Source organism: Myotis myotis, unplaced genomic scaffold (genome assembly GCF_014108235.1).
Source record: "Myotis myotis isolate mMyoMyo1 unplaced genomic scaffold, mMyoMyo1.p scaffold_m19_p_5, whole genome shotgun sequence".
In the NCBI taxonomy this organism is placed as follows: domain Eukaryota; kingdom Metazoa; phylum Chordata; class Mammalia; order Chiroptera; family Vespertilionidae; genus Myotis; species Myotis myotis.
This window is the reverse complement of record NW_023416357.1, coordinates 71,592,456-71,736,634: the sequence shown is the minus strand read 5'-3', so window position 1 is coordinate 71,736,634 and position 144,179 is coordinate 71,592,456. Positions and strand designations below refer to the sequence as shown.

The 144,179-nt window shown below is 41.4% G+C and overlaps 2 protein-coding genes, 1 long non-coding RNA gene and 2 other non-coding genes across 16 annotated transcripts in view; all 5 read right to left on the bottom strand.

The window, feature by feature from the left end:
* HSD17B4 (hydroxysteroid 17-beta dehydrogenase 4) overlaps positions 1 to 51,724 on the bottom strand; it is a 71,584-nt gene extending 19,860 nt beyond the window's left edge. The window contains exons 1-20 of the mRNA XM_036309056.1: positions 51,535 to 51,724; positions 49,888 to 49,941; positions 43,536 to 43,643; positions 41,690 to 41,749; positions 37,068 to 37,089; positions 36,916 to 36,962; positions 35,069 to 35,153; positions 33,628 to 33,815; positions 27,073 to 27,164; positions 24,766 to 24,790; positions 23,092 to 23,220; positions 17,203 to 17,309; positions 15,522 to 15,758; positions 12,441 to 12,492; positions 9,923 to 9,994; positions 7,710 to 7,813; positions 5,397 to 5,462; positions 3,341 to 3,410; positions 2,633 to 2,739; positions 1,585 to 1,671 (exon numbers count right to left, since the gene is read on the bottom strand). Of these exons, the coding sequence (XP_036164949.1) occupies positions 1,585 to 1,671; positions 2,633 to 2,739; positions 3,341 to 3,410; positions 5,397 to 5,462; positions 7,710 to 7,813; positions 9,923 to 9,994; positions 12,441 to 12,492; positions 15,522 to 15,758; positions 17,203 to 17,309; positions 23,092 to 23,220; positions 24,766 to 24,790; positions 27,073 to 27,164; positions 33,628 to 33,815; positions 35,069 to 35,153; positions 36,916 to 36,962; positions 37,068 to 37,089; positions 41,690 to 41,749; positions 43,536 to 43,643; positions 49,888 to 49,941; positions 51,535 to 51,592 (1,770 nt within the window). The 5' untranslated portion in view covers positions 51,593 to 51,724. The remainder of the gene's footprint in view (positions 1 to 1,584; positions 1,672 to 2,632; positions 2,740 to 3,340; positions 3,411 to 5,396; positions 5,463 to 7,709; positions 7,814 to 9,922; positions 9,995 to 12,440; positions 12,493 to 15,521; positions 15,759 to 17,202; positions 17,310 to 23,091; positions 23,221 to 24,765; positions 24,791 to 27,072; positions 27,165 to 33,627; positions 33,816 to 35,068; positions 35,154 to 36,915; positions 36,963 to 37,067; positions 37,090 to 41,689; positions 41,750 to 43,535; positions 43,644 to 49,887; positions 49,942 to 51,534) is intronic.
* LOC118657159 lies at positions 35,392 to 35,555 on the bottom strand. The gene has a single exon (XR_004967892.1). It is a non-coding gene; the product is annotated as a U1 spliceosomal RNA (small nuclear RNA).
* A 15,995-nt stretch (positions 51,725 to 67,719) lies between the features above and the next one.
* On the bottom strand, positions 67,720 to 67,879 carry LOC118657237. The gene has a single exon (XR_004967949.1). It is a non-coding gene; the product is annotated as a U1 spliceosomal RNA (small nuclear RNA).
* Positions 67,880 to 76,810: 8,931 nt separating this feature from the next.
* On the bottom strand, positions 76,811 to 143,806 carry TNFAIP8 (TNF alpha induced protein 8). 12 transcript variants are annotated; one of them, XM_036307764.1, is made up of 2 exons: positions 143,540 to 143,777; positions 76,811 to 78,577 (listed from the first exon to the last, which is right to left on the bottom strand). In XM_036307764.1, exon 2 carries the CDS (start codon positions 78,510 to 78,512, stop codon positions 78,012 to 78,014), a length of 501 nt encoding a protein of 166 aa, XP_036163657.1. In that variant the 5' UTR covers positions 78,513 to 78,577; positions 143,540 to 143,777; the 3' UTR covers positions 76,811 to 78,011. The 12 variants fall into 12 exon arrangements, 8 of the variants coding, with proteins under 8 accessions (XP_036163657.1, XP_036163655.1, XP_036163660.1 ...); XM_036307762.1 differs by having other exon boundaries at positions 143,343 to 143,776; XM_036307767.1 differs by lacking the exon at positions 143,540 to 143,777 and adding an exon at positions 120,072 to 120,183.
* On the bottom strand, positions 88,473 to 94,791 carry LOC118655670. Its single transcript, XR_004967344.1, has 2 exons — positions 94,645 to 94,791; positions 88,473 to 92,690 (listed from the first exon to the last, which is right to left on the bottom strand). It is a non-coding gene; the product is annotated as an uncharacterized LOC118655670 (long non-coding RNA).
* Positions 143,807 to 144,179: the final 373 nt, after the last annotated feature.

Sequence of the window (144,179 nt, the reverse complement as noted above, 5' to 3'; positions counted from 1 at the left end):
CCAGGCACCCCAGTGGGGACCCCCACCCTGAAGGGTGTGTGACCAGCTGCAAACAGCTATCATCCCCTCATCCAGGCTGGCCAGGCACCCCAGTGGAGACCCCCGACCCTGATCCAGGACACCCTTCAGGGCAAACCAGCCGGCCTCCACCCGTGCACCAGGCCTCTATCCTATATAGTAAAAGGGTAATATGCCTCCCAGCACCAGGATCAGCAGAGCCAGGAGGCCTCCCGGCACCGGGATCAGCATGACAGGGGGCAGTGCCCAAACCCCCTGACTGCCCTGTGGCTCTATGTGTGACAGGGGGCGGGGCCACAACCTCCCTATCCGCCCTGCTCTGTTCATGACAGGGGAAGGCGCCCCAACCCCCTCATCAGCCCTGCTCTGTGCCTGATAGGGGGAAGCTCCCCAACCCCCTGATCGGCCCTGCTCTGTGTGTGACAGGGTGCAGTGCCCCCCCACCCCACGGGCCCTGCTCTGTGGGTGATAGAGGGTGGCGCCCCAACCTCCCCCTCCCCCCCACGGGCCCTGCTCTGTGTGTGACAGGGTAGAGCCATAACCTCCCCATCGGCCCTGCCCTGAGTGTGACAGTGGTGGCGCCCCAACCCCCTGATCGGCCCTGCTCTGTGGGTGGTAGAGGGCGGCGCCCCAACCCCCTGATCCGCCCTGCTCTGTGTGTGACAGGGGGCGGTGCCCCAACTCCCCTATAGGCCCTACTCTGTGAGTGACAGGGGGGAGCTCCCCAACCCCCTGATTGGCCCTGCTCTGTGCGTGACAGGGGGTGGCACCGCAACCTCCCCATCGACCCTGACTTGAGTGTGACGGGGCGGTGTCCCAACCCCCGAATCGACCCTACCCTGAGCGTGACTGGGGGTGGCATCGCAACCTCTCGATCCGCCCTGCTCTGTGCATGACAGGGGGCGGCGCCCCAACTCCCCAACTGGCCCTGCTCTGAGCCCGACCAGGGGCTGCACCTAGGGATTGGGCCTGCCCTCTGCCACCCAGGAGCAGGCCTAAGCCAGCAGGTCGTTATCTCCCGAAGGGTCCCAGACTGCGAGAGGGCACAGGCCGGGCTGAGGGGACCCCCCCTTCCCCCCAAGTGCACAAATTTTTGTGCACCGGGCCTCTAGTCTATATATATAAAAGCCCAGCACCCAGAATGGCGGAACAACCAGAACAACCGGAACAATAGGTGGCTATGACGCGCATGCGGCAGTCAACCAGCCTGATCCAGGCCCCGATCGGCCCCCAACACCCCGACTGGGGTTGGGGCTGGCCAGCCAACAGCCCACGGCCCCTCCCCTCTGCCATCCCAGCCCAATGGGTCCCTATTGGGGCTGGCCGGCCATACCACACCCGTGCACGAATTTGTGCACCAGACCTCTAGTTAAAAATAAAACAAAATAAAAAACAAGGTACATAGGCATCTTATTTCTAAATAAAAGTTACCACTGATTATACAAAGATTTTATAGGTTTTTGTCTCTTTTTTTGTTTTGGTAATAACCCCCCCGCCAAAAAAAAAAGTTAATATGGAACAAAATTATAGGACAGAGTGAAGAGGGTACAAAATCAATATTCATACCTTGGTTTGGAAATGAATTCTATTTCCTTCCTTCCACATCTCAGTTTTTAGAGTTTGTCCTGGATATACTGGTTTTGCAAAACGAGCCTTCAAAAAAATGAGTTTTGGGGTTGAAAATATTTCAAAATGCAACTTTTCTACTTGTGAGAAAAAATTGTGAGGGAAGTCAAAGAGCATACAAGGAAGAAAAGACAGGTTTTAAAGATAGTTAATCTTATAAAGCAATAAAAATAATATGATAAAATAAGTAGAGAAAGAATATAGTTAATATAAGCCAATTCTTTGTGTTTCAAAGTACAGAGTCAATAAGTAGTGTTTAATCCTGGCAAACCAAGAAACAGAAACATAATTATATTAAGTAGTTCTATGTAGATAACCACTAAAACCGTTAAAATAAAATCAAAAGCATGAGAATAACCAGTATTATCAAAGGCAAGGCATCAAAAAAATGAATTTTCAATATTACATGGAACACAAGCTGATAAAAGCTTTGGGAGCTATTTTATACTGTACTACACTTTTTTAAAAGTGTATCCTTTGACTTACACTTATGCAAAGATATTGTTCAGAGATAGTTTTCTTTGTAATTTATAATGGATGAAAACTTGAAACCACTTAAAAGTACAAAAACTAAATGCTACCATCATATTGATGTAGGTGTATGTTTATTAGAGTTCAAATGCAGCCATTTAACATTTTCAATTAAATTAATGTCAAATTACAAAACAGTGAAAAAAATTTTAAGGTGAATCTCAAGTTTTTCTTAAAGCATATATACTAATATATGTATGCAAATTATTTTATAAAACAATCTGATTAATATGTTAAAAATTATAACTGTATATGATACCCTTACATGAAAAATGTGTAATAGAGGTAGTTTTAGCTACAAAGAGAAAATGTGTTAACTGCCAAGTCAATGTAATAAAAATGTTTATTACTTCAGTACAGTACTTATTTTTTAAAAAGTCTCTAAAACTTGTTTTTTTCTCTAAAAATGAAAAAAAAGCATAACTAATGTTCAAATTATGCAATAATATGCGTGTACCTTAATTGCCTTAAATCTTGACACGTCACTGTCTGCAAACTGCTGCAAAACATGCCTGGCAGAAAATCCAAATGTACATAATCCATGTAATATGGGCTTGTTGAAACCTACAAAGAGAGTTTAGCTAGATATGTACACATTTCATGTTTAAAAACCAAGCATAATTTAGGATTTCAAAAACATAATCTTCAAACTACATTAGAATGAATTATACCTTCTATTTTAAGCAACATGGAAAATATTCTATAAATAATACCTCCTGGATGAAAATTGTGAAATAAAGAAAAAAATAAGGAATGTTAGAGATACGGGAACACAAAGCATTGTTTTGTTTAGCTTGGTTATAACCACAAAATCATCCATGATGATTTCAATATCCATGTATATAGATAATCTTTCCCTAAACCTTTTAGTTTCTTGCTCTCTCCTCCAATGACCTTGACCTTAATGATAACTCAGACACTAACTCACATGGTCCTATCCTAGACCTTGCACTAGCAGGAGCTTCCTTCCACCATAATCTCAATTTCAAGTACACCATTTTCGGAACACTATTCCTACCTTTCAATATCCTTTGCATAAAAGTATTATGAGAGGGCTATTTTTAAAATGTTACTTAAACTACAAGTCATAGTAGCAATGTCTTTAAGTCTTATTTAGATAACTGAGCTAATATTTTTTTCATTGGCACGTATTTTAGCAACTCACCTGCTAAACCAGCAAAGTTAGGATCAATATGTAATGGATTCCAGTCACCACTGAGGCGGTACAGAGCAGCCTGTGCAGAGAAGAATTATAAATGTAACTAGTTTCCAGTGCTTTCTTAGAACACATTAAAAGAAAAACAGGAAATAGGGCTGGTTATTGTATATGAAATGCATTATAATGTACCTAATTGAAGCTTTGATTAAAATATAACTATTTCTAGCCCAAGCTGGTTTGGCTCAGTGGATAGAGCATCCGCCTGTGGACTGAAGGGTCCCAGGTTCAATTCCAGTCAAGGGCACATGCCCAGGTTGCGGGCTCGATCGCCAGCAGGGGGTGTACAAGAGGCAGCCAATCAATGATTCTCTGTCATCACTGATGTTTCTATCACTCTCTCCCTCTCCCTTCCTCTCTGAAACCAATAAAAATATATATTTTTTAAAAAACAAATAACTATTTCTAACAAAAAAAATTAATTCTACAGCAAATTTTTGTAACACCTGACATTGAAATCAGTTGAGAAGGATTGTCAAATAATAAGAAGGGGTGCCAAGAACTATATCTATAACACTCTTTACCACTACTTAAGAAGAAATTCACAAAAAGAAATCCATCAATCTACTCTCATTAAAACACAATAAAGATAAGGTAAATGTTTACAGCCTTTTCTAACAAAGCAAAATGTATGCCAACCTTCTAAACAGAGTGTTTTAAATCAAATGCAAAATGGTCAGGAATCTCTGACAAACGATGAGAGCTCATTATTTATACAAAAAATATTTGTCAACTTAATATTTGTCATGCAGCAAAATAGCCAACGCTGCTAAAAGCTAACAAAAAGTTCTACTCGTCTGAAAAAGTAAAAGAAGAAAAATTCCTCTACTGTGTGTAGAAATTCAAGCCTTGGAAACTATTTAGTTTTTCTTATCTAAAGCAGATACATTTTATTATTTCAGTAACCCAAGAATAATAAAAGAGCATTTGTGGTTTTTCTGCACTGTGAAACCTTAAAGCTTTTCTGTTCTTTAGTGCCCTAAAAAAATTGATTTCACTATGAAGCTTTAATTGAACATTCTTAAGAAATTGATTAGAAACAGACATTACAGAAACATTTAAAGGCAAAAACTAATTTGAAGAAAAAAAATATTGTTCTCTCCATCATCCGATTATATAGTGCAGAAAAAAAAAATACAATTATGTACCAACCTTAATTCTTTCTGGCTCATGAAATTGTATTTCTATCTGCCAGAAAACATAAATCCTGAAGAAGTGCTCATATCCAGTATATCAAAATTAGCATCAAAAAGTAGAGAACTTTATAAATAATTTGCTGTCATTACATGCTCATTCACAGCATAACTTCGGAGCTTTGCCTATTCTATTGTATCTCTGCATGGTTAGTCTCCGGGCCACTACAGAGAAGAATCTTCAGGTCTCCCAAAAACAAAGTTGTTTTTCTCCTCTTTGTGGCTACTTTTTGTTTCTTAAATAAATCTTTACATGCTCACAGAATTTGTTACCTGATAAGGCATTTTATATCTACCATCAGAGAACAAATTATTTATGTCAAACAAAAGAGATTAAATCACCTACCCCTTCTAAGATGCTTTATTTTGCCTGTCTGCTAAAGTTAGAATAATATAATCTGATTCCAACCAATGCAGCTCAGCTTCCCTTCCCAAAGGAGAAAAGGATGACTAAAATTTGCCTTTTTATTCTTTCTATCCTGCCCTCTAAAGCTCTTATGAAATTCTTCACTGGTAAGCATGGCAGTCTTCCTAAGGCAAGCGCTCCATCGCCAACAAAGCACGATGCTCTTTGAAGAGACTAAGGAAAAGCCATTTTATATTATATTTTGATACCTAGTAAAGAAAAAATTGGTAAGTAAAAATTTAGAAAGAATGAATTCTAACCAAACAAGTATTTTATATATTTTTTATTATGTTGAAGGACACAGGCACTACTTTTAGGCTCAGAAAATTATAAGGTGTCAAGAGTTATAAATTAAAAAGTGTCAGCAGTCAGGTGGATTTAACACTTTAAAAAAATACAATCTTACCTGATTAAGTGAGGTGGTGTCTGTAAGTACAGCATCAGGATGTCTATTAGGTATGGCTACAGCTTCCTGAAATAAAGAAAAATATTGTATGTTAAATACCAACAAAGTAACTTTTATTCTCTTAACCCAAACCGGTATTTGATAACCAACTATGTTTTAATATAATAAAATCTGCAAGTTGGATAACAAGTTTTTTTTTTAATACTTTATGTTCAGGAGATAATGTTTACAATTTCATGACTGCTAGCTTCCTCTACATTATGATTTCCCTGTTTAATGAAAGGAGTTATATAACCAGATCCATTCTCTAGACCACGGAGAAGAAAAAGGTAAAGATTGTTTTCCAAATGCAAAAGATGAGGATAGATATAAAAATTAGACAATTCACATCTAAACTGATTTAATCTTTAAATGCACTTTACTAAGAGTATAGATCTCTTTGCATTTATAGCCTATTTGGAGTTGGTTGAACTTCTTGGATGTGTAGATTGTTTTTCATCAAAGGCATTATTCCTTCAATTATTTTTTTCTGCTTCTTTCCCTCCTCTCATTCTGCTCCTCCCACTACTTGACCGTATTCCATGTTTCTCTGAGGCTTTTCATTCCTTTTTTCCCTTCACCTTTTTCTGTTCTTCTGACACATACTCATAGATAGGTGGAATAGATAGATCTTCAACCTTTTTGATTCTTTCTTTTGCCAGTTCAAATCTACTGTTGAGACCCTCTAGTAAATTCCTCATCGCAGTTATTGTACTTTCAGCTGCTGAACTTCTATTTGGTTCTTTTTTTATATATTTTCTATTTATTGACTTTTCTCTACTTGATGAATCATGTCATCATACATTACTTCTACTAGCAGGGTTTACTTTAGTTCTCTGAATATATAATAGCTGCTCTGAAGTCTCTATCTGTTATTAAATCCTCTCAGGTGATTTCTGTTGCCAGTTTTATTTTGCTTTGTTTTTCTTATCCATGGGTCATACTCTCCTGTTTCTTTCATGTCCTATTTTTCTGCTGATAACTGGACATTTTAGATTACGTATTGTAGTAACTCTGGATACTAATCACCCTCCCCTTCACAGCTTGTTATTATTAACGTGTTAATTATTTAATGACTTGGCTAAATTATTTTAGTTAAGTCTATTTCTCCCAGAGTGTGCAGCCCTGATGTTGCTCCTCAGAGGGTGCAGCTTGCCCTGGGGTGACAGTGGTTTTAGTAGGGCTCTCTATGCTAAACTGTCTGCCTCTTTTGGAATCACACCCAGCTGATGGGCTCCACTGGCTGCTAGATGACTGCTCTATTATTTTCAACAATGCTTTGGGGCACAAATTGCTCCAAGGTCTGATCCAATTACAGTCAGGCGTCTTTACAGGGGTAGTTAGTCTTTGGGGCCAGTCTTAGAGATGTGAACCCATGAGGACTCCACTAAGCTGTCTCATTCTGTGGTTCTCTCTAGTACTCTTCCACTAGGGCAGAGGGATCTGGGTCTTGGCTGCACCTGCCTGAAGTGAAGCTTCTACCACACTGAACCAGGGAGAGAAAGGAAGGAGAGAATCATGGCTCAAATGCCAGATTCTCACTGTTCTTACCAAGATAGAGATTTTGAATAGATATTTCTTCATTTGCTAATTCCCTTAAAACAATTCCCAGAAACTTTAAACTTTCTTTTTTTTTTACATAATTTTTACCAGTTATGATTGTTTCACTGGGGAAAGGGTCAAAGGAACTCGCACACCATCATTCCAGAAGCAGTCTGTCAATGTTGCTTTAATAATACTTTATCTATTCCAGAAGAATATTTATTACAGTATAACTTTATTACCTCACATAAATTAGAAGTCTAGGTTAAATTAGTATGAAATACAAGTTCTAAAACATTTTAAAATAAATATGTTTTTAAATAGAATTTGAGGACTAGAGAATAACTAGAATTGTCTTATATAAGAGAAATGCTAAAGCCATTTAATGAATGAATATTTTAATTTCCACAAGAGTCTCTTGTATGTGTTAAGCTTTTCTAAAGACTTTTGGGTGCTACAAAGTTTGTATAAGAAAGTAAAAGCATACCCATAATTATCTCAGGTACATTATACTTATCTCAGCCAGACTTTGCTATATGTAACGTATATTATATATTAAACTATACAAACATAAACAGCATTTCAAATCCAAGGAACATATGCTGATTCAAAGAAGTGTGGATTACTGAGCCTCTACTACATGAAATTACACACGTGGTAAAATGGTAAATTTAAGATACAGATCAGGATCCTTAACTACACATATACTTTACTTATAAAGTCATAGTCTACCTTGACTTTATCTGAAGTCCGTTTTCCACCAATGCCTCCAGAGCCAACAAGGAATAGGGAGAACTGATTATAACATATAAGTTCCTTCCCAGAATAAGAATAGACTGAAAAGTAAATGAAAAAAAATGCTTTAAGTTGTCAAAAGACATAACTAATTAACCAATATATGATCAACAATTCCTTTAAAAGTTAAAAAACAAAATCCAATTATTGAAAGGTTTTATAATTTAAAGATGTCTAAGCTTGGTTACGAGACATTCATTTTAATTCACCAGTTTCTGGAAGACAGACAGAAGAGGATGTTCACCAACCCTTACTTGACTATAAAATAGTAGATTCTCTCCCCTCTTTCTAAACCTTCTCAACTTTCATAGTTAATTCGTTCCACCTCAAACATTTCAAGCAATCCCTCTATAAAGCGCAGGTAACCTCACACTCAGACTTTCACACATTCTGCCAAAGCACTCAAAAAGAGCCTGAAATGTAAAAGAGGAAATAAGTGAGACTGAAAGTATAAGCTGCAGGAGGGAGGGATCATGGTTATTTTGCTCATCATCATATTCCCAGCAATTAGAATAGTACCTGGGACCAAAAGAGGCACCTGATAATGTTTATTAAATTAATTAACGATTCAATGACTAAATGACAAGTGAGCAAGTTAGTAAACAGGTAAGCAAGTAATAAATAAATGTAAGACAGCTGTCCCTCTTTCTACTGACTCATTTCCTACTGAGAGTTTAAGTATTATCTGTGTTTCTAGCTCTAGAAAACTAGGAACATGATTTTGAACTGCATTAAAGAAAAAATCCAATTATAACAAAAAATAAAAAGGTCATAGTAATTTGTATTTATTTATTTTTTTTTAAATATATTTTATTGATTTTTTACAGAGAGAAAGGGAGAGAGATAGAGAGTCAGAAACATCGATGAGAGAGAAACATCGATCAGCTGCCTCCCGCACATCTCCTACTGGGGATATGCCCGCAACCCAGGTACATGCCCCCGACCGGAATCGAACCCGGGACCCTTCAGTCTGCAGGCCATCGCTCTATCCACTGAGCCAAACCGGTTTCGGCAAGTAATTTGTATTTAAAATAAAAATTTTTGTTTATTAAATAAGAAACTGGATATTCTATTTCATTTATACTTATCTACAAATTCTAATACATTATTACATATTACCAAGCTATAGTTAAATAAATGGAGTCAGTCAAGAGAAAATAGTAAAAATTAAAGCTAAGGTTACTGCAGAATTTTTGTGGTATATTACATTTGGTAGGATGGCGAGAAGACTAAAAGATAACTGGGGGAATTACAGCCAAATACTGGCCAACATCTGGAATGACAATAAAATATGAAAATCTAAAAAAGAGAAATAGAGGAAGAAAGAGAGGAAGGGGAAAAGGAAAGATAATCAACATATGATGACATACTGAGTTGACAAAAACAATGTAGTAGAGTATTTAAGAGCATCAAAATGTTCTCAATATATTATTAAGTAAAAACAAGGCAAGTCCAAAACAGCAAATACAGTATAACCTCCTATGTGTTTAGAACAAAAATGGTACCGCCTATATTCCAAATATCAGATAATATTAAACTTTCTGCTGTCCTTTATTCCCAAAAATTTTTGACAATAAATATTTATTTTGTTCTTAAACTTTAAAATAAATAAATTTTAAGCAGTGTTATCTGTAGCTTATGTTTAATTATTAGTATTTCAACATTTATTAAACTACTATAATCTTTTTTCCACTACAAATAAGATGTGGCTATAATGTTTAAACCCCATTATGAGTTCAATAGGCTTGAAAGTGCAAGTTTAGGGACCAAACCCCATTTAGAAGAGTGATCCAGGGGTCAAATATGTTCCAAGTTCCAAAGAGCTAACAAAGAAAACAATTTCTACAATATCGCCTAATTACCAACAGAGGGCTGTCTATGGATTCCTTCCTGTACAAAACTAACTCCAGCAAGTATGATTCTCCTTATGTTCTCCAAACCAGCCACAGTCCTCCCGTGTTTTGTTTGCATCTTCTCAAATTCCCTGAAGGGGCCCGCTCTCCCTACCCTTATCCTAATCTACTCCTTCCTACCCTTCTTCCTTATTTTCTAAAACAGCTTCTTACTAATCACTTTTATGGTGAAGTACTATGTTACATATAAAACCTATCAATCTAACAATATTATTATAAGAACTGGAAATTAGTTACCATCGATAAGAATTACTAAACCGGATCCTTTATCTAAGACATCAGCAACAACTGTTTCATTCCTTAATGTTCCTAAAATGAAAAGTAAAATAAATAAATAGACTGTTTTAAAGACCATAAGTAAGTAGACTGTGTTAAAAATAATAAGTTATTATATTAAGACATGAGAGAATTTAACATAATTTCCACTATTATAAATTCAGCAAAACTAAAAATTATAATTTAAATTATTTTCATTATAACGTTAAATAATTCAACATTAGAGGCAGTCAGAACACTTGAGTCACTAAACTTGAATCAGTAATTCTGATAAATTAGGTTTTAAGAAATAATACTTTTCAATCATTCAACAAACATTTGTTAAAGATATGAACAGTGCCATTTACAACATTCCTTCTCAAATCTCTACTCTATTGGCTTCAATGAGACTGTTTCTCTCTAATCACTCTGTACTTTTACAGACTCTTCTTTCCATCACGGCAATGTCTTGATGGATCATCATTGTCTGGGGGTGAACTCATCTTTTTCTCAAACCTGCTTTTCTCTTTTGTTCCCTATGTAAATGAATGGTACTACCCACCAAGGTGCGCAAGCCAGAAACTTGAGCATCACCCCTGACTCACAGAGTCTAAGTAGTGTCTACACTTGAGTATGCGGAGAATGGTAGAAGATGGATTCTACTAAAATTTTGTACTTCATCCTTAAGTCTGGGGTTTTAATAGGGAAGTTACAAACACATCTGCATTGCAGAAATAACATTACGGCTGCAATGAGGTGAATAAATCTCAAGGGAACAAGACAGAGAGAATACTTAAGAGAACAGGAGAAAATGGCCAGTGGTTCTCAACCTTCCTAATGCCGCGACCCTTTAATATAGTTCTTCATGTTGTGGTGACCCCCAACCATAAAATTATTTTCGTTGCTACTTCATAAATGTAATTTTGCTACTGTTATGAATCGTAATGTAAATATCTGATATGCAGGATGTATTTCAGGGGTCGCGACCCACAGTTTGAGAACCGCTATTAAGACTAAACCAAGAAGTAGAAGTGGAGGTGGGCAGAAATAGGATTCAGATGTACCAAAGGGAGAGGACCAACGAACTTGGTAAGTGTCTGGATGTGAAAGGTGGTAAAAGAGACGCCAAGGATGACATCCAGATTTCTCACTTTTCTAAATCTCTCTGACCCACCCACTTGTTTCCATCCTTCTACCACCTTAGTGCAAGCTACCATCATTTCATCTGAAGTACCACTACAGACTTTTAATGAGGTGCCTGCACATCCACTCTGACCAACTTTAAAACATGCTCCATACATGTCAGGTGATTTTTTCACAAAGTCAAATCTGACAATGTAATAAAGTGCTTTTCCCAACACCACCACTATCTCTCCCCACCAGTCCCATAAATATAAAATTGTGATAAATACAAAATTCCCTAACATGATCTGTGTGATACTATTCCCTGCTACCACCACCAGGCTCCGGCCACCCTGGCCTTCCTTACTCCTCCATTATCTATGCTTCTCATATTTCAAGAGCCTTTACACAGGCCCTTGGATGTCTGGAAAGCTCTTTCCTTCCTTCTTTGCCTCACTTCATACCTAGCTGAAATCTTCCTTTAAAATCTCTCTTCATATCAGTTCCTTAGAGAACACTTTCATTACCAACCCAATAATGTCCAAACCTTCTATTTTAAGTTCTAATGGTATCATGTATGTTTCACCTATAATGTTTATTACAAGTAGTTACAGGTAATATAATGTAATAACAGGTGATTTTGATGTGCAGCCAGATTACAAAATTATCTAAAACCGAATACTGCGCCTTACAGCAGATATTTGATAAACACAATCACCACATACTGTGCACTACAACTGATAAAAAGGACTGTGTGAAACTTAAGCTGTACCACTAACACTGAAAAAAAGCTACTCAGCCTTAAGCAATAAGAATCTCATCATTTCTTTAGTAAAATAAGAATACTGAGGAAAGAGTTAAAGTAGGATTCTAGCTACTTGTTGACTTCTACATTATATAAAGTGAAATGAACAAGTAAGATATTATTGAGAAAAATAGATGATTAAAGATACAAAAAATTCTGTATCTTTTAACATGGTCTGCTTTATGAAAATCAGCACCAATATAAATACCTGAGAAAAGAATGAAGAACCATGTTAATAGGAATCATAACTGATTGTACACAATCACCATGTTAGAACACATGCACAAAAATGTTCCTTTCATTTGTTAATAACACATACATCAACAGAAATAAATTATTAGCATTTTGAAGTAATTTACTAAAGGAAATTATTAAAGGACAAAGTTTAAGGTAATCAAAACAGGTACTAGTTAATAGCAACCTAGTCTAATCGCTGACAAGCGCATAAATAACTTGTGATAAGCTTTATTTAGGTCTCTCTATGCCAATTTAACACACTGACACAGTTTGGAAGGTTAGTTAAAAAAATAAAATTATGATGTGGTTACAGGAATCAGTATATCAAGAACTCACCTGTTCTGGGAAGTGGTTTATACAACTCCAAGTACTGCTCCCCATGAAGAATCTATGTTAGGATAAGCAAAGTTTTATTAGCAGACTTTCTTTTTCCACAGGTATTGTCTGTGGATATTACTATCCAAAAGTGACATTTCACTGTCCACATGCTCACATCACTACTTCCCCCAAATTAATTGTCTCAGTTTGGCTCCTACTTCTTAAACACATGATTCAGAAATAATCAGTCCCCCAATCTAAAAACTGTCTTTTGGAACAGAGAAGATATCTTATATTTGTGTTTTCTTGACATTCACAAATCCCTGTTGACTGATAACTATGGATTATTTGCCAGTGGAGACACTAAACTAAGCTGTACTTCCAGTGCCTGTAATATAGTGGGTCTCCAACACATATCTATTGAATGAAAATGAATTGGCAACCGCTAGTAACTTCAGGTCACACATACCAAATACAAACAACTCAACCAAAACACACACATAAACCTTCAAAACTATCTATAATAATCAAACCATAATATGCTAATTAGACCGGACATCCTTCCAGACGCCCTTCCAGACGAAGCCGGGGCTGTGAGGGAAGCCTGGGTCCCGAGTGCCAGAGAGAAGCCGGTGCCAGCAGCCGGAAGAAGGAAGGCCTAGTCTTGCACGAGTTTCATGTGTCGGGCCTCTAGTGTTCAAAATTAAAGTACTACCAATGCCGATATTTCCTTAGTATAATATCTTATAAATTATCTACAAAGAGTAGATACTAAGGACACTGTAACTTCATAGCCACTTAACCTCCAAATATATGTAGGAAAACAATAGGACAGGAAAAACAAAACCTGGCCCACATATTCCAAAGGCCACATTCCACTGCCATGGGACAGCTTAATTCCCAGTCTTCCTCAGAACCCAGAAGAGGAAAAAGGGTTAGGTGGTTGGCAGTGCTGGGAGGACAAATGAAGGATGCCTTACTGTATCATAAGGCCTGGAAACTCAAGGCTGGGAAGACTGGGATTCAAATGCCAAGACAGCCCTAGCTGGTTTGGCTCAGTGGACAGAGCATCGGTCTGTGGACTGAAGAGTCCCGGGTTCAAGGGCACATACCTCAGTTGCAGGCTCCTCCTCGGCCTGGGCCCTGGTCAGGGCATGTGGAGAAGGCAACCAACCGATGTGTTTCTTTCACATCAATATTTCTCTCTTTCTCTCTCTCTTCCACTCTCTCTAAAACTCAATGGAAAAATATCCTTGGGTAAGGATTACAAAATAAAAAATAAAAAAAGAATGCCAAGACAGCTATCATTCCAGGCTACAGGTTTTGAACACCATTTCTGATTTCCAATTCCTTTCAACCCTGAGGGACAATTCTGAAACATGTTTTGTTTGCTCTTACATTAAGCAAACAGAAGAACTGTTTGCAGCAGTTACCACGGGAGAGTGACTAAAACAGCAAACTGCTTGGCACACATTTCTCAACCCCCTCCCAACTTCATGAACTACTCTTAATAAAATAAGGGTATTCTCCTAAGTTCAACACAGCAATGGGATAATGGAACCTCCAGTAAATGGGTTCTCCAATCAAGGAGTTGCAGAAATGGTCTCATAGCACTGATTCAACAATTATCACTAGGCTCATTCTAAACCTTAATCCAAGGATTAAAATAAACCCCACCTCAAAAGCTTTCTCACAGTTGTTCACGCCTTCCTTTTTGAAACAATTTATTCACTTTGCTTTCCAAATACCATATTCTCCTGATATTCCTCATAACTCATACCTTACCAGCCATTCCCATGCAGTCTCTCTAATTTCTCCTCGTCTTTTCAACCACTAAACACTGCAGGGTCCCTAAACTCAAGATCTTCTCTACATATACTCACACATTAGGTAATTTCATGTCTTTAAATATCACTTAAATGCTACAAACCCCAATTAGACCTTACCCCCAAACTCTAGATTCATATGTTCAACTGCCCACTTTTTAACTCCACCTGCATGTATGATAGGCATCTCAAATCTGTTGGAAAACAACTAATTAACCCCACCTTAAAGTAACTACATATATCTATTTTATTAGACATAGTAATGTCATATGTAATTACTATACATATTAAATATGTTATATATAATTAATTATAAATAATATATATACAGGGTGGGACAAAAATAGGTGTACAGTTGTAAGTGAAACAGAGCTTATTCTTATATTGTTATTTACTAATTATTGTATTATTTTTCATATGAATAACTGTAAACCTACTTTTGCCCCACCTGTATATTATCATCCCAGTTGTCCAGACTACAAACCTTTATCCTTGACTTCTTTTTTCCACCCTCATATCCAGCCTTTTGCTTGAATTATTATAGTAGGCTCCTAACTGGTTTCCATGCTTCCATGCTTGGCTCCCATATAATTTATTCTTCACACAGTAGCGAAAATGAGCCTGTGAGTGAACACTGCCAGCTCATATCACCCCTCAGTTCAAAGTGCTACTAATGTCCCTACTCATTACTCAAGAGTATAAACTGAAATCCTTACAATGACTACAAGGTTCTCTTCTTCCACCACTGCTGCCTTCTCACTCTACAGCGACACTGGCCCCCTTGCTCACTCTACAGCTATATTGACCCCTTTGCTGTTCCAAAAATAAGCCAAGTATGCACCTGCCTCAGGGCCTTTTACACTTGTGTTTTCTGCCTCAAATACTCTTCCATGGGATAATTGCCTGGCTTGCTCCTTCCCCAATATCACCAGATAATGATGAACATATCCACTTTACAGATAAGAAAACAAGCTTTGAGAAGTTATTTACCCTTGGTCAGATAGCAAGTAAATAGCAGAGAGAGAATTAATAATATTATGTCAAGGTTATGGGAGTGAACATGACTGCTTCTTCTTTTTGTTTGCCTTTTCAACTACTAACCCTTTTCTCTGTTATTCTTAAAAAGAATATCAAAGGATATGCTAACTATCCCTGAATCAACCATTATAAACTGTTTTACTAATATACACGCACACATAAGGTATGATATTTATCAACCATATTTAAAGAAACAGAAAAAAAAAAACAAATAAAGGTTTCTTATTATGCATACCTTTGCTAAGTCAATTGAAAGCCCAGGAATCTCTACTAAGTCTCCACTCATTACAGATTTCTGAGCTATAACAACTCCAAAGGTAGGCAAACAGGAGAAGTCAGAATGTCCTTCATAAATAAACTTCAAATCCTTTGGTTCCTTGACCGATGCTCCCACTCCGAGAGCATACATAATAGTTTCCAGTTCCGTGTAGGCAGAAGAAAATGAAGGAAGCTTGTGGCCAACAGCTTCACCCTAGGGGGCAATTGTAGGAAATGATTTTTGCACTCATCTTTAAAATTTCAATTTTTCAAAACTATTCATTGCTTACATACCTACTTTTGTTTTTGGAAAGATGTGATTAAAATATTATTTTAATGAATTTAATGGAGTATTATAATTATTTCATGATATTTTTTTTTTTTTAAATAGAAACCAATTAGATAATGTGTGGAAAAGGACTGCATTTACAGGTAATTACATTTTTATTACTTGCTAACAGTTAGTATGTCTCGTTTTAAATTTTCCTATCTTTGAAGCTGGAAAGCCCTGTTAACTCAGCCACTATTAGCTACCCAAAAATAAGAAATTAAATTTAAAAAACCACATATTTATTATAAGTAGGAATAGTGAACTGCCCTATAATATCTATTACATAAAAATTCACTGTAAACAGATGAGCAAAATACTGCTTAATGCTTGTAAATTAGAATGCCTCATTATGGCTTTACGTGAAATGAGATTTTACCTGAAGTTCCTTCCTAGGAATGTACCTTATCTAAATGGATGTTGTAGTTTTCTATTTAGTGATGATATGCCTAGCTAATATGTAAAGCATATATTAGGTTATAAAAGAATGATGCCCAATTTTCAATCACTCCTTCTAAAGCAGGAGTCTTCAAACAATGCTGAGAGCTAAAAATGGTTTTTACATTTTTTCGGTGGTTAAAAAAAAAAGAAAATCAAGAAGAGCATGTGTTAGAAATAGTATCTGGTCCAGAAAGTCTAAAATATTTTATTATCTGGCCCTTTACTAAAGAAGTTTGCCAACTCCTATCCTGAAGTAAAAGCACACTTATAAACTGATCATCTTCTCAGCGTTAAAATTAGATGGTTAATTTTATCACTATGTCTGTCCTGAGTCACAAAACACCAAAATCACATGTGTCAAACAATTTACTTCTTACTATTTATGCATTACAAGTTTTTTTTTTAAAGGATGAGTACAAGAGATTATAAATCTGCAAACTTCATGAGCTATAATCACAATTCTATTAGAATTTGACACAATGCGAGGCTTTTTACTTGCAGCCATGCTGAAACATTTCTAAAAATACATACATCCTATCAAAGCTTTCCCTTACAAGAAATGACTCAGAAGAGGCACTATATAAATTAGCCTTTTCTAATAAGTTAGAAAAATAGTGACTAACATAGGATTATCAATGCTTCTGGGGGGGGAAAGACACCTAGTTATACTGAAGAAGAGAAAGTAAAGGTTACATTTAATATTTTAGCCTTGTGTTCAAATTTTATAAATATTTAGTAAATATTTTAAGAAAAGTTTTCTGGTCACTTATCTTTCCTATTAAACAACAGATGAATAGCTTGGAAAATATGTTTTGTATGAAACAAAAGAAAAAAGAGCAGGAAAAGGTCTCCCAAGAAGGCACAGCTTTAGGCATTTTTCCCCACTTACAGATCCTGAGGTGGCTTTTGATGATGCCGCATGGCTGGTATGATTTGCTGAAACTCCTCCATCTGAATCTATTTTACTTAGAACTCCGATTATACTGCCAGTTGATTCTAAAAAATAACAACAATAATAATGCCTTTGTTAAAGATGTGACTAAAGAAAGCTACAATGTGCTACATCAGCAACTTTAAACCTTTTTCATCTCATGGCACACAAAATCTCATTACTAAAATTCTGCGGCACACTAAAAATATACTTTTTGCCAATCTGACAAAAAAAAAAAATGGGTATAATTTTGATTCTTTTATACCAAACGGCTATTGTTGTGTTGGTTGTTGTCATTTTTTGAAAGTCTAAGGGTAAAGAGGTCAATACTTTAAAAATTCTTGAGGAACATCAGTGTGCCTGCTGTGGCACACTGGTTGAAAATCACTGTGCTAGATAATTTTTCCTATAACGTTCAGCAAGTCTGCTGCAGACTCTAGACTGGCACTCATGAACTGAATGTATAATGTCAGGCTATTATGGGAAAAAGTTGTGAAAGACTTTGAAATAGACTACAGATAACTGGGTGTTTTCAACTGAAAACAAGACACTGTCCAACATGCTCTTCGCAGGTTATGACCCTAAGGAGGCTCTGAGCTTTGCAATGTCTTTGAACAATTTTACAACTCTGTAAAGCGGGATCCACAGACATGCAATTTCTGTTTGGTGGAGGGACAACTAATTTCCCTTCTCTGACCACCATCACCCTTTCCCCAGGATCAAATAATGCCAAGATTACCCCTAGGTCCCTGTTCAAGGAGTAGCTCTGAAGATAGTACTAAAAATTCTTCCAGACAAAACGGTCATTCTGACCAGTGCCTCCACACAGGTTTTGGAAACTGCTATTCTGGGGTCTTAAGGTTAATAAAGAAGAATCATGGAGCAACCACATATGCCATACGATTCCAAAGGCACTGGGACCTTCCCTAACAAACGTTATGGGCCTCCTTCTAAACTCAGAGAAAAACTACAACCAAACTACAGAATGTGAGAGGACCGGGGACATCTGCCCCTCCTGGTGACACTAATGGAGAGGATTTTTCCTACTAGTCCTATACTTTCTTCCCCACTCAGACTGCCGCCTAGAGGGGGCTATTTAACTGAAAGTCACCTTAATGAAGCTGGAAGTACCACACTCAGAGTGAGACAACCTGAGTTAACTCATGGCTCAAACACTGAGAAAGCTTGGAACATTTATTTAGTTTTTCTGGGATTTAGTTCATCATCTATAAAATGAGAAGTGGTATAGGTAGGTGCTCTAGACCAGCGGTCGCCAACCTTTCAGACCTCATGGACCACCAGTGGTCCTGTGAACCACCGATTGGCAACCGTTGCTCCAAAGGTTTCCTTAAACCAGTGGTCGCCAACCTTTTGGACCTCATGGACCACCAGTGGTCTGCAGACTATCAGCTGGCGACCACTGCTCTAGAGGGTCTCAATTCTATTAAAAATGTGAAATTTTTTCTTCTACCTGTACTTCAAATACAAGACATAGCTTGCAATCTATCCTATCTAATAATAGACAAACATGGTAATTAACCATACCTCTGACACACTTCCTATAGGCTAATCAGGGCGATATGCAAATTAACTGCCAACCAAGATGGCAGCCAGCAGCCAGGCAGCTGAAGTGAACAGGAGTCTTGCTTGCTCCAGTGATGGAGGAAGCCAAGGTTCCCCGCCTGCCGCTGCCAGCCTCTGAGCTGCACTCTAAGCAACAATGTTGCAATTATAGAAGCTAAACCATCCCCAGAAACCTGCTTTCAGCCAGCCGGGAACTCAGAGCTGGAGTTGCAACAGTATTACAATTATAGAACCCAAACTAAGCCAGATCAGCAGCCGAGGTCTCAGAGCTGGAGCTGAGCCTCAGAGCTAAAGCCGGCTCTCAGTGCCAGTGACAGCCATAGAAGGTAAATAAATCCCAGAATAAAAAAAAAAAAAAGAAAAAAAAAAAAAAAACAGAAAAAAAGGAGAGGTTGGGAGCTTCAGTCACCCGCCAGCCTGAAAATGGCCCTCAGCCCCTCACCCAGACTGGCCAGGCACCCCAGTGGGGACCCCCACCCTGAAGGATTGTGACCAGCTGCAAACAGCCATCATCCCCTCATCCAGGCTGGCCAGGCACCCAAGCGGGACCCCCACCTTGATCCGGGACACCCTTCAGGGCAAACCAGCCGGCCCCCACCCGTGCACCAGGCCTCTATCCTATATAATAAAAGGGTAATATGAAAACTGACCCTAACAGCAGAAAGACTGGGAATGACTATGACACACACTGACCACCAGGGGGCAGACGCTCAATGCAGGAGCTGCCCTCTGGTGGTCAGGGTGCTCTCACATGGGAGAAGCTCTGCTGAGCCACAAGCCAGGCTGATGGCTGTCAGCACAGTGGTGGTGGTGGGAGCCTCTCCTGCCTCCTCAGCAGCGCTAAGGATGTCCGATTGCAGTTTAGGCCTGCTCCCCGCTGGCAAGTGGACATCCCCCGAGGGCTGCTGGGCTGCCAGAGGGCTGTCTGATTGCCATCTTAGGCCCAATCCCCCGGGGAGTGGGCCTAAGCCAGCAGGTGGTCATCCTCTGAGGGGTACCAGACTGCGAGAGGGCACAGGCCAGGCTGAGGAACCCCCCCTCCCTGCCAAGTGCACAATTTTTTGTGCACCGGGCCTCCAGTATATATATAAAAGGCTAATATGCAAAGTGTCCCCCAGGAGTTCAACCGGGAGACAGGGAGTACGATTGCTTGCTATGATGTGTGCTGACCACCAGGGGTCGGTGCGGAACGAAGGAAGGCCCTGGCCAGCAGCCAGCAGACAGGGAAGGAAGGCCCCAGCTGGCAGCCAGAAGGCCCCAACTGGCCCTGATCCTTGGCCAGGCCTAGGGACCCTACCCGTGCACAAATTTCATGCGCCAGGCCTCTAGTTTATAATAACATAATTCATTTAGTTAGCTTTTTCTTTATATTAGTCCAATACTTTCAAGTCAATAAAGTGGAACTTTGACATCAGAGGAAAGTTTTTAATATACTTCTTCCTTTTTCCTTTCATTCATTTACACTGATAGGCAACTGCTATTGATAGACTAAATTTATCTCAACTATCAAAATACAGAATATAGAAAATGCTACCATTAATGACATAACAATTATGTTATCATCTGATTGAGGAAAAGCACAATAAAATTTCAGTGTATTTACCAGCAGGCAGCCAAGCGTTATTAAGGAAAAAAAACAGAATAGTCATTTGTCTGATATATTATTCTATCAAACATTAAATATATAATTACTAAGAGGGGAAAAAGAGTTCTCTGTGAAATAACCCTAATTCATGATCTTTCCCAAAATAGTCCTTTAAATTTTATATACTACTAGAGGCCCGGTGCACAAAATTCGTGCACAGGTTGGGGGAGGTCCTTCAACCCGGCCTGCACCCTCTTCAATTGGGACATCCCTCTCACAATCTGGGACTGCTGGCTCCTAACCACTCACCTGCCTGCCTGCCTGGTCGCCCCTAACCACCTCTGCCTGTTGGCCAGATGCCTCTAACTCTGTGGTTCCACAAAATACCACGTGCGGGCACACACATACAGTGCGATTAAAACTTCGTGGCCCATGCGCAGAAGTCGGTATTTTCTGGAAGAGCCACACTCAAGGGGCCAAAGAGCCGCATGTGGCTCGCGAGCCGCAGTTTGCCAAGCCGCAGTTTGCCAACCACTGCCCTAACTGCTCCCCTGCCAATCTAATCGCCCCTAATTGCCTCTTCCTGCCAACCTGATTGCCCTTAACTGCTCCCTCATGCCGGCCTGATCGCTCCCTAACTGCTCCCCCCTGCCGGCCTGATCACCCCCTGACTGCTCTCCCCTGCTGGCCTGATCGCCCCTAACCACCTCTGCCTCAGCCCCTGCCACCATGGCTTTATGTGGATGGATGTCCAGAAGATGTCTGGAAGATGTCCAGTCTAATTAGCATATTACCCTTTTATTAGTATAGATTATGCACATGTGAGTTATAGTAGAAAAAATAATGTGACTTTTATTGGTTATCTACTTCTGTGGCATATCATAGATGATTCAATAATTCAAGGTAACGAGCATTACTAAACCCTATGAGTTCTGTGCTATGCTAACACCAACTACTAAAGAAGTACATACAAGATATAGTCTCTGCCTCTAAAAGCACTTACTATGCAATTAAGAAACCACACTATGGGGGACCCTTTCCCCCTCCCCACGTGGGAGTCCACTCTGTGGGACTCTTTCCCTCTCCCCACGTGGGAGTCTGTACTTGTTCTTCAATAAATCTCCACCTTTGCTATACAACTCTCTGTCTGTGGATTCATTCTTCAACTCCAGCGGACAAAGAATCTGGGTTCCAGTCCAAAAATTCCGTTTCAAATCGGTGTGTTGGCCGGGAATTTCTCCCTAAGTCAGTCAACCCTCTCCACATCGAACGATGTATTCTCCAGGGCCAAAACCAAAGCAGGCATGGATCAGTCAAGTAAAGGTCACTATGGCAACTGCGGCTGCAAAAAAAAGTCTCCCATGTAAGGATAAAGTGGTGCCAGGTTGGGAGCGTTAGGTTTCCGCCAGTCGCAAGTCAAAGCCCAGCCATCGACTAAATGAGTGCTTCGGTCCCTGCCCAGCTCCGAAGATCAAAGAGGCAATTCCTCCCCCTGGTTCGAGAATCTCAAATGTCCTTAGATGGAAAGCGTGTTCTCTACACTACAAAAAGACAGTCCATTAGGATGTATCCTCAAGAATTTGGATAAGTTTGACCCACAAACCTTGAAAAGAAAGCGCCTGATTTTTTTTCTGCACTCAGGTTTGGCCTCTACCAACTAGCAAATGGAGAGAGTTGGCCCTCAGAGGGAAGCCTCAGGTATAACACCATCCTACAATTAGATCTTTTTTGTAGGAAAAACAGGAAATGGTCAGAAGTTCCATATGTCCAAACTTTCTTTACCCTAAGGGACAAGCCAGATTTATATTAAAAATGTAAAGTAGCCGAAACCGGTTTGGCTCAGTGGATAGAGCATCGGCCTGCGGACTGAGGGGTTCCGGGTTTGATTCCGGTCAAGGGCATGTACCTGGGTTGTGGGCACGTCCCCAGTTGGGGATGTGCAGGAGGCAGCTGATAGATGTTTCTCTCTCATCGATGTTTCTAGCTCTCTATCTCTCTCCCTTCCTCTCTGTAAAAAATCAATAAAATATATTAAAAAAAAGAAAAGAAAAAAAGAAACCACACTATGAAACAAGAGCAGTGAGAAGCAGTAATGACTAGATGCTCTAGTTGTAACAGTTCAGCTACAAGAGAGATCGGCGTAGCCCAGAATATCTGGGGAGGTTTTGTTGAACATATAGGCCTTTAGCTTTTCTAAAGAAGTCCTAATAAAAGGAAGAAGAGGCATTTTAGAAAGACAGAGAAACAGTGGCAAAGACAAAGTGCCAGAACAGCAAATCTTTGCACCAAACAGAACAGAGCTAACCCTAAATAAAATAGGCTTAAATAAACCTTTTGAGAAATAACGAAAAATCAGGTCAGGTAAGGAGCAAATGGTTAGATAATGGAAGACTTTGAAACAAACCACCAGATGAGAAGTAGATGCATTAAGCATAAATGAATAACTTACCTCACACACCAAAAAAAAAAAAGGAGACTATAAAAAACCTGAAAAACTGACAGTGGGAGTGACATACATATCTTAAATTTGAAGAGTTCTAATACACATTAGAGTAAAAAATGTATTCTAGATGATTTATGTGTCTAAGTCATCACAGTTAAAATACAAAGAAATTCCATAAAAAGAATAAATTGCCTCTGGTTCCCCAGCCAGGACTGGACTGAGTGGGACTCTTTACCTTCAATTCTCTGAGGCTTGCTGGCATTTTCAAAGTCACAGATCTTTCTCCAGTTAGCCTTCACTGCCTCAGGAGTCATCGGCTGATTCCTCTGTCTTACAATTGCCCCAAGGCTCCGCTCCCAGCGCACTGGTTATAGAAACAAAAATAAGATACTGAACACATAGTTTAAGTAAAGTAAAATTCATAAGAGTTCCTTGAATTTTTTTAACTTTAAGAAAAAGGAAATTCAGAAAAAGGATTCCACTTCTAAAGAGTTTTCCTACATGCCTTAAAGTTGATATTTCTAAAATAACAAATCCATTAAGATCATGTCAATTTTTTAAGAAAATATTTGAAACTGAAGGGAAAAACCTTTCCTCTTACTATACCAAACACAATTAAATGCAGAATGAAATGCTAAATCAGAAAGAGTTATATACATACTATCATGCAAAAAAACTCACTTCATGACCACAGATCATTTGGGAAATATTCTTCAAGATAACAGAACAGAGCTTCGTTGGATAGTAAACCGAGACTAGTAGTGATAACAGATCAAAAAGTTCAGACAGCCAAATACTATATCAAAATAATTTTTCTTTTTCCTCCCTTTGTTCTTCCTCCTTTTCCACAGGAAGTCAACTAGCACTCACAGATTCACAAAAATCATTACTACTGCATAAGTTCCATGAGAATTAACATTGTTTTCTTTTCAAAAGACAGGAATAAATAACCACTAGTAACTTATTTAAATATAATGGTCAGATTCAGATGATTATTAAACTGAAGATCTATCTTGGAGAATAACAGAAATGACTGCTTCTAGAGCTTTCCTATTAATAAAGTCCCAGACACAGCTTTTATTGTAAGAATGGATCTTCCTTTTTAAAATTGATATCATAAGACACTTAATTGAGTAATATAATTTACTTCAATAACTGGAGAGAAGAGATGAAAATATTGATAATCTACAATGCTCTCCAATAATGGTACTCTTTTAAATAATTCAATTAATTTTTATACCACTAGCCAACTGCAAACATAAATTGGGATACAGGAATTTTTACAATTTTTAAAAATTGCCTTAGAAAAGCAATTATCCAATCTGGAGCTCACAAGGTTTAAGGGCTGGGGTAAGAGAGGCTTGAAGCTAAATGAATTTACTAGTGGGCTGAAGGGAAATAATTTCCACAGATCGGTTGCAATTTCTGTCCCACAAAATTGTCCATGTGACTCTATGTCTCTTGATGTCTCATGCTCTAAGGAAAAAAGAATTAAATGAGAGAGCTGGAGAACTTGCCTGCTGTGGCTCTTCCCATCTTTTTAAAAACCAGCTCCCCCTCCGTCCCACCCTCCCACTGACAGTAAGAACAAGCACATGGCATGCCAGAGATGTGGGAAGACATCAATACAGAGACTATGCTGTCTGAAGGAAGAGCCAGTTCTGGATAAGAAGAGGCAAATCCTCAATAAGGATTGCCAACGGAAAGAAAATAAAACAGATTCTTGAAAATGCTACAAGTCTGCAGGACAACTTCCAGGTTTTAGAATACCTGGTGGTATAACAATGTTTAAGATTGAGTGTGTGTGCACTAGATTCAATGGTTAGGCATTTGACAAGATCTTTATCCAGCTCTAATTAGATATGCAGGTTTAAAGATATGGAAATAATGTATAGCAAAAGAGACTTACATTTTCCAATCCATCCTGCTCCAACCTACCAAGAAGAGGAAAAAAAGTTAAACCATCTAATGTGAAATCACTAACAAAATTTTTAAAATGTAAAAAACAGGCAACTATCTTACTAAGAATATTAGAATACTAGATGACAAAGGATAAAAACAATACAAATATCCACTGGCCCTCGTGACCGCACTGTTCATGTTATCACAGTAGAAATATAAAGCAGCACAATGTAGTAGAAATCATGTAGTAGAAAAAAGACTCTGATGTCAGAAACCAAGGTTTAACACCAGTTCTTCTTACTGACTAGTTATGTGACCCTGGTCAAATTATTTGACTTTCCTAAAGCTAAGTTTCCACTTAGGTAAAATAAGGATAATAATACACTCTTCGTGAGGTAATCATGAAGGTTAAAAAATATAAATTATAAAATTGCCTAATCTTAGTGGCTATAGGCTTAAAGGTATGACTTTTTTTTTTTCCATCTTTTTCAAAGGTCTGATTTTTTAATCACCCTTTGCCTTTATATTAACAGGCCCACACTTTTTATAACAGACCCATCAGTCCTGATGCTGTCAAAGTAGATAAATCAGCAGTGGTTTTGACAAGTCAAAAGAGATACATTTTTTATCATATTTGGGGAGTGAAGCAACAAACTACAAGCTCCTCTCAGGTGCTAGAAACAACAGCTTCAACTGAGCCAAAGGAACTGTATCTGCCATCCCAGTTGTCTATTAGGACTTTACTTTCAAGGTTTAAGTCAGGATATCACACACACATACCTTACTTTATTTTATCAATCATACATACCAAATTTCCTCACTAAAAATGTACACAATATCATAAAAGAAAACAACACACAGAATTTCATCTATCCAGGATCCTGTGTATGTTTATTGTGTGTAAAATGCATATCTAAAAACAACTACTAGTGTAAAATGCACATCTAATAAAAGACTGGAAGAGAATACATAAGAATATTAATAGTAATTATCTCTAAATAGTAGTAATGTGGGTGATTTTTTTCTTCTAAATATTTTCCTGTATATTTGAAGTTGTCTACAAAAAGCACATATTATTTTTGTTCCCAGAAATTAAATAATTGTAAAAGGTAAAAAGATTTTTTAAAATTCCCTAATAAGATTAAACACACACACACACACAACAACAACAACAACAACAACAAAAAACAAAAACAAAAACAAAAAAAACAGGCTGGTAAAATTTTGAGCTTGATATTATTAAATTTTCTTCCTCTGTAAATTTAGTGTAGTAAAGTTCTTTCCCACTCTAATTGTCCACAATTCACACCCAATGATTGTGATTAAGAAACAGAGGCACATATCTCCACTTAAACATAGAAAGACTGTTTTTTATTTACTTATCTGCTTTTTGTTCAAATGAATCAGGCTAAAATAATATTCACTTCAAACTGAGTCAGGTTATTTTACTACTAAGAAATATTTTTGGATATCATTCTATTCCTCATACAACAGGTTCATTATTACTAGAGGAGGGGAGTCATAAAATATATCAACAGTTCATGCTAGAAAGGTAAAAAGAGATCAAACTCAAATGAGAAAAAAATGCATAAAGTGGCATAAAGAGATCTAAATGGACTTTGACTATGGGTCTCAATGGGTGATGTAATTATATGGGTTTTTTTGGTTTTTTAATTCTACAATAAACATTTAAAGCTTTGCAACAAGGAAAAAGGGAAGAGTTTATTTTAAAAGTTAAGATAAATAATAAGCTGTGTTTACTGATCTATCACACCCAGACTAAATTCCTGCTATACTGATATATTTAAATTGAGGGGTGACTGCTAGGTACTATGTACTAGGTTCTATACTAAGAGTTTAAAACTATGATTTCTGTTTGCCACAAAAAAAACTAAAGTTCAGGGAGGTTAATTTGTACAAAATTCCAGCAAGCCAGCAACTGCCAGAATATCAGTACTAAAATACCAGAACTAAAAATCTGGCCTGGCTGACTCTAAGCCCTAAGCTCATCCTTCCACTTTACCACTGAGCTTCTCAAACCCAATGAGACTTTCTATATTTGATTATACACCCCAAACCAGCCACATTTTCATTTGGTAAGAATATCAGAAATGAAGAAAGTTAAAAGAGAATTTATGAAGTTGCAGTTACTTTCTCAAAATATTCCTTAATTATAATATAACCTTAAGATTTTTTAAAAATCAAATGATGCTGTTTTAAAAATGTGAGCAATTGGAAAATACTAATTTTTAAATAATTTTCATATCTAAATACACAATATTGCTTTGAAAGAAAGCAGGAAGGTACAGAATACCTCAAACAAGCCACCGTTTTCCTCACAACTCTCATGGCACAGCCAAAGGACCAGGGGTGCCACGTAATCTGGCTTCAGTGCTTCCAGAATATCTGAAATAAATACCCCCCAAACAAGTTTATAAACAAGAATATGTACACACTTCAGCAATCATGTTACTTTCTGAAAATTTCTTACTTATAAAATGATAGGCAATTCAGAGACATTTCAAATAACAAGAACAAATTTATATGTACAAAATTAGAGTAACACTCAAGGCTTTTCAAAGAATTTTTTCCATCACAAAAGAGATATTCCTAAAGTTCTCTCAAGTTCGAATATTAAATACATCAGACATACCTTTTCCAAGATGGATAACATACTATTCAGGAGAAGTCAGTTACAGCTGCCTAGGCAAAGACTGGTGAGCAGAGCTATGTATGACATAGGAACTTAGCTACCATTCGTTCCCAAAACTATTTCACTCTCCCAGCCATTAACCAGAAGCTAGAAAACTAAACACACACACACACACACACACACACACACACACACACACACACAAAAAAAAAAAAAAAAACAGCCTTGAAAATTGCAATGTTAGTGGGATAATGATGTGAGATGAACCTTGCAACCGTGTAAGATAATGATGTGAAATGAACCTTGAAACTGCATAAGATGATGGTGTGAAATGAACCTTGCAACCATTACTGATCAGTAACAAAGTGTAAGAAATATTTTCCCATTGCATCCTTTCTGTGAGCAACGTAACCAAGCAGAAAGGTACCACACAAGGAGTATGAAGACCTGGATTTTACTGCTAGCCCTGCCAAGCAGGCAATTCAGGACTGTGAACACATCACTCAACTCCCCTGGACATGTCTTCTCAGTAAGACGGTAAGTAAAATGCTTTTCCTGCCTATTCCATCAAGTTGTTCCAAGGCTCAAATGAGATACAATTTGCTAATATACTTTATAATCTTTAAAGAATAAAATAATTGCACATTTTAATTGTGAAATTATGAAATATAATTTTATATTAATATGCTAAAGTAACAAAGATGACATTTACAGTCTCTATAAATTAAAGAGCAGCTCCAAAAACTTTTCATTTCATAGCCTCTAAAAGTTCTCAAGTATGCAAAAAATCCAATGGTACACTGTCTCCACTCTGTTATAAGCATGAGGAGAAAACCAAAGGGAGAATCCAACTTCTTAAATGACATGACAAAACAAATTCTTAATCTATACAGATGTTTGCGTTGACTAACTTTATAGTATTGAATGCAGCAATTAACACATTAATGAAATCCAACTCACCATCTATTATCTTAGGTGATAAAAAAAAAAAAGAGCATGTCGTATAAGAAGAATACTTCTGACTTGCATTTTATTTCACATATTGTCACTAATAATTTAAGTAAATATTCTTGCTTTCCAGTACTCAAAATACATTCCAAACTCCAACGTTAGTTAGCATCTTATTAAGCCCGATTTTATTAACAAAAAACAGGATGAAGGAGGTAAGTGAAATTCCTGAGAATATCACAATGAGATACAATTTCATACTAACTAGATTGACACATACAAACAATGCCAAGTTTTGGGGAAGGACCAGGCATAGGGAAGGGTTAACTCAGAAGGCCAGGGTTGCTTAAACTTTGCACAATCCTAAGAAAGGTCTGTCTTCAGGACTGGAGCTTGGCCAGCTCCTGAGGGGTGAGCTCTGAGCCTCTGGATACGCGGCCTAGTAGGAGTGAGTCCCTGGGCCATGCTGAAGCAGTTTGATCAGATGGTTTATGCTAAGGATGTGACGTACAGAGAAGTCTTTTTGCTCTGAGGGGATGGAGTCTGAGTGGCTGAGTTAAATCACACAGGAGCTGCTTGCTTACATGACTGACTTCCAATAAAAAGCCTGGACACCAAGGCTCAGGAGGGCTTCCCTGGCTGGCAACATTTTACAGCATCCATCCTGGTTTCTCATGAATTTCACTCTGTATGCCTTTCCCCCTAGCTGATTTTAACTTGTATATTTCACTATAAAAAACCACAACCATGAGCATAACAGCTTTGCTGAGTACTGTGAATTCTTCTAGAGAATTATGGAGCCTGGGGTGATCCTGGAAAACCCCAATCCAACCATAGGTCAGTGAGAACTCTGTAACGACTGATGAATGTTATATTGGCTTAACCCATTTGAAAATTATTTAGCATTATGTGAAGTTTAACATTAGTATATTCCATAACTCAGCCATTTTACTTCTAAGTACACAACCTAGAAATATCCTTGCTGTGTGACTCTGGACACATGAACAAGAATGGAAACTGGAAACAAACCCAGATGTCCACTAGTAAGAATTAGATAAATTCACATAATGGACTATTACAGAACTATTATATAAATGAGTGAACTACAGCTATAAATAATATAAATTAATGTTAGAAATATAACATTGTGCAATCCCCCCCAAAAATACAGTATGTTACAATTTTATGAATATCAAAACAAGCAAACCAAATAGTTTTTAGCCACGTATTTATTATTTTTTAAATTTAATTAATATTTAAATGGTTTAGTATTTTTTAAAGAAAAATGGTACAGAAATGAAAACCAATCATTTTCTTTAAGTTATTACATCTTGGGGAAGCAAGAGGGTTGGGATGAAAGAATAACAAACATAGATTTAAGTTACTGGTAATGCCCCGATTTAGAGGTTGCATGACAGCTAGTCTTCAAAATGGCCCTAGTGATTCCCCATCTCCTCTTATTCACCCCTTTTTGTAGTCCCTTCCGACAATGTACCAGGATTGCTCTCTGTGACTACTAGAATAGGGCACTTCTGAAATTAAAAGATACTGCAACTTCTGTCTGATGGCTGTTTCTCTTTTTCAAATTATTAGCTCTGGGGGACGTCAGCTGCCCTACCAAGAGTAGTCCTATGGAGAAAACCACATTATGAGAAACTGAGGCCTCCTGCTGTCATGTGCATGTCTGAGCTTAGAAGTGGATGCTCTGACCCAGACAAGATTTCAAAGGACCAGAGTCCCAGAAAATATCTTCATTAAATATCTTTACAGAAAACATCTTCATTAAACCCCAAAATTTCCCAGCTAAGCCACTGAAAACTCCTGATCCCAGAAACTGTGTGAGATAATAAATGTTTATTGTTTTAGTCTACTAAATGTTAGAATGATTTATCACAGAATAGTAAATAACTAATAAAACTTGGGAAGTTAGTTCATGGCTATTCATTCTAGGACAGTGATGGCGAACCTTTTGAGCTCAGTGTGTCAGCATTTTGAAAAACCCTAACTTAACTCTGGTGCCGTGTCACATATAGAAATTTTTTGATATTTGCAACCATAGTAAAACAAAGACTTATATTTTTGATATTTATTTTATAAATTTAAATGCCATTTAACAAAGAAAAATCAACCAAAAAAATGAGTTTGCGTGTCACCTCTGACACACGTGTCATAGGTTCGCCATCACTGTTCTAGGATTATGTTTTATTTCATGTAAGAAACATGTAAGTTACATACATTTCTTTCCATTTATCAAATATATTTCAAATAGAAAAAAGAAACTGCAAATGTCTGCACACATTACTTGTAACATCTGGTTTTTTAACAAATAATTCTTATAATAGCCTGTAAGTGGATATTTCAGAGAGAAGAAATATCTGTGCAAAATTAATTTTCAGCTTTTTCTAAGCTATTAAAAAAGGTAATAAAAAACAAAATAGGGTTGCAAGATAATGACACAGAAAGATCTTTAACTCACTTCCTCCCACTCACAGACCAAATATACCTTACATACAGAGAAATTTCTCCTGAAGCGACACTTGGGGCTGACTGAACAGCTTCTGCACAACAAATGGCATAGGGACCAGACAGAGAAGGGTAGGCGATACGGAGACATGGTAATGAGGGGACCCATCCCCAACACAGTGGCCTGCAGTAGGAATATCACTGAGCGGCCCGCATGCAGACCACCTGCCCTGGGGCACAGCGAGAAAACAGCAGTCTAAAGGGCACCTAGACTATATGTGAGGAAATCCATTTACAAACCCTAGTGTGCCTGCCACACGGGTGGAGAACTGCTGGAACTCTCTCCAGGATCAGAGGTAGCAAAGAGCATCATTTTTATGTTACCCCCTCCACCTTACTAGCAGGGGTGAGAGCACAGTGCAGGCACTCTAGCTGGCCTGCCATGGCCATTCCATGTCCCTGAGTCCCTGGCTCACGCCAGCACCAACCATTCCCCAAAGGTGGCTCCAGTGAAGAGTGTCCTGGGACCCCCAAACCTGCATGCAGTCCAACTGCCCTGCCAGGGTAGAACTGGTGAGTCATACCCTATGTCATCCCCAGCCCATGCCTCCTCCATATCTAGCTGTCCCACCAAGGCAGCACCAGCAGTACATACCCTAGCTCCAGCCATTCTGCCAAGACAACCAAAACACAGTGCCCCCCAGGACCTCCAGGCCCACACCCACTGTAGCTCCAGCCATCCCACCAAGGCAGCCCCAGCATGGCAGTGCCCCAGGACACTCCAACCCACACCTGCTCCAGCTCCAGCCATTCCACCAAAATGGCCTTGACAGAGCGTGTCCTGGGATGCCTCAGAACTACACCTGTTCCAGTTCTAGCCAGCCTGCCAAAACCACCTGGCACACACAATCAATACGCTCCTATGCAAGGCTGCTCCTTCAAGACTGGAAGAAGTGGCTGTGTTGCCTAATTCATAGAAACAAATACAGAAAGTCAAACAAAATGGGGAGATATAGAAATACATTTCAAACAAAAGAACAAAATAAAACAGAAACACTAATTAAACAAACATAAGTAATTTACCTGATAAAAAGTTCAAAGTAATAGTCATAAAGATACTCACTGAACTCAGGAGAAGAATGAAAGAACACAGGGAGAACTTCAACAAAGGAAAAAAGACACACACACAAGAAAAAAGCAATCAGAGCAGAAGAATGTAACTGAAATAAAAAGTAAACTAGAGGAAATTAACAACAGAGTGGTTGGTATGGAAGAACAGATCAGCAATCTGAAAGACATAATAGTGAAAATCATTCCATCAGAGCATCAAAAAGAAAAAAAAATAATAAAGATAGTTTAAGGGACCTCTAGAACAACATCAAGCATACTAACACTCACATTATAGGGATCCCAGAAGTGGGCAAGAGAAAGAAAGGGGTAGAAAACTCATTTGAAGAAACAGTCGTTGAAAACTTCCCTAATCTGGAGAAGAAAACAGACATCCGGGTTCAGCAAGTCCTAAACAACATGAACCTAAAGAAATCTATTCCAAGACATCCACACTAATAAAAGAGAAACATGTAAATTGGTTGTCACTCTGCTATGCCCACCAGCCAATCAGGACGAGTATGCAAATTAACCCAACAAAGATGGCGGGTTAATTTGCATATGCAAGCGCAGAGTGAAGACTGAAGATTGAAGAGGCTTGCAGCAGAGAAGCCAAGCCTCACTGTGGCCAGAGGGGAGAAGCCAAGCCTCACTGTGGCCAGAGAGGAGAAGCCTAACCTTGAGGCTTGGCTTCTCTGCTGTGGCTGGACCAAAGGCCTGGGTCCCGGGTGCCAGAGGAAAACCGGTGCCGGCAGCTAGGGGAAGGAAGGCCTATTGTGTGAATCTTCGTGTAACGGGCCTCTAGTTTATAATAAAGATGGTAAAAGTTAAAAGACAGAGAGAGAATTTTAGAGGTAGCAAGAGAAAACTGACTTGTCACATTCAAGGGAAACCCCATAAGGCTATCAACTGATTTTTCAGTAGAAACTTTATAGGCCAGAAGGGATATTTAAAATGATGACAAGGAAAAACTTACATCCCAGACCTTGCTGTGGGGCAAGGTTATCAATCAGAATTGGAGGAGTGTTTCCCAGAGAAGCTAAAACTCAAGAAGTTCATCACCACTAAACCAATAAGGAAGCACTTTCCTTAAGCGACATATTATATCAGATGGCCTTAATAGATATTACAGAACCTTTCATCCCAATACTGCAGAATACAGTCTTTTCAAATACAAATGGAACATTCTCCAGGATATGTCACATTTGGCCACAAAACAAGTCTTAATAAATTAAAGAATACTGAAATCATATCAAGTGCCTTTTCTGACAACAGCATGGAACTAGAAATCAATTACAAGAAAAATCTAGAAAAAATACAAACACATGGAGACTAAACAACATGCTACTAAACAACCAATAGTTCAATACTCTATTAATTATTTTTTAAAATTATTATTATTATAAAACAGTAAGAATGCTATTACCACGTTCTATAAAAAATATATTTATGTATACTGTATAAACCTACACAGAGAAAAAGAATGAAAGTGTATCTCAGTGTGGTAGAATTATGGCTCATTTTTTAATCCTTCTCTTGTGCTTTTCTAAAATTTTTGTAATGAACACACATTATACATAATGCTATTTTAAACTGTAGGAAAATAATTTTTTAACTATTCAGAAAATTAAATACTTTTGCAAAGCTCACCTCACACAGATTTGTGGGTAACAGCACTGAAAAATCTAAGCTACTTACCTTCAGGCATGACAGTCTTGGTCAGCCGTGATCCAGCAGTAGGGGCAATAGTATTACAATGAATGTTGTTTTTCTGGCCTTCAATTGCAAGAGTATTTGCAAGGCCCAGAAGACCCAGCTTTGCAGCACTATAATTTGCCTGGCCAAAGTTGCCATATATTCCTGAAGCCGATGAAGTCATAATTATCCTAAAAGGAAAATCAATCCCCCAATATCATCTTTGCTATGATTTTATAATGCTACAACTGTATGTCTTTCGTTCTTTTCAGTACTATTACACCTGTCAAAAACAACTCTGTATATTGCCATTAGATTCTTACAATCATGATGCATATACCTAAAACAATAGTAATAATAAAATTAATTTCGGCCCTGGACAGGTAGCTGAGTTAGTTAGAGCACCATCCTAATATGCTAAGGTTGCCCCAGTCAGGGCACATATAAGAAACAACCAATGAATGCATAAATAAGTCAAACAGCAAAACAATGTCTCTTTCTTTCTCTCTCTCTCTCTCTCTCTCTCTCTCTCTCTCTCTCACTGGTTCTCTCTCTCCTTCCTTCCCTTTCACTCTCTAAAATCAATAAATAAAATTAAAAATAAATGATAATGATAATAATAATAATAAAAGTAATCTCTCAAACTTCAACTATAAGATTTAACTGTTTTAAAAAGAATCCCTGTTTAGAACCAAATAAATTCAATTATAAGAATGTTCATTCATTATCTATTGAAAACAACAATAAATATTTATAAACATAAAATAAACTGGCAATACATATGTTAAAGTTTTAGTAAGAAATATTAGATAAAGCAGTTCTAATTCTTCAGTACTCATCACTTTGACCCTCTCCCTTTCTGGATAACATTAAATGCCTCATATTAAAACAATGCCATCTCATCATCTCACCCAATCTGACAAATTTACTAGCTCTACCACGTTCTGAGTACTCACAGAGATGCAACTATGAGAGTTGTAGAGTTCCTAAACAGTTTATAAAGACTACCTCATGTCTCACAAGTACCAACTAACAGGAAACAGCCACTCATTTCTCCTGAGTTAGTCACTGGATACACAAAATGATATTTTGGTTAGAGAATAAAGTACAGGTATGTCCTCAATGTTTACACGGCTAAAATATCAGCACAGCAGAAAAATCATTAATAATGAAAAGTAGGTGAAAAAAATACATAAAGCTGTCCAGCTCAGCTAATCTATAACTAAATGACCAATTTAATGAGAGGGTATGTGCCAAAACTACACCTAAAAAGCCCACACATATATGATGATGTTTTCCTCAATATCAAAGCAATTATGATTCCCTCTACACAAGAACCCACACACATTTCTTATAAGTACCGCGCACTAACCAATTGCGCGACTGGAGCTCCGAAGAACCCACACACATTTCTAATCCCCCTGGAAAGCATATGCAACTCTACCTTCCAAATTTCTGTTTCTTCATGTGATCCCATGCTGCCCGGGTCACTTGGAATGAGCCCCGCAAATGAACTTTATGGATTAAATCTAAAACAAGAAATTATTTTTAGTATATATTTTGTCAAAAATTCCAACAGACGTCTCAGAGTCAACATAAGCAATGATTTACTTATAAACTCATTTTAAACCTAGCATTCAAAATCAACTGAGTAAATATTTTTGCCTTTGTTCCAGTTAGGAAAAACCAATACCTGTTTTGCCTATCACTTATGATAAAATTACTGAAACCCTGTACATATCTAAATACAATGACATCTTTTTTCCATAGGTGTGAGCGAGAACACAGTCCTCCACTACCACAAATTATGCAGTCGAATTTCCCACATTTGGGGAAATCGCAGGGGTCAGCATATGCAGAATGCAATGGATAAGGCTCCCCCTGGGAAAAACACCTTGGTGATCATGGTATTTCCCATGACAGGTAAGCATGGTACAATGCCATCTTTAATTTATGCCTACTTTATATAAAAAATCACTACCTTTACATATATAGTTGGGACTCGACACAAACATTAGTTAAAGCATAATCACAAACCACACAGTTCATCATCAAGAAATGTTTACAAATGCTCAGTATATATCCCTATTTTTCCCAGGGTTTATAAATGAGTTAGAGAGAATTGGGGGTTTGGGGGATAGAAAATAAGAGAAAAGAGGGAGGGCGGAGAAAGTGAGAAAGAATGCTAATCTAATGAATAGACAACCTGGGGAATGGTTCAGATAGACAAAAACCTGTAGATTTAATTTTTAACTCAATTTATTTATATATAATTTGATATTTTAATTATTAAGTTTTTAACCATTCTTATTTTTGTTTCAATCTGGGGGTCTCATTAAATGTTTTCATGTATATGTTAGAAGAATAATGTTAAGAGTGAAAAAAAGAAATTTAAAGGGGGTAGGGAGGTAGTAGTTAGGATGGTGAGCTGAGGATGAAACCAGAGGAGGAAACATCCCAGTCCAACAAGAGCTGAAAAGAAAGTGCCAACATAAACCCCCTTTGCCAACAAATCTTATCTTAGCTTCTTTTTTACTCCAATTCCTACAAGGGAAGAGGAAACTAAAAGCCCTTCTTTGCTTCACTCTAAGTCACAAAGATATATTTTGCTTCTTCCAACAGAACTTGTGGCCATATTCCTCAGGAGCACACACTATAAATGATGAGAGAATTCACCTCAGTTATCATGCCTGTCACTGTCTCAGCCATCATTGCTTGTTTTAGTTCTGATAGCCAATGAAAGCAAGGGCAAAGAAGAGTGAACAGAAAAAACATTTTTTTCCTAACTGTGATTTGTTCATTATCTAAACTCAATCTTTCCTAATGGAAAATTTTCCTACTTATTAGAAGCTTCAAAATTACATCTAGATTTTCCTACCCATTACTAAGATTTCCATCATTTTTAGTGCCCCGGGCTACCTTCCATATCCTGTTCTTGCTCTTGAAATAAGAATCACACAGCCAGAGAAGCATGATGCAGGCTGTTCGAAAGAGTTAATACTGCTAGGAAATGCTGACAATCTCTCAAGGGAAAAACAAATCAACAGGCACAAAATCCTTTTGAATAACTTCTGACAACTGATTTAAATTTTTTAAAATTTCTCAAATGTTTAAAAAAATCAGCTGTTTCCAAGTGTTCATCATTTTCAGGTATAAAGCTTATGCATTACTTACATTAGCAGAAGTAGATAAAAGCAAGTTTTTTCTTAAATGTAGAAATTTATCAAATATTAAAAGGCTAAATGGACAGGTATACTAGTATTCCAGAGACATGTATTAAAAACAACTTACCCCAGTCTTCATCACTTATTCTACTAAAGGAACGATCCCTCAGAATTCTAAAAAAATGATATTATATTGGTTAGTGTAGGGAAGGAGTATACAGTTAAAAATAAAAAAACTTTGTATGCACATTACTAAAAATGAAAAAAATAAATACTCACCCAGCATTGTTAACCACAACATCTGCAATATAAAAAGATCCAGGTCACAAATATATAAGCAAGCATATTAATTGGTAAAGAGTGCTATCAGAACAAAACTTTATATGTAAAGAAAAAAAAATCTATTCACAGAACCACAGCCAGTACCACACTGAATCAGGGCTTTGCTCTCAAACTTACATATCTAAATTTTTCCATCTCTACATTCTGCTGAAATTATATCATCTTATTTATATAATTAGCTATTGCACAACTCTTAGGTTCTTAGGATTCAGGGGTAACCACAAGCCATTCCTCATTTAACCACAAAATTCACTCAGAAAGTTAAAAGCTGAAAGGGTTTTTCCTTGCCACTCAAAAATCAAAAGCCCAGGAAGAAAACCAATACTTTAAACAATAAAGAATTTAAAAAAAAGGAAACCGATGTCTTAACACATAATTGTATTAGTATTCCTCTTATGAAAAGAAATTATATATTTTAAGGTGAACCACCATCATGTAACTATTTTCACCTATGACTTCCCACCTTTGTGGTCTTGATTCCTCTGTCACTATATGTGAACATGTCTCTTAGGAGCTCAACCAAACATGACTAGAAAAACAAATATGCTTGACAGGAAAAACAAAGGAATACATTCAAATTACAAAAAAAATAATGTTTTCCAGATTGTAAACATATTGGGCTAGTTTGCAATAATGTTTCTCTCTAGAATTCAATAATCAACCACTTATTAAAAACTAGAGGCCCTCGGCCTGGCCAGCAATCAGGGCCCATTGGGGCTGGGCCGGCTGGGCCAACTGGACGGGGGGAGGGCCGGGGAGGTTGGCTAGCCGGGCCAGGGGGAGGGGCCGAGGGAGGTTGGCCACCGCCCCCCCACCCCCCCCCCCCCCCCCCCGCATCAGGGCAACTGGGGCTGGCCGGCCATGGGGAGGAAACAGGGGAGGTTGGCCAGCCATGGGAGGTTGGCTGTGGGAGTGCACTGACCACCAGGGTGCAGCTCCTGCATTGAGCATCTGCCTCCTGGTGGTCAATGAGGATCATAGCGACCGGAAAGGCATATATATATAGACTAGAGGCCCAATGCACAAAATTCGTGCAAGGGACTCAGCCCTCACAGTCGCCGCTTCATCTGGAAGGTCGTCTGGAAGGACATCTGGAAGGTCATTCGGCTGTCCGGTCTAATTAGCATATTACACTTTTATTACTATAGATGTGTGGAACTAAACCAGGAAGATTATCTAGAGAACGGCTGACTAAATGACATATTGGAAATACTTCTTTAAAAATGAAGATTTTTTATTATACAGTTGACTATTGAACAACAGGGGTTTGAAATGCATGGGTCCACTTATATGTATTTTTATTTTCATAAATATATCAGAAAAATTTTTAGAGATTTGCAACAATGTGAAAAACTTGCAGATAAACCACAAACTCTAGAAATATTTTTTAAAAACTTAAGGAAAATTATGTATGTCATGAATACATAAAATATATGTAGATACCAGTAGTCTATTTTATCATTTATTATCATAAAATATATACAAGTCTACTACAAAAAGTTAAAGTTTATAAAAATGTGCAAGCACAGATCATAAGTGGTACCATTCACAGTAGAGAAAAGTAAACAACTGTAAGGATGCACAATTAAATAAATGCATAAAGTTAACTGTATTATATATTGTACTATTGTGATAATTTTCTAGCCACCTTGCAATGACATCAAGTGTTGCAAGTATCCAATTAAAATGCCATGTAAACCTTATGCAGTTTGGCTCAGTGGGTAGAATATCAGTCAGCAGACTGAAGGGTCCTGGGTTTGATTCCTGTCAAGGACACATACTTTGGTTGCAGGCTCGATTCCCCTGGCCCTGATCAGGGTGTGTGTGGAAGACAACCAATAACTGTGTCTCTCTCACATCGACGTTTCTCTCTCTCTCTGCCTCTCCCCCTCCCTCCCACTCTCTAAAAATCAATGAGAAAATATCCTCGGGAGAGGATTACCAAAAACAAATGCCATGTGATGCTAATCGCTCCTCATGAGAAGTTCCTCTCTTCAGCAAATTGTGTATAGCAGCAAAAAGTAATGTTTTCATTTTTTAGTGCAATATGAAGTGCCACTCACTAGTGGTGCTGGAAATGCTCCCAAGAAGCAGCAAAAAGTCATGACATTATAAGAAAAAGTTGAGCCAGTTCTCTTACATTAACTGCCTAAGAGACTCGCTGTAAAAAGCAACAACCTCTCCTCTTCCTGTCCACAAAGCAGCAACCACATGTGAGTGCATCTCCATCCACACTGGCCAGGCTGGTGTCCAGATCGGCAATGCCTGCTGGTAGCTCTACTAGAACAGGTTGGGACTGTAGCATGACCAGATGCCAAGTGACAAGCAGGCGCTCTCCATTTACTCAGCCCCCCAGGTTTCCACAGCTGGTTAGCCCTACTCCTCCATCCTCACCACCCACACCACCCTAGAGCACTCTATGCCTTCATGGTGGACAATGAGAACATCTACATCTCTTGTAGAAAACTTGATATTGAGCACCCAACCTATACTAACCAGAATAGGGTGATAGGTCAAATTGTGTCTTCCATCACTAAATCCCTCAGATTTTTTAAAATATATATTTTTATTGATTTCAGAGAGGAAGTGAGAGGGAGAGAGAGAGAGAAACATCAATGATGAGAGCGAATCATTGATTGGCTGCTTCCTGCACACACATCTCCCTGCTGGGGATCAAATCCACAACCCAGGCACGTGCCCTGACTGAGAATCGAACCATGACCTCCTGGTTGATAGGTGGATGCTCAACCACTGAGCCATGCCAGTCAGGCATGCTTTCCGATGATCTGATGGACCCCTGAATGTTGATCTGGCAGAACTCCAGACCAACCCAATGCACTATCCCTGCATCCACTTCCCTCTGGCCACGTATGCCCAAAATCTCTGCTGAGAAAGCCCACCAAGAACGGCTGTCTGTAACAGAGATCACCAATGTGTGCTTTGAGCCAGCCAACCAGGTGGTGAAATGTGACTCTCACCACGATAAATACATGGCTTGCTGCCTGTTGTACAGAGGTGACATGGTTCCCAGAGATGTCAGTGCTGCCACTGCCACCATCAAGACGAAGTTGATCACCCAGTGTGTGAACTGGCACCCCACTGGCTTCAAAGTTGGCATTAATTACCAGCCTCCCACTGTGGTATCAGGTGGAAACCTGGCCAACGTACAGCAAGCTGTGTTCACGCTGAGCAATACCACAGCTACTGCTGAGGCCTGGGTCGCCTGGACAAGTTTGACCTGATGCAAGGCCAAGCGTGCCTTTGTTCACTGGTACGTGCGTGGGTGAGGGCATGGAGGAAGGAGAGCTTTCTGAGGCCCATGAGGACATGGCTGCCTTTGAGAGAAATTATGAGGAGGTTGGTGTGGATTCTGTTGAAGGAAAGGGTGAGGAAGAAGGAGAGGAATAAAGTTAAAATGTCACAACAGTGCTGCTTTTACAGGGAAGCTTATTCTATTTTTTTAAATTTCTTTATTGATTAAGGTATTACATATGTGTCCTTATCTGACCATAACCCCCCCCACCCCCGACCTCCCCAACTCATGCCCTCACCCCCCTGCTGTCTGTGTCCATTAGTTAGGGTTATATGCACGCATATAAGTCCTTTGGTTGATCTTTCCCCGTTACCCCCACCCTCCCCTACCTTCCCTCTGGGGTTGGACAGTCTGATCGATGCTTCTCTGTCTCTGGATCTGTTTTTAAACTTTGAAAAGTTATGGTCTGTTCAGTTGTTGGATGTAGCAGTGCATACTCTCATATACAATAACTGGCCTAGGCTTTAAAAAACACGAAGCTTTGCTGCAGTCCCAACCTGTCCATTTCTCCAATGGGTTTGAGAAAAGTATTCCTTGTCTTAAATTTTAAAAAGTTGAATTACTTAACATGTACCATAGATTGAGAGCTCTAACTGGGGCTGCCTGCATTGCCAGATAAATCAATCCAGCATAAAGACCATTATAAACAAAAAAAGAAATTCATGAAGCCATCACTGCAGCTACACCCACAGTCATGAAAATTTTGTGCTTTTCGTGAATATCTTTTTATCTCGTATTGAAATGCAGCTTTTATGGGAGTGCAGGATTGCTGTGAGAAAGGCACGGCTACAGACACTAATGTGACTTGAGAAAAAGCAAACTCATTATATGACAACTTAAAGCAAATGGATGGTAACAGACCTAAAGCTCAAGAATTTAATGGCAAAGGATGGTCTGGTAATTTTAGAAAGAGGTTTGGCTTAAAAATGTCAAGATAATATGGGAAGCAGCTTCTGCCGACCAACAGGCAGCAGACAAGTTCCCAGACACAAGTAAGAAAATCGCTGAGAAGAAAGGGTATCTGCCTGAACAGGTTTTTAATGCAAATGAAAGTGCTCTATTCTGGAAAAAATAAATGCCACAAACGACATTTATTAGGAAGGAAAAGAGCACCACGATTTGAGGCAGGAAGGGATAGCTAACTCTACTATTTTGTTCAAATGCAGTCAGGCATCAGGACTGCCCTTACCTATAAAACTGCTAAACCCCATGCCTTGTTAGTACCATAAAAGCAAAGAAACATCACCTATTCTTCCAAAAGCATCCAGTGCTGTCTTCACAAGCTTCTCTCCTGCTTCCACTGAATCTGAGGAAAGGGAAATTAGTACAAAACTTCAGTAGTATCTCTCAAAATGATTTCTAACTTCTTTTTTAAAATTTTTTATTTATTTTAGAGCAGCAGTTCTCAACCTGTGGGTTGCGACTCCTTTGGCGGTCAAATGACCCTTTCACAGGGGTCGCCTAAGACCATCCTGCGTATCAGATATTTACATTATGATTCATAACAGTAGCAAAATTACAGTTATGAAGTAGCAACGAAAATAATTTTATGGTTGAGTCACAACATGAGGAACTGTATTTAAAGGGCCAGAAGGTTGAGAACCACTGTTTTAGAGAGAGAAAAGAAAGAGGGAGGGAGAAATGAAGGTGCACATTTAAATTGAAAAAGCATGTTCAACACTATATACTACATGTGGAAAATAAACCTGTTTTTTAATACTAAACACAAGAAATAAAGCTTGGCAAAAATAGTAGTTTCATTGTTTTCTGCTCATCAGCTGAGGGGAAGGGCTCATATCCTCAGAGTTGTGTGTCAGCTGTCAACTCACTGTCACCACTGCCTCTTTCTATATCCTCTGCAATCACAGGGGAGGATCCAGGAAACACAGTCCCTTTCTTAGGTCACATATAGTCCTGAGTTAGCTATGTCAAAAAGAGATAGTCATCTAAAGCACGGAAAAGTAGAAGCCTACAGATGCAGGCAATCACGTGAGGAGATGTAAAACCAACAACACATCTACTACCTGCTGCAGGCTGAGATGGTCACGGACAGTTTCCCTGACATGCACTTCCTCAACCCTTCCAATGGCTATGTTAGCCTCTAATTCTCTGTATTGAAACCCTCACACCTGGAAAACCTAGAGGGGCTTCGGTTTTTCTGACTGAATCCTGATTGACACAGATTGCATATCAAAACTAGGGCGGGAGTGGGGGAGGGTCTGGAATTTTTATCTTTATAAAATAGGTTTATAAAACACCAAAATTCAAATTTAAAAAAAAAAAAAGGTGAAGACAGTTTTCTAGACCCTTAATGTGGAAACAAGATACTAAAATGTCTGTTTCATTATTCCTTTAAACTCTCAAAATAAATCATATCCTATTTCTTTTCCTCTAAAATTTCCAAATGAAGTCACTGGTAATCTAATTTAATCCCTGGCCCATATAAACAATTTAATTTGCAGAAAAATTAGTAAGTGCTAGCTTTTTAAAGTAAATCTATTTAAGAAGGTTCCTTACAAATACTATTAGACTCAATACATCAAATGTAAAGATTGTTTTTGCTGTTTTTCTTGTGGCTTCACTTTAATGCCTAACTTTGACACAAGTATTTGTAAAGATAAGAAGTTACATATACCAAGATTACTTGTAAATAATGGAATATAGAGGTTGAGTACAGAAAGGGGGCATTTCACTTCTTACATGATATTACTTTTTTTAAATTTTTAAACAATTTCAAAAGAAAAATGTAATGTTATTCTACAGAAATACATAAAACCTTTTAGCTAAAACAGGTCTTTTAAGAACAAGAACATATTCATATACACATCTACAATAATTTATTGATTATATCATGTGCTCATTAATAAAAAAAAATTAAGTAAGCAATAGAAAAGGTAGACATGAAATAATCTATATCAAGAGTTAAAAATTCTCACATATGATAAAAAATACGTAGACAAATAACTTTGACTTAGATAAAATCTAATTTCATAATTACACTGGAATGCAGAGATATTTGCTCAATGATTATCAATGTGTGCATTAGCTGTAGGAAACATTTAAAAATAGTCTAATTCTCTCAAATACCATACCATAGTTGGCCACTGCCTTTCCACCTTTCTTTCTTATTTCTTCAACAACCTTATCGGCAGCTAAGGAGCCTTTACCAACTCCCTTGAAGTCCCCTCCTAAATCATTCACTGCAATGCAAAAACAAACAAACATGCAATCATTTCTAGACTTTCAAAGTATTGAGTTGAAATAAAATTATTAGTATATTTCTTTAGTCATCTGCCCAATTACATCCTATCTCACCCCCATCTTACTGAACACACCATGAGGTATATTCAAAACATGCCTCTCTTTTTGTTTTTAAATACAGACATGAAAAAGCAATAAAAATATTTAAACAGGTTTGTCATAAATTTTAATTGTATAATCCTCTTGTTTTTTAAAAAAGAAAAAGAACATGATTTAACCCACTTTTAACAAAAAAAGACTAGGAAAAAACTAAAGATCACTTTTAGATTAAACACACAATGACATTTGTTTATTTCTGGGATTTTCCATTTAATAGTTTCGGAAGGTGTTTGACAAAATGTAACTGAAACTGTGGGAAGTAAAACCATGAAAAAAGGGAACTAATGTACAGTTAAAAATTTGTTAAGAGGATAGACCTCATATCAAGTGTTCTTACCATAGTTTAAAAAGAAAGGTTAAAAATACATTATGAAATATCTTCTCAAAGTGAAGAAAGCCTTTGTTTACAGAAATGGTGATAAAGAACAAACATGATATTAAACTATTAGAGAAGCAACTTAATAAGTTTTCATATATATATACTATGCCATAATCTATGATGAAGCAAATAAAACTATTTAAAAAATCAAAATTACATACAGAACTAATTTATACCATGTTTAGTCACTAATTTATGACTCCGTGTTTATGTCTTTAACTGACCACACTACCAGATAACATCTGCCTATATCCAATTACATAGATATAAATGTTAATTGAGCATTTACTATTTGCAAGGAAATCTACAAAAGAACAAAAGATGAATAAGAATGGTACATCTTAAAGCGTTTATAATCTATGAATATCATAATGCACAATAAGTTTTAGCATAAAGTAAATAAAGGCCAAAATAACTAAATAATAAGGCCAGATAAAGTAAATTTACACAATAATTTAAGGTAAAATTTATGAAATAACATGCAAAAACTAATGAAAAAATACATAGATCAATGCCAAATATTTAAAAAAAAACAGAATTTAAGAAAAATACTTGGGACAAAAAATTAATGTGCATTGCAAAATGATCTGTAAGATTTCTTAGGAATATAATAAAAAATATTAACCAGTTAACCGCCACGATATTTTGAATTTAATTTTTAAAAGTTCACCGCTTGCATCTATAGACACTTAAGGTGTACAAATGGTTAAATAATATATGGCATGATGGCATATACTAAATTTTAAAGTATTTTAATACTAGTTGATGACTACCACATCTGAAAAAAAATACTTTTTCTTCTGAAGAATGGTTTTGTTTTGTTTGCTTTTTGTAGATTGGAATGAGAGTGGCAAGTGGTGTGGGGTGGTAAATACAGCGAAAAAGCAAATGCCTATCCACACTTAAAATTAGCTAAATAAATGTTTTTTTAATTAACTTTTTTTTAAGGGAATATGTTTTTCAAAATGTGGACTCGGACATATTTTTTCTAACAATATAGACTTACCATTCTTACTGCATGTAAAAAACAATAAAACCATGAACACAAAATAATAAAAAGAGGCTTACATTATCCCTCAAGAGATTTAAAGAAAGCAGTAGTAAGATTCAAGACTAAATTCCTATTAACTGTTCATTTCCATGCAAATGACCGAAAACAACTAGCAAAAAATATCAAGAGTTTAAGACATGAAGCTAACAGTCTTTTAAGAGCCTTTTTAACTAAGCAAGGGAAAGTTCAAAAGCAAATTGGCAAATGCGATATTTAAAGAATTGTTCAATTGTGCAATGAAACACCACCCCCAAGTGGAAATTGGTCAAAGTGCAACCACACAGGTAAGCATTGAGACCAATAATGTGCAGTGAAACAGTATCAGAACAGATTTATCCAAGGTAAGTCTTTACATTTGAGAGCATTAAGTTAGCACTGACCTCATTCAGTCATCCCACTGTCACCAGAGCTAAATTACACAACCCTAACTAGAAAAGCTGGTTACATGCTGAAGAGCTTGGATAGAAACAATATTAAGATTTTTTTTGCAACTGTACACAAGAGAAATCTATCCGTACTGTGTGACACTGTTACCACTTAAATTTATGGCTAAAATTATAATAATAATAATGATTTTTTTTAAATACCATTATCACCTTATACTGGTATGTGTCTACTTGGCATTTTCGAAGAACTATTATGCACACTGCTGCATTTGCTCTCCGCGCAGCTTTTTAGGAGGTTAGCATGAAGAGCTGTTCCTCCTTTCCCGGGTGAGGAAAGTTCAGGAAAGGTTAGGCAACTTGCCCTAGGCTCCAAGGCTGCATGAAATAGCAATATCCAGACCAGAACTCTGACCTACTACAATGCTACTCCGCTCCTCTAATGCTGTTTCTTTTATCCTGAAAAGAAGGTAATCATTTCCACTAAAAAAAAATCTTATTTGTTTGGGAAGCTATAGAGGAAATGATAAATCAACCACCTCGCTCAAACAAATAGCTTTAAAATAGGTAGTAAAAATGATAAGATGATGATAGTTAAGGACAGTCTTTTCAATTGAAACCATCAAAATACCCCAAAATGTGATATATTTGTCAATTTTCATTTATATTTCTTACTGTTTTGCTTGTTTAAGTCACATTTTTTGGAGTGTTTATCCTTCTTACAGATTTTTAAGGGTACTTTATTTATAAAATATTTTAATTACATGCTATATGTATTGCATGTAAAGTAAATCATAAATTACTTTATTAAAATGTTGAGAGAGGTAATATCCGAACATTAATATTACTTAATGGTTTCACTTTACTGCTTCAATTTATTATAGTAGTTCCTTCTTTTTTGCTGTAGCTCAATGTGGCTACATTATCAAGAGGAATAATATTAAATGCTTTATATTTGAAAAGTGCTTTATAACTATCTTTACACATATTCACGTTCATATATTTATTCAATTCAAGGGTTTGTCACCAAATGAGTTATATCTATTACCAATGGCATATCTGTAAACTATTTTTATTTCCAAAGTAAAACTATGCTTCCAATGCTACATAATTGGAATAACTTTTATATGTATTGGTATGTAAGACATCCTTTGTACTAGGTAATCCAAGAAGTGTATAAAAAGATAATAAGGCCCTAACCGGTTTGGCTCAGTGGATAGAGCATCAGCCTGCGGACTCAAGGGTCCCAGGTTCGATTCCGGTCAAGGGCATGTACCTTGGTTGCGGGCACAGTAGGGTGTGTACAGGAGGCAGCTGATTGATGTTTCTAACTCTCTATCCCTCTCCCTTCTTCTCTGTAAAAAATCAATAAAATATATTTAAAATTAAAAAAAATAAAAAGATAATAAAGGCAATATTATATTATAAAAGTATTTATTTTTTGGAGAAGTTACTTACTTTTTTTTTTTTGGCCCACCACCTCAACCCCCTTCCCCTCTGCCAACTGTTTTCTGTTCTATGAGTATGTTTTGTTAGTTCATTTATTTTCTTTAGGTTTCACAGATAAGTAAAACTATATGGTATTTGTCATTTTCAGTCTGATTTCGCCTAGCATAATACCCTCTAGGTTCATCCATATTGTCAAAAACGGTAAGATTTTGTTCTTTTTGTGGCCAACTAATATTCCATTGTATATAAGGGTGAACAAAAGTAGGTTTACAATTGTGAGTATGCAAAGCAGAGGCTATTACTTTGAGTTTTTAAGAAATGCAAACTCAAAAAGTACCTTTTTACACATCCTCTATACCAGTGATGGCAAACCTATGACACGCGTGTCAGAGGTGACACGCGAACTCATTTTTTTGGTTGATTTTTCTTTGTTAAATGGCATTTAAATTTATAAAATAAATATCAAAAATATAAGTCTTTGTTTTACTATGGTTGCAAATATCAAAAAATTTCTATATGTGACACGGCACCAGAGTTAAGTTAGGGTTTTTCAAAATGCTGACACGCCGAGTTCAAAAGGTTCGCCATCACTGCTCTATACCTGTCTCTCCCACAGATAACTGCATTAGGCTGTTCCTTGGATGTCCTTCTAGACCAGCCATGGGCAAACTATGGCCCGCGGGCCAGATCCGGCCCGTTTGAAATGAATAAAACTAAAAAAAAAAAAGACCGTACCCTTTTATGTAATGATGTTTACTTTGAATTTATATTAGTTCACACAAACACTCCATCCATGCTTTTGTTCCGGCCCTCCAGTCCAGTTTAAGAACCCATTGTGGCCTTCGAGTCAAAAAGTTTGCCCACCCCTCTTCTAGACGTTTCTGTTTGAGGACATTTTCCCACTTTTTAAAGTTAATTTTGAGAAAGAGAGGAAGGGAGAAGGATAAAGAGAAATATCGATGTAAGAGAGAAACATTGATGTGAGAGAGAAGCATCAATCGGCTGCCTCCCGCATGCATCCTGATCAGGGACAAAGTCCACAACCTGGCCAAGTGCCCTGACTGGGAATCAAACCAGCAACCTTTTGGTGCACAGGACAACACTCCAACCAACTGAGCGACACCAGCCAGGGTGATTTTTCCCCATTTTGATAAAGTTTCCTATAGTGAACAATAGCATTAAGAATAATTTCATAGGTCCTGGTTGTGTAGTTCAGTTGGTTAGAGCATCATCCAAATACAACAAGGTTGAGGGTTCAATTCCTGGTCAGGCCACATACAAGAATGCATAAATGAATGCATAAATAAGTGGAATAATAAATTGATGTTTTTATCCTCTCACTCTCCATCCCTTCTTCCCTCCCTCCCTCTCACTCTAAAATTAACAAAATGTTTTTTAATTTTTTAATTAAAAAAAGTATAATTTAATTGATTTTAAATATATTTTTATTGATTTAAGAGAAAGGGAAAGGGAGAGAGAGAAACATCAATAATGAGAATCATTGATTGGCTGCCTCCTGCAGGACCCCAATGGGGATCAAGCTTGCAACCCAGGCATGTGCCCTTGACTGGAATCTTTCTTCTTGTGTCATAAAAATTTAACTTATTCACTCAATTGGCATCTATGTCCTAATCAATTACTAAGCAAAGCACTTTCCTTACACTTGAAGAGATGCACCAGGGCCTAAGGCAGGCCCTTTTCTCTAAGCAACTGTAAAAGAAACATTTTGCTTACGCAAGCAAGACCTCAGGCTCACTTTGACGTATCTGGTTCATGAGCACAGTGCCTGCATCGGTTCCTTTCTTTTCCCTTTACAAAGGGCTTTCGTTTTTTGTGTCATTTAATCTCCACCACTCAATTCTGTAAGTGCAAGAAACACCCAAAGTCTCTGTGTCCTTTCCATAAACACTGGTTACACATCCCCAGTGAGGGAACATAATATATTTAATGCCCTGCTTAGGTTTTCTTTGTTTAGAAAATCTGGTTGCTTGCTTACTCTTTTGTTATGTCTCTATAAACAAATGAGGGGAAATTTATCTCTATGTAAGATATAAGAAAACTGGGATTGGGAAGCCAACAATTTTATCCCAGAAAAAGATACTAATAAATATTGGGCCATAACATTTGCTCTACCCACCTACCCTGCATTGAGCACTTAGTTATTCCCCACAAAGACTTGGATATAGACAGTTCTGCCCCTGTGTTCACACCACGACCAAGTACATCAGGCCAGTCCACACCACTTATCTTACAAAAACCTCCCACCTTTTGAGATTCTTCAATGCAGCACCTTCCAACTTACCCCTCATAATAAATCTCAAGCTAACTACCCCTTCAATAAAAAATTTTTTAAAACTGTTGTAAAAAGCTTCCATGTGAAAAACTTTGATTAAAGATATGTTTAAAAAGAACAATATACTTTGGATTCCCTAAGTCTAAACTTCTAGTTCTCCAAATGCATTTATTTCTTACTCTTAGCAATATATTTACACTTAGAGATTTATCTTGCATGAGCCTTCTATCTCAAAAAATGATAGCCCACAATATACCAAATGCAATAAATTCCTTTTATACCATGAATGGCATCCCATCCTTATCAATTCTGTTAAGTTGCAAATTCTGTGAAAGTAGTTTACTTTAAAATGTAAGTTATAAAGTCAGCCTCAAGGGGAGGGGGGAATTTTTGCTGGCAGAAGAAAAGATTAGTAATGAAATTTGACCTTGACACATTAGTGATATAAAGACAAATGTGGCTGGCTTGTGAAGACTGTCATACTTTAGCTGCCAGCTACTGATCAAAAAGAAAAAAAATGGCAACTTACCAACAACTGATGCACCTCTTTCTGCAAAAGCCAGAGCATAGGCTCGGCCCAGCCCTAATGGAAAACAAAATAATCAAAAAGTTGAGCAAATGTTAGGGTAAGTTTTGGTCCACTCAACTCAATCCCTATTTTAAAGTAGCCATGAGCAATTAATTATGTCTTCATTAGTACTCTCAACCTGTATTTCACCCTCCTCTACTTGCAGAGGTTAAAAAGCTTAAACTGTATTTTCTACCTTTTCTACCTATCATTTCCTACCATTCAACCTGGCTGCTAGGATGCTAGATGGGAACTGGATTCCACCATTAAACGCATTTGCATGAAATCTGGAAGTGGAAATGAGGCAGACGCCACCTTACTGTGACTTCTAGCTGTTGCTGTTGGTTAAGGAGCAGATTTCTTGAAGCTTCCTAGGTATTAAGAAACCGTGGGCGTAGTGGCAACCTCTTACCCTAGCTCCCTAAATCTGGAGGGTAGCTTCCATGTTCTACATCCCTGGTATCCATGAGGCTGCAGCAGTTAATGGCAGCCTCACAGGTTGAGGCTCCTAATGGGCCTGCTCTGTATTGTTCCACCAGTCATTCCCAGAGGAGCTGCCTAAAATACAAATGGCTACGTTAAATCCTTTCCTGCTTCAAATATCTGGCGATTCTTAAGTACTGCACTGGACTGTGATGACACAATCACCAAACACATATTTGATTCTCAATTAAATAGTAATTAAATGTTTAATTCCAGCTCAAAGATATAAGGTATAAATGTACACATCCAAAAATGAATACAGGTTTTACAGGCATAGAATATCTCGGGAAAAATATATAAGAGGCTGCCAGTTAGTGCTCGCATCCAGGGCTGGACAGAGCGGGACTGCTCAAGATTTCATCACGCTACTCAGAATAGTGCACAATTTTAAACTCCTGAAGTTTATTTCTAGAACTTTCCATTTAACAAGTTTTTGGGTCAACGGTAACTGAAGTCACAGGTTAACTGGGGACTAGTGCAGAGTGCTTGGCTTGATAAGTATGCAAACTTATCGAGGACTCTTAGATGTCTCTTTAAAGAAGGCCCTCTCCGGAATAAAAATTAGCCTAAAGCCATGGGACAGAGGAAAGGAACCGCTAAGTGAGGGACTTTTCGGAGGCAAGGAATTGACAGCTCCACTCCCCGGGGTGGGAGGGGAGGGCCGCCCCCAGCCGCTTTCCCGCAACTTTAAAGACTGAGCGAGGCCCGAGAGTCTCAAGGCAGGAAGAGCCGCCCCTGATGCGCAGAGAGGAGCTCAGTTAGGACTTTCACCTCGTTCTGCAGCCCGCAGCCCAGCCCCGCCTCCCTCCTCGCGTAACTCTGGGGCCCACGGGCGGCTGCACAGGGCGGGTCGGGGAAGGGGCTGCAGCTGACCGTGTGGGTAGGAGTCCGTGGCCCCCCACGCCCGGCCGCCAGCCCCACCTCTCCCTCCACAACAGACTCGGTGTCCTGACAACAGCAGTTGTACGTCCTCTCCCTCCATCCCACCGCGTCCAGCCCCTCGCTCCCCAGGCCGCTTCTTCCCGACCCCACCCCGCCGCCCGCAGCCCCATACTGAGCCCGGACGCAGCTGCTCCCACGCCGCGACCCCAGGGAGTGCGTGCCCTCCAGCCTTCGCGTGCTCACCTCCCCCTGCGCCGGTGACCAGAACCACCCGCCCGTCGAATCTCAGCGGCGAGGCCATGAGTCCAACCTGCAAGACACACACAGACACAAGCAGAACCTCCGGAGCTCAGACTGCGGGACAGGGAAGAGACGGGCAAAGAGGAGGCGGGTGCGAGTGACCTGCCAGTTTCTGGGAAGGAGACGGACGCCGTAGTTTTCCAAGTGCGCCTGCGCGGAGACCCTTGGCCCTCTGGGAAATGTAGTCCAGCGTGCCTCCAGCGGGGAGGTGGCGGGGAAAGCCCGCCCAAGAGGCTTAGGTTGAAAGCCCATTTCTGCTGCACGAATTAGTAATAGGAGCTGCTGGAACTTGTGTGGTAAAATAGCTGACTTGGCACCTTGAGTTTATTCATTCACCCGTTGTTTTGTCATTCACTCAACAAACGTTTTCTGGATTCAGGAGCTAGCCTAGAGACATAGGACGCAGCCCCTATCCTTAAGTAGCTTTCAAAACAGCCTCTAAGAAGGAATGGCCCCCTTACCAATGAGTAAAGATGCCTCAGAATGTAATATCTGGACCTCCTGCATGAAGTTCATCTGGGAACTGTCAAAAATGCATAGTCGTGGACCCCCACGCTGATCCCCCAAAACAGAATCGCGGGACCAAAAAAAATGTTCACAAGTGCCCCTAAATGATTTTTGGTTTTGTATGTTGATAACAGTCCTATGATGTAATTCAGTCAACATTTATAAAGCACAAGTTTACAGATGAACAGTAAGGTCACCCGGAGTTACCCAAAGTCAAATATAAACCTTTAATAACAGTGTAAGACCTGTGGCAAATATGTACAAGTTAGCTAAATGGTGCCAAAATAAACGGACCCTATCCCTGTTGGGGAGAAAGGGGAAAACTTTCCAAAGGAGATGACGCACAAAGTACTTTCAGAAGTGAACTATGCAAAAAAAAAAGAAAGAGGACATTACAGGCAATTAAATACTAGCTAGATAGGGGGCGGGGCGGGAAGGGAGAGGGTAGGCCGCAGAAGTAAGCAGTCTGTCAGATCACATTTAGATGTTTTAATTTAGTGCTGAGAATGACTTTAAGCAGCATTACTCCGGAGAACACATTTATATCATGGAAGCGTCGCTCTGCGCTATTATTGAGGAGTGATTGGAGGTTGACAAGGAGAACTGATAGAAGAAACCTGCTCGGAAAAATTATGGAGGTCAGAAGTAAAGTCAGAGGAAATGTTGAAGAGGAAAAATGTTAAGATATTTTTGGAAATGGAGTGAAGGCTTTGTGATTAATTGGATGTGGATGTGAGGGAGGGACAACTGAAGCAACCCCCATATTTCTGGCTTGAGAATCTAGGTTATGGTGGCAGTCATCAGAAAAGGAATAGTGGGAGAAGAGCAGCTTTTAGAGGGAACATGCCTGCGACTTGGGACACACTGCATTTGGGAAGTGAAAGGAAGCTATGGCTGCAGATGCCTCGCAGACAGCTGTGGTTTTTAGAGCTCAGAGATTTTGTTGTTATCGTTTTAATATAATTTTATTGATTTCAGAAAAGAAGGGAGAGGGAGAGATAGAAATATCAATGATGAGAGAGAATCACAGATCGGTGCCTGCATGCCCCCTGACTGGGAATCAGACCATGACCTCCTTGTTCATAGGTTGATGCTCAACCACTGAGCCACACCAGCAGGGCTCTGAGAGTTTGATTTCATTGTTCAGGCACAGCAAGAGAAGTCTCTCTGTAACCCAAGACTAACTCGCCAAAGAGCAGCCCTTTGGCTGAAAGCTGGCCCTAAAACAGCAACTTGCTCTCCTAACCGTTTGTGCACATCCGCCTTATGACAGTTGACCCTTGAATTCCAGTGCGCATGGAAACCCCAGGAGGCTAACTCTGAGGGCACTGGGCCCAAAGATAAGAAAGCCCTTGTGATATGAAAGAGGTGACTCCTAAAGCTTTGGGCCAAGACCTCGCCTTGTCCCAGTGCCTCCTCCAACCAATGGGGAGGGTTGCCTGGAGACAGAGCCCTCCTCTTAGTCCCATGCTGGCACTAGCTCTGCTGCCCGCCACACAGGCTGCTCTGTGAAAAGGCGAGTTTACCCTTGGTTCAGACCAATGACGACCTTCTTTGCATACTGGCCACGAGGAAGGCCAGGAGGTCTAGTCCGAGGGCATTATGAATCCAGGCTTGAATCAAGATGCAAAAGCGAGCCTTGGGCACGCCCATGTGGGAATCCTAGGTTCAAGGGTAAGCCTGTGTGACAGCTTGGTAGACTTTGGCCTCCACACCCCTAATTCCTGCAGAGAAAGCTGAAGTAGCCAGGCAATGCAGCAGAGCCAAATTTCCACAAAGTAGATCCCTGGAGATGCCCTAGTGAACTGTGCACTAGGCCCTTTCTCCAAGCCCCACCTGGTGCAAGTGCCCAGATATCCTTGTCGGGTATCTGTTTTGATTGTGTGTTATAATGTTTCCTCTTTAACCCAATAACCCTGTTCTTATGTTTTAAAAAAGTAATTAGAAAACAAAAGGGGGGAAAAAGCAGTGTGTATCCATATTTTCAGGATCAACCCAGTTGTAACCTACAGTGAGGTGTCCCCACCACAGACCTAGAACGGGAGTGAGAATTAAGGCTTCATCAGCCATGGCTGGGAGCCAATACTCCACTTCCCAGGCTCACATTGGGCGCTGGCTAGTCCCAGATCAAAGCCAACAAGCATAGATAAATGCAAGTGCCTAGCAAGTGCCTGGTAAGTGCCCAAATAAATAGGCCTTGAGTATGAATGAGAGGCAGTACAGATTTAGGAATGACAGTCATAGAAGTACAGTGAGGAATGTAATTTAAAACACTACAGAAAGTGTTCCTATATAGTAGAAGTATAGATTTTTTTTCTAAAGGTCTCATCTTGCTCTCAAGTTCTCGTTCTTGTGGGAGGGGAGGCAGAAAAGGAAACTTAAACTTGTCAGTTAAAAATAACTCAGTCTGTTTGGGGTAAGTGCTATCTTTCAGAATTTCTTCCTCCTCCCTCTCCTAGCCTATAGGTCACCTTAACATAGTGGAAGGGTTTGGCAAAGGTAGGTGTGGTCCTTAAAGCTATGCTGGTCTCAGCTTCTCCCCCCACCTACTGATGAAGTATGTGGCAGATAAAATGTGTGGTTTATTTCTCAGCATCATAGAGGGGTCTCAGTGGTCCTCAACCCACCTGCACTGGGGCCCAATTCAAATCTATCTAGCCTCTGAATCACATTTATATCAGTGTGTGGGTTTAGTTATTCCAACAATCTGTTGTGCATCACATCTTACCCTGTAAACTATTTTAGCGATTTCTATGTAAGTGTAAACATCCTTCAAAATAAAAATTTACTCAAACAAAATTTTTTTAAAAAATTATGCCAACCAGGAGCCAAGGGAGACAGGCATAGGACCTTCAGCTTGCTCATCACATAGACTAACAACAAGGCTACTGCCATTCTGCTATGGTCACCCTATGATGATTCAAGGTCACGTGTGGCAGTGTCTTCTCAGAGTCAAAATCTATCTGGTGCTTCTGTCCTTTTCACTGACCCATCTCTTCAAGCCCAGGCCAGGAAAAGGACAAGGGGTGTTGGGGCCCTAAAGAATGCAGGCCAACCATAGCCCCTATTATCTGCCCTCCTAACCCTTTCTATTGCCTTCCCAGTAAGAATTCTGTTTAATCTTTCCTGCTGGTTAGAACTCCTCCTAAGTTTGTCTTCTCTGCTTTGACCTTATGGATGTTTCTTTTCTAAGGGCTCATGCTTCTAAGGGAGAAACCACGCTTTATGGCTTAACCCTGATGCTGGGCAAACATGAAGGGATATTACAGTGAAACAATATTCTTCTCTTCTTTGCTTCTCAGTCTCTGAACCTCCATCTTAACCTCAGAGGCTGAAATGCCAGGTACCTTCCTAACCTCCCTTGCATCTAGGCGTAGCACACAACCTAAGTTCTACCAATCAGATGCTTCTCCCAAGGCATTGAATTGGGGTGGAATGACAAACTATACCAAATCCACTCTGGTGGTAAATGGAAGCAACAATGGCATCAGCTCTAGTGGGAGTGGGAAACATTCAATGGCAGCAGTGTCAGAGGCATGAATCGCAGCGTCCAGTATCCAGCTGCAAGGATAATGGTATCCTCATCAGACCACCTGGGGCATGATGGGCATGGTTCCTGACCATAGCAGCTCTGAACCTCATTTCCTGAAAATTCTGTCAGCTGTCACTGAGCTGCAGCTAACCTGAGATTGCAGCTGCACGGGCTGATTTAGGACTTGTAAACCACAGAAGCCAAGTTAAATTTAAAAAACAAACAAACAAACAAACAAACAAAACAACAACACATAGATTCCTTTGGGAACCAACACAGATCTTCCAGGACCTCATACAGCATGTCCGGATCAGGTCTTGGATAGAGACAGGCATTTCTCTCCAGGGGTCACAAAAGCTCTCTAGGGGACCCTATACTGCAAAGGCAGCTGACCTTTGCATGAACTTCAGACCCATTATTAGCACCTCTAGACTGGAGCACTTTAGTCTTGGCTTTTTCTCAAGCTCAGCTTAGTAGGTAGAAATCTAGTTAATTTTTTACTAAACTTTTTCTTCTTTATCTTGTTTCTTAGCCTTGAATAGATGACCCAGTTTAGACCTTATGCAGAAAATAAAAAGTAATATATACTTTCAATATATGTGAGAGAGAAACATTGATCTGTTGCCTCCTCTACACGCCTGGACCAGGGATTGAACCCAAAACCTGGGGTTGTGTTCTGACAGGGAATCCAACCACAACCTTTTGCTGTACAGGATGACACTCCAACCAAGACACCCAGCCAGGAATGGGCATACTTCTTAATACCTAACATAAAGGGATTTCCTAATAATCTATTCTTGATTTTGAGCTTAATGATTTATTATAAGAGAACATACTTCGATTTTAATTCTTTTTCAATATATTGAGATTTATGATCAATTTTAGCAAAGAATCCAAGTGTACTTAAAAAGAATGTGTAATTTGCATTTTAGGGCTCGGCGTTCTATATCTGGCCATTAAGTTAAATCTGCAGATTGTATTATTCAAGTCTTTTATATCCTTACTGATATTTTGTCTGTTCTATCAGCTACTGAGATAAATGTGTATAAAATACCCAACTTGATTGTGGTCTGTAGGGAAAGGCCTAACCATTCAACACAGATTAGTGCCAGAAAAAGTTCTAGAAAGTCATATAAGTTACTTTTACCTTTGTCATTAAAGTGACACCTCAGTTTTAATCCCATCTCATTCCCTTTCTATCTAATGCAGATTTGCATGAATTGTTTAATTACTCTAATCTCCTCTTTAAAAATACCATGTTAAGTGCCTCATAAATAGTAAGTGCTTAGTACATTAATTTTCTTCATTTTATGAGGAGGAATTGGTAGTTTTCTCTAGAACAGAACAGTGATTATGACTGTATCCTCATACCAGTAGATGGTTGGATATATTTAAGCTTAACTATTCATAGAGTTTCTAGTATGAACTATACGTGTAAGCACTTATCCTCTAGTTGTTATTATTAAAGAATCTCTTTGAAATTTGTATTATGAGAGGTAGCTTAACAGGTATCTTAGCTATCTATTGTTACATAACAAATTACTACAAAACCTAGACAGTTTAAAATCACAAACATTTACTTATCACCTCAGTTTCTGTGGGGTGGAAATCTGGGCATGATTTATCTTAGTTCCTTAAGCTCAAAGTCTCTTGAGATGTGTCTTATGAGACTGTAATCAAGGTGTCCATTGTGGCTGCAGTCATGTCAAGGTTCGTTTGGGGAGTATCCACTCCGCGCTCACTCCTGTGGCCATTGGAGACCTCTGGTCTTAGCCAGCTGCTGGCTGCAGACATCATGGGTGCCACATGGGCTCTCCATAAAGCTACTCACAACATGGCATATGAGAGAGCAAAATAAAGCACCCAAGATAGAAGCCATAGTCTTTTAAAAAATATATGTATTTAAGAGCAGTTTTAGGTTTACAGCAAAATTAAGCTGAAAACAGAGTTCTTATATACATTTTGCCTCCACATATGAACACCTCCCACATCACTAACATGCCCCCATCAAGAGTGGTCATTTATTACAACTGATGAACCTACATTGACAAAGGCCATAGTTTACATTAGGATTCACTCTTCGTATTCTACATTCTCTGGGTTTTGACAATTGTATAATGACATCTATCCACTATTATAGTATCATCCTGTATAATATAAGCCTAATATGTTAAGTGTCCAGTTGTCCAGTGACCTGTCAACTGTTCAACCAATCAAAGCATAATATGCTAAAGATATGCTAAGGCCACTCAACCGCTTGCTATGATGTGCACTGACCACCAGGGGGAAGATGCTCCAACTGGTAGGTTACCTTGCTGCTGGGGTCTGGCAGATGGGGACTCAGCGAGATGGACCGGACATGCCCTAGAGCCCTCTTGCGGTCCCTCCCTGGCTGGCCAAGCTCCCGTGTCCCTCCCTGGCCCTGATTGTGCACTGTTGGGATCCCTCGGCCTGGTTGGGGCCCTCTCGCAATCTGGGACCCCTCAGGGGATGTCAGAGAGCCAATTTCAGTCCGATCCCACAGGCCAGGCTGAGGCCCTACTGGTACACGAATTTGTGCACCAGGTCTCTAGAACAGAATAATTTCACTGCCTTAAAAATCCTCTTCCTCCCACTGACACCTAGCAACCATTGGTCTTTTCACTGTCTCCATAGTTTTGTCCTTTCCAGCATGTCATATAGTAGAAATCATACAGTATGTGACCTTTTACAAATTGGCTTCTTTCACTTAATAGTACACATTTAAGTTTTCTCTATGTCTTTTCATGGCTTGATAGCTCACTTCTTTTTAGCACTAAATAATATTCCATTGTCTGAATGTAGCAGAGTTTGTGTGTCCATTTACTCACTGAAGGACATCTCGGTTGCTTCCAAGTTTTGGCAAGCCATAGTCTTTTTGTAACCTAATCTTGGAAGTAACATCCCATTCCTTCTGCTGCATTCAATTCATTGGAAGAAGTCCGCTACACACAAAAAAGGGGAGAGATTACGTGAGGGCATAAATACCCCCTTGGTATTCCCTGGGAATACCTGGTAGAAGGCTATCTTAGAAGTTGTCTACCACACCGGGGGAGGCAAATGTTTACAGCTACCTTGACCATGCCCAAGCAGCCAGCCAGTTAAAGAATGCCCTTTATAAGTCTGTGCCTGAAAAGAATCCATTCTTGTTTTGATGTAGCATAACTAACCAAAGTTCTAAAAACTGCTGAGCAGCAAAATGGGTGCACTTGATCCTAATGAGAACAATCCCAAGTCAATGCACAGCACTTTAAAATTTGCTGCCAACTCATTTTTCTAGAAAAACAATTTATTTCTAGCAAATTTTTTTGGACAGTTGCCCATCCATTCAGGTTTTTATAAAAGAGACATCCCACTTAAACTATGTAATTTGTTCCACTCCTCTGCAAAGAGGAGTATATAATAGAGAATAAAATGCCCAATAAATAAAATAATTTCAGTGTCTTGCATATATCATATATAGTAAAATATAATATACAGATTCTACATTTTTTATTTTTGTAGAAGAAATTCCTATTATTTTCCCTCAGCTGGAATGGAAGGGTGAAAATCCAGTGCCTTCTTTCCTCCTCAGATCATAAAATCCCCATACTAGTCCAACATTTGGTGGGGAAAGTGTTTGTGAAACCATCTCTTGGTGAGAACAGTGGATTAATGTGTTATTTACAACTTTTCTCAGGTGGATTCATTATTAATTCTCTGAAAGACATGTCAAATTTATGCATAGATCCTCAATGCATCTTTGCCTTATTGGATTGTTATATCCAATCTAAATATGTTCTCATGTTAAACAACTTGGTGATTTGTGCCTTACGCAGGAACTCAAAGTTGGTACAATAGTTAGAAAACAGTGACACCACATAACCACAAGAGGGAGTGGAGCGCCACAGAAGTATTCCATTTAATGTTTTTAAAGCTACATTCAGCTATTCTGGAGAAAACAAAACTTTTGTTGTTTCTATCTTCTCCATCCCTTTTCCCCTTTGAATAATCTAGAGACTTTTTTTTTCTGGCCAAAGGCAGTTCCAGTATCTCGGAGCAGATTATTTCTCCTGCTGCTGTACCCTGCTGACTTCTCTAAGGGAAACACCTCAGTACTGATTCACAAAGAAGTGGGTTCCTTCTCATTGCTGAAGGCACCCTGCAGTGCCTGTCTCTGATTTCTGATTTGCCACCAGAGGCCAAGTACAGTTGACTCTTGAGCACCAAGATTTGAACTGTGTAGGTCCACTTATATGTGGGGTTTTTTTTCCAGTAAATACTGTAAATGTATTTTCTCTTCCTTATGATTTGTTTTTCATAGGTAGAGAGCGAGAGAAACATCAACCTGTTGCTCTATTTGGTTTTTATGCATTCATTGGTTCATTCCTGTATGTGTCCTGACTGGGGATTGAACCTGCAACCTTGGTGTATTGGGAGGATGCTCTCTAACCAACTGAGATACCCAGTCAAGGCTGATTTTCTTAGCATTTTCTTTTCTCTAGTTTACTTTAAGAACACAGTATATTCCCTAGCCAGTTTTGCTCAGTGGTTAGAGTGTCAGCCCTCGGACTGAAGGGTCTCGGGTTTGATTCGGGTCAAGGACACATACCTCATTTGTAGGCTGGATCCCTGACACTGGTCATGGCACACGAGGAAGCAACCAATCCATGTATCTCTCTCACATTGATGCTTCTCTCTTTCTCTGTGTCTCTCTCCCTCCCTTCCACTCTCTCTAAAAATCAATGGAAAAAATATCCCCAGGTGAGGATTAACAACAAAAAAATATAGCATATAATACATATAATTGTCTTTTTAAAATATATTTTTATTCATTTCAGAGAGGAAGGGACAGGGAAAGATGGATTGAAACATCAGTGATGAGAATCATTGATGGGCTGCCTCCTGCACGCCTCCTACTGGGGATCAAGCCTACAGCCCAGGCTGACACTCTATCTACTGAGCCAAACCTACCAGGGCCAAAATATGTCTTAATCAACTGTTTATGTTATCAGTGAGGCTCTGAGCCAATAACAGGCTATTTAGTAGTTAAGTTTTGGAGGAGTCAAAAGTCATACACGAATTTTTGACTGCACAGGGGTTGGCACCAGTAACCCCTGCATTGTTCAAGGGTCAACTGTCTATAGTTTATGAGAATACTTCCTGTGTTCAGCAATTCAAGTACTTCTTGAGTTAATTTATCATGGCCCTAAAGCAACTAGGAAATACAAAGGCCAATGAGTGACTTTCAAAGGCTGAGAGTAAATGCTCAGTAAGCAGGAAAAGGTCTGAGAAAACATACCTTTCCTAGAATGACATGAATAGAAATCTCCGGTTATAATCCACAATCATCCCTCAGTCCTTTGCAACTGAGGGAGTTCTAAAACTCTAAGTCCCATCAATGGTGGTACCTTATACATAATTACTGTACAGAATGTTTTCAGATTTTTTTTCATGTTAGCACAGCCTGGATAAACAGAATGATGAATAGAGCTGCGCAAGGCAGTTCTCCCTCAGCAGTGTATGGCAGAATGTCAGGCAAAAATAGAAGGCGGAGTAAGTACAATGGGCGATAAATTATGACTGTGATAATAGAAATATGATTCCTTGAGTCCTGGCTGATGCTTACTATGACACATGGATTCAACAGAACAGGTTTTAAAACTCTCAGAGTTTTGAAAAAATTGATAATAAAGTACCAAATGTCTGCCACAAGAGCTTATTCTTCTACTAGAGGCCAAGTGCATGAATTTGTGCACCTTGAAAGGAACTGTGGGCCGCAAGGCTGCGGTAGGCACAGGGGCAGGTCTCAGCCCATCCTCTGTGCTCCTGCCTGGTCCCTCCTGCTGCAGCCCTCAGTCCCCTGTCTGCTGGCAGCCCTGCTCCTGTCTGCTCCCATGTGCTAACGGCGCTGGCCTCACTCGCACCCGCTGATGGCGCAGAGTGATTGGGGCTGGCACCAGCAGCAGTTGCAAGAGGGGGCTGCTGCCCCGATCGCCCCTCAGGAACAGGGGGAGGTGGAGAAGCCCTGAGGGGCGATTGGGGCCGACAGACACCGCTCACATCCACTGATGGTGCCAAGTGATCGGGGCCAGCGCCAGGCACTGGCAGTGGGTGTGAGCACCAGGCAGGACTGTGGTGTGCAGGAGCAAAGAATTTTCAGTAACCACCAAAGGGTTACCCCGATGACAGCGACCGGCGCCCCACCTTGGTCTGGCACCCCCACTCACCTGCTCCACCATCCGGCCTTGGCCAATGCCCGCCATGTTCTGTGCTCTGCTGCCTGCTGCTGACACCCGCCATGTTTTGTGTGCGTCCCCTGGCAGTCAGTGCATGTTATAGCAACCAGATGTTCAGTTTTTCGGTTGTTCTGCCATTCGGTCTATTTGCATATTAGCCTTTTATTATATAGAACTAGAGGCCCGGTGCACAAAAATTTGTGCACTCGGGGTGGGGAGAGGAGGTCCCTCAGCCCGGCCTGGCCCTCTCACAGTCTGGGACCCCTTGGGAGATAATGACCTGCTGGCTTAGGCCTGCTCCCGGGTGGCAGAGGACAGGCCTAATCCCTAAGTGCAGCCCCTGGTCGGGCTCAGAGCAGGGCCGATTGGGGAGTTGGGGCACTGCCCCCTGTCATGCACAGAGCAGGGTGGATCGGGAGGTTGCGATGCCACCCTCAGTCACGCTCAGGGTAGGGTCAATTGGGGGGTTGGGGCACCGCCCCCTGTCACACTCAAGGCAGGGTTGATAGGGAGGTTGCGGCGCCACCCCCTGTCACGCACAGAGCAGGGCCCATCAGGGGGGTTGGGGCTCCATACCCTGTCACACACAGAGCAGGGCCCATCAGGGGGTTGGGGAGCTCCCCCCTGTCACACACAGAGCAGGGCCGATCAGAGGGTTGGGGATCCGCACCCTGTCACACCCAGAGCCCGCAGGGCGATCAGGGGTTTGGTCGCTGCCCCCGTCACACTGATCCCGGTGCTGGGAGGCCTCGCTGCTCCGCTGATCTCAGGGCCAGGATGCCTCTCTGCTCCGCTGATCCCGGGGCCAGGACGCCTCTCGGCTCCGCTGATCCGGGGGTCCTGAGGCCTCGAGGCTCCGCTGATCCGGGGGTCCTGAGGCCTCGAGGCTCCGCTGATCCGGGGGTCCTGAGACCTCGAGGCTCCGCTGATCCGGGGGTCCTGAGGCCTCGAGGCTCCGCTGATCCGGGGGTCCTGAGGCCTCGAGGCTCCGCTGATAACCGGGCTAGGAGGCCTCTCGGCTGCTGATAACCGTGGCCAGAAGGCCTCTCGGCTCCTCTGATCCCGGGGCCCTGAGGCCTCTCTGCCCTGCGCTTCAGGGCTGTTTGGCTTCGCTCCGCTTGGAGCCTGAGTATACAAATTAACCGCCATCTTTTAGCTTCTATAATTAAAACATTGTATCTTTTGGAGTTGTTGCTTCAGGAGCTCAGAGCCCTGCAGCTGCAGACGGGGAACCTTAACTTCCTCCATCGCTGGGGCAACCAAGCCTCCTGTTCTCAGCTGCCTGGCTGCCGGCCGCCATCTTGTCTGTCAGTTAATTTGCATATCTCGCTGATTAGCCAATGGGAAGGGTAGCGGTCGTACGCCAATTACCATGTTTCTCTTTTATTAGTGTAGAATTAGATTTCTACAACCTCTCTCCAAAGAGTTCAAAGTGTTGTACTGAATGGATTGCAAACATTTTTTCAACACTGTCAATGGCAAAGCCTCATCTAGTCATGGTGGTGGGAGAAAAGGTGGGAGATGGAGAAAACAATAACCAAGATGCCTTAAGGACTGGAGATGACTTCAGATGACTGGAGAAAGAGCGATAGCTCCATCTTGATTGTGAAAACTCAGCTGGCAAAAGGAATGAGCATACAAATAAAGTCCTGTACTACAGCAATCTTGAAAGCTTGGGGAAGCTTATTGCAACTCAGGAGACACATCACGTCCTGAACCTTGGGATCCTGCAGCAGATTTAGATCCAGAACATCTCATGATACAATTCCCTGAACTCCTCTCCCTAATGCCCTCCTGCTGTTAACACTGGTCCCTCTTATTCAATGCTCATTTATTATGGAAAAATATTTGCCTCCAGTGCATCACAAACTTGTATTTTTGCCATTGGATCAGCATTCATTCCTGGCTGTATGTCTGCTCGAGTCAATATGATTTTACAACCAAGCCCCCAAATCTCAGGAACTTCTCAGAAGCAGTTCAGCCTTGTCCCCAGGCTGAGAAGTCACTACATCAAGGTCTATCTCAGAAATCTCAGCAAAGAAGCATGGAGTCCAGTGGCTTGTCATTATCCATTTCTGCAGTCAGGAGATTATGAAGCTGTGATTGTGCAGACCTGGGTCACATGCCACCTTTGGAGCTGGGGTGCAGTTAGCTCCACCTGCACTGAGAGAACTAGAAGAGGAGATTCCCAGTGAATGTTGGACTATTAGAAGTAAAGTAAGTGAGTTCTGGGCAGTCAAGAAGCAACACGTGTCCACCTCAACCTCTTTTCAGCCCTTCCCTCTCCATAGTTTCCTAACACAACCTCCTTTGCTTTCCACTTAGATGTCTGAATATAGTGCAAATAATGCCCTTGGAGTCATACACTGTGTTGGCCTTGACTATCAGCAACCACACACTGGTCATTGCTGTATGATGAGGATCATTAATATTCATTTCCTTAATACAGTCATGTGTTGCCTAACGACAGGAATATGATCTAAGAAATGCATCATTAGGTGACCTTGTCATTGTGCTAAAACTATAGAGAGCACTTATACAAACCTATTTCACACCTAGTCCATACACTAGAGCCTACTGCTCCAAGGGTATAAACCGGCATGGCATGATGCTATACTGAATACTGTAGGCAACTATAACACAGTGGGAAGCATTTGTGTATCTAAGCATACCTAAACACAGAAAGGGTACAGTGAACTATGGCATGAGAGATAAAAATGCTTCACCAGTATAGGGCCCTTGAATGGAGGTTGTAGGATGGAGTGGCTCTGGGTGAGTCGGGGAGTGAGTGACTGGAAAGGCCCAGGGCATTACTGTGCACTACCGTAGGCTTTATAGTCACTGCACACTTGGGCTACACTACATGTATTTAATTTTTTTCTTTCTTCAATAATAAATTAAACTTAGCTTACTGTGACATTTTTACTTCACACTTTTTAATTTTAAAAAATTTTAGACGTTTAAAATAGCAGATTAAAACACATACATTGCACAGCTACACAAAAATATTTTCTTTATTTACCCATTCTATAAGCCTTTTTCTATTATTTTTTTTCTTTTACTTTTTAAAGTTTTTTGTTGTTGTTAAAAACTAAGACACAAACACCCACTTTAGCCTAAGCCTACACAGGGTCAGCATCATCAATAGCACCGCCTTCCGCCTCCACATCTTGCCCCACCGGAAGGTCTCCAGAGGCAACGAAGCATGAAGCTGTCATCTCCTGTGATGACGATGCCACTAAGGTAAGCATGTAACGCACCACGGACATTCTTCTCTGCGACATTACAACAGCTACGACGTCACGAGGCAATAGGAAATTTTCAGCTCCATTATAACCTTATGGGACCATCATCAAATATGTGGTCCATTCTTTACAGAAACATATTATGTGGCACATGACTATACTGTTTCAGTCTCTGCTCATATCTTTCATTAATTTCTGTTGCCCCAAGTCACACACACACACACACACACACACACCCCACAGGGAGCCAAGCCAATAGCAACATCTGACAACTACCAGGAAGACCTGAGATAATAACCATCATGGTGACAGGGGAAATGTCAAGGATGGTCAGGGTGGCGGAAGGCATTTATTACCATTTTCAAATTGACCTCAGAACAAGGCATGCTATCAATACTAAATTCACATAAAATAAATCATTCTTTCAAGTAAACTTCTCAATTTCTCCCTTTGAGCACAGTATTTCAAAAATAAATAAAAAAGAGTAGATACTTTTTACCCACATCTGGTTCCCAGAGTAATTGCATGTAATCAAATAAATTATTGAGTGGTTCATTAGGAAGGAGTGATTATACTTCCACAATGAGACATCTTCTCCAGCTTTTCAGAGCAAGAAGCATATATGATGAGAATAGAACAATTTTTCCCAAGAGACATCCTTTTTCCTCAATGTGATTCAGTTCTGCCCACAATCTGAGGTATCCACTGGAAAAATCCCACTATCGGCCTTTTGGGTGATCCTGGGGGTATTGATTCGTGGGAACTAGGTCTCCTGGTTCTCTCAACCCTACAGTGAACAATGTGGGCTCAGGAGCTGGAGGGCAAGGACTCCCACCTTGCAGGCTTGAGAGGACACAGGCAAGGAGGCGATGCGTGGTGACTAAAGGGTGGCTCTGGAGGCGGGCAGCCTGGCTTATCATCCCAGCCTCCCCTTACCCTTGTGAGTCCTCCAACAGTCCTCTCCTTCGGGGCCTGCATTTTTCTCATCTAAAACGGTGATGAGTTCCTAGCTTCCAGAGTTGTGATAGACACAGATGGTCCACAAAGAGAGTTAGCATAGAGCCAGGCATGTGCTACTACTAGTAAACAAACATTCGTTTGAATTACGCTTTTTGATTTGTGTTGTACCTTTGTTGCTGCCTTTTATTTTGGTTTATGTTTAAGTGCTCAGGAGGTAAAGCTCAGCCTGAACTCTTACTTCCATCAGGAGAAGGACTGTCATTGACAATTTAAAACAGCTTTGAATTGAGAAAGGAGACCACCATTGGAAAACTTCATTCTTCCCTGGAAATAGGAAAACACCAGGTTTAGATTTCCCTTTACCTACCGCTTGGAAGGGCTAGCAAACAAATCTTAAGCAGCATACAGAATGCTTAATACACCTAATATGTGTGTTTTTTCTAGAGTTTGTGTTTCTATTTTAAATTATTTTGACTTTTAATTCTGGCCCAAGGATATAATATGACTCATCACACAATCCAAAAAAGAAAAATTCAGAGCATTATTAATAGTGATAGCTTCTATTTATTGATATCCTGTTCTGAGTGCTATACGTGCCTTTAATGATTATTTGAGATGGACACTCTGGGTGTGCCCATTTTATCGATGAGGAAACTGAGGCTCAATGAAATGAAATCATTTTCCCAAGCTTCAACTACAAAGCTTGTTTTCTTAACCTGAGGACACTTTGCAGCCTTCCAAAGTAGTTTAAATAAATGATCACCAATGCTTAAAAATAATAAATCTGAATTTGAACCAATACATCCTCATGATATTTCAGGACAGACTTTAATTCTGAATTCTAGCTGTTTTTTCTCCCCTGACCAGGCCAGGTGCTCAGTCTGTTTCTTGGCAAAGTTTCCTGGGAATAGAGGTTCCTTGTGTTCCCTCTCCCTTCTCTAAAAGAGCAAGAAATTTTTACAGGAAATGCAGAACCAACCTAGCGATCATCTTCTAGCAATCAGAACTCTCTCCATTATAAGAACAGAAACATGACTCACTATGGTCTAAGCAATAAATACCAAATGTATTGGCTCTTGAAACTGAAGAAGTCGGAGGCAAGGCTGACTGCAGGCGGGCGGAAAGCACTGCTTCAAATGAAGCACCAGGACTCACTTTCTCTCCACCTCTTGACTCCGCTTTCCAGGTTTGTTCTTTCTTGGACTGGCTCTCTCCTCACGGAAGCACATTGGCTGCCAGAAGCTCCAGGCGCAAGCCTCGTAGTTTCACATTCAGTGGGAGGAGAGAATGGTTCTTTGCCTGTGTCTCAAGCAGCAGTCAGAGGATGGTCTATTGTTGAACCTGATTACATGGCTTCATCCCGTATTCATCCTGGAATCAGTCACTGACTCAAAGGAAATAAAATGCTCTGATTGGCCAGACCCAGGTCATGTGCCCAACTGGCACCAGAGGTGACAGTAGCACCTGGATAGAGAGATGGGGACAGGTGCTAGTCCTAAAGAAAAACCAGAATGTTGTTAACAATTGAAAGAGAATGCATGTCTAGCTGCAAATGTAAATGATAAAACATAAGTGATTATAGGTCCTAATTCCCTATGAGCTTAGGTACTCAACTCTACATATTACTGTTATTTTTTTTAACCAGGGGCAAAGGTAAATGCAGTCCTCCGCCACCACAAATGATACAGTCGAGTGTCGCGCACTTGGGGAAATCGCAGCGGTCAGCACACCTGGAATGCAATGGGTGAGCCTCACCCTGGGAAAACCACCTTCATGATCCTGATCTCTCTCTACTGCCAGGTAAGTAGCGACCATACGTGTTCTTAACTAAACTCCAGGCCCATGTAATGACAATAAGACATAACATTAGAAATAGGACAATTCCTAAAATCCAGTCCAGATGACTACTGACAACACATGGGCAGTACTTTCTGGCAAAGTATAGATTTAATCAGTTAATATAAAGCACCGCTTACTCAACAATTAAGTTAGGCCAGAGTCAAAACCTTCAAATCCAGAGCAACATAACAAGTGCCAATCATCTCTTTTCATCCACACTCACTTTGTCACGACCTTGGAAATTCTAGGATTTAAAACAAGGAAGTCCTAACAGAGATTAAAGGAGCCAGAGGCAAGCAGGCTTAGAAGTTTTCAGCTTATCCTTAATGCTAACAGAGGAGAAAGGCCCTTCTCAGATGGCGCCCATATGGTTTACATATTGTATACATAGCATTTATGTCAAATCTACAGCCAGAGACAAGGGTGATGCAGAAGGAGCCCACCAATCACTTTTCCCAGAGCTGGAATCCACTGTGAACAGGATCTCAGCGAGGCAGTGGGGGATGAGAGGGGTCATTGTTGGAGGGAGCCACAGATCGGCAAGATGGAATTTGGTTTAGTTGAATGAAAATGTTAGCAGAGTTCGGGTGCCCTTGGTTGAATATGTTATTACGTTCTAGACGTAAAAGAAAGGCACCGCATGATAGCTAGTGAGTGTTTTCAAAATGAAGATGAACATTTAACTCTAAATCTGAATCTTCCTCAAATATCAACTGCTAATATAAAATGCCCTAAGGATTAAGCAAGTCTTCTAAATACACTCTCATTTACTTTTTATTGCATTTATTGGGGTGACATTGGTTAATAAAATTGTATAGGTTTTAGGTGAACAATTCTATAATACATCATCTGTATGTTGTATTGTGTATTTATCACTCTGAGTCAAGACTCTATTCCATCACTATTTACCCCCCTTTCCCCTTATATTTAACTGCACAACACACCGTGGAGAGTATCCTCATGAGATTCATTGCCTAAACTTGGCAGTCACTCTTAGAGCTGGTTCAAAAGAATATTTGAGGAATCAAATGAGCAAAAGAAGCCAGACACAAAAGAGTAAACATTGAATGATTCCACTTAAATGAAGCTCAAAAACAGGCAAAACTAATCTCTAGTGCGAGATGGAAGTCAGAACAGTGGGTCAGTTGGGTGAGGAACTTCTGGGTGATAGAAATATTTTTCTTAATCAGAGTGCTGGTTAACAGGTGTGTTCACTTTGTGAGAAATTTCTAGAACTGCAACCTTATGATTTTCTATATGTATGTTATATGTCAATAAGTTTAGTGAGAGGAGGAAGAGGAGGGTAGGGGGAAAAACAAAAGGAAGACTGAAAGGAAATGAATGGAAATTTAAAACAGAAAAATAAAATAACAAGAGCCTGAAAAGATGTTTCATTAAGTAAAATCACAAGGAACTATAATGACACACCTATTAGAACAGCTAAAACTTACCAATGGTGATGCTGACAAATGCTGGTGAGGATTTGGAGAAACTAGTTTGGTGTTCGCGTAAAGTGGTATTGCCATTCTGGAACATGTTTTATGCAGCATTTACCATATGGTTCAACAATCACATGCTAGGGCATTTATTCCAGAGAAATAGAAAATTATTTCACAAAAAATCTATACACAAATATTAATAACAACTTTATTCATAGTAGAAAAATACTGGAAATGACCCAAATATCCTTCAGTGGATGAATGGTTGAACAAACTCTTGTACATCCATATAATGGAATACTATTCAGCAATAAAAAGGGATGAATTACCGATACACACAACCTGGATAGACCTCAAGGGTGTCATGCTTAGTGAAGAGTTAATTGCCAAAGTTTAGATACTTTATGATTCCATTTATGTAACATTCTCAAAATGATAGAACTATAGAGATAGAGAGAAGATGACCGGTTACTAGGGATGGGAGGGGCACGGGGAGGGAGGTGGTGTGAGCACAGAGAGGTAGGTGGCAGGAGAGAGGTCTTCTGTGGTGATGGAACAGTTCTGTATCTTGATTATGGTGGTACATGGGATACAATGACATGAAACTATGCACACACACATATATGCACATTAAAAAGATAAACCCTCTATAGTGAAAACTAAATAAGGTCTGTGGTCTAGTAACAACATATCAATATCAATTCTGGGTTTTGAGATTGTGCCACACCTGTATAACAGGGCACCTTCAGAGAAAACCAGATGAAGGGTACGCGGGACTCTCTGCTCTCTTTATGAGTCTCTAACTGTTTTTAAATGAAAGCTGTTTTAAATAAGAGAAGAATCTTCAACCCTCTCCAGTTTCAATTAGCCCCATACATGTTTGCCTATGCTGCCTCCCCCAGGCAGGGTTGCTACCCCAGCCTCACTGTTAAGCAAGTGCATCTACAGATAACACACACGGTGAGGGGAAGCCCACCACTCCTCTGGGGCTCACTGGTTCACCTCTCTTGCTCCTTGGGCTCGAGTGATTTGCATAGTGGGTTTCACATCAACTAGAATTTAACTCTTTTCCTAAAAGTGGAATCTTCATGTATATGTAGAAAGATTTTCTTAAATATTATGAGGACTAAACAGAAGAATTAAAAGTAAGCTACTTAGGGAGACCATCTGCATTGAAATTAGCATTGGAAAAGGATGAACAAATTTAGGCTGGCAAATTCCAAACTCGAATTATGCTGACAGCAGCCAGGAAGTCAGAGATCCTTCCCAAGGTGGCTAAAGGGAGTGGGAGCCAATGTGCTATCAGGGGGCTGCTTCTTTAAAGTCTGGGAGAAAGGAGTGTGGCAAAGGCCACGTGAACGCAGGTCAGAGCAGACATCTTTCTTGGCCTGCTGATAAATGCGAAACTGGTTCAGCACACAGGGTAGGGTTTTACACAATCAGCCCTCTTATTATTACTGCCCTTGGTTGAAATTACGTGGTTCATCAAGAGACAGATAAAACAAACTCAAACTTCAAAAGCCCATCTTTTTGTAATCAGGAAAAATAAAAATTCCTGTCATGAGTTAGCAGGTATCAGGAACTGCTGTGATGTGTCCAAAAAGAACTTTGCACACCAACTCTCTAGACATACCCAGTGAAAAGGAAAGGATCCCTGTCCTGGCTAGAGCCACAGGGAAAGGTGCTGGGGATGAAATACATTTAGGGTCTAAACTTCAGGCTGCGTTCCTGGGCCTGATTTCCAATCCTTTGCCAGCAAGAGGACATGCTGTTTGTTAACTTTTTTCCCTTTTATTTATTTACTTTTAATCTGAGAATACGTTTTTATTGATTTTTAGAGAGAGAGAGTGAAAGAGAGAAACATCAATATGAGAGAGAAATATTGATTGGTTGCTTCCTGCATGCTCCCCACCAGGGATCGAAGGTGGATTCTTTTGGTGTACAGGCCCATGTTCCAATCAACTGAGCCACACCAGCCAGGGCTTGTTACCTTTTCCTTTTCAAGATGCAGGAAGCTCTAGGCAGTGATAAACATGTGACAAGGGAGCAGACAGAACCAACCAGCCAGAGGCACGGCTTGCAAGAAATATGGAAGGGCCATCCTCACCGGACCAGTTCAATCATGTGCTTCTGAGTCCTCGCCTGGGGTGTCAGGGGACACAGATTTACCTCCCTGAGGACAAGGACTTGAAGCCAGTTTATCCAGCTTCACAAGTGGGGCTATAATCTATTTCTTAAAACAAATAATAATAAAAAAAAATGATTTAAATAGTTGTTTCCTATTCCTATTTCTCAAATATCCCCAAGAATTAAAATGTTAATTGTTAATTAAAATGTTCCTTCTTTGTTTTCACTCAGATTCCTCTACTCAGTACAGTTTGTAATCTATGTCATGCTATAGACTCATTCACAAACATTTTTATTTTGAATGAAAAAAAGAAGGCCTGTAAACATTTTTCTTTTACCTGCACCATCACAACACACACACACACGTACTTGCCGTTGATTTTGAAAAGAAATCTGCAACTACTTTGAGCTCATTGCTTTTAAAGCATGAATTGAAAACTCAAAAAACTGTGAAAATGTTAAAGCCAGAAAGTGTATTCGAGGCTAACAAAGCCTTTCTTGGGACCCTCCTCATCCAGGGAATCCCAATTTAATACTAACTTACCTGTGGCCTAGTCTGTCCCCACATGAGTAAACTCCTCAAGGATAGGAACGAGGTGTTCCTGTGTAGTTCCCAGGCCCAGTCTGGTGATGGACACATAATAGGTGTTCATTATAAATTGAAAGCAAAAATCAATTTTTTAAGGAGACTGGGATTTAATAAAATTCTCTTGGGCTGCGGAAATCTGTTATTTTAGACTTACTTTCTTTGCTTAGTAAACAATACCTTACAAGGGAATAGTCTTCAGGAGGTTGCAAAGCCCTCTGTGTTTTGCTTAATTTATCCAAAAAATGAGAATATGAAGTAATTGATTTTATCCAAACTTTAGAGATAAGGTGAGAAGGCTCTCAGGCAGACAAGGAGCCAGAAACCCTGGAAAAGGCCCAAGCACAAGCCCAGTGTACCCTGCTAGGTTCTACCTGGCCACTCGCCAGTGAGTCCCCAGGCAGAAGAGATCACAAACTCCTGCACTTGGTGTTTGAAAATACTATGGAATGTTTCCACTCATGGGTTTCCGGTGACTATTTCAGCAAACCGAGAATGGGACTCCTTAGTTATGAGAACACAAAGCTGGTAAGATATGGCAGCGCTTGTCAAGCCGTGTGCCGTAAGAACTTTCAAAACATGCAGCACCTGACTGTTTAGTCAGGGGCACTGATCTCTTTTCCCTTGGATTGTCCACTAAAAAAATGACAACACAATAGCTGTCCAGTGTGAATGAATTAAAGTTATACCTATTTTTTTTGTCAGATCGGCAAAAAAATATATTTTTCGGTGTGCTGCAGAATTTTGGTAATGAGATTCTGTGTGCCATGGGATGAAAAAGGTTGAAAATCGCTGTGATAAGGGAACAGCAATAATGCTGGCACTTTTATCTAATTATCAGCAAGTCCTTGTCCAGGACATTTAATACCTTTTATAAATGTATAATTTGCTTGGCAGGTATTTCTCCTTTAGTGAAAACAATTGGTCTTAGCAGCAAAAGATGCTGACAGTCACTGCAGATGGGTGCCTAGTGGCTCCTGCTGGGCTGATAAGAGTCCATTTCCAGGAAAATGTAACCTTGATTTCTTATAAAACATCGGTCATCTCAGATAATGGTGACAATCTAGGTACGGATGCTTATATTCATATCTCACATCAGGCAGTTTTAAATGACTTTATCTGTAAGCTTTTAAATGGAAAAACTAAAGTACAGAGAAGCATGTTGTCTTAGATCACTCTGCAAATCAAAACATATACTTCTTAAAATAAAATATTCTTTTCTTGTGTTAAGGACAAACCCCATGAGGCAGAAATATAGTTATGCAGCTGTCGGTGGGAAGGGCAGGGAATTTCCTCAGCCACCCATGCAGGAAGAGGAGGGGCCTTATCCATTGGCTGGCTCATCTTATGAAGATCCACTGGAAATTAGGTGGACACAGAGCACCATTCTCTGTGCTTGCAGAACATTTTCCAAAGCACAGATGTTTTTCTCTTAACTGTGAACGCTGGCTGGCTTGTACATATCCTTTTTCAGGGCTCTGCCGATGGGCTGATTCGGAGTGAGTTGTCCCCTGTAGCTTGGGACCCATGTTCATTGCTGGATGGAAAACACATCTTTGGCTAGACAGACATAAATCAATATTACGGGAAAATGTTTCCATTTTGGGAAATTCCCCAAAATAAAAGTGTCTTCCTGGCTCTGGGCCTATATAACTAACCATGAGGACACCTCAATAAAAGAGAAAATGGATTTTCAATAGGTTTGCCATCCTAGTGATATGTGATTATGAGCTCCTGAAGATTTTTCTGTTCCACTTTAGAAACAAAAGTTGACTCATTTTGTTTTTTTTCTGGTTAGTGCCTCAGTGTTTTCATTAGGTATTTCTAAAAGACTTTATCTGAATCACAGTAAAAAAATTATTTCAGAGCTAGGATAAAATTTTACCTGTCATAAACAGCACTGAGTGTTAAAACCTGCTTTGAGCTTAACAAATTACACAGAAGCTTAATGCCCAGGAATACAATATATCAAGTAAACCAGTAATTTTTCAAACACTGAAAGGTTCAATTAATTTAGATAATACAAGTTTGGAAATGCAAGATTGGCTAAAAATATTATAAATCCTATTAACTTGCTAATTAAGTTTGTTTTATTAGAATATTTTAATTTCCTAGCAATCAAATAGCATTTAACTTTTTACAACAAATATTTCATCATATGGATAGGCACATTCATCTTTTATTTATTTCCTCTCAAGATTGATATGCTAAATCATAACTTAGCTTAATGTGCTCTCATTAAGTATCTTGAGGATAAATTTAAATTTTCAGTAAAAATGCAATTAACTTGAAATGTAGACCCAAAAAATGCTTGTGGAGGAAAAAAATCCATCATTACATTTAAGCTTTATGTTTATGTAAGTATTTATTTATATGGTGGGAGAAAAAAAACTTTCCAGATAATTATGAATGAGATACTGTTATATAATACATTATTTCTGTGTTAAAGCTCCTGACATTTGCTTTTTTAAAATTAATTTTGAGTTGTATATGAAAGGTCTATTAATCAGAAAAACACAAGGTTATCTTTAAACTTACTTGTTCAGATATTTCCAAACTGGAAACCTGGAAAATCATAAAGTTGCAAACTGGCGTTATACCTTTTCTGGGGACAAAATGGTGAGCTGTTGCTTCCTTTCTGGGTGTGTGCACACAGATCACTGCGTCCACTGAAAACCACCTGCGGGCTGGGGTACCTCATGTGTCAATGCTCAAAGTCATCATTAATTGTGAGCACCTTGAGTTTAAGTTCCAGAAGGGACAGAAATCTGAGCCATGAGATGCCCCCAAGTGAGGAGCCAAGTTGAAAATTTCATAAAATGTCTTTGTATAAATTACACCCAGACCTGAGACTAGGGCAGCCCTGTGGAATTAAAATATTATCTGAAATGTCATTATGTGAAAACCACTTTAGAAGCACACTGCTCACTCTTCTCTGAACCAATGGTGTTTCTAGAATTGCCTTTATCCATTCTATCTTTAAAGGAAAATACAGTTTTATTGATATTATGGTTTTGATACTTAATAGTTATGTGACCTTCGGCAAATTCCTTAACTTCTCTTGCCCTAGTGTCCTCATCTGTAAAATGGTGAAGGTTGTAGCAGGGATTAAGTGAGTTAATGTCAATTGTTAAAACTAGTATAATCCCTGGCTGGCATGGCTCAGTGGCTGAACATTGACTTATGAACCAGGAGGTTATGGTTTCATTCTGGGTCAGGGCACATGCCTGGGTGCGGGCTCAATCCCCATTGGGAGGCATGTAAGAGGCAGCCAATCAATGATTCTTTCTCATCATTGATGTTTCTATCTCTCTCTTCCTCTCTGAAATCAATAAAAATATATTTTTTAAAAATACTAGTATTATCACTCAACTACTAGATTAACTTATAATTTTGCAGAGAAGCCATCAGCACTAAAATTTAAAAAGCAATTACAACACAATTCATAAGTTTTTTCCAAAATGTAAAAAGACTCAATCTTTAAAAAACTTTCATAAGACCCCCGAAATGACTATTGCTTGGCTCAGAATTATCTATCCTAAATACATTTGTATTATTTCTAGCTTTAACCACCCCCACTCCACCCTCCTCCCCACCTCACAACTAAATTCATGCACAAAAAGAGTCCTGTTGCATCAAAGATGAACTTGCTGATCAAGACTTTATAACTTATCCTTAGGGCATGCCTCCAGGCACAGGGTTGGTAAGGAGATGAGTTCCTTCTAGAAGATGAAGCTGAGAGATAACAACAAACAGTTTTCCCTCCTTCAGGATACTCCTCACTACCTTTCTTCTGTGTGAGATTAGGAGTAGCGCTACACCTGCAGGCACAACTCTAAGATTGGATGTGTCCAGACTGATCTAAATGTATCCCTAGGTCAGTGGTCGGCAAACTCATTAGTCAACAGAGCCAAATATCAACAGTACAACGATTGAAATTTCTTTTGAGAGCCAAATTTTTTAAATTTAAACTATATAGGTAGGTACATTGTTCTTAACTTAATTAGGGTACTCCTAAGGCTTACGAAGAGCCACACTCAAGGGGCCAAAGAGCTGCATGTGGCTCGCGAGCCGCAGTTTGCCAGCCACGGCCCTAGGTCCTCTCTCTCTGGTGGTCCTCTCCGTAGCTAGAGATGAGCAAGACGCACACACCAGCTGCCGGGGCACTCCATTTTCCACACTTGCTGAGGGAGGTCTTAGAGAACAAAAGGCACCAAATCAGGAGCTCCCACAGGTCACACTCAGCTTTCTCAAGTGAGGAAAGAAGAGCTGGTCAAGGAAGGCTGCTGAGCTAAATTTATGAGCTACTCCACAGAACATGAAGCTAGAGGGGTCATTTCTGCAGTCACTATGCTATTTCTATAACATATAGGAGTCACCTACTAGCTCTAGGAAGTAAGGAGAGTAATTTAAGTTCAAATCTTTATGTCAGGATTTAGTATCGAACAGGGAGATACTCTTTGCCTCTGCTGCTTGTCTTAGACAGGCACATGAGGGTCTCAGGGAAGCTGGCTACCTTCTCTAGGTGGTAGTGGGTTAAAGCAGATGCCAATCTCTGGACGTTTTAGTTGTAGGCCCTTTCCCAGGAAACTATTATTTAAATGTCACTATTCTAGGAGGCAGTCAAATTCAAGGCAGGAGTACACTAAGTCACAGACATGATGACAATGCAAATGTTTAGTGCTGGTGGTTGCCTGTTATTTCCTAGGTGATACTGTTGGCCCACGGGGCTTCCTTTCTTTTTTACATAATAAGCAAATGTTTACTTTATCATTTACACACATAAAATATACAGAAACAACATGCAAACTGCTCGAAATGCAAATACTTTGGTTTACTTATCACAATAGCAAATAAAAAAATAGCAAAAACCTTTTCAGTTAAATAAAAAAGTGGCATTCTTTATTTACCTATCCAACCTTACTAAACATTGAAATGCATTCATTTTCATTCTCATGTTTTGTGGTAATATCCTTTCTTCCCTTTTGCCCCTCATTCCCCTAAATTATTTTGATGGGCTCATCTCTAAAAGGAAGATTGTTTTAATTTTCTTAATATCACGTACTTTTTATTGCCCTAATATCAAGAACAATCTAGAGTTTTCTTTGTCTCTTACATGTGAAATGAATATTAAAAATGGAGATTCCATCAGCACATTTTCAAGGTAACATGAAAGTTAAGCCCTCAGCAAGCATTTCAAAGCAATGACATGCCATTCCGTTCTGGGGAATTATCATGTTTGGGGAAGTGTCAGGTTGGTACTAAAAATCAGGACTCACCTCCAGAAGCATATCTGATATTAAACATTATTCATAACATCAAATACAGTTGTTTTCTATAATAGAGAAGCAGTTTTCTATTTCTCTGAGGGTTCCAATTTGACTACCTTAATTCTTTAATGTCTTAATAAAGACAATTCTTGAATGTCAATGACAAAAGTATTTAGCAAAAGAATGTTCGACAAAGGTAGAGTTGAAAATGGAATGGTTTGAATGGTTTCAAACAGAGAAATGACAGCAAGGGAAAGTTCTTGGCTTTTTAAAAGAGGTATATATACATAGTAAGGAATAAAAGTGAATCAAAACACATAATTCTGTACATGTTAGAAATATCCAATGTGCTGCCAACACAACAACTGCCCTAAAAAAGATGTGTCGAGGTTTGGAGCCACACATATTTTTCTCTGTATAACTTGACATTTGCGTTATGCAACCACACATCTTTCCCAGGTTCTGTTAACTCTTAGAAGCATTTAACAACCTTTGGCAATATGCTTTTCTTCAAATAAAACAAGCTTCACAAGATATTGTCATTAATGTCTGACACTTGGATTGGGCAAAGTCTTTCTGAAATATGTTTACTCTTCAAAAAAACTCTTCTTTCCTTCATAAATCAACAGTGCTCCATCTTCAGATAAATCAGGAGCAGTCACCATCTTAATTCACATGCTCATATGTTCTCTTCATCCAACATTTTGTTGACGCCATCACAAAGTTTTTTTAAGTGGGGTTTAAAATTCCCAAAGGGATTATACAAGGCAGCCAGAAAATCACAATCTGAAAAGTGATCAAAGACATTATTAATCCGTCCGTGCGACTTTGCGGTGAGGTGGCGCTGAATGATCTGGTGCAGCAACTCTCTGCATTCGTTCAGCAGCCTGGACAGCACGTTCCGGTCAAAGGTGTAGTCCACCTGATGGAAACTGACCACGGTCATCGCAAGCTGATGAACTTTCTTCTTAAATTTCTCCATCAGCGCTAGCTCATCTTGATTGAACTGATTATTCCTGTACAGAATGGCCAACTTGAGGACTGTTTTGATGAGGTTTTTGATGATCTTCTCGGCCTCCTTCTTATTCTGGGTGTACTCCCTGGTCACCCGGTATAGCTCATCTAGCACTTCACTGCTTGTGTCATCGATTAAGGTGGTAGCGATGGATTTGGATACCATTTTACCCAAGATCTTCTTTTGTGCCTGAACGGCCAGGTTTTTGGAATTAAAGACATCTGTGGCCACTAAAAAACAAAGGGTGGGGGAATAACAGATCAGTATCAGTGACAGAGCAAATTAAAAACAGATACAATGGTGCATTTTCCTTCTCATTTTCCCACTATGATGCAGGGGGTCCCGCGGGGGTGAGGCCGACAGAGCCCTAACGAAGCATGCCCGACTCCGGAGACCAGGTTCAGTGACGCAGATCTAAGTTTATTGTGTAAGTGCAGCAACATCTATAACATTCCATGCCAATCAGAAGTTTACACTATCCTTAGGGCAACCAATAGTAGGAAAGATCAGGGTACTATGTAGGGGCTCTAGGAGGTTTGCTCAGGCGGGCGCTGCCACTTCCCGGTGTACCGAGGAAGCTTGTACAGGCGGAGTGTGCTCACGCCATTGCATCCGCCACTGCACTGAGATAAATCTCCTGAGCTCTTCCCACACCACTATATGTACGATATGCCTCCCATCTACTGATACTAGTTTCTGTTTAGAAAAGAGCTAAAGAAAATATCCCTATATTTCTGGACATTAGGTTCTAATCTGTTGTGCATAATCTTTAAAGTCTTTGGCAATTCAAGTATTTTTTTTTAATATAGATTTTTAGAGGAGAGATGGGGGGGAGAGAGAGAGAAACATTAATGTGATAGGGTAACATCGATCAGCTGCTTCCTGCAGGCCCCCTACCCGGGATAGAGCCTGAAACCTGGGCAGGTGCCTTAACTGGGAATGGAATCAGCAATCTTTCAGTACATAGGATGACACCCAACCAAATGAGCCACACTGGCCAGGGCGGCAATTCAAGTATTTTATACCTTCTGCTATGTCGTCAAGGCTTTGCTTAGAAGTTAAAGGGTTCAACTTTCTTAAAAATAACATTTTCTAATTATAAAAAGGGTATGTCTCAGGAGGGAGTAAGGTTTTGTGCAATTTTTCTCTAGCTTCATTTGAAAAGAAAGACATCAAAAATATAAAATCAACCTCACAAGTATCCTCTGGGAAACAGTTACCAAGAATAATTTAAAGGAACTCATTTAAATGTAAGAGGGACAGACGACAAAGCTATGATACTGATTAAAATGGCAAAATCATGGAAGCAAATCCAAGGGAGAGCCCAGCTTTACAATCCACTTGTAAAAAGTCAAATTTCCCAAGACACTGGTCTATACCTACCAGTTTGGCCATCCTAACCACCCTGAATTTCAAGTCCAGAAGCTGAGTATTGGGAAAAAAATTCATTGTGGAGCTTATTGTAACTTGCTATTTCTGATGAACGGCCTCTGCTCCCTTCACACTTTTCTATGTTTTCAGAAAGTAACCATCCTGTATTAGCAATAATATGTGCTACATGAACAATATACTCTGAAGAAGCTGAGTCTTAAAGTTTACCTCTCGAACTATCATAACTTAATTTGACAGAGGTTTAAGGTACATATTATAATAGTTGTATGTGTTAAGTATTAATGAGACACTATGTGATGTTTCTAGCTTACAGCCAACCAGTGAAAATGCTCAAGCAATGTTTATTCCAGACCAAGTTTAGTTTTTCTCCAATTCCCACCCCGACCCCCCACTCTGTGCATGCGGCTCCACTACAGCTGTGCTGTCTCCCTTTGCCCTGGGCCTCAGAGCTGTAGAGCTCGGGGTCTCTGCTCCACCTTTGGGTCCAGGAGCAGCTGTTCTCTCCACATATGCCCGTGTATAGGTCTAGGTCTGGGTGTTGGAAAGCACTCATCCAGTAATGAAAGATAAAAGGCTTAAAAAGACAGATTATGAAGAATGAGTCAGGACAGTAATGGTATAAAATTACTTCTAGTTTGGACAGGCCAGCAACATTAGAAAACTGCTGCTCCCGAATCCAGGCTGGGAGCACGTATCAGGAGTGACTCCCTCAGTGTGGAGCTGCCGTGTTGGATTTGAACTTTGGGCCAAAGTAGCTCATGGTACATAGTACAGGCAGCTGCAAACTGGTTCCCTGAGACCAGAACATCATTCCTGAATATGCAGGGCCACACACTGTGAAAGAACAGCCTGATTGGACTAGAAGTCGTACCCTCAAACAAATGTTGATATTTAAACTTCTGAAAACTGAACTGAAACTGCAGAAGAAGAAATGAAATGTATTTTGAGAAAGAAAAGGAAAGTGAAAAAGCATGAGAAACAGGCAACTTTGTGAAGGTTTCCAAAATTTTTTATGCTTTCATCATTTAAGCAAGTAGTCCATTTCTATTCTTATTCTTCAGTGGTTTTGCAAAAGAGCCTATAGGTTAACTCACACCTAAGAACCAATAGTTAAAGAAATGGGAATGGAATCAGCAGTCTTTCAGTGCACGGGATGACACCCAACCAACTGAGCCATGCTGGCCAGGGCTGCAAGTCAAGTATTTTATACCTTCAGCTATGTCGTCAATACTTTGCTTAGAAATTAATATTACCATATTAAGAACAGGGACTATCTTCCATTACTGAACTTATGATATGGACCTCAACAAGTAAATAAACCTGATTTATACAGAAAGGGATACCCCCAAATTTTCAAATAACAGTAAATAACTTAGGATTTCAGGTATTCATCCCATCTGGGATTCACTGCAATGCCTATTAGATGGAGTACCGTCACACACACATGGTGAAATAACTGAAGCTGGCGGAGTGTGGTCCTAGATGCCTCTGTGCCCCTTTTTCCAAGGCTGGGCTGCAAGTCTGCCCCGCGTCTAGGCTACTTTTCTTATTAAATCTAAATATCCCATTTAATTTCAAACACAGAGACCAAACAGAAACTCTGTGGTGCAGCACTTTCACTTCCCACAAGAGAAAGCATAAAAGGCAAGGCTACTGCCAGTTAAGCAAGATTGGTCCTCATTTACTGGTAACCACGTCTGAAGCAGGACAGAGAAGTTGATCTCTGAGGCTCTCACACTCCATCTCAGGAACTTCAAACCCTGCTCTAGAAACACGGCAGTAGCTTCGTGCTCGGTTTTGTTCTGCAGTCACCTTTCAAAATGAGAATGAAGCTCTTTCTCCCCCTTTGCGGGGAAGACGTGCCTGCAGCTAATTTATTTTCTCCCGTTAGTGGAGGCTTCTTTGGAGCCAACTGGGGGTTGCGGCTGGGAGCTCTTGGCCAGGACTGTGTGGTCTGTGATCATGAAATGTGATTTTCTTTTCCTAGTAAATTAACCGCCTTTAGCCATTCCTGCTCAGGCTCATTTGTCAGTTCCACATCCTCTACCAGATCCTGTAAAGGCCTGGTGTATCTCAGAGCTCATCCTGAACCGTTTTCCTGCTTCGCTCTACCCTCACTCCTGTGTGACCTCACCCACTCCCGTGGCTTCAGATGCATCCATGTGCCAATGACACCCACAGCCATAACTCAGCCCTGACCTCTTTTCCGAACTCATTTTGCAAATGCATTCAAGCTTTTTCTTTTACTTGGCTATTTTGCAGGCATCTCAAATGTACCATGTGCCAAACTGAATCCTTGGTTTCCTCCTGCCCCCAAAGTACTCCTCTTCCATTCTATCACCATCTTAATTAATAGCATCTCTTCCATCCATTTGCTCAAGTCAGAGTCCTTGGAGTCAGCCACCATACTATCCGCTCCCTTACCCAGTCCCTTATCAAGTTCTTTCTATGCTACCTGCCGTGATTCTCTAAATTCTATCTACTTCCCACCATCTCCACACACATCAGTCTAGTTTATGCCCCTTTTCAATCTGTTCCCACAAAGTAGCCAGGATTTTTAAAAATGTAAATTAGAAAATGATGCTCCCCTTAAAATATTTGCTAACCATCACACTTCCTTGTTCCTGAAATTCTCATTTGCCTAAATTTTTAATGTCTGCCTCTCCTTACCAGAATTTAAGTATTTTTTAAAATCCTCACCCAAGGATATTTTTCCATTGATTTTTAGAGAGAATGGAAGAGAGAAACATCAACATGAGAGACACACATCATGGACTGGTTGCCTTTTGCCAGGGACTGGGGATAGAACCCACAACTGAGATATGTGCCCTTGACCGGGAAGCCCAAGGCTCTTTGGTCTATGGGCCAACACTCTAACCACTGAGCAAACTGGCAGGGCAGAATCTAAGCTTTTTGAGAGCAGAGACTGTGTCTTGCTCACTGTGTCATCCCCGGGCCTAAAGGGGTGCCTGGTACATGGCGGTTCTGAAAGAAGCAGAATCCATTTCTCCCCTCTTCACTATACTTAAATACTTCTCCATGGAAACATGCTGAGCTGCAAAATTAGAGTTTTAAATATATGTGGGAGTTTTTGTTTGTTTGCTTTAAAGGCTAATGAAACAGATATTTGTTTTATCTAGCTAACAATGCGGTTTTCTTCCCCTCAAGAGCACTCCAGAGGGTGGTTTCTCTTACAGTCATCAATCAGCTCTCTGAAGGAGGGAAGATTTGTTATGCACCACGAGAAAACAGCAGAGGACAACAATTCAAATACTCAGTGGTTCTCACTGAGATACAGTAGAAGGAAACTTCTGCTTCTGATTGGACCTATGATTAAGCATGTAACAGAGGGATGGACCAAAGGTATGTCCAGGGACGCGACCAAGATGTGGATAGATGGTCTCAAGGAGAAAGTGCTGAAAGTATTGATTCAATGTTTTACCTACTAGGGCGAATTCACTTGTGTTTTAAAATATACATGTACATTGTTGACTAATGAAAAATGAAGCCATATAATAAAAGTAAACAAAGGATTACTACTATGCTAAAACTACTGAGGAGTATTTTACAGAAACAATTGTAAATGTTATTTTGCACCTACTTATCTTACTGCCCCTCCCCCCATCCTTGGTAGCTCCTTTCTTGGCTTAATCAAATAGTCCATTTTAGCAATGTTTGCTGAAAATCAAATTGGTATTCAGGGAATCCTGGCTTTAACATCAGCAATTATAAATCTGGAGATAAACATTAATGGTAAAAATATACTGACCCCGTATATATATTTTACAAAGTACTCAGAAGGTTAAAAACATACACATTTGTACAGCATTAACTAATGAAAAATTATAGTTTTATGAACTTAACAAAAATTCCCCATAACATTACCCCAACTCAGAAATTGCTAATACAGTGAAGCACTCAAGTCACGTCTTTTTTTTTTAAATTTTGTTTTATTGCTTAAAGTATTACAAAGAGTAGACATATGTCTCCTTTTTTTTCCCCCTTGACCTTCCCCCCGCCTCCCCTCCCCCTCAGTGTCTTGTGTCCATTGGTTATGCTTATATGCATGCATACAAGTCCTTCAGTTGATCACTTACCAACGCCCCCCCCCCCCACGTGCCCCGCAACACAAAAGAAACCATCAACAAAACAACAAGAAAGCCCACTGCATGGGAGAACATATTTGCCAATGTTATCACCGATAAGGGCTTAATCTCCAACATTTATAGGGAACTCATACAACTTAACAAAAGGAAGATAAACAACCCAATCAAAAAATGGGCAAAGGACCTAAATAGACACTCTTTGATAGAGGACATTTAAGTCACTTCTTTACATCCTCACCAGCAAATACATACTTTCTTCACCCATCAAACTTGTTATACCTGGAGCTTTTAAATGGTGACGACAGATGCACATTTATGGCACTGCTAATTCTTGCCTCGTTAAAATTTGATCAAGTGGGCCCAGTATTAAAGGATGAAAACGAAAACAATTTGGAGAGCATGTCTGGCTGTTGTAGTTTGTTAATAAAAGTTCTTTAAACAGATATATAAAATCGTATTTCTCTTGCCTCTGAGTAACTCCAAATCTAAATGGGGCTTAACAGAAAAGACAGTTTGGGGAGCAGCAAGTGGCCATAAGCAACCGTAAACACTGTCACAGGAAGTCAGCAGGCTGAGAGTTGACCTGCCTACATTGGGATTTGGAAATGCTCCAGAGAAGTAAGGAATAGTCGGAATGGCCGGAGAGCCTCCACACCAACAAATCCCAAAGTGGAAATTCAACAGGATAGAGAAGAAACAGCAAACAAAAAGAGAAAGAGAGTGCAGGGGTCGGGGTGGAGGACCACAGTCAGCATCAGCAGCAGAGATTCCAACTGTGAGGGGGCTGCCCCAGAAGGGTCAGACCTCTGACCAAGGCAGCCAGCTGGAGGCAATCTTAGCCAGAGAAAAAAGACAGGTGCCAGGCACCGTAACCCCAACATTGGCCTTAGGTCACACGGATGAGGCCCTAACACAAAAGAACATAGTCTGGAAAGAATTAATACATCTGCGATCCTTAACCTGATACTGAACACACATTTTGGTGTGTATGAGTTTTCCTGACCCCAAGTGGTTAAAAACCAATGGTATGCATCATTACAGTGACAAGTTCTGTCATTCACCCTGTGTGTTACCTACCACTTCCAAAAAGTACATGCTCACTTAAAAAGGCAACATAATTAAAAATACAAATATAGCTTGCCTGGCGTGGCTCAGTGGTTGAGCGCTGACCTATGAACTAGGAGGTCACGGTTCGATTCCTGGTCAGGGCACATGCCCAGGTTGCAGACTTGATCCCCAGTGTGAGGCCTGTAGGAGGTAGCCGGTCAATAATTCTCTCTCATCATTCATGTTTCTCTCCTTCTCCCTTCCTCTCTGAAATCAATAAAAATTATTTTTTTTAAATGACAAATATAAGGGGGAAGTGGTGACTTTAAAATGGGCCAATAAAGAAAAGAATATCACTGGGTGGTTTTTCAATGGGATATTAGAACTTGTAATACACCCCCTTCCAGCGTCTTTTTATTGTTCTTTACTTAATTATTTGACAACTTTGAGTTGCAGAAAACTGATAGTATTTCAAATGCCTTTTGTCCATAGAGACACACATGTCTAGTGGAGGGGCAACTAATTTCTCCTTTTTTTGTTTGCCTGTGTTGTACTTGGACTTCTCCTTTGAACCTACTATAAGAGTTGACTGATTCATCATTAATTAACGAGGCAAGTAATATCCTTAACATGCACATTTTTTTTTTTTATTGTAGAAGAGTCATGAGTTTACCTTTTTAAAAACATACCCATATTAACTTAAAGGGGAAAAAGGTACAGTATAAGCTTGTCTTCTAGTACACATTTCCTGTGGCAACTAATTCCCCCAGGTCCCCGGAAAAGAATAGTTTACTTATAAAAGTCCAAATATTCTGTATCGAATGGTTCCTCGTACTGCCATGCTGCTCAGAGATATCACTAAGACTCTGTTTCCCCATCTCTAATATGAGAATAATGATCCCCAATTCTTCGAATTGTTCCAAAGATAAATGGGCATGGACCACATAGGACATGTCTCACACAATGTCTGGCACAGAATCTTCTCCACTGATCTGTTTAAAGAACTCAACACATTACGCCCTGGCCTGGTAGCTCAGTTGGTTAGAGCATTGTCCTGATATGTCAAGGTTGTAGGTTCAACCCCCAGTCAGGGCACACACAAGAAACAACCAATGAATGCTTAAATAAGTGGAACAACAAATTGATGTTTCTCTCGCTCTCTCCCTTCCTATCAAATCAATCAATCAATAAAAGAACTCAACACAGTAAACTTCAAACACATCCTGATGGTCTTTTGTACTGAATCACATTTGGTCAAAATTATTCAACTCCTGGAAGTAATATGGAGCTGGGAAACGCAAAATGCCAGATGGCTGTGTGAAAACAGAGACCTCACACAGTTCAGTTATCAAGGAGCTGTATTTCCTCTTCCATGATGACATTAAAAAAATCTAATACATATTAAAACTATCAGGGAATTTCCCTTTTTTAAAGATGTTGAATCTCTTGTTAGTTACAGAGTCAGTAGTACCGGGACTGTGATAGGAAGTGCAAGGTTATTTTGTCTAGAGAAAATTGGAGAACAGAACTAAAGGCTACTACAAAAAAGACAGGAGGAGAAACAGTGTCAACATCCATGCAAAACTGTGCAACAGAAGCAAGATGTAAAGGAAATGAGCCAAAGATAAAGTTGAAGTGAAAATCCACAGCAGCCGACAAGATCATTCCAGTCACATGATCTCACCCAGAGTTTCCGAAGCCTCCCAGGAACCCAAATGCAGGGCAGGAAGCCAAGTGAGAACAGCCTGGATGGAAATACAAGGCTCAAGGTCAGGAGTCCTGGGTTGTAAACTTGAGTGCAATTTTATTTCTTTGAATCTCAGTTTTCTCATCTGCTAAGTGGAGCATCATTTCAGCTTAAGTGAGATTTAATGAGGTGCAAATCTGAAAGCATCCAGCAATGTGCTAGGCTCATGGCCAATGCACATTGGGTTTTGCTCCCTTACTTACTATCATTTGCAATGAAGGAGCAGGGACTCACACCAAATACTTGCACACACTGTGTTCTTTCTATTCATTTCTCCGTTTATTACCTATTTTCCAGATTTGTGGACAAGAGAAATTATGCCCTAAAGAAAACACTATGAAGCCTCTCCCTGTGTAAACTCAGGCTACTTTTGTTGCCTTAATTTTAGAGTTTCTTCGTGACTTTGTGTCTCTTATTCCTATGGTTTAGTTTTGTAATGATTTGAAATTGAAAAATGTCACTTTCTGAGTCTCAAATCCTTTTACTTCATTACAGACCCCATCTCTGCTCTTTTTCTGTCAGTTTGCTCCAGAAATCTTATGATGCTTTGATTGCTTTCTGCATGGCATAAGCTCTCACTAGAGATCCCTGCTGCCTCCAGGTTCACTAATACCAGGATTGGGAAAAAAATGGTGATATGAAGTGGTATTGTTGGACCTAAGGAATGTCAGTCTGGTAAATATTAGGAAAGAGGTTACAAGAGTAGAAATGAATTCTGTGTCTACCCAAAGTCAGAATGGGAGATTTTCAGTCCTGAGAGCCCATGGCTAGCTAACATATTTTGAACTTTTACTACATTATCCTGAGAGCTACCCAGAATCTGTAGTTATCTTATTGGAGCTTCATAATCACCCCAACAGAGAAGTTATTATTATCCTCATTTTATATATAAGTTAACTGATGCCCTGAGAAATTAAGTTATTTCTCAAGGCCATAGGTCATTAAGTAAGAGATGAACTTGAACTCTGATATGTCCAACTGCGAGCTTTTCTCTTTAGAATTTCATTATATTGCCCTAGATGGGTAGCTCTGTTGGTTAGAGTATTGTCCTGATACACCCAGGTTGTGGGTTCGATCCCCGGTCAGGGCACATACAAAAAGCAACCAGTGAATACATAACAAAGTGGAACAATGTTTTTTTCTTATCTCTCTCTAAAATCAATTTTAAAAAAAGAATTTCATTATACTCCACGAGCTTAAGAAAGCGGCTTCCTCTTGAAGGTATAGGAAGACAATAATATTCAACTAAGTCCAGTGAAATAAAAGAAAAGAAAAGCCAGAGACCATGTGTCCCTGAGGAGGAAATGGATTCCACAAGGTAAATTAACCCAGCTGGGCTTGAAATAGTCTGTTTTTCCAGAGCAGTTTTAAAACATTTTAAAATATAATTTAAAATACACAAATATGTGTTTGTTATTCAAAGGGCAGAATGTAAATATTTAAAGTGAAAAGTCTCTGTTTCAGCCTTACCACCCACTGTATAGTCTGACCCCAACCCCTGCTTCCAGGGGGCAACACTGTTCTTAGAATTTTGGTACCCTTTCAGAGTCTGTTTTTGTTTTTTTTTTTTTTTCTGTGCATTGATAAGGATAGCTATGAATAGGTACTGAGCAGTAAGTATTAAAGGCTTGCAGTTCTTAAAAAATACAACTTTGAGTGATGAGAGACTATAAACTGGAAGTGTCCATAATTCCATGCATGACTCCAACATAAAGTGATGAGTTGCTAGAGGCACCTGGCTATATTACCTTTGTTCCCACTCATGCAATAGCAATGAGAGTCCTTCAACGAGTGATGACAAGGAAGTGAGTGTGAAATACAGGTCTTTATTTAATGGGGATGGGGGGGCGGATATAAGTGCTATGATTAGGGCAATCATAGAGCTTATCCTCTAAATGGGGTACCTTTGAAAAGAGCACTATTAGTAATTAGATGGTGACAGCAGATCTGTAACTATCCCAGGTAAATGTGTGTAGTTACTGAAGACTCTACTTAAGTACTTAAGCACTAAAGACACTCCAGCTAAATAAGATAGGGTCAAAAGTATTACCCAAATTTTTAGGACCTGAGAAATTTCTTGGGAACCCCACAGGAGCACTAGCTAGCATTTCCCCCAAATTACACTAACAACAAAACTAGTTCTTAAAGAAGTTGAGTTTTTGTTGTTTTTTTAAAGGAAGTTAAGAGTTTTATGGCGGGGGGCTGGGGGAGGATTCTCTCTAGTTGCATAAGTTTGGGAAACTGTATATATACTAAGGTCTCCTTTGAGGTGGACAAAATGCACTAATAATATTAAAGGTCTTAGCACCAGGCAGTAAAGAAACACTTTAAGTTTACTTGCCCAAGTTTTCCACAGAGGGCCCATGATCAAATTTGTGGAATAAGGTCAGTAGACAATTGACTTAGGCCCTTGCTATTCCTCTGGAATGGATTCACAATCGTCTCAGGCACACAGGGGAGGGCAAGACAGGCAGTTGGGCAAAGGTAGGCAAAGGGACATTGTGAACCCAGGCTCTAGAGTTACACTGTTAGGGCCAGAAGCTCGGCTCTCCTGCTAAGTGCCCGTATCCCTGTGGCAAACTACGTAACTTCTCTGTGTCTCAGTTCCCTCATGTGCGAATGGGGATACCTGAGGTTTTTATGAGAATTAAATTAAAATAATTCATATGCAGTGCTTAGAATAGTGCCAGATGTAAAAATAACTGGGTCGATTTTTAGAAACTATTATTATTGTCATTAATACTGCTATCATCATTAAGGTAGATATTGTAGAAGTTCTGCTGCTTTGGGATGACACAGTTTTGTGGTCATGTCTTGTGAAATAGGAGTGAGGGGAGAAGAGAGTACATTAACCCAAAGACATGAATCATTCAACAAAACTTCTGTTGAGTATGTGTCAGAGAGTGTGGTTTCAAAGATAAAGAACACTATCCCTTATCTCCAGACATCTGTGTAACACGGGGGGCACATAGCCATGCAGAACGCAAGATGCAATGGTAGCAAAGAGAGGGAACATTAATTTGCTACATGGAGTGAGACAGGGAGGCAAGATTTGACAAAAGGAGATTGACCCAAGAGATCAACCTTGAAGGAAAAAAAGATTCTGCCTCAGAAATAAATGAAATTGCATTCCGAGCTGACCTATAGAATTCTTCCTGGCTGGTTAGGGACTAAGAATTCTGTTCATCAGTGCATCTGTGTGGCACGTACCCAAGGATACATGTGGGCCTTATGGCTTTTAGAAAAACTCATAAATTATGTATAAGGTTGTCAAGGCCCATGAAAATTCATTACAAAGGCACTTGATTTTCCTGAGGGCATTTGTAGGGAGAGGACGGACAGGGCAGGTATCTGGGGTGGCATTCTGGTGACATGGGCCACCTGCATCAGAAGGGCCTGGAGGCCTCCTAGAAATACAGGTTGCCAGACCCACTGAATCAGAATACCCAAGACTGCAGCTTAAGAAGCTGCATTTGTAAGAAGTGACCTATGTGGTTCAGTTGTATAATGAAGTTGGAAGACCCCAGCTCCGAGGTATACTTTTAGAAGACTGTACTTTAAATTTTCTTTCTTTTTTTTTTTTTTTTGGAGAAACGAGTTGAATTTCTGGTGGAGTTTCCTTACAATGGTGGTGTCTGGCTCAGGGCTGGCCAGAGAGTGGCCAAACCCACCCCCACCTGCCAGGGTTTCTGTGGTGGGAGTAGAAACAAGAATGTACTTTAAATTTTCAAATAGACTATGCTTTTGACTACACTTTGGTCATGAAGGCATGCTGTGAGTGGACTAGGAACAGATTTGATTCCCTCTCAAAATTTTTTCACTAACATAATAGATGCAAGCTTCTACACAGAATCCAGAGAAAATTCTTTCAGAATATAACATTATATTAAAGCCTCCAAGAATTTTAATAATGTATCCAAGAGAATAGAAAAGTTAGTCTCTTTTACATGCTACTTTAACAAAAGTTTAAACTACTGCTAGGCTTCAAATTAAATAAAACTATCCTATAAGCAGTTATACAAAACTGACTTCAGTAAACTATGCTTTTTCTTTTTTAATTAAGTGAACCCTTCCTTACTAATTATACTGTTCCAATATGTTAGGATTTCCTTAAAGACTTCAATTAAGCTTTGTTTACGTACGTATTTTCTCGAGGACATGCAGCCTCTTCACTGTTGATAGAATCCAATCTTACCCCAGAATGAAGGGGAAAGTCCTCTACACAAGCTCCATGATTTCTGCTTCTCCACTCCCAAGTTCTCTAGGCCTGCCAGAGGCCCTAGCCTCTGATGAATATTTATACCCACGTGGTGTTTAAAAAACCAGTAACAGGTTTTAAAACCCAGCTGAAGGGCAGTTTGGTTACTGAACCAGCCCCTAAAAGTGGCACGGGCGGTCAACATACCCTTCTGGTCTCATCAGGTGGCTCCTGGCCACGGAACAAGGACAACCAGACAACAAAATTACAGCTGACATTTGTGTAGAACTCTACAGTTTGCAAAATATTTCCCCCTGTCTGAAAGTGTTCATTCTAGTTTGGTCCTCTTATTACCTAACCCTGTGGGAGCCAGGTGAGAGAGCCGAGGCTCAGAAATCAAGTGCCTTGTCGAAGGGCATGGAACTAGTGGCAGAGCTAAGGTCATTGCTGCCTACATGGCCGCTCAGTAAGAAAAATGAAATGAAGACAGTGTTCACAGTTTATGAATTTTCTATCGAATGCCATGATGCTGCTTAGCCAGCTGCAGAATCCCACTTCTTAGAGTCTGTCTGCTCCCCAAGATAAAGCAACTCCTTGAACCAAAAAAAAAGGCTCACAGGTCTCACACATTACAGAATAGACACTAAAGAGAAGCTGTGTATCTACCCTCCCCGTCTTCCTCCATCTGTCTGAAAAAGGCCTGCTCATCCTGTAAGGTTCAGTTTAAATGCCACCTTTTCCAAGATGTGTTTCCAAATCAATCATGGCTGAATGATTTCTCCAGATCCAAAGAGGAATAAATCTCTCCTTTTAAGATGCTTTTTCTGCCATGCGAATTTAACTAATAGGAATTTAACTATTGTATCTTTACTTGATTATGATTTTGGACAACTAAGGTACCATGTCCATTCAGCTCTGTATTCTTCAAAGTGTTTAACATGTGTACTCCAGCTAGCCTGGAATGAATAAATCCCTGTTCTCTAATCTGCCTCTATGAAACCCATCAAAATGTATTTTTAACTTTATTTTTATTGTTGACACTATTACAAATGTCCCCATCCCCCACCCCTCCTCTTGCCACCTCCACCCAGGTCCCACACCCCTTCCTCTGGCCACCACCTCCCTGTTGTCTGTATCTGTGGGTTGTGCATATATGTTTTCTGCGATATTTTTTTTACAGCAATTCATGAAGATGTGTCAGGAAGTCAATTCAATTCCATAGATCTAGAGCTTAACAAATGAACTTCTACTCCATGAACAAGAACATAGCCTTATACATGGGATGTAAAACACTCTTTGTTTTAAAGGAGAGGAATCTAGATAAAAGACATGCCTTTTCTTTTTCTGTCTACTGCTTCTCCCCTGCCCTTTGGCAAAACATACAGAATAACCAGCCACTTTTGTGTGGAGAACTGACCATATTTAGCTAACTCCATCGCTACTGCAAATCTTCTGGAATCACCCATGCAAATATCCCAAACCCATCTGTTTGAGTATTTTGGGAGCAGTAGCCTCTTGGCCTCAGTTTGGGCATTTCTCAAATATGCATCTTGGCACAGCCTCCCAACATTCTTGTCAAAACCTTTCCCCAATAACTGTATTAAAATGTTAAGTTAGTCATGCATTTTAGAGCCATGTCAACATCCTAGAGGCCAGGGCCCTTTAAAGGTAAGGGAATGGTTAATGGGATCTGCTGGGCCTTAAAGTAAACAATCTCATTCCAAGTATCACAATACACAGAATCTCTGAAACTTTAGGCTACAACCTGGCAAACCCCTGAGCGCCACTGGAGCAGCGCTTCTCCCTGCTGGGCACTCCCAATGAAGCACTTCTCTGTGAAGTGGCTTCTGCACCTTTCTTTTTTTTTTTTTTTTTTTTTTTTTTAATTAAATCTTTATTGTTCAGATTATTACATTTGTTCCTCTTTTTCCCCCCCATAACTCCTCTCCTCCCAGTTCCCACCCCACCCTCCGCCCTCACTCCCCACCCACTGTCCTCATCCATAGGTGCACGATTTTTGTCCAGTCTCTTCCCGCATCTCCCACACCCCTTTCCCCCCCAAGAGTAGTCAGTCCATTCCCTTTCTATGTCCCTGATTCTATTATAATCACCAGTTCATTCTGTTCATCAGATTATTTATTCACTTGATTCTTAGATTCACTTGTTGATAGATGCATGTTTGTTGTTCATAATTTGTATCTTTACCTTTTTCTTCCTCTTCCTCTTCTTAAAGGATATCTTTCAGCATTTCATATAATCCTGGTTTGGTGGTGATGAACTCCTTTAGCTTTTCCTTATCTGTGAAGCTCTTTATCTGACCTTCAATTCTGAATGACAGCTTTGCTGGATAAAGTAATCTTGGTTGTAGGTTCTTGGCATTCATCACTTTGAATATTTCTTGCCACTCCCTTCTGGCCTGCAAAGTTTCTGTTGAGAAATCAGCTGACAGTCGTATGGGTATTCCCTTGTAGGTAACTGAGTTTCTTTCTCTTGCTGTTTTTAAGATTCTCTCTTTATCTTTTGCTCTTGGCATTTTAATTATGATGTGTCTTGGTGTGGTCCTCTTTGGATTCCTTTTGTTTGGGGTTCTCCGCGCTTCTTGGACCTGTAAGTCCATTTCTTTCACCAGGTGGGGGAAGTTTTCTGTCATTATTTCTTCAAATAGGTTTTCAATATCTTGCTCTCTCTCATTTTCTGGCACCCCTATAATTCTGATGTTGGTACGCTTGAAGCTGTCCCAGAGGCTCCTTACACTATGCTCGCATTTTTGGATTCTTTTTTCATTTTGCTTTTCTGGTTGGGTGTTTTTTGCTTCCTCGCATTTCAAATCATTGACTTGATTCTTGCGCTCCTCTGGTCTGCTGTCAGGAGTCTGTATAATATTCGTTATTTCAGTCCGTGTATGCTTAATTTCTAGTTGATTCCCCAATATAAGATCGAGGGTCTTATTAGTTTTCTTGTAGATCTCATTAAGTTTATCGGCGGCTTCTAAACAGTTCTTGAGAGACCTTAAAAGTGTGGTTCTGAACTCTATATCTTCCATTGACAATTTTGTCCTGTTTCTTTGTCTCCGCATTTTGTTATGCTTCCTTGGTGCACCCCCTAGTGGTCTTTGTTCGCAGTCTTATAGTTAAATCTTGATTGTTGTAGCTAATTCCAGGGAGGGTTTGACCTCCAGGCCAAGTGGCTATGAGAATCAGCTGTGTCAGCAGTGAGAGAACTTCTGTCCTCTAGGGAGGTGCTAATCTGGCGTTTGCCTGAGGCTATCCGGCAAATGCCTCAGTGCAGGGCTTGGGCTGGGCGGGTCGCACAGGATCAACAGGGTGTGCCGGAGAGAGCAGTTATGGCGGCTCTCAGTCCTGTCCCCAGGGGCTCTGCCTCTCTGAGTCCCAGCACCCGCTGCAAAGCTCAGAGAGACAGCTGCACTCGCTCTGACCGAAGCCAGACAGTCCCGCTTCTCCCGTTTGAGTCTGGGTCGCTAAAGACTCGCCCGGATCTGGAGCTCAGAGTCTGCGACTCCCTCCCGATTGAAAACGCCAACCGCGCCCTCCGCCGCCAGCCCGCTCCACGCACTCCGCACCTCAGAATTTGACTTCAGCACTGCGCCTCCTCTGAGTGTCCGTATGCGTTTCTCTTTCCTCCTAGTTGTAGGACTTCCACTCAGCCAGCGTTCCTGTGGTTCTGGGTGATGTCCCTTCCGTTTTTTGGTTTCACTTTTGTAGTAGTTGTTCAAAGCAGCAAACTCCTGCGTTAACCTATGCCGCCATCTTGGTTCCAAGATTTATGACTTGATTCTAATCTCTGCACCTTTCTAACCTGTTCTCCTGGCCCCTAATGCTCAGGTACCCCTGTTTTATTAAGATCGGGATATTGCCGAAACCGGTTTGGCTCAGTGGATGGAGCCTCGGCCTGTGGACTGGGGGGTCCCGGGTTCGATTCCGGTCGGGGGCATGTGCCTGGGTTGCGGGCACATCCCCGGTGGGGGATGTGCGGGAGGCGGCTGGTCGATGTTTCTCTCTCATCGATGTTTCTGACTCTCTATCTCTCTTCCTCTCTGTGAAAAATCAATAAAATATATTTAAAAAAAAAAAAAAAAAAGATCGGGATATCTTGCAGAGGTTGTGACCAGGACACTGCATTATTTGGCCTGCACAGTGTTACACTGTTCTTAGAATTAGTGGCTGTTGTTAGAAAATTGGGAAATTGAACCTTAACATCTGTGTTTCTGATTTTCTTTGAAACATTCTAAGATCTGGCCAAATGGTCCCCCATTCCCACACAGCAATGACTGTCTTGAGGTACATTGTGGCTGCCCTCCTTAGAGGGAGCCTACCCCCTGCAGTTCTCCACAAGCTCTCCCTGCCATCTTCACACATGGATGTTCCTTTCCTGGCTCTGTAGGCATTGGCGTGGGCAACTCCTTCCTTACAGAAATAAGTGGGACTGTATTTCAGAGCCGGTCTACAGAGCTCCCACTGGCTAGTTGGGAATTAGAACTTCTGCCCATCAGCGTAGCTGTATTTCAGAAAGCCAATTATTTTAGAAATAATTTAAATTACGTTTAGCAGCTGAGACTCTGAGGAGGCTTTTTCTTGGGGGAAGTGGTGGAAAGGTTAAGAGTAATAATGATTTGTTTTTAAACCACTTGTTATTAGGCCACAGACTTCAGGAAGCTACATTTGGGCACCTTATTTCTACATGTGTTAACTGGGTCACAGAGAGGTGGGGTGGTAAATGTGCCCATTCTGTAAAGATCCTGGGAGAAAGCTGAACTTGGTTTTTCCATACCAGTGGGAGTTCTACCCAGTAAACGGACTTTTAGCAGAAACGCCTTCCCCAGTCATTAATTCATTTCCTCATTCTTTCACATAACACATTTTTATTGAGCATCTACTGGATGCCAAAGTTCTTGCTTTCAAGAAACCCAGATTCTGACAGAAGAAGATCTAAAACATAAACAAACATGTAAAAAAAAATGTCAAGTAGTGGCAGGAGCTAAAAGAAAAATAAGGGGTGTGTGTGTGTGTGTGTGTGTGTGTGTGTGTGTGTGTGTGTGTGTAAAGAGTAAAAAAGGATGGCAGGGGCAGGGCTTTGCTATTTTACCCAGAGTAGGGGAGGAAAGGCTTTCTGAAAAGAAGACATTTCAGCAGAAATGTTAAGGGGGAAGGGAGAGCTATGTTGGGTGAAATCCTACCCATTCCCTCATAGTCCTTCAACAAAGCCTTTATTGACTAATCAGTCAGAAATGTTTTGTCCTGTTTCTAACTCTTACTGCAAACTGCTTGATATCATATTTATTTGTTTCCATTTTCCCTGAAAGTAAAATCCTTGGGATGGGTTATTTCTTTTCATTATGGAAAGAAATTATTTCTTTCTTTCCATAATGTATATTCAATTAATCTTCATCTCCCATTTTAAAAAAGGGGGAGGATGGGGAATATGTTATAATTTTTATAAGACACAAGCAAAATAAGATACTATAAACTACATTATTATTACTTATCTCAAATACTCTTACCTAAGCTATGAATATTCCAATGTAATCCATTGGAAAATGTTTATTCTAAATGAGTCAATTCATAACTAAAGCTAGGCATCCAAAAATATCTTATCTTGATAACATTTGGATTTGGGAAGAATTACTGTATAACCCATACTCTGAAGAAATAATAAGATAATTTTGTTCCTAAAATAGATGTTGCATTTTTAAGATTAAAAAGGGCATTTTTAATTTTTTAAATTGATTTGAGAGAGAGAGAGGAATGGGGAGAGAAGGAGAGAGGGAGAGAGAGTGAAACATCATTTTGCTGTTTCACTTTTTTATGCATTCATTGGTTGATTCCTGTATGTGCCCACACCAGGGATTAAACCTGCAACCTTGGTGTATTAGGATGATGCTCTAACCAACTGACCTAACGTCCAGGGCAAAAAAGAGCATGTTTTAAAGAATTGATTCATAAAAATTAGAAACTTAAAAAGGCATAAATTCTGCCTTTCTTTGCTAGTTTGTTAAGAAAGAAAAAGTCATTGAAATTGGCTAACAAATTAAATTTAGAATTAAAAAACAATGAAATCTCCAAGAACCATAAAGACAAATAGTTTGTTAAAATAATTGTAACCCTTTGGTGTTGATGAAACATACTTGATATATTAAAGTCATTTTTCAGTTAAAGAAAATAACTAAAAGGACCATTATAATCATTCTCTTGTAAGAACTAAAAAACATTTCCCTATATTAACTTGCTGTCTTGGAGACGGATTACTTCCCTAATGGTAGATATTTGGGTAAAGTAAACTTTGGCAAATAACATAACGGATCAATTTAACGACTAGTTGCCAAATAACAACAAAATAAATCATTTCTATAAACCACTGTGGCAGCCCCCACCTTTTAGTAGCTATGTATTTCACCCACTCATTCAACATTCCAGAATGAATTAAAGCCACCATTCCACCTCTCACCATTTCTATCACCAGTCCTACTTTAGGAGATGGAAGAAACCATGAGGAACACAGAGGCCCAAAGGTTAATTCAGGGTCACAATGTGACCCCCATTAACTCCTCCTGGTCCCTGTGAAAGATACACTATGTTGGGATTATCAAAATTACAAGCAGTACTTCCTCCATCTAAAACAGAGCTGACAAACTTTTGGCTGGTAATGCATTTTGTTGGGTCTCAGTAATGTTTTTTTCTGTTTTAAATTTAGATAAAATTCATATAACATAGTGTTCACCATTGTAACCATTTAAAAAGTGTACACCAATAATTTTTATCATATGCACAATGTCATGCATCACCACCATCAAACTTCAGAACATTCTTATCACCTCAAAAAGGAAGCCTCATAATACTTCGTGTGTGTGTGTGTGTGTGTGTGTGTGTGTGTGTGTGTGTGTAAAAGTTGGGAGCAGTGACATAAAAATTCACATTTCAAGCTTTTCTAGAAAAATGACCTGGCAACACTGGGAGGGATGGTGGGGAGAAATGGTCCCCCCCAATATACCACCTGGCAACATGCCTATAGCGGCCAGAAAACTACCCAAGGCATATGCATTAGCCACCCTGGCCTTACACGATCAGAGGCTCGAACCATTCTGAATCACTTCTCAGAGAGCCTTGGGTGTGACTCCATAGGCTAAGGCCCTCCCTCTGTTCCCCTGGCTGCCAATCAAGCCGAACCAGACCACTTTCCACATCTAACTCTCCAACAGATCTCTTGGCTTCTGCCAACTTCTTCTATTTTTCTAAAATATATTTTTATTAATTTCAGAAAGGAAGGGAAAGGGGAAGAGAAATTGAAACATCAATGATGAGAGAGAATCATTGATCAGCTGCCTCCTGGATGCCCCTCACTGGGGATCAAGCCCGAAACCTGGGAATTGAACCATGACCTCCTAGTTCATAGGCTGATGCTCAACCATTGAGCCAACTTCTTAATCTACCTTTTCATCAAAATGCTTTGCATTTCCCACCCCAGGATCGTTGCTGAAATCTCTCTCTACCCAAAAAGCCACCCTGTATCTACCTGAGCAACATCCTAATTCCTTGTCTTTTCTGTACCACCATCATGACTGACTGCCTTTGCTGTCTACTCACTACCTATATTTTATTTTCCTATGGTTACTTAATATCTTTTTAGTAAAAAAACTAGAGGGCCCTGACCAACGTTTGGTTCAGTGGATAGAGCGTCGGCCTGCGGACTAAAGGGTCCCGGGTTCGATTCCGGTCAAGGGCATGTACCTTGGTTGTGGGCACATCCCCAGTGGGGGGTGTGCAGGAGGCAGCTGATTGATGTTTCTCTCTCATCGATGTTTCTAACTTTCTATCCCTCTCCCTTCTCTGTAAAAAACCAATAAAATAAATTAAAAAAAAAACAACAACAAAAAACTAGAGGCCCGGTGCACAAAAATTTGTGCACTCGGGGGAGAGGGGATCCCTCAGCTGGCCTGTGCCCTCTCGCAGTCTGGGACCCCTCGGGGGATGTCCACCTGCTGACTTAGGCCTGCTCCCCGGGGGATCGGGCCTAAGCTGGCAGGCAGACATCCCCCTGAAGCCCGGGAGCCCTCGGGGGATGTCCACTTGCCAGTGGGGAGCAGGCCTAAGATGCAGTTGGACATCCTTAGCGCTGCTGAGGAGGCGGGAGAGGCTCCCGCCACCACCTCTGTGCTGGAAGCCATCAGCCCGGCTTGTGGCTGAGCAGAGCTCCCCCTGTGGGTGTGCACTGACCACCAGGGGGCATCTCCTGCATTGAGCATCTGCCCCCTGGTGATCAGTGTGTGTCATAATGACCAGTCATTCCCAGTTGTTCTGCTGTTAGGGTCAATTTGCATATTACCCTTTTATTATATAGGATAGAGGCCTGGTGCACGGGTAGGGGCTGGCTGGTTTGCCCTGAAGGGTGTCCCAGATCAGGGTGGGGGGTCCCGCTGGGGTGCCTGGCTAGCCTGGGTGAGGAGCTGATGGCTGTTTGCAGGCTGGTCAAGCCCCTCAGTGGGGACCCTCACCCCATGGGGGTGTGGCCAGCCTGGGTGAGGGGCTGAGGGCTGTTTTCAGGCTGGCCACAGCCCCTTCAGGGTGGGGGGGTTACCGCTGAGGTAACCAATAAAATATATTTAAAAAAAACAACAACAAAAAACTAGCCAGTCTGGGTTAGGGTCTGATGGCCGTTTTCAGGCTGGCCACGCCCGTGGGCTAGAAGCAGGTATCTGGGATTTATTTAACTTCTATAATTGAAATTTTGTAGCCTTGAGTGGAGCCCAGGTCCGGCCAGGGCAGGCAGGAAGCTTGGCTTCCTCCATCACCAGGGGAAACCCAAGCCTCCTGCTTGCTCCAGCTCTGTGGCCGCCACCATCTTTGTGATAGAACGACAGTTAATTTGCATATTATTCTTTTATTAGATAGGATAAGTTCATTTTAAAAGTAAACTAGATACTGTATGTGAATGGAACCTGATACTACTCCCCTAAATATATCATAATAAAAAATCATTTAAAATTTTTTAAATGATTAAATTCAATGAGAAAAAAAATCCCCAATACTATTTGTTTCTAGTCAGATATTATTGCCTGCCAAAGGCCATGCCCCATGTCTACCTGCATGGCATAAAAGGTGAGTCAGTGTGAGTAAGGTGGCCAAAGTCATTCAGCCACAAACACAGGCATTCTCCGTGAATGATGCAAAGCATTCCAAAGGAACCAAAAAGGGACTAATCTAGTTATGTGATTACAGATGATTAAACATTAGGCCCGGGGCCTCCTAGAATTGTTTACTGTACCACCACCAATGGGACATGCACCACGCACCACATGCCCCTGCTTTCCAAAGCTTCCTGCCAGGGCCATCCACCTAAACAGTTTTACCTCAAGTATCTCAGCCGCAGCCCTTCCCTAACCTCTCTAAGCAATGCGGCGCTCCCCTTGCATGTCTGTCCTTACTTACTTGTCTGCTATCTCCTCCAGAATGAGAACTCCGCAAGGGCAGAGCCGGGTCTCCACACTGCGTGCCCTTCTCGGGCGGAGGCTCCACACTACCTCACACCTGCTCAGGCTCCTGGCGCACACCTGTCTTGATTTCCCTGGTGAGGAGTTTTGAAATGACTTTTAAAAATTCCAAACCAGTTTCTAAATGAACTGAAACATGTCCTAGTAGTTCTTGAATAGTAGATAAAGTGATCAATATGGTAAAAGGCACAGGCATCTGAACCTCTGTGCTCTTTCTTAGATTTGGGGATATTATATAGCAACGGATATAATAGCAACAATAATTACTACTGGGGAGCCATTCTTGGTGTGCTAAGAGCTACCCTATTTAGGGCAGTTTTTGTTTTAAAAGGAAGGGGCTGAGTACTTTTTGTGATAAATCCAAATGTCATTTATGCCTAGGAAGAATCAGTTCATACTGTCAGGGTCAATTTGGTCAAGAGACATAGGACAAAGATCTCCATAAGTAAGTACGAACGGTATTAATTAACATTTTTATAAAACATTAGGGGGCAATTTATGATGGTCCTTTTAAGGTATCTAGACTCATTTTCTTTTTAAAAAAAATATATTTTATTGATTTTTTACAGAGAGGAAGGGAGAGAGACAGAGAGTTAGAAACATCGATGAGAGAGAAACATCGATCAGCCGCCTCCTGCACATCTCCCACTGGGGATGTGCCCGCAACCCAGGTACATGCCCTTGACCGGAATCGAACCTGGGACCTTTCAGTCCGCAGGCTGACGCTCTATCCACTGAGCCAAACCGGTTTCGGCTAGACTCATTTTCTAAAAGACTGGTGGCCTTATAAGATCTAAACACATGGTTCCCTGATGCTTATTTCATAAGGCCATGAATATAATTTTACTGAGTCAAATGATTAGTACGATTTATGGACATATCTTTGTTCCTGAGAAATATTACTAATGACCTGTAGTGGACATTTTATATTAAGTTCTTGATAAATAACAGAACCTCTGATTAAAACAATGTTTCTAGGATAAAGACAAACCACTTTATTGAAATTTTCTTCTTTATATGATTTCGAATGTTCTCATTGCTGCAAAAGGCAGGAGATACCTTAGAAAAAGAGTACTGAATGTCTCTCTAAAATGCAAACCAATGTATAATACATGCTTAAGAAAAAAAATGAATCAAGTTTTTAGAACGTATGATTTGAGTCAGTTTCTAAATCTGAAAATTAAGTCTACCCTAAAGGAACAGTCCCCTCCACGCCCCCTCCCCTTAAACTAAACTCCTGTCAATTTTCCATTTATGCCATTCAGTCTACTCCTGCTTTGAAAAGGATGGTGAGAGGAGTTAATGGATGTGCCAAAAAGAAGGGTTTATCCTCTTCCATTTTCAGCATGATCCATCGTTAATGCCATTTGCTGATCTTGGAATGAAGGAAACAGATGCTACTGTTGGACATGAAATGTCGTCTCATACAGTATTTTTAAGCTGTCAGCTGTACAGTTAGCCTTTATATAGGCAATGAACAAGTGCTTCTCTGTACCTTTATTTCCCTGAAACATACAAATACACAAATGCCGGAACTCCACCCACATTCCAATGCAGGGCACAGTCTACAGCAAATACCCAGGAAGAATTCTGCCATATTTCCCCTGTTGATGAATAAAAATGAAATCTTTTTTCACTACATCCTACAGAATTAAATAAAACCATATACCATACTTATTCATACTACCCCAACCAAAATTTAGAAACTGTGTTTAAATGAATGTTGAGACCCTAGCCAACATCAAAAGGAATTTAATTCTTGAATAGCAAAGGTCTCACATCATTTTTCTCCCATTAAGTTGGTATTATTACAAAATAGCACAATCTTAGATACAGGCACACAAAAAAGGAAACTGTAGAATTCTTGGATTAAGAGACCAGCTTCCACATGTAGGCCTTAACAATATCCCAGCTCTCCAAGGTTTTTAATGGCATCTAATAAAGTACCAAGGGGTCAGGAGTTGGGTCATCTTTTCTTGAGCTGATTTATGGCTCATTGCATTCTGATGGAGGGTGAAGAATCTGAAACATTTTAACATATATATTTTTGAATCATTAGGGGTAGCGGAAAAGATGCCTAGAACTCTGGCTGGAGGCTGGTGTTGGGTCAGTAGAGGTCTTAGTAACAGCTATTCCTTTGTCTCTGGGCTCCATGCAAAACGGTGGCCCAAGCCTAGGAAGGCCAACACACTGGGCCCTTCTGGTCTAAGAAGCAAGATTTTCTTTTCACAATTGAGATCATTTTGACCAGGAGCTGACTTTATCACCCATCATTTGATTGAACTTCAGGGCATGTATGTTCATGGTTAAAGAGGGTTGAGGCCTTTATTTTGCTGTTGAAGTCCGATAAAGACCATTTCTCATCTTCTAGGTATAAACTAACAAATGAATGCTGGGATTTTAGTGGTTAAAAGCATTACATGGGGTTTATAGGCCTCTTTTAGTTACCCTAAAGAGTTTTAGATTTGAATTCCTCCACTGTTTCTCTGTCTCCAAATCAAGTAACAGCTTTCTTTTCTCTAATCTTACTCCTAAAAGTTGCTTTTTATTTTAAACTAGACTTAATGGTAATAAATTTCTTTGGGTTGATCCATGCCCCAATGGCTGGAACCCAGGAAGATGTACAATTCCAATGAATTGAAACAGAGAGATGCTTTTGTGGGAAAACAAACAAAAAACTAGTAGGGAAAAAAGCAGGTATTTCAAACACAAGGGTCACACCTAAAACACTCCTTTTCCTATTGCTCTACAAGATGTACTAGAAGTGCTTTGATAATAAAGCCAGTCTGATCCAAATTTAAAAGACAACTCTCCATGGGCAAACCTGGTCTGGTTAAAGTCTTCCCATAGGTCTGCGCTGAGCATAGGCCTAATCACTGTGAACCAAAACACTGGCTAGGAGCCCAGCCAGCGTGGCTCAGTGGTTGAGTATCAACCTATGAACCAGGAGGTCATGGTTCAATCCCCAGTCAGGGCACATGCCCAGGTTGTGGATTCGATCTCCAATGTGGGGTATGCAGAAGGCGACCAATCAATGGTTCTCTCTCATCATTGATGTTTGTATCTCTCTCTTCCTCTCCCTTCCTCTCTGAAATCAATAAAAATATATTAAAAAACAAAACAAAACAAAAAAACCCTGGCTAGGAGACTGAATATCACCCAGACGGCCTCCAAAGGAATGAGCAAGAAGGTCCTACTGGGCCTTTTGAAGTGCCCCCATATGCACAGTATATTCTGAATGCCCATCATGATTTTAGTTTTAGCTGACTGCGGGCACCATGGATGGTACAGCCACCTAGCGTGTACAATGCCTTCCTATACCTAAAAAACAGCGAAAACAAAACAGACAGCAAGGCCAGATGATGGATCATCATCAATCAATCTTTGGATGATCCACAATCTCATGAAACCAGCAAAGATTTTAATTCTGCAAAATATTTTACCCTCTGGATCATATGTCTATCCTCACACTTCATTGGTTATGAAGCATTTTCTGTTTCCCTACAATGTGCCCATCATCATAAAACCTACAAGAGTCTTGATCACTGCACAGGTAGAGGGGATTAACATTTCAGATCAGGGAATCGTTTCATTCACGAAAGTCTGGCTTGTCTAAATAGTTCTCTTTCCCATGGCAGCATCCTGCTGGAACAGGCAGAGGGTATTTGGGGTACAGGATTCCTGTATTTTCAAAAGACCAGATTTTTATCAAGCTCTAACCCAATGCACAGCAGAGCCTATTCTGTTCTGTTCTGCCTGGGTCTTGAAAACAGGAGAAGACCACGAGCAGCACAGAAGAACAAGCATTTCAGAGCCAACGTCACGTTCAAACCAAGTATAGCAACCAATCCTGTCCGTTATAAATTTATGATTTATTTCTAAATTTGGCAAAGGAAGTCTAGTTGTTCCAAAGAATCATTAATAACTACCCTAGCCCAAACTAAAAATATTTGCATGCATTTTGTATTTTAAATTATCATCCCATGGCACAATTCCACATCTGAAAAAATAAAATAAAAGCTCAGAGACTAACACTTGCACAGAGTTAAGGATTTAGAAAGAGAAACCCCTTTTTATTGTTCTTAGAGACATTCTCATCTAATAAATGCTGTGTCCACTTTAGCACTTCCACAAAATGTGGTGTTAAGACTTCTTAAATTCCCAAGGCCCTCCTCCACCCCCCAAAAAAGCTTCTTAGAATAAGAAAGATAGGAGAGAATAACATTTTTACTAAGGCAGAGAAAATTACATTTTTTAGGAAGCTGGCAAGAAAAAAGAAAATATGAAATTATCTTTAACATTCAGAAACAATAGCTATAGGCAACAAGATGCCAAAAACATTTGGTATCTGTCAAAATCATATAATGCTTCCTGGGTTGTTAAAGGGCTACCTGACAAAAAATTATCTAAGAATCACTAGATTGACTGGAACTAACTTTTGGGGGTGGGTGTGGGTGGGAAATGCTACTTCTAGTGGAGCTTAGATTTAATGAAGACAAGTCACACAGTACATGTAGATGTCCAGGCACATTCTCACTACTTGGAATTTGAGGTGCTACACAGGCAAGTGAAGATTATTTCCCCATAACCTACCGCAGGAGGGAGATGATTTAAAAGGAGCTAAAAAAAGAAAGAAAGAATAATAAAAACAAATAAATGGAGCTAAGCATAAAAGAGGCAATAAGGAGAGAATACTGACTCTAGCTGATTCTCATGACTATTCAAATACCCTATTATTCCATTAAAAAAAAAACAGCATAAAATAAGTTTCAATTTGTATAATAGAAAATTTCAGGTGAAGTGATGGCCTGGAAAAAATGAGAAACCAAAGTGGTTGGCTTTGAGCTTCACACTTATCAGACATGTTGAAATGAGTGACAAAGACCTATTCTATCCAGAAATCCCCCACTTACTTTATTTTTAAGCCTGGAAACTGGTTAGTCATATCTATACTGAACACTTCCTGTCCAGAGGCATTATGAAGGCAACAAACTGCCAAGTTTAGTAGCTGCCTACATTTAATCAATTGAGTCATTCACGGATTAAAAAACAGCATCAAACATAAAAAATAATCTGGCTAACTGAAGATATACAATGAAAACAGGTTTGACTATTTCATGGGATACAGATAGATGGGTGAGGGGGAGGCGGTTAGAAAACAACAGACAATGTTACTTTAAGAGACAACTTGCTGGTATTCTCTGTGATGTTCTAGAACACTAGTACCAAATATAACAGCTCTCCCACTCCCACCCTCTACAATTAAATAGTCCAATTGACAGTCCACATCTTCATTTACAAAAGGGCCTGAAGACTGTAGAATGTCAACAAAATCAACTTACTCCTTTTTTCTTTTCACTTGGTCCAATTATATTTTAAAGGAAGGGCCTTCTGAGAGTTTAAAAGAAACAAATATGCAGAGGATTCAAACAGACATCAGGAATGTAAACTTTATCATCTGGTCTAATCAACTGGCCTAACACCACAAGAACCCATCTTCGGAAAGAAAGGAACTCAATTAAGGATTTTAAGAATGACCCTTTCCCAAGAAACCCTGAGGGCTGTGTCAGGCTTCAGCTGGGCAGCCTCTCCCAAGAGCATTATAATTTACCTGATTAACCCTTATGCGTGTTCAAACAAGCCAGCTGAATTCCACTGCTGAGAGCAACAAGAACACCTCCCCTCCCCTCCCCTCCCCCATGACTTAACCACATGCACAGAGGGCAACCCCAAAGCATGCTGGGATAGATAGGAACAACCAGTAATTGCTCCCGCTCTTCTAAGGTTATCAGCTTGATCATCAAATCAGAGGTATGTTGAGTGAGCCAACTAATTTAAACCAGCCCTCCCCATAAAAGGCCTCAGCCTGCAATTCTTCAGTGAGCCTGCTTACCGTCAGACTTGTTAATGAGTGAGCCCTGGAGAAGTGAGGTTCAGCTTCATAGGAGGGGGTGAGGGCTCTCTACTCCTTCAAGAGCCATTCACTGAAAGTTCCACCAGCCTTCCAGAAAATGGATGGCACAACCCAGCTAATGGCTTTGAAATGACGGCCGCAGGCTGGCATTACTGCTTTTCTAATTCATCATCGGGTTGCAAGCTATTTGAGGAAATTATTTTTATAATCCAGGAATACAGTCACTAGGAATCCAAGCCAACATCACACAGCCCTGGCTTCCGACTGGCCCCAACTGACAGTTGGAAATTCAGCAGAGATGTTCCTGGGTGTCAACTCCTTGTTTATGGGTCTGCATGAACCCACCTGAGAACTGGAGTGCTCCCGTGCCCTGTACACAGCACTATTTCACAGCTCCAAATCTGTGTCATACTCTGGAGACCACACAGCATCCTGCCTCCTGAGAACTGTAGAATCAAACAAAATAAACAGCCCAAACTTCTAATCCCAGTCATCCCCGTCATCCTGCAGCTCACTTCTCTACCTTTGCACACCTTTTGGGTTTTGTTTTGTTTTGACTTTAGTTATTTCCTTCCTCCTGCCTTCCTCTCTCTCCATAGGCCTACCCTTCCCTTGGGGACTGCATCAGGCCTGGATCCCACCCCCTGTCTCCCACCTCCTCCCACGCCCCATCGCCTCCACTCACTATTTCTTCCTCATCTGTCCCTTGAAATGTCAAAACCTGCCAAATGGCCCCTCCTCCCTTCACTTCCTTGGCTAATCTGGTTTCCCAATTCTTTTCCTCCCCTTGCAATAGGTGCTACTTGCCCCTGAATTCTACCTCCTTGGAAACTCTCCTGAGAGAATCCTTCTTTAATTATCTCCTTTCTCTGAAGAACAACATTTAAATATGTGATATCAGGGAGGGGTGCATTTTCATTCTAGTTAATTCATAACTGACTTAATTTGAACCTTTGAAAGGTGAAAGCGATTTTAAGTGCTTCACAATGGAGAGCAGTCAAGGCACTAATATTTTACTTTTATCAAACAGCTTGCAAAAGTTCCTTGGGACAAGCGCAGCTGCTTTCTACAGAATGTGAAATGAGTAACTCTTTTAAAAAAAAAAAAAAATATATATATTTATATATATTTTTATATATATATATATTATTGATTTTTACAGAGAGGAAGGGAGATAGCTAAAAACATTGATGAGAGAAAAGCACTGATCAGCTGCCTCCTGCACGACCCCCACATGCCCACAACTCAGGCATATGCCCTTGGCCAGAATCGAACCCGGGACCCGTTAGTCTGCTGGCCAACACTCTATCCACTGAGCCATACCAGTCAGGGCAAAATGAGTACCTCTTAATTGGGTACATATCGTAGGCAGGCCACGGGTGGGTTTGATCTTGGGTGTGATGATAAACCTCCTTCTTTATACAGCGTTGAGTGAAGCTCTCTAATCACTGACACAAGCATTATCTCATTGGTTCTCACAAGGGAGGAGCCACCTAGCATATTTCCACTGGCATGACAATTGCTTAGCACCTCAGAATGGCTCAACTTAATGGCTCAATTTGGGTGTGGCCCAACTGCTATTTAACACATATAAGAGTAAAGCCCTTGGAGTCCCCCGTGTTTCAAATTCTAGGACATTCCTGGCTGAAACATCAGTGGTTTTCCTAGACAGGTGTTCCTGTCACAGGCAGGAAAAACATGGGGAAGAGAAAGTGAAGGCGAAAGGGAGGGGAGAAAAATTCTCTATTTCTCAGACAGGCCAAAGCTTCCCAGGATGTAGAGCTGGATTAAGTTTCCTCCTACCTCAGCTTGTCACCTTCAGGCATAGAGCTGATTTTCTGTGATGCCACAGGGAGGGGTCGGAGATGACAGGGGAGATCAGAAAGGAATCTGCTGGCAACTGGGACATGAAGGCCAGTAGAGACATGAAGGTCTCCCTCCCTCAGGAGATGGGGCAGGTGCTCACAGTGGGGCAGTCATCTCTGGGCCCACAGGCCTCCCTCATTCCCATTAAATATTGATTGAATACTTGGGATGTATTCTCAGCTCTCAGAAGACAAGCTCTTCAAACCCAGGCTTTCAGCTTTTACTGAGGCCCTAAGAGAGGTAATCTTCCAGGGAACCTCTCTTTAGACGTGGCTCACCATGCCTCCCCAGGGCTCTCATCCTCCTGGCTTCCAAAGCCCCTGTTCTGTCTTGTTTTCCTCCTACCTCTTGAACTACCCATTTCTGTTCCCTATACCCCTTTCCCTTGTAGAAGTGGGTGTTCTCAGAGGCTAACTCCTCCTCTCTCTTCAGTCACTCCCTCCCCTCGGAGATCACCTAAGGGGAATCACCTCCTCCATGATGACTGGATATTCCCACACTTGACTGCCAGGCTCCTTTGATCCAGGCTCAGTCTTGTCTTCCAGACCAACCCAGGCTTCTTGTGGGCTTGGTATCCCTGCAACACAGCTTTGCATCTGCTCTCTTCCAGCTCAGCACCTGCTTCCCTCCTAGAAGGTATCTCAGGCATGCTTTAGTCTAATATGAAAGCCTGCATTTTTCTAACGAGAAACCTGAAGCTCATAGAGACTAATCAGCCACTGAAGGTTGCACAGACACCAAGGAGGCCAGCTCTCCTGACTCCCAGTGCCTGTCTTTTACCCACAGTGTCCCTGTGGGCAGCTGAGTCTGGCCTCATGGACCACTGCAATGTGGCTCACCAGTGCCCTCCATGAACCCTCCACTCCACAATGCTCTAAGCTTCCTTCCTTCACTCTCCTCTTGCCTACAGGGCCAAGCTGAAGTCTGCTAACCACTCTGTGAAGTCAATACTGCCCATCATGACTTTTGTTTTGTTTTTTTAATATATTTTATTGATTTTTTACAGAGAGGAAGGGAGAGAGATAGAGAGTTAGAAACATCAATGAGAGTGAAACATCGATCAGCTGCCTCCTGCACATCTCCTACTGGGGATGTGCCCGCAACCAAGGTACATGCCCTTGACCGGAATCGAACCTGGGACCTTTCAGTCCGCAGGCCGACGCTCTATCCACTGAGCCAAACCAGTTTCGGCCCATCATGACTTTTGATGAACACTCCCTCCTCTAGATTCTCACAGGGTCTGCTGCCCCATCCTCTGAGCTGTTCTCATCCTGAGCTCCCCATCGTGTCTGTCCACCGCAAGCAGAACAGCCTGCATTTCTGGGGAAATCTCCGGTCCCCAGCTCAGCCTAGCTGAGTGGGACACGTGATAACACACACATGGGCCACGTGAGCTGGCAGCAAGCACAGATGGCCTGTCAAATTGGAAGGTAAATTCATGAGTTGTTTATTCTCTTTTGGGGAGTCAACCCTGACTTAGGCAAAAAAGGCCTTAAGGCTTCAGGAGCCGAAAGCTATCGTGGTCATTGGGGGCGTTCTGTTTTGTGGCCTCTTTGCCTCACCATTTCCTTGGAAGAAACTTTGCTCATTGTTATTTATAAAATTAAATCTTATTTGTCAATAAACGTGCACAGCAATGCAAGTCCACAGTACTACTGCTTACACAAACACTAATGCCCGTACAACTTTAAAACCATAAATACCACAAGGTACCAGCCTAGTAGCACAGGCTTTGAAGTCATACAGAGTCCCAGACCAGCACTCCCTCAGCCATTTACTGCCTGTTCAGCAGCACACACTACAGCTCTAACTTTTCTTCAGGGTCCTTATGCCTTTTAAACAAGTTTTATGCAATTGTTTTTATTGTTTCAAATATCTTGGTCTGCGGCTAGGGGAGCAGTGGGCTGCAGCCCCACAGCCATTTCCTGAAAGAGAATGCGATTTGATTCCCAGAACACACCAGGCCTGAGGTGCTGCGTGTGTGTGTGTGTGTGTGTGTGTGTGTGTGTGACACCCATCTGCTCCTGCAACGGCATGTCCGGTGTCTGAATGCTGACTCCCTTCCCACCCACACACACGCACACCTTCTCACCCAGCAAGACAGCCCCTGCCCAGCCAGCACCCTCAAAGGCTAATTTTCCTGAATGATGCTCCAAAAGGAATGAAAACAAGTGAGCTCACTGTGTAATTGCCTCTCACTCTGTCTACCACTTTCGAAACCAGGGATCTCACTGGCTCATGTGCAGAGCTGAAGTTGATTTCACAATACTTCATCTTTTACTCTCCTCAGGTACACGCAGGAGAAGTGAAATGGGAAATCTCCAAGTGTCAACCATTCCATTAAAGTTCCCCCAGAAGGCAGTGAGAGATGTCTATACAAGCAGATCTGTCCTGCTTCAAGATCGCACGCAAAAATCCAGGATGCCAAGACCTACATTTGCAAAATTTCTTGTTTGCCAAATGGGCACATGGGGATTAGAAAGGGCCTGGACACCACTTCTCTGGGCCTCCGCTCCTTGTCTCTAAAGCAGCGGTTCTCAACCTGTGGGTCGCGACCCCTTTGGGGGTCGAATGACCCTTCCACAGGGGTCGCCTAAGACCATCGGAAAACACATATATAATTACATATTGTTTTTGTGATTAATCACTATGCTTTAATTATGTTCAATTTGTAACAATGAAATTGGGGGTCACCACAGCATGAGGAACTGTATTAAAGGGTCGAGGCATTAGGAAGGTTGAGAACCACTGCTCTAAAGTGAAGAGGTTAGACAAGGGACCTTGCTAACATTGCTCTGAACTCTATACATGGTGATTCCACTTGTGTTGTTAGAGAGTCATTTTAATTATAAAAGTCTTCTCACTGCAGATCTTCCTTAAATATGACAGATACACATACTGATTTGATTTTTTTTAAAAATAAGTCAGTCAATGCTATGTTTTAGGCACACTCCACTATATGAAGAGAGGTGTACACCATGCCGACCTCACTGTTTCTGAAGCGGTTACCATCTTTTTCACACAGATGGAAATGTTGACGGATGGTTGTAGCAAACCCAGCGACCCCGCATTATTCTGAAATGAACTGGGTCCTGAGGTTTTCTGGCCCTACTGCTTTCTCTTTCACCCGCCCGCCCATTTTTTGGCTACTTCCTGGTAAACAGCCAGGAGCAGGGAATTTAATCATCCACATTATCCCTGACTGTTTCCTGGCATCCTGATTAGGTGACAAGAAAGGTGTGATGCATATTCAATCTGATGAAAACTTCAGAAGTGAGGAAGAGAAGGCCCAAATATACATAAGCTTACAGAGCTGGGGTGTCAGGCAATACCAGGTTCCTCCTGACACACACTGTTGAGGAGACAGCAGGGCACACATCTCTAACTGGATTGTCCACTTTTAGCCCCTGTCGGAACACCTCACTCCAAGCCTAATGACCACATAAAAGGAAACATAATCACACCGGAGTCCAGTGTCTCGAGCTAGGCTGCACCCTTTATAGTATACATGACATCAAGGTCAGCAGCACCAAGTGCCATGCATTTCCTCGGAGCCGAACCACCGCGTCACCTGCTGTCCTCTCCATTCCCTTTGCAACGCAAGGGCTGGGGAAGGGGAGGAGACTGGTACAGTGATGCTTAGCAGTGGTGCTATTATAGAAGCTGCCACCCCATGTGAGGTTAAAACAGTGAGGACACCACATGGTATGGCAGCTTCTACAAAACCACTGTAGTGTTTGATGACTGAAGAGGATATTCATAAGTCACCATCATGGAACGACTGAAATTCTCTATGATATCCTGCCTGGTGTTGGTCCCACTTTTTCTAGTGGGAGTCTCTACCTTCTGTGCCCCCTGAAGAGCCATAAGCCCTAGCAGGTTGGGGGATGCTGAGCATGAGGTCCCTGGAAGGTTCTGCAAGCCAGCCTGTTGGCACAATGGGCTTGGGGGGTAACCTTCAGGCACACCTCTATCCTGGCACTTGATTGACCTTAGTCATTTGAATGGCAAGCTGATTGATTAAAATGGGCTTCCGGAAAGCCCACGAGGGAATTGGGGACCCAGTTACGGCAGACTCTGGTGAGACGGACTCAAGGTAACCTGGAGCCCAGAGAAACTTCTGCAGAAGCACTGAGAACAGAGCAGCCTGTTAAAAGATGGTGAAACTGAGTGGGGCTACAATTGAGAGTGCAAATGCCTGTTCACAGTCCCCGCCAATTACTGTATTATTAGGAGATAGGATGAATCAACTGAGTGGAACACAACCGTGCTGAGAATCATGCACTCGTAGACGTATACACCTTCCAGATTTTAAAGAAGCTTGAAAGTCCGTGGATGCTGCAAAGTCACCCAGTTGTGATAAAGTAACACACACATTAATTGAACCTTGTTTCACACCAGTGACCAGGGAAGTCTACACTGTCTGTCTCAAGCTGGCCACTGCCCCAGGAAGTGAGGCCCCTCTGGTCCCACAGGTGCTCCGGTCCCTCTCTGCAGCGGGCTCCAGGCACCTCCTAGCCAGGCCTGCTGGGCTCCTTGGTCTGAAGGGTGCACTCCAGGCTCCCTGTCTGTGCCCTGAGCAGTAGAGAAAGAGGCAGGGTCGGGCTATTCTCTTTCCCCTCCGACACCTGGTCTCTCTACTCCTGGCTTCTCAAACTGGGCCACAGAGAGCATCCTCCTGAGTGCCAAGCTACCCGAGGAGGGGAGGGCAGCTTCTGGACATCACAGGAGCAGCTCAGGCTTTATGTTCAGTCAGCCTTTGTTCTATTCCTGATTCCACGTTCACAGCTTTGTAGTTTTAGGGCCTGTTTTTAACCTCTCTGAACCTCAGTTTTCTTTTTCTTTTTTTTAATATATTTTATTGATTTTTTTTTTTTTACAGAGAGGAAGGGAGAGGGATAGAGAGTTAGAAACATCGATGAGAGAGAAACATCGATCAGCTGCCTCCTGCACACCCCCTACTGGGGATGTGCCCGCAACCAAGGCACACAATGGGTAGGTACACAATCTAGCATTGATGAATCAGATGGTTTATGCCTGGGATTTCTGTGCCCTTGACCAGAATCGAACCTGGGACCCTTCAGTCCGCAGGCCGACGCTCCATCCACTGAGCCAAACCGGTTAGGGCTGAAGCTCAGTTTTCTTAATTGTTATGTATAATTAACACAAAGGGTTATTATGTATTAAATGAGATAATATACACAATCAGATCCTTAGCACCATGTCTGGCACATGGAAGAGCTAAATGCATTTTGGTTTCACAATTGTTTCTTCAGTCTTCAAGGCAATTGGAGATGCCAGCAAGCCACTCTGGCCCCTGAGCCCAGAGATCAAAGGCGCATGCTTGCTTTCTCTCTGCCATTGACTATATTATAGTGGGGACACTCTAAATGGGCTTGTCCTCTAGGTTTGAAAGGCACTATTCCTATAAAGTGAGGTTAGATTACTTACTATTCTAAAAGTTTCATCAGATCATATGATCTTTTAAATAAATAAATTAATTTGCTAATGCTTTATTAGGCCCTCCTATATGAGAGGCCCTAGGTCAAGCACCAGAGATTCAGAAAAAAATAATACAAATCTTGCTGTCAAAAAGCTCATGATGAAATAGAGGCAAAGGTAAAGAAAACTAATAACCATAACAAATGAAACGTGGTGCGACTGAGGGGAGTAGAGGGGGTTGGGGGAACTCTCTGAAAGAGCATCTACTCCAAAAGGGGTCCAGGTGGCCACAAGACCCCCCTGAGGAGCGGCAAGAGAGTGATCCCAACAAAGGAAACAGCATTTGTTGAGGGAACAGGAAGTAAGTAAAAGGGCAACACTAGGGTTGGACGGATCAGTTCGGTGCTGTGGTCAATATTTGTTGTTGTTTTGGTGATCCACGTCCGACTCCCTTCCTTTTTCTGAGAAACCCTCATTTTGCAAGTGTTGGTAGGAATCAGGCCTCTCTCCCACTACAAAAGCTGGAACCAGAAGTTGCTTCTCCCATGGGCAGCAAGGGGTAGGTACACAATCTAGCATTGATGAATCAGATGGTTTATGCTTGGGATTTTTGAATGTTCAGGATGACCAAATTTCGGCCACATCCGAAGTCCCAGCAGTGACAGAACTGAAAAAATACAGAGGAGGAAAAGGCCATGGTGAGTTCCTTACCAGGCAATTCTAGGGTATGTCTTCACTGCATCTCCTGATGTATTTTCAGAGGATGTGTGAACAACCTTTCTGTGGATGTGTGAACTACCCAATACACTCTGAATAAATTTCTCCTGCTTATGATAGCAGGAATCAACTTCCATTTCTTGTATCCAAGAATCCTGATGACAGAGGTGGTTATTATCACCATCAGGGTACAAATGCTGAGGGCGAGAACCAAAGCAGAGATGGGGGAGGTACGTTCAACAAATAATGAGGAGGTTGAAGAGTCAGGAAGAATCTGAGGATAAAGGACAGTATCAAGGACAACTTGCAGATGTGTAATCTGGAAGCCAAAGAGAGCAATGATCAGTGAAAATACAAAGGGAGGACCAGATTTATGGAGAGTAGGAAATGATGGGCTCAGTTTGCACATACTGAATTTGAGGTGACTACATGACATTCAAAGCATTATGCTTACCAGCTGCTGGGTGTACAGGTGGCTCTGGGAAGAGTCCAGGCTGGAGAGTGAGGAGATTAGAAATCAACAGCTGGAAAAGGGAAGGGAAATCGGGAGAGTGTTGTGTCATACGAACCAAGGAAGGAGTTGAGGGTTGCAGAGACATTGGCCTCCTAGTGTCCAATGCTGCAAAAAAAGACCAAGTATAAGACCAGGACAGAAATGTGAATGCTGATCATTGGTGATTTTAGCACCTGGGAAGTCACTGGTGATATTGGTGATTTCAGTGGAATGGTAGAAAAAAAGATAGACTTCAATGGGTTGAAGGATGAACAAGAGTGAAAAAGTAGAAAACATGCAAAAGCTTCTTTCTTTTTAAAGGGTTCATTTTAAAGGAGAGAGGAATGTCTAAAATTGAACAAAATATTGAGTATTACCTTTTTTAAATGAAGGTCATTCATTCATTTTATAAAATACTAGTGGGAAAGGAAATTAATTAGAAGAAATATTTTAATGTCACTATTTGCCCTTTCTTTATAATAGAAGTGTCAACCAAATTCACAATCGGCAATGACAGATCAAAACCCACACAAGTGTGACTGGCACCAGCCAGAGCTTTATATGTATCGCACATGCACGAGTCAACTTAGCCTTTTATAGATATAGAATAAACTTGCTTAATTAGAACTGCTTTCTGATGTAGCTAAACTTTTTCCAGCCCAGTGAAGCACCCCAACTTCTCTTTCAGGTAATTGTCAGCAACACAGCAGTAAACATCAACACAAAGTAAATTATTATTGTAGATCATGCAGGGAGAACAAAGGGTAAAATATTTAACTGCAGCAGTGCTTGACTATATTCTGTGCAGTGACAAAACCTAAAGTCATTTTCAAGGTCCACCATTTCTTACTTCTTTTCAGTCTGGTCAAGTTTCTAAATCTCGGTTTTCAGGCTAATTAAAAGAAAATACGATTCCACCAAGTCTCCTATCTATCTACTCTAGGACTTCTGTGAGGATCAAATGATACAGGCATGGGAAAACACTTCACAGACATTTGGTTACAGTGTGAAATGTTTCCACCTGGCTATAAAGCAAGTCATGTTCCTGGGCTGAAGAAACTGCAAGGAGGCTAGTCGATAGGGAAAGGAAACTGGGCGTTGCTACATGACACCATTACTTGGATGGTCAGACACTTAGCATATTAGCCTTTTATATATATATAGATTGAATGATCACCTCTTATTGGATATGTCTGGGATATACAATGAAGAATACAACAGACATGGTTTTGCCCTTAAGGGCTTATGGTTTAGAGAAGAGATGCTAAACAATGTGATGAGTGATGTTGAGGAAAAGAATAGGTGCTCTGAGAAAGGACAATAAGGGATCCTAATTTAGGTTGGAGATTCAGGAAAAGCCTCCAACCAGGGAATGATCAAGAAAAGGGATCAGGTGGAGAGAAGGATATTTCAGGCAGAAAGAACAGCAAGTGCTGACACCCTGAAGTAGGGAGGTTGAGCACGTCTACACACAGACGTGAAGGAGCCAGGGAAGACATGCAGCAGACTGGTGTGGTGAGGAGCCTGAGGTGGAAGGAGTGGCCTTCTGCAGTGAGAATGACACACACCTGTTCCACAGACATCAGGAGGGTGGGTGTGGGTGGAGGTGAGCCTGTGGGTCTGGAAGCAGGAAGTTGAGGGAGTTGTCTAATGGCTACTGTTTTCTTTGTGAAATAGCAGGCCTGGTGAGGCATGCATGACTGGATGAGGTGGTGGTGGGAAATGCTATTATGGGCAATGGAGGAGGAGCCGAGCTCACTCACAGCTCAACGCTTACTCTTTTCCAAGTCCTCTCAAGGCTACCCCTCCTTAACAACGGCGTCCTCACTTTCTGGTACCAAAGCTTCAAAACCAGGGCGAAGGAGCCTTGGATCTCTGGATGCTTAGCACCAGAAAGACACTCAGAGATCTTAACTTTCATTCATTTTTCCTACTATCTAATTAAGTAATTTACTCAGCAGAAAGCAACTAAATGCCGAAAACGTGGCCCATCAACGTATCTCCTCAGGAAGCCCTCATCTGTTGGATGGATTCTGTTTGTATCTTTCCTTTTAATGGCTTCCCCTTTTTAATAAAGTGGGGGTTTCCTTCATATCTCTTGCTTTCTTATCATTGTATGTCTGAATATCTTAAATGTATTCAGCTTTCACTAAAGTGAGGCCTGAATTATTTTTCTCTGTTTAATACTCAAGCACAATTACATAATTATTTGTAAGCAGGCAAAATTAAATCAATTCTTTAAGAGGTGGCTATAGACTCAGGATGAAAGTTCAACACTCCTGGCATGGGATCAAGTACATTCTAAGCTACGATGGCTTAACAATATCCCCAGTCATTGCTACTACATTCACAAATATCTTGGCCTCCAAGGACCTCTGAATCTGACTTGGTATTTTTTTCAGATTCATCCCCAAACAAAGTATACTAGTTTTGCCCCTCGGTTCAGAATAATGACTTAAAAGTTTCTCCCATTACAGCACGAAGGCATGAAGCATCTGAAGACAATCTTCTTGCAATGAAGACATTGTGAAGAGCTTATGGTGATGTCACACTGCATGGGATACAGAAGTCCACAGGAGAGGGAGAAAAAAGCTAAGGAGAGGGGAAAGGAGTAATGAAGATAGAGAAGTGAGATGTTATCTACACAGCATAGCTCCTTTCATAGACATCTCAGTGGCGGGTCTAGATCCCAGCCAATAACCAGCCTTTCGAGAGCTGCCTGGGACACATGAAAGTGCGCGCGTGCACACACACACACACACACACACACACTCACACACACTCACTCACACTCACTCACACTCACCCTTTACCTCCCGGCAGAAGCTGTAATAATTCCATCTGTTAATAAAGTATGTGATCAATCTCCCTCAAGAGTTATTCCATATTCTACCCTAACTGCCATCAATTTAAAACTCTAGCACCTCATATTCTTTTACAAGAAACTTTCTGGGCTTTCTGTAAGTAGCATGGAAGCCAGATAATTTGCCGCAGATCTGTGGAATGAAAATGATGACACGTGGAGGTGAGGTGAGAAGGGGGGCCATCAGGGACCTCTTTACACTCACTTTCAGGGTTACAACCAGAGAGCTGGGCAGGAGGAAAGAATGTGGGCACCGCCAGAGAAATATGTAAGGTACTTCGGGATACTGTCTTTCTACTTTCTCCCCTCTCCCTTTTTACTCAAAAGAAAGGAAAAACTTGCCCGGGAGAAAATACCGGCTTAAATGCTACTTGTCATTGAGACAGAAGTTCACCATGGGATTCTCTCAGACCATTTCCTCTTCGCCTTCCTTCAACTACGTTTGCCTTAGTAGAGACTGCTGCTATGAGACAGAAAAGAGAAGTACCCATCAGCACACAGCTCCATCAGGACACAGGTCACAGCAAGGAGACGGTAATCCCCCAAGCTCCACATCAACCTCAAAAGCATTGCTCCTTGCTGTCATTTTCATTCGCACCAGCCCCGCATTTCTATTAAACGAGTCTCTTTCTAATGGACTGCTTTCCTCCATGGCATAAGAAGGTAAAACGTCGGCCTGCAGAGACATTACGAAACACGGAGCTTTTACTTTGGTAGAACCAGTAAGAGACCGGAGAGGACAACTTCCAAGGGCTCTCCTTCGGCTTCTCGGGCTCCCGGAGCTGCTGTGATTGACTTAACATGTACCAGTTGGCCAAGAGGCCACTTGCAAAGACAAGGAATTTCACAATCTTGAACATTCTGCGCCCTCACGCTCATTTCCCCCAGCCATCCCCACTCCCACCCCCGCGTACAAGAGGACTTTTGTAGACATAAAGTTTCAGGAAACAAAGCATACAAACACTCACACACAAATAAACTCCCCGAACTAACACGAGCGTATAATTGTGTTTTGGTTGGAGCTTGTCCAGCCTTGTCACCCGTTCTCTGTTAGGAGTAAATGAAACCCTTGGCTTTGGCAAAGTTAGAAACAGACAGACTCTCCTCAGTTTCACGCTGCACAAGGCTCCAGTCATATCTCTCAGCCCCTTCGGCCCCCAACAGAATGAACTCGCTGCTGAAAAAGCCAGCAAGGGGGGAAAAAAACCACCCGATTCCCCGAATAAAGAGCTTTCACTTCTCCCCCTCCCTCAGCTTCCCCTTTTAGCCTGGAACACAGGGCGTTTCTAAGTTCTGAAACCCTTTTCAAGAGACCCTCGACTTGGAGGGCTCTTCCAGGGGACGGGCTAGGGGCTGTCCTGATGCAGGCGGTGCTTTTCCGAGGACGTTGTGCATTCTTGGAGGCAATGCCGGGGCCGCTCCGTTTCCAGAGAAATCTACAGGGCAGCCTTCAGCGGGCTGCCTGGGAGCTGGGTCCCGCTCTTCCTCCCATCCGCTCTGAAGGCGGCTGGATGGGGAGGGCACAGCCTTAGGCACAGGCAGCTCCAACAGGGCAGGGCAGGGCCGGGAAGGCGCAGGGAAAGGAACAAAGTACCCACCGCTCCCGCACGGCTCCCATCTGCTCCCCTAGGCGCCCTCCCTCCACATTCCTCCGCCAACTTGGCCGGCCCCCGAGAAATCAGAATCATACCTTCCTTGGCTTCCTCCGCTTCGGAGTTCATGGTGCCCGGGTCACCGCGGCAGGGCGGCCACCTCTGAAGCTGCACTCGGACCGGCCGCAAGTTCGCTTCGATGCCAACCCCCAACACGACGCAAAATAAAAGGAAGGAAAGCCACTAAAATCAAAACCTCCCCGGGGAGGGAGGGCTGGTTAGGGAGCGGGGATTTTAAGGGGGAAAGTTCTGTACGAGTGACGAATCGCGGCTCAGCTGGGCGGCAGGAGTCCGCCCCCGGGCGCTCGCCCCAGCCCGTCCCGGGGCGGAGGCACCCTGGCGGCCCGCGGGCAGGGGCGCAGGGCGAGGGGCGCAGGCAGGTGGGGAGCAGGCCGGGCCTCAGCCTGGCTCGCTGAGAGGCAGGGCAGAGGGGTGCGGTCGGCAGAGGAAACTGAGACAGGCTAGGCCAGCGAAATACATATTCACTGAAGTTAAAAAAAAAAAGAAAAAAAAAAAAAAAGGGGGCGCGCTGCAAAATAGTAAATGCATCAGCAGTACAGGAAACGTTTCTGAATCGTTGGGTGACATTTTTCGATGCCCATTTAGCTCTCCTTGTCTTGGGGTCTTATCCGTCCTCAAACTGCAGATTTTAAAGCTGCCCGGTTTAGCACGTTGCTTTTGCAGGAAAGTAACGTGGATCTGGGTCCACATGGAAGGACCTGCTTCACAAGCCTAAGAGGAGGGACTTGGGAAGAGAGTGGGGACGGCCGGCCTCCACCCCTTACCTTGCACGGGGACAGCAGACCCAGCAGCTCACTCAGTGTAACTGGGCGAGCGCTGGACTCAAAGTCCAGCCCAGATGCTCTGCAGTTACCCAAGGGTCATCCATCCTCAGAGAGAACAGCCTTTCCCTCCCCAGCTTCTCAGAACAATCCTGGATAAATCCCTTCAAAATGCCAAAGGCGGGTGGGGGGTTAGGGGTGGGAGAAGGGGGAGGGGTGGGGGTGTATCCAAGTGTTTGAAATGCTGTTAGAATAAGAGGCCAAGAGCCCTGAGAACGGATCGCAATTCTGCCCCCTGGGCTGCTCCACAGGCTCCTACAATTGGCTGAGAAGAAGGCATTTTAGCTTAGTAAAGCCTTGGTTTTTACTTCGGAGAGGTGGGGACAAGGCCGGCCATCGATATACCTGTCTTATGGAGAGATATACAGAGCGATTAGAAAAATGTGAGAGAAGTTATATTCTTTTAATAAGTTCACTTCCAGCTGCTTTCCTCCCTCATTTCCCATTTTTATATGGGGGGGGGGGGGGCAGGGGCAACAGGAAAGGCACTATGATAAACTTAATAAAAACAATATACAAAATATATGGATTTAAAGAGTCTGAATTAAAATTTAGTTCTGCCATTTATTATTTGTATGACTTTGGTCATATTAATGAACCTCTCTGAGCCTTCCTTTTCTCATCTGGAAAATGGGGATAAAAACAGTATTATTTACTTCACAGATTTATGTTTGGTGTTGAATAAGGTAATATAAACAACAAGTGATTTGAAAACCACAAGGTACCACACAGATTATTACAAATTATCACACCATTAAAAGTAAATTTTTGTAAAAGATGCTCTTGGGTTTTATTTCAATATTGGATTTGAACAGAAAAAGAGTATTTATGCTATTCACAAGCAGCGAAGGCTATTATAAATGTCAATATAAGGCCTAAATATGAAATCACTTCCAACTGCTGAGTGATTCTAACATGCTTAAGACCCAAGCAGGATTTTATCTCAATATCTCTGACAGGGAAGGATGATGAGAGGAAGACACAGCCAGTCAGAGAGGAGACAAGAGGAGAAACATCTGGAAACTATCAGTACTGCAGGGCCTCCCGGAAACGGACCTCACCACCAAAAGGGTAACAAGCTGCACCCCCTGAAGTCGCAGCTCCTGCGAGGTCCCTCTGCTAATCCTGCGGCAGGAGCGGCTCAGGTGTGTTCTCCGCCCAGCAACCTCAGACATGGAAGAGACAAGAGGATCATTCTAAATCCAAAGAAATGCTCCTCACTAGTCAGAAGCGACCCTGCCTGTCCTGTCTGGGGAAAGGACATTCTGGGAGCCCACCACCACCATCTGTCTCTGCCCTCCACCACAGCAGCCCAGGTGTCCCCCCGCCCCACCCCCACCGGAGCCCTGCAGGATCTCATCAGGACTGCACACTGCACAGGAAAGATAGCTCCCGGTCATCTATAATTGGAGGAAGGCGCAACACCTTTTCAAGGTGATGATTATGCAAAGTCAGGCAACCCAAATTCCAGGCCCCATCCGCCACAGGCAGTACTCACTTTCAACCTCTTCTTTCAGCAAGTGCCTCCATAAGGATTGTTTATTAAATGTCATTTTGCAAGTCTAATGATGTACAAACCACATAAGGTGTGTCAAAATACATGTCCTTAAGTCCTACTTGTTTTTCCATGGGGTTCCCCAAAAGACCTTCAGCCCAGCTCAGGTTAGCCAAGGAGAACAACTGCTGAGTGAACAGTTCAAACGTTACCAAGTCAGCCTTGAAATTCAATTCAGAGTCATTTCAGCAGCTCGGGCGATCTTTGAACATTCACCATGATCCCCAGGAAACCTGGAGAGGAACTTAATGTCCTGATCTAGCTGACGTGCAAGGAATGCTCAGCTTTTTTTTTTTTTTTTTTTAAGTATGTGGATAAGGATGCTCCTCATTCACCTGTACAACCTCAAAGCCCTCTGTGTTCCCTGGGCACTACATTGCCCCATGCCCCCACCCTGCGAAATGATGACAAAAGGCCGCTGATTGTCTGGGACTCGCACATACACACTAGGTCAGTCACTTCCTCTTAATTTTGCTCTGCGTTTTGTTATTGTTGTTGTTATTAATTCTCGCCTGAGAATATTTTTCCATTGATTTGTTTTTAGAGAGAGTGGAAGGGAGGGGGAGAGACAGAGAGAGAAACATCGATGTGAGAGAGGCACATCGATTGGTTACCTCCCGTATATGTCCCAACCAGGGCTGGGGATCAAACCTGCAACCGCGGTACATACCCTTGGCCAGGAATCAAACCTGGGACCCTTCACTTCACAGGCCGATGCTCTATCCAGAGCCAAATCGGCTAGGGCTTGCTCTGCATTTATTCCAAAGAGGATTAGCTCCTTTCTAGCCCTAGTGAATAATGCTTTAGAATATAATAATGATTTGTTATCTCCTGTAGGTGGAGCCTGTTCGCTCTTAGATGTTTAAGAAATACTCCAACATCACTTTGGGTGGCTTGGAAAATGCTTGCGAGTCATACCAACAATATATTATAGACAACCTGATTAAAAAATAACAACCAAGTTAGCAACACTTCTCATTTAATATCAAACTGCATTTAAATACTAAGTTGAACTCCTACCCATTTTAATTATGAATCTCCTACCTTCTGTGTCAAGATGGGAGAGTTAAAATGCTGGCTGAGATTCTGATGATTTTTTCAGTCAGTCATGATCAAATATTTACATGTGTCACAGGAAAAGGGGCCCCACTGATACGTACCTTACTGCTATAATTTTGACCACAGAATTAAAGAACTCAATCTTCCATGTCACCTTGGTTCTAAGGAAGGTTTATTCATACCACATTTAAACTGAACTTCAGCACAGAGCAGCAGAAAAATCTCCTCTTAAATTATACCTCAAAAATCTGTTAAAATTTTTTTTAAAAAGTCTGGGCTTTTGGGCCTTTTGCTTATAACTGCCCAGATGTCTATTAAGAACGGGATCAGGGTGCTTATGGGAGGCAACTGATCGATGTTTCTATTTCACATGAATGTTTCTCTCTCTCTCAAATCAATAAACATATCCTCAGGGAAGGATTAAAAAAAAAAAAGAATGGGGGAGGTCAGTAAGTTGTTAGACAAATGAGAAGGCCAGCAAGCCTGGGAGGAGAAGGTGCAGTTTATCTAGGAGGAATGATATACTCTGCTCACATCAAAAACATTGTATGATCTCTGCAGTGAAAAATACTAAACAGCTCTGAAAATTAGTTAGATACCTACAGCTTCTAGGTCATAAGAACCCCAGGTCACAAAAAGAGTCATTTCCTCAACATTTTTATTTCTATCCTGCTGATAAGATTTTGAATCTGTACGTATAAGATTGTAGGTTGGGGCAGGGGGGAGGTGAGGTTGTTTATACTTGGTATCAAAAGTAGCTTTCTTCTATTTGACTTTGAGGCTTCCCTCAACTTGTCTTCTATTATGTCTATACCTTTGAAAGGCTTTGAAGACTTCCATGATCTATATGTAAAGCTGGTTTTCAGTCTCTCTCCTTACACTTGAAAGATGTTTTCAGTCTCACATGGTTGGGGCGGCAGGGTGTGCATCCTTCTCACCCTCCTCGGACACTGTTGCATTTAACCTTCCAGAGAGAGGAGGGACTCAATGGGTCTCTCTCCATAGCCCCTGGGGGCCACCAATGACAGTGGAGGTCACTTAAGCACCTTCCCAGGAGGCCACGCCCTGTGCCTCAAGAGTTTTTCAGCTTATGCATTGCTGGGTACTGGGATTAGGTTGGGGTCTTTGGGGGGTCGGGGGAATGGGACAGAACTGCTCTGAATCAAGAACATGAGAGTGAGTGTGGAGAAGGAAGAGGGGAGAAAGCTGCTGCCGGGCCCTGCCTGGGAGTTTGCAGTTTGTTATGGGTAACCCTCTCCTTAGTAACATCTTCAATATATCCTCCTTGCTCACTAGTGCTCGGAGTGTGAGTAGAGGATTCTGAGGGAACAGAAGAAGTGCTGACACCTGAGGTGAGCACCCACATGGGGCAACAATGCACCTGGGATGCAGTGGTCTCTGAGGCTTTCTTGTTTGCTCTTGTTTCTCTCCTAAGAAATCTTCCTTGCTAAAAAGTTTTGAATAGGTGATTAAGCACACACACTCTCAAAACCAGGTCTGAAATTATTATCTAAAGAATTTATGACTTATGATTTTTCTTTTATAATATTTAGCAATGATGCCTGTATAGGTTTCATTCAGACATTCCAATTAGCTCCCTTGGGTCGTCCTACCCATTTTGCAGACATGTAATTAAAGAAAGGGAGGTGATAGGATTTGTTCAATGTCACAAGACTAATAAGAATGTCCTTTAGACTACAGCAAATGCGGTCTCGGCCTCCTGTCTCTGATATCCAGACTTTCTCACTCTATTAAACTACTCATGTAAAATTCAAGTCCTTTATTTTTCAGAAGAATAACTCAAAGAGTGCTAGTTATATTGGGAGATTTCCAGAGTTTGAGCTGGCCATGATTCTAGCATAGGCAGCTCAAAGCACTCTGTTCAAATGCTTAGATCACAGCTTCAAATTAAAGTCATTCCACTGCTGATATTCAATGCTTTAAACTGTAAGTTCAATAGCTTCTATTTATTCAGGTACATGAAACTACAAACCTTTATTTTTTAATTAAAAGTTTGGTCAGGACTCTAACTAACCCCTCTGATCCCAAGCTGTCAGGAGCCTGCAGAATAACACTGCTCAGTTTGGCTGACCTGGGTCTGATCACCATAGCCCAGTAAGTACTACCTCATTTGCGTTAGGAGGTGTTTTCCCTACTTATTCTTCTCTCATTTTCCTTCTAAAAGCAGGCAAGTCATTTACCCTTTCTGAGTTTCTGTTTGCACACCTGTAAAGTGGGGATAACGCCATCTAATTAACAGGGTGGTAGCTATAATGGAATGAGTCAATAATGTGATGAAGCACTGAAAATTATGAAGTCCCCCTTTGTCTCTTTTCCAAACACTTTTTGTGAATAGGCCACATTGTTTTAGATTGTGCAGCATCTATTTAGAAGTCCTAAATGCTGGCTTTACAGATACTATACGCAGGAGGTGTGGCATTTCATGGGTGTGGCCCAACAATAGAAAGTGAAAATTGAAGGACTGAACTTCTTTACTGTCCCCAGGTTCATGAGGTCAGCATGGGGGTAACATGAGAGGGGCTACAGAAAGGATTCACCAGTAAGAAGAGAGGGAGGGCTGAGACTGGGTCTATACAGGTCACTTTTTAAAAATATATATTTTATTGATTTTTTTACAGGGAGGAAGGGAGAGGGATAGAGAGTTAGAAACATTGATGAGAGAGAAACATCGATTCAGCTGCCTCTTGCACGCCCCCTACTGGGGATGTGCCCGCAACCCAGGTACATGCCCTTGACCGGAATCGAACCTGGAACCCTTGAGTCCACAGGCGGACACTCTATCCGCTGAGCCAAACCAGCTAGGGCTATACAGGTCACTTTAAAAATATATATATTTTTATTGATTTCAGAGAGGAAGAGAGAGGGAGAGAGAAATAGAAACATCAATGATGAGAGAGATCATTGATTGGCTGCCTCCTGTATGCCCACATTGGGGATTGAGCCCACAAGTCAAGCATGTGCCCTGACTGGGAATCAAAACGTGACCTCCTGGTTCATAGGTCGATGCTCAACCACTGAACCATACCATCCAGGCCAGACGGGTCACTTCTGACCTAAACGTCCCTGGCTATCCTTTAGAAAAGCAGCAGGAGGAAAAAGTGATCAACAATCAGTCACAGAAACTCGGGCTTGGAAAGTACCTAAGAGGGCCTTTACTCTAATCCTCTCCCGGCTGGTAAAGCAATCTCCTAAGCACATCCCAGGCAATACTCATTCATCCAAATCTCCTCCGTTACTGCTATTCATAGACTTACTCCCTTCAGAGACAGACGCTTTCCTTTCTAATCATCTGAAAGTTACTCCTCATAATGAACTGAAATTCAAGTTGAAGGGCAGTGATTATCAAATTATTTCCACTCTAACTACTATCTTCACTCCTTACAGCATTGAAATAATTTCGTGACGAGATAAACATACATTTTTAACTGAATCTTCTTTTTCACTAACCTACTGGAGACCCCCTCACATTGGCTAGCGGGTTGCAGTTGAATGCAATGTGAAGCAGTTGTGCAACTCTGCAGTGCCAGCCGCACACCTGTCATCGATTATTGTGAAGAATTCAGAAGCGAGCAGCTCCGGGCGAGGCAGAGGCAGTGACAATCGCTTTTCCCTTCCATGTGCCCACTCTGAGGGGGTTGAAAATGATGCCAAGACAGGTTGGGCAGTGGGCCCTACCTGACTGCATCTGAGCAGTTAAGAGCTTTACTCATGTTTCTGAACGAAATTTGAAATTTTGGTCAAAGAAAACAAAGTGGTGCTCCCTGTGTGGAATTTGGACCACAGGCTCCTGGTCTGAGATCTGTTTGAAAGTGTAATGCACTCCAAGTTGTCAGAATCTGATCTTCACATTGAGTTTCTGACTCAGGTAGGATCTCCATGAAGTTAACCTTTGTGCCAACTAGTCACTGTTTAAGAGGCAGGAAAGGCTGGGAGGCCAAGGGACAGGCTGGCTAGGCTTGCCGGGTGGCAGCAGCCAAGGCTAAAACTCAACAGACAAACTCAGCAGGTGGTGAATCTGTGAACCAAAGCAGAACTTATCCAAACGGGGTTGGGGTGGGCTGTTCTGCAGGTAGCCCAGAAAGGCATAGGTCAGAATTTTCCCATTTGAATAGGTCAGATTATAAAACTTAAATTATTCAGCTTCTCCTTATAGAACAGCTACAGAAATAGGTAATAATTATGACTCACCAAGTTGTAGACATCACCAAAATGAATGTATTTTCTGGGAAACTGCTAACATGAAGAGTGTGCCTGCCTACTTACCTAAAAAAAAGGTCTTAGGAAGCCCATTCACTTCCTAGGAGAAACAGAAGATGGCTAAAAATCACTAATTTCTTAATCTAAACTCTATTTCAACAGCAACGTCCCATCACATGCCATGTAACTTTCTCAGTTTCAGCTATGTACAATCAGCCCCAAACAGAGAGAAAATAACAATCTAAATGGTGCATCAGCCACCATCCCCATGTAATGATTTCATGCCCCAGAGTAAGCACAGAAGTTGCTGGTCCCTCCCTGACTCTCACCTCCTTGCCTCTCACACTATAAGCATCTCAGGCACTGCTGGTAAATGCTGTGTTTAAGACTATGTATTTTTTTCAAATTACTGTGCCTCCAAAGATAAGGCAACTCTTTCATCTGGTCCCGAAGAAACAGCCACCTGTCCCAGTGCTAAAGGGAACATTGATACAGTCAGTCTTATATATACTGGAAGATGTATGTTATTATACAATCTGGTAATTCCCTAAGACTTTTCAAAAACAATACTGACCCCACACAATTTTCACTTTACATCTGACTCTTCTGTACTCTTAACCAATCAGCATCTTGGATTCTCAGATCTTAGAGTGGTGTGGTCAGGATTGCTGAAAGAGATGCATTTTAGACCTAAGATCTCCAAATTGTGTGCCCTGGTGCCTCAGGGCACTATAGCAAACTCCCAGGGGTTGTGGCAGGATATTTTAAATTTGGAGGGAAACACAGCCTGTCTCAGACACTGCAAGAACGACTGATCCAAGCTAGCTCACGGTGTAACATTAGAATGTGCTACATTTCTTTGGATGACATCATCTCTTTGCAAAGCTAGGTTGCTGGTGGCTGCTGTGATAAAAAGCAACTGAAAAGTAATGGGGGAAAGCAAATGAGGATGGTGGGATCGGATCTGAGTTGAAGGTTTGAGAAGTTGTGAGGTGGTCAGTGATCCATTTTCCAAATGCACCCTTCATTACTGGCTGTGAGGAAATAAAGATGGGACTTGAAATGCTTGGTTTCTTTGGCCAGCTGGGACAGTTCTAAGCTTTGGCAGTGAAACGAAGTGTAGGGATTGCAGGACAAACTTTTCCTCCCTGGTTCTGGTGTGGTCTTGCTGCAAACTCCGACAGGCACACGTGGCACCCCTGGCACCTGGGCACCTTTTCCAGCAACTGCCTCTCCAGGTGGTCACAGCACCCAGCCCCCAGCAGCTTCTGACACCCCACCCCCAGGCGGTTTTATGTAGCAGAGTGCTTTCAATGAGAAAACCCCCCATGAGCAGATGTCCTCAGCATCCCAGAGGGTGGATTTCCAGCAGGTTCTTCCAGCACAGCATCATGTGACCTCTCTGCCATCCAAGGAGCCAGCCCTTCCCTCTCCAACAAGGTCTGGAGTGGAAGTGAGGGAAGCTCATGCTTGATGCTCTCTCAAACCCGGGGAAAATGACTGCTCCTTTCATCGGCTACGACTCTATTCTTTAGAATCCTCTTTACTTCCTAATAGCCAGTCATCATCAATTAATATTTTCTTTTTAAAAAGTAGTTTGTTTTCTTCATTATAATTTTTAATTGTAGTAAGAAAAAATCACATACAATTTACCATTGTAATCATTTTCAAGAGTACAGTTCAGTGGGATCACATATATTTACATTGCGGTGCAGCTCTCGTCACCATCCATTTCCACAACCCTTTTAATTCTGCAAATCCAAAAATCTGTACCCATTAAACACCAACTCTCCATTCTCCTCTCCCCTCAGTCCCTGGCAAGCACCATTCTACTTTCTGTCTCTGAATGTGAGTATCGGTATCTCAGGTAAGTGGAAGTGTAGAGTGTTTTTTTTGCGTGTGTGACTGACTTATTTTACTTAACACAATGCCCTTAAGGTTGAACCATATTGTAGCCTATGTCAGAATTTCCTGCCTAAATTTTTAAGACTGAAGGATATTCCATTGTATGTATGTACCACATTTTGCTTGTCCATTCATCTGTCAATGGACACCTGGGTTGCTTCCACCTTTTGGCTATTATAAATAATGCAGCTGTGCACCCTACCAGTTTGGCTCAGTGGATAGAGCATTAGCCTGTAGACCGAGGGGCCCAGATTCAATTTTGGTTAAGGGTATATACCTCTGTTGCAGGCTCCTCCCCGGCCCTGGTCGGGGTGCATGCAGGAGGCAACAAATCAGTGTGTTTCTCTCACATTGATGTTTCTCTGTCTTTCCCTCTCTCTTCTACTCTCTCTAAAAGACCAATGGAAAAATATCCTTGGGTGAGGATTAACAAAAAATAATAAATAAAACAATAAATAAATAAATAAATAAATAAATAAATAAATAAATAAAGCAGCTGTGAACATGGGTGCACAGAAACCTGCCCACATCTCTGCTTTCCGTTATTTTGGGGTATATTCCCAGGAGTGGAACTGCTAGATCATAGGGTGATACTATTTTTAATTTTTTGAGGAGACACAAATTACTAGTATTAGTACATAATTAGTTACTAAGTTATTTGGACCTAAGCTGTTCATAAATGAAACTGTCAGGTATTTGTTTTATCCTAGAAATGACATGAAAACACGATAGAGGCATGAGTGAAGAATGTTTGGCAACCTTTGTCCCAGTCTACGTATTTCAGCTGCCACTGAGACCTGTCTGCTTGAATGCCTCCTTAGACTCACGCTGTCTAGAAGTATCCTTATCCCTGAAGGAACAGACTGACGCACACACATATTCCTTTACATAAGACCCTGGGTTGAAATTCAAGTGCCCACCAAAGCTAGAAATATCATCATTCATACCTGCCACCACTGCTGGCTGCCCCAGTCCCTACACCCATGTAGGCAGCAGAGATCATTAGGCTATGGATGAGGCACCCAGATGCCCACTGAAACACTGACCTGTCTCTCCCACAAAAAGCAACGGCAATGCAAGTGAGTGTGAATGACTCAACCAGAGGCAAAATCATGAATGTGCACCCCTGCACATAGATGTGAATGATTTGAAAAGTAGATGATCATTCAGAGATGTTGCTACTTGTTTTCATTAACTGGAAATTACTTGAAACAAACCTTATGATGAATCAGAACACCTTGAGTGGCTACTCAAGGCAGATTTGTAAGTCTTTTAAAACACATGATTATAACTTGTGGGGTTCCCCCTGCTTCTTTTTAGGATAGAATACATGCTGGACACTTTGAAGGCACGACATAACTAAATAACTACTTATTTAATCGTTTCATAATATTGAATTATGACAACATAAGAACAAGCTTAATTTCCCCTTATGCAAAAAGTCCATTACAACGAACTGCATACATAAATATGTTATCTTCAAAGAAAGAAAACAACAAAAGGAAATTTGCATTGCATCTGCAGAACTGAGGCTGATAATCTGCACTAATTCATAAATCTACCAGGTTTACAAAAAAAAAATCTATCAGAAAAAGAGCCAAGAAGAAAACAGTCTGACAGCTGCAGCCCTTCTGTTTTACAACACGCACGGAATGGATGCACTTCCTTTAACATCTTCATAAACAGAGTGCTGAGCAAATGCAAACACCCGCAGTCGAAGCCACTCGAGTCCAGGCTTCATCTAATGGATTGTACTGCTCTTCATGGAGGCAACCTTACCAGCCACCTACCAAACCCACCAGTTGTCCTAGGAACCATTCATAAAACAGATGGAACAAAATTCCACTGCAGTTTTTGGAATTTCCAGGGCCTGCAAGGTACCAGCAGCAGCTGCCCACTTTAAAAGAGCAGGAGCCCCCGTCCTCGGAATGGGAGCTCTGTTTCCTTTATGTTAAGAACTAACATCCGGCACTGGGCCACCTGAATCGATACACTGATAAATCCCAGATGGCAATCCAGATACCTCCTTGCTCAAGGCATGAACTTCTCTCAGGTGGTAAACATTCTATCAAGCTAGGTTCTCAGGAGCCAGCTTCCCCTTGGAGCCTGTTTGTGCTTACAACGTGCTGTGTTTTAATATATTTTATTAACTTTTTACGGAGAGGAAGGAAGAGTGATAGAGAGTTAGAAACATCGATGAGAGAGAAACATCCATCAGCTGCCTCCTGCACACTCCCTACTAGGGATGTGCCCGCAACCAAGGTACATGCCCTTGACCGGAATCGAACCTGGGACCCTTCAGTCCGCAGGCCGATGCTCTATCCACTGAGCCAAACCGGTTAGGGCACAACGTGTTGTGTTTTAAAGCCACATTGGGATCCATCATTGCACAATATGTAATTAATGTTGTCATATGTTTTGTTAATGAATAAAAATACCTGTGAATGTAAAAAGCCAGCACCTTGGTTGTCCCAAATATCCTGTAATCTGGACCAGAGGAAGGAAAAAGTACTCCCTGGGCCATAGTGGCAAACTCTGAACCAGCAACCAGCTTAGAACCAAACGATTCTGTGTTTAGATTAAGCTATCTCTTAATACTGTCAGCAATAAGTATAACTTATTAAGTACCTACTACACACCAGGTATTATGCAAGATATATTACATAACATATCTCTACTCTTACTTCAGCTCAGCAAGATGGTACATTCTAGCTTGATATGTGCTGTTGCATACGTGGCTACGAACCCTCATAACAAACCTGTAAGGAAGAAATCTTGGGTATTATTGGCTCCTTTGCTTCTGGTGAGGGTACAGATCCTCCAAGAAATGAAGTGACTGGCCCAAGGTCACTTAGATCAGACTAAGTGTGAACTGAGACTAGAATGTGGATCTTTTGACCTCATTCCTTGCTATTTTTCTCTATACTATGGCGTCTCTGATTGAGCAGAGCACAGATAATGCTATTTCAAAGCAAATATGCCATATGCTCCGAGAGGGATACAGAGCAGTAAGAGGTCAGAGGGCACAGCCAGCACAATGGCTGTGAATCTGGCTGATTTGGAGAAAGAGGGAGCTAGACATTCATAGAAAAGGGGAAGTTCAGAGGAGCAACAGCTGCTGCAGGAGGGAAGGGGAGGAGTTGCACTTCACACACCCGAGTGTAAGGTCTGAGCAGGACAACCAGTGTGGGTACATGGTTGAGCCTCTTCTATCAGACTGGTTCCCATATAACCATGGCTCTTCAAGAAAGTGCTTCACAGTTTTGGATGAAAATATTTCTAAAGTAGATTGCATAGCAATCTTCACTAAACAAAGGCTATGGAGCATACTTTTTTTTTTTTTTTTACAAACTAATATCATTAATCACACTATTCTGTAATTTAGATATGAACCTACTTTTTTGCTCACTAAACCTTGTCTAATAAAGTTGTCCTTTTTCATTGTCATTACACCCAGTCAGCAATGTCTATCCCAGTGGTTCTCAAACTTCTGGCCCTTTAAATACAGTTCCTCATGTTGTGACCCAACCATAAAATTATTTTTGTTGCTACTTCATAACTGTAATGTTGCTACTGTTATGAATCGTAATGTAAATATCTGATATGCAGGATGGTCTTAGGCGACCCCTGTGAAAGGGTCGTTCGACCGCCAAAGGGGTTGCGACACACAGGTTGAGAACCGCTGGTCTATCCAATTTCAAGAGACAAGAAGATGCATACGATCAGGATTTCACAATTCTCTTAAATGCTCTAGAAAGCCTGTTCCCATACATAGATCTATAGATGTCACACCCGTCATATAGCAGAATCATGTTCTCAGAGGTGAGAGGAGGGACATTAGGTTCTAAGATCATTAAAGTGAAACTGCACATTGATAAAATTACCTTGGAAATTCCTTAAATGGCCCAGAGAGTACAGTACTGTCTACACAGTTTTATATCTACACAGCATTTATCAGTCCCTCTAACTCTTAGTATATGTTTCCCTACTGTTGCCAATCAGTTATATTCAGATTCTTTCTCCATGATGATGGTAAAATCATTATCACGCATTAGCCTGGTCTCCTGAACGATGTGTTACCCACTCTGTTGGTAGTCAGAACCCTTAGAACTCATCTCTCCTTTGGTTTCATTGACAGGTGGCCATCACTGTTTAACATAAGCAATGCACAGAGTTGCTCCCTAGTCATGAAGTGGCTAAATGTGAACGGCCTGGGTTTCCTGAAAGCCGCCTTCCTCCTCAGGGACAGAAGCTGCTCTTTACTGACAATATCCAACATCTTCTGACTGGAGGTCTTAGGAAGAACCAAAGGTTGATGGAGGAAACCAGGGCTTCATTGTCGGCTCTACATGAAATGTAGACGTTACTGTTCAGATGTCATCGTCATTTAGGTAGTTCGTTCTGCAAATATTTATTGAGCATCTGCCATGTATAGGCACAAGGCACATGGTATAGATAAAACCACCATGGTACCTGTCCTCACAGAGTTCATAAAACAGCAGGGAAGAAGGGAGGACACTAATTAAAATAGAGTATGACAAAATATAGTATGATATGTACAACAGCAGAAAAGTATGGAGTGCTATGAAGGCTCATAGGACGAGTTCATAAACCAAACCTGGGGAAGGGAGTCATCATGAAAGGCTTCCTGAAAGAAGCTAAGACTTGAGGATCAGGAATTAGCCAAGGAAGAGGAGGTGAGGGGGAAAAGACGAAAGAGTGGTTCCAGGTAGAGTTAGCAGCATGTGTAATAGTCCATGGGTGAAAGACTCACCAGTCAGAAAGAAAGGCTACAGTAAAGGCCAATGGATATGATGACCAGGTGGTCACTGGGGAGCTTTGAGGAAGACAACTTAGTAACATGACTGGTGACAGAAGCCAAACTGCAAGGAGTTGCAGACAGGACTGATGGACTAATGGCCGGTAAAGTCTCACTGAAAGAAACAAGTTGAGAGCACTCTGAAGAGAAAGCACTGTCAAAAGAACACAACTTCAGCACAGCTTCGAGTCTCTTTGCTGAAGGAATATTTAAATTCCCAGAACTCTCCCACCAGCCAGCACCAGGCACAGGGAAGCTGGGTGCCATCAGTCCCTTACAGAAACACATGTGCAATAATTTGCATGGACTCTGATGTGAGTTCGAATAATGTAAATAAAACAGAATGAAGCTGAACCCCACTCCATGCTCAGTGGCTCGTGCTAGTCCAGTGGGCCTTACCGGAAGCAAGGCAACATAAGGCCTTACCTGGGAGGCTCCCAACCCTCCAATCATCTTCTCAGCACGACAGGAAGTACTCTCGTTGGAAACGTGGTACTGTGGACTAAGCCCTATTTTCTGTTCTACCATCAGATTCTTTTAAAAATCCAAGCATCCCTTGGCAGAAAGTCCCATGGGTGACTAACATCTAAGAATAAATGAACTCCCTGGTTTCTTTGTTCACTCATGGCACTCATGGTAGAAGTGTAGGGAGGGCTGGAAGTTTGAGAAAGCAAGCTTGTCCCACTTCCAATTTCACCCTGGTCACTAACCCCACCTCTGCTAACAGTAAGAAAAGGCAAAAAGGAGTGTATATACTCAGCAGACAACTTCCAGGGCAGAAGTATATGTTTCAAATGCTTGGGGTTCCTTATCTTCAGTGATGCAATTTTTTTAATGATGTAAAACCCTCATAATTGTTTTGATTGAGATTTCGATCTCTGCTTCTCCAAATTGATTCAACCTCCAATGGCCATGCACCAAAGAAATTATTTTCATGAGGACATTATTTCTTTTGAAGTATTTCCAATTTGTGGGTAAAAATTATGGTTTTTACCACTTATCCCAACAACAGTCAGTCTTTTAATCTAAGGTAAAAAGCTGAAATGTGTTATAAAAACAAAATTACAAAAGGCTCACATTCATAAAATCTGGCATCTCTGAAGCTGAGCAAACACAACAACGATAGCTGATTAGTCAGATTAGATAGCCCAGGAATCACAAATTGGTAACCTTAGGTATGAATCCAGTTCACAAGGTTTTCTTGGGCCAGATATGTTTTGTTTTTCACCTGAACTTTAATGCCTTTAGATGGGACCCATTCTCTGCAAGTTGGCTACAGGCCCCTGATCAGACAAAGCACCATTTACGTACACAGTCGTATTTCTTGCCTGGTTCCCGCAGAGATTCGAGTTTGGGACCACTGGTTTGTATAAACTGATATTAAGAATAAACAAATAACTTCTCTCCTGTTCAGGTAGAGCTCCGGTGTTAACTGTTTCAGAGTGGAGCACATGTGGATTATTGAGCAATAGGATGGCTGAAAAACGATAAACCGCAACAGCATGCAACACCACTGGCAATCAGACTCTTAGCAAAAGAGGAAACCAAAAACACCAGTGGGGCTCATCAGTCTCAGAATCAGCCATGTGACCATGGCTTTGAAACCACTTTTTAACAGAAGTATCTGCCAGTCACTCTCTGATCTCGCCTCATGTACACTGATCCCACAAGATCCCTGACATCTGGATGTCACAGAACACTAGCCTGGCAGCCAAAATTCAATCCAAGCTGGGCTTGGCAAAGGAAACAACCCTGCTATTCAGGGAGCTGTGGCTGTACTGCAGTATCTGTAGTGTCCAAAAAATGACACTCAGCTTGGGGCAATCAGCCATTCCGCCACTTGGTGGCTATTTAAGACATCTGCAGCATGCAATACACTGTGCCATCATCTGTCTGTCTGTCTGTCTGTCCTGGCACAGAGGATTTAAGTCCCTACTTCAACCCCAACTCAATTCCTTACGACACTTCCTATCACACCCTGCATAGAACCCAAGAATAAGAAAGCTAGATACAGACAATAGGATGGTGAAGGCCTGGGGCAGGGGGTGGGGGCGGGCTGGGGGGGATTAATGGAGGACAAAGGGGGACATATGTAATACTTTCAACAATAAAGATATATATATATAATCAGAAAGCTAGTGCTCAAGGAAGCTTTTGAGATCCTCTCATTTTATTTCTTTATTCCTCACACTTGGTCATGAATGAGAAATTAGACTGAGGAAGTTGATAGGACATGCTCAAAGGTTTGTCCTACAAGTGTCTTCACAGGGACTAGAACTAGCTGTCCAAGACCTCCATGGTGGAGGTGTCCTCTGCAGCCAGCCGCCCTGGGACACAGCATGCATTTATGCACCAATGTCCTTTTGCAACCCAGCCCAGAATTCCTGGATTTGATTTCTGGCACATGGACAGTCTAGCTCACTCAAGGTCATCGTTAGGATTTCAGTCAAGGCCCACCCATAATGAAAGGCTCCCTTGCCCTGGTTGGCCCTCTGTGCATGTATTTCCCGCAGGGGCACGGCAGGGAATATTGCCTGGCTGGAGGCAGGCTCTGAGTTTGTAATCTTGTGCCCCAATCATGAATTCCATCTGCAAAGATAAACTGCTTGCTCTTCTGCTCCAACTTACTCATGACCAAAGTGGTGGTTTCCTTTCTATCACCATGTTTCTCACGCCTCAAGAGCCCTCTGAACTTGTCCCAGTCCTTCCCTGCCCCAGACAGCAGTTTCTTAGAAGTCTCGTCTGGGGTGAATGAAATCAAGCCCTATAGGACTGCCCTGTTTTGTTTGTTAGTGTGCAACTTCAAAGTCTTTATATTATGCAGAGCTTGGTAATACCAATTAAAATAGGTAAAATAATCAACTATAGCAATTAAGCTCATATCTATACAAGGTAGGGATATTCTTTACAGCAGTGGTTCTCAGCCTTCCTAATGCCGCGACCCTTTAATACAGTCCCTCATGTTGTGGTGACCCCCAATTTCATTGTTACAAATTGAACATAATTAAAGCATAGTGATTAATCACAAAAATAATATGTAATTATATATGTGTTTTCCGATGGTCTTAGGAGACCCCTGTGAAAGGGTCATTCGACCCCCAAAGGGGTCGCGACCCACAGGTTGAGAACCACTGCTTTATAGGGACATATGGCCGTATTACACTGTTTTAAAAGAAAAATGGTATTGGACTTTAGTGTTTTGTGGGGACTTATAATTACTATAGGTTAAAGGTTGCCTGTAATCATTTTCTCTAGTTCTTATTCTCATTGTTCAATGTTTACCAGACCAGGTCTAAGGTACGTTGGAGATACTTTATCAACTTTTGAGAATTTCCCTTCCTGATCCGCAGTTCCTGGAGTATGTGTCCTTGGTCTCCCTGATAGCATCTGTGTCATTGCCTTGGGGGGTGAGGGGTGGAATTCAATATGCAGGGCCCCGCTCACAGTGTTATATCATAGCCAGTCACCAGAAGCAACAGAGAAAACACAGTGAACGGAAGCCTGTGGCAGACACTGTAGCTGACCAGCCATCACTTCCGTCCCCCCTCCTCTGCGTTGTGCTGTTTGAGGGGGAAACCACCCCCACCCCTAGCTCTCAGGTTCAGCCCTGACCATTTTATTTTTTAACTTTTTAATGTTTTTATTGATTTCAGAAAGAAGAGAGGGGGAGGGAAGGATAGAAGCATCAATGATGAGAGAGAATCAACAATCAGCTTCCTCCTGCTTGCCCCCTATTGGGGATCGAGCCCACAACCCAGCATGTGCCCTGACTGGGAATTGAACCAAGACCTCCTGGTTCATAGGTCGATACTCAACCACTGAGCCACACCGGCCGGGAAGCCCTGACCATTTTAACTCAGACATAGTATTCCCATCCCAGCCATATAGTGATTGGTTTAGGCAATCCAGCCTAAGCCAATCAACACAGCACATTCTATAGTCAGTAAACTGGCTTAAGACTGAGCAGATGGCCCAGTGTGAGTCAATGAGACACCAGAAATTTTCTGGGGCTTCTAGAAAAGGTCACTCAGTCCTGTGATAGAGCCACCAGAAGTCAGTTCTCTCTCCCTCTGGAAGGAGTGTTGCTGCAGACATCTAACCACCAGGACAGAAGCAAGCTGAGGATGAAATTCAACCACAGAGGGCAGACTGGAAAGAAATGGGTTCTTGCCATCACTGAACTGCTAAATCAAAACTCATTCTAGTTATGTAAGCTTATAAAAAATTCTCTTTCGTACAAGCCAATCTACACTGGGTTTCTCTCTCTTGCATAAGAGCCCTAACTGATATAACATCCTGTGCAGCTAATGAGGACTTCTAATGCTGCTGCCGGCTTCACCACATGACCAGCCCATTCTTCTCCATTTCCTCAAGCTCGCCGCCTAACAAAGGCCAGAGCGCCGTCTGGAAGCCCCTCTCCTGCAAGGCCAAGGCTTGCCTGTCCGATGGCAAAGGTAACTGACAGCCATGCCCCCAGGGGAGGGGGGTTTGCTGAGAAATCTCAGCGGCACGGGCAGGGAGGAGAGCCTGAGAGACAGGCCCAGACTCCTTGGGCTTCCTCCTCCACTCCCAGCATGATACTGCCCACCATCCCCGATGGGCTTCCTGAGGGGCCTGTGTGGGGATATCTTTGCCACAAAGGGGTGGCCACCTTCCTGACAGGAGGCAGGGCAAGACTTGTAAGGTAGGCAAAGATGTGCAAAAGCTCCAGACTAATGTGGAGCCAGGAGCCAGGAGCCAGGTCAAGCCTGCCCTGGGATTTGTCCCAAGAACCAAGGGTGTGTGGTAAGGCGCTCAGGGTCACATTTGTGAAGGGTAGGAACTTATTAAGTAGGAACAGGCAGCACTGGGCTATTAGGGTCAGGCCAGCTTTTTGCCTTAGGAGATGCTGAAGTCCACCTGGGGCTGCTTTGAGGAAGGCACCCAGTGCACAGCTCACTGCATTCCTGCACTTCCACTCAGCAGTCTTACAGCCAAAACATTGAATTCCAACAGAATGACTTTCTGGAAGCTGGAAGCTGGGGAAATCGGTCGGCATTTTAATTAGGCTGTCTTTGCAGGCACCTATAACTGAACACTCTCGGGGTCCACCACCCACATGTAGCAAACACTTGTTCATAAGCTGGAAATGAAGAAAGTTTTCTTAAGGCCTCCTTGCTGCTGGTAGCAACCCCCAGGTAAACACCTGCATTTCTGCATTTACTTTGTTGTCCTGAGTTTTGATCACAGAATCCCCCCCCCCCCCCCCCCCCCCCGCAAGCACTCCTCCTCAGGCTCTCCCCAAAGCCAGCGAGGACAACTCTCCCAAAGACCACAAGCAAAGGACGGTGGGGGTCTTCGCCCTCATGCTCTAGGGGTAGATGAAGAACTAACTACTGGAAGTACTGATACCAAAGGACGCCAATCAATGTTAACCCCAGGATTTGAGAGCTCATTTACAGACAATGTATACAAGTGAACATTAAAAAAAAAAAAAACACAGAAAAAGGGCTATACAATTCTAAATGCAAATTAAGATGCTAATGTAAATCTTGAGGTATCCATAATGGGAAAAAGGGACAGAAGAGGCAAGAGAGTCAGGGATGCCTTAGTTCTCTCCACAAGATGGGACGACCTTACACAAATACCGCGTGTTACTCTGTCCACAGAGTACAGGCCATGGGTGACTAGAGGCGAGGGGATGACTCAGGTAACAGCAAAGAGTTATTTTTCTCTATACTTAGCACTAGTCCGACCTTCAACAGAAAGTGAAATTAGAAGATTTGGCCTGTGTCCAGAGGACAACAGTCATAAGATTTAAAGGAATGGAAGAAAAACAAAGGCTTGAACTGACTCACAGTAAAGCAAGAAGACAAAGAATGTTGAGCAAAAATTGTCCAGGTCAAACTGCATTTGATAACAATCAGTCACTCTTATCTTGTGTTAACTGTGTCCAAGTAACTTAGCAATGAACGTAGGGAGGCTTAGAAGATTGTAGATTCTGGTTTATGAGATTATAGTATTTAGAAAACAGAAGGATTAATCTCCAGATCAAAACAAAGAAAGGCAATATTTGGCAGGGGACTCCTCGGACATGAGAGGTCTGACCCTTTCTTGTGTTTGCAGCGGGTCCTCTGTAAGGTAGGCAGGACACACTGGGGAACAACCAGAATGAACCGCTGCAACAGCTGCTGGAGGAGTCACTGCACCTGGAAGTCTGGGCCAGTGTGTGGCCCACGTCCCAGCAAGCAGCAGGGTGGTGGGAAGAATGCTGGGGTCAGAGGCAGGTTCTCATCCCAGCTCTGGCACTAGGACGCTGAATAACCATGGACACCTGTCTTGACTTCTTCGTTGTCCTACATTTCATTTGTAAAATTAGTAGATTACACTAGACCATCTTCTGCCCAGTAAAAGTTAATTCATTATAACTGTCCACAAGGCGCCACCTATTCTGGTTCCTCACCACCTGTCTGGATCATCTCCCCTCCTCGTATCAGCCCCTTGGCCTTTCTTGGAATACCACACCCATTCCCACCTCAGGGCCTTTGCATCTGTTTTCCCCCTGCCCAGAATGTTCTTCCCCACGATACTCACAGGCCTGGCTTCCTCATATCTTTCAGATGAGTCTAATAGCACATTCTCAGTGAGGACACACGATAGCAAATCCTCCCCGCACCCCCCCATGCACACACACACAAAACAATCCTATCCCCCTTTCAGCTTAAAAGAAATCTTGTCCTTCCTTTTCCGTTAACAGTATCCCACCATATATATTTTTTTTCCATATATTTTAAAAATACAGAACATATCTATAATAATAAAAGCATAATTTGCTAATTAGACTAGACAGCTGAATGACCTTCTGAACATCATTCCGGACGTCCTTCTGGATGAAGCCACTGTGGTGGGGGCTGAAGCAGAGGCAGTTAGGGGTGATCAGGCAGGCAGGCAAGCAGTTAGGGGTATTCAGGCAGGCAGCAGAGTGGTTAGAGGTGATCAAGAAGGCAGGCATAGTGGTTCGGGGCAATCAGGCAGGTAGGCAGAGGCGGTTAGGGGCGATCAGGCAGGCAGGTGAGCGGTTAGGAGCCAGTGGTCCCAGATTGCGAAAGGGATGTCCGAGGGGTCCCAGATTGCTAGAGGGGGCAGGCCAGGCTGAGGGATGCCCACCCCCATGGACAAATTTCATGCACTGGGCCTCTAGTAAAAAAAGAAAAATCAAGGATACAGGTGCCAAAGGCCAGAGGTAGCTAGAAAAGTGTGCCATAGGAAAAGCCTTATTACCTTGTTTTAAAAGCTGTAGCTAACATAAATCTTAGCTTAGTTTTCCTTTGATCTAGCTTCCCCTGCTCTACCTCTGAATGTTCTACTTATTTGTTTGCTTATTATCCAGAAGGTTGTCTCTCCAAGGGCAGGGACTTCTATCTGCTTTGTTCACTGGCATTTCCCTGGTACCTGGAAGAGTACCTGGTAACAGGAATTCAGTAAGTTTTGGTGAATGGACACATGCATAGGTGGGTGGAAGGGAGGGCAGGTATAGCTCTTTTTGTTTGTTTATGTTTTTTTTAAGTTGAATTTTTTAGAGAGAGAGGAAGGGAGAGAGATAGAGATATAGAAACATCGATGAGAGAGGAACATCATCGATTTGCTGACTCTTGCATGCCCCTCACTGGGGATTGAGTCCACAACCCGGGCATGTGCCCTGACTGGGAATTGAACCCACGACTTCCCAGTTCCTGGGTCGATGCTCAACTGCTGAGCCACACCGGCCAGGCTAAGTACAGCTCTTTACAGTGTCTTCCAGCTCTGAGGTCTGTGGGCTGTGGGGTCCATGTCAAGGACTCTCCTCTTCCACCACTGTACCAGGATGGACTCTGTAACCACATGAAATAACAAGCCACCCCAGAGCCAAATGGGCTATGCCTTCACTCCACTGCAGAACTTCTCCAATGCTGGGTTCCACACGCTCCATGCCCTGGGCCAAAGGGCCATGTATGCCCTGCACTCTCAGCAATTGTTATGTATGGGAATTATTTATATTTGATAAATGTGTTCTATATATCTAAATATATTTATTTGTATTCAGCTCCATTTTTCCCCTAAGGCAAAATTAATATAATTTTGGAGAACATGGTTATATCCATCTCCTTTGGCTAATTCTTCATCTAAAATACCTTGGCAGAAAGAGCAGTAAGCTTCCCTACCTCCAATACCACACTATTAATTTGACCTGAAGTGAGAAGAGGTGGGTGATGCTCCCGTGTGCATCTGGGACAGTTCCACTAGATGGCAACATGGCCAGGGTGCTGGTATCCAAGGGTGGCATGTACCAGCAACATGGACTAGAGAAGCTCCCACAGTCCCCCCACCCCCACCCCCGTTCTCTCCCACACTCATCCCCTTACCTTTTCACATTCAGCCTGGCTTTCTTCAACCAGTAATGTATCACTTGCTCTGAAATGGTTCATGCTTATTCCCGAATGTGTTTGACTTACTTCAGCCTTGGAAGCTTTATGTATGCTTCTTCTTTCTGCCAAAGTATATAACTCCCTCTCCCTTTGGGACCCTACCCAAAATCCCCTTCTTCTATAAAACCTTCCCAGCCAAACTTGGCTCTGATCCCAACTGCATATGTGCCATGATATACAGTCACAGACACAACCATTTTTATATATCAGATAGAATATGCCTATATGCGTATAGAGAGAAAGCTGACAGAGAATCACGTGCACAGCTCCAGGCATCTGGTAGGCAAATGAACATTGAACACAAAGGATGTGCCGGTGACCACATTCTGTATCACAGAAGAAGTCATGGGTCTAGGAAATAATAGCCTTAGCTGACAAGCATTCAATTAATGAGTCAAGAATCTAGATCTATTAACGCCCACCTACGTCTCCACACTTTCAGTTCCTTTCTAACATTCAATTTAAGCTCCAGAAAGTTTTTTGAGCAGGAAAATTCTAGATAAACTTCAATAAATATTATACGTAAACTTGAAAAAATTGTATAAATGCTCTCTTTATTTCAATCCTCAAAAACTTTCCAAATTTGCCTTAACAAAATTAAGTATACTTGTAGAAGCATTCAATATGGCTGAAAACAAGCCTAAGGTGTATTTTGAAAGACAAGAAGGGCTTATATATAGAATAAAATTGCTTATTGGCTGTTAGAGGAAATGGTAGCAGGGATCGTCTGACAAACATCTACACAATGGGAGAACAGAAATAAACATCCTTGAGTTTGCAGGCCATCACATGGCGCTACTGCCACTACCAGACCACTGGCAACCGGAGATGCCTTAGAGTTAATAAACTTGTGGAAATTATAAAAAAAGAAGAAACTTTAAGTGAAAAAGCTATCCAATCTTTTCAGAGCCCCATCTCTGAAACATCTCAAGTCTTCATTTGTCTACAAATGAAACTGTCTACATGCAAATTATAGATGCCATTTTTTTCCACCCACAATAGTCAAACCTCCCTCAGCTTACTTAATACCAGTTCTCCACACCCAGAGTCACAGCAAAAGAAAAGCCATGATTTGTTGAACACAATCACTTTAAAGCTGCCACCAAAAGTCATTCCCTTGTAGATAACACCAGGCTACTTAGTCATCTGAACTCTCTACCAGGTTCCGTCATGCACATTAAATCCAAGTTAGTGCGAGGGCAGTTTTAACTCACCTAGTTTCAGCATTTTCTCCCTGTCAATCAGGACAGCCTCACAGAGTCTTGGCAGAGTCACACCAACTGGAGGAACGCACACAGCCACCCTGTTGTATGCTATGGCATCTGTCTCAACCTCAGGAAGAGTCCGTCCTTCCCGAGAGTAATTCAGAAAAATCTATACCGTCCTTTAGAAAAATCCACCATGAGCTTACCACGCAAATGCACAGAAGACACTGGTCAACAACAGTCACTTTAAAAGTTGTCCTGCTTGTTATTCTGGGAGCTGGGTTTCGTCACCTGTAGTGGAATGCATTCGGTAGCCTTTAATTGTGACTCCAGATAGATCTCCACATCCCAGTGAGGAGGGACTGGTTGCTGCCTGCACTTGCTACCTGTAAACCACGGCTACACAAGAACACAGAGATTACCTGTGATAGGCGAGCAGGAGGTATTTTCAAAATCAAGCAGAAACAGGAAGTCTAATGTTTCAACATACTTTTAAAAAAAGGGAGTAGCCCCAATCATAGATGCCTGGACAAAAGAAAATCAAAAAACACCTCATTCCTACCTGGCCAGTATAAACATGAATGTCTATTAATAGGAAGTACTGCTCGGAGGTATTCTTGTTCTCAGAACTAGAGAACAGAGTTTGGGCAATGCTTCTACTTAAAATCTTTGGTCTTTCATTTTTGAAGAGAATATAAGGTTTTTTATTTTTTAAAAACCCAGCTGGTGTGGCTCAGTGGTGAAGCGCCAACCTATGAACCAGGAGGTCATGGTTTGATTCCTGATCAGGGCACATGCCCAGGTTGTGGGCTTGATCCCCAGTGTTGGGTGTACAGGAGGCAGCCG

What these genes read in the sequence shown, in the direction of transcription:
- TNFAIP8 (XM_036307761.1), bottom strand. Translation starts at nt 119,355, where the DNA reads ATGAACTCCGAAGCGGAGGAAGCCAAGGAAG. An exon ending in AGCGGAGGAAGCCAAGGAAG is followed by an intron (nt 78,578 to 119,324) that starts GTATGATTCTGA and finishes TTTGTTTTTTAG; the next exon opens with TGGCCACAGATGTCTTTAAT.